The sequence below is a fragment of the Eleutherodactylus coqui genome, chromosome 8, assembly GCF_035609145.1.
Source record: "Eleutherodactylus coqui strain aEleCoq1 chromosome 8, aEleCoq1.hap1, whole genome shotgun sequence".
NCBI lineage: Eukaryota > Metazoa > Chordata > Amphibia > Anura > Eleutherodactylidae > Eleutherodactylus > Eleutherodactylus coqui.
In genome coordinates, this window is record NC_089844.1 from 167,501,791 (window position 1) to 167,645,969 (window position 144,179).

The window sequence follows — 144,179 nt, forward strand, 5'->3', positions numbered from 1 at the left end:
CCAAGGACCGCAGATCGAAGGATCGCCATCTGTCCTATTTGGGGCGATTCTTGTTGAGATCTGCCTGTGAGTACAATGCGTTCATCATGTAAACTATGGGAACAACATGCTTTTTATCTACTTTAGTGACAAACACCCAGACCGATGGGAATTGTACATTTTCACCTCTAAAACACATTACACGTCCCAGAAAATCGCAGGTTAGACGAGTGCGCTGTAAGATGTACTGACATCCGTCACGCTCGTCCGTGTAAATACAGCCGGAGGCCTTATTCACACTAACATCTTATGGCGGCTATTCTGCTGCGATAAAACGTCAGCTGAAAATCACCGCTATCTGAGCATCGAATTCTGGTAGTAAAATCGGCCGTCCAGATAAGATGGCGCATCTGCTGCGGGTTCAGGACGCCCCTATTATACACAGACGGATAAGATAGGTCTTGCCCTGTCTCTTGGCCGCGATCAGCCGGCAGCTTCCATAGAAGCTTATGGGAGCCTCCGGCAAAAGAAGGGGGAGGGAGTTTGGCACAACTTGTACCACTAAAGCCTTCCCGCTTCCTTTGCTGGCAGCTCCCATAGGCTGCTAAACCCTCTGCTCCTGGACGAAGGAATTCTTGGATGTGGCGTATATACACCGCACCCGACCGCGTGAATGGGCGAGTAAACGCGGCAGAAAATCCCAATGCCCATGTGACTAAAGCCTCAGTGTAAGGCATCGCAGGCCGGTGTTCCATTTGTATTACACTTCTTGGCATTGCTCCTGTTGGGTCGGACTGAGTTTGACTTTGCTGGTTGTTTTGGATTTCTTTCCATTTGTCTCCTGTAGCGCCGGTCTTGTTATGGGGGGGTTGGGGTTGGAGGACACCTGAGGACAATTAGGGAGGGGGGTTACTTCCAGCTTGCCTTGGTTCTGTGCAGATCAATTCTTGCAGTCTCCTTCTGTCGGTGGAGGTGAACATTGCTGGGCCCTGTGGTTCATCCAGCAACTCTCCAAGATAAGTATGGTGGTAATCTCTTGCTATAGGTCGCAGGGAATGTGTGTGAGGGCATCCTTATCAGGACGGGTCATTCACTATTAGGCTGCCTTCACAATTACAAGAAAATCGTGCGAGATACACAAATCTTACACAAATATGAGCCCCATTATTTGAACACGAGTGATGATTTCCTGCATTGCGATGTGATGCCATGCAGGAAACAAATCGCACCGTGTCGTATCTAGCTGCGAGGTCGGACATCGCAGCCCCATTGAAAGCAATGGGAGAACTCCGCAATCCTCTGCGGCGGCAGCAGCTGCAGCAGGGGATTCCCTCCATCCCCGCAGTGATGCAAGACTGTTTTCACATAGAAACGCCTGGCATCCACGGGGCGTCCGCATGGATGGCGAGGGCGATACCAGGCTGCTGTTATTGACAGCTTGTCTTATTGCCCACACAAGGTGACATGCCATGCGGGTTTTACATTCTCAGCGCATCCAATTATATTGCAGATTTCATTGTAGATTTCGCCCCTTCTGATGAGTGCGGTGAAATCTGCAGCGGAATCCGCAGGTTCAAAGCTGATTCATGCGGATTTGGTGCAGGCGGTCTGCGGCTGAAAATACAAAGACGGGCCGGAATACTGGATTGTGTTTGGCTGCATTTGTAAAACTGTGTAAAGGACATCTATAGGATTATATACATATATATATATACTACTAGGGCGGAACCAGGTGGATGGGCAAAAAAACAAGAATGACAAATCTATATTACCGTATTTTAAGGCACTTGGGTGTGAAATAAATAAATGAATTGATTAATAAAAGTCTGAGGTGTTTTTTATAATGGATGCAAAAGTAAATTTATAAATGATGTTTTCTGTTTTACACGTTTTCTACGGCCCCATTTTTTTAACCCGTTGGGGTGAGGGTCTTGAGTCTGTAAGTCCAATACATTTCTCTTTTCCGGAGAGTGCTAGGTCCATCTGAGATATTAGCTGGCATTTCATAGAATCCTAGAATGGTAGAGTTTGAAGGGACCTCCAGGGTCATCGGGTCCAACCCCCTGCTCTGTGCAGGATCACTAAATCATCCCAGACAGATATTTGTCCAGCCTTTGTTTGAACACTTCTATTGAAGGAGTACTCGCCACCCCCCGTGGCAACCTGTTCCACTCATTGATCTCCCTCACTGTCTAATATCTAATTTGTGTCTCATCCCTTTGAGTTTCATCCCATTGCTTCTAGTCTTTCCTTGTACAGATGAGAATAGGGCTGATCCCTCTGCACTGTGACCGCCCTTCAGATATTTGTAGACAGCTATTAAGTCTCCTCTCAGCCACCCCTTTTCAATCTAAACATTCCCATATTCTTTAACCATTGCTCATAGGACATGATTTGCAGACTGTTTAACCATCTTAGTAACTCTTCTCGAAACCTGCTGCAGTTTGCCTATATCTTTTTTAATTTGGGGTGCCCAGAACTGGACACAGTATTCCACGTGAGGTCTGACTAAGGAAGGGTAGAGGGAGATAATGACCTCACGTGATCTTGACTCTATGCTTCTCTTAATACATCCCAGAATTGTGTTTGCCTTTTTTGCTGCTGCATCACATTGTTGACTCATGTTCAGTCTATGACCTATTAGTATACCTAAGTCTTTTTCACATGTGCTGCTGCTTATCTCAATTCCTTCCATTCTGTATGTGCTTTTTTCATTTTTCAAGCTGTTCAATCTTTTCTAGATCTTTTTGAATCCTCTCTCTCTCTTCTTTAGTGTAAGCTATCCCTTTGTGTCATTGGCCAATTTAATCAGTTTTCCCTTGATTTTTTCCATTGCCAATACAGAGAAAGGATCAAAGTTGCAATTGTGTTTCAGTACCAAATTTCAAAGGAACACTCTGTTTGCAGAAGCTGTGGATGGTGTAATCTGTGTTTATTGATTCTACACCTTAAGTTTTGTGTAGTGCGTCCTACATATTGAACTTTACGGGAGCATTATAGCATATAAATCACAAAATCAGAAGATTGATTAATGAAATAATCCACCTTGAACTTTTTGTTTGTGGTGTAGCTAATAAACTCAGTGGGTCTATTTGCAATACTTGAAGAAGACTTGCAATTCTTTTTATTAGTGACACGCCCGGAAAATCTCCGGGGCTTGCTGCACTGACGACACAGTTAAACCTTGGAAGATTTTCGGGGACAGCTCTAGTGCTGAAATGTGCAGAGCACTGAGCTGTCATCTGAAATCTTCTGGGGTTTTTACTGCATACTCACTGAAGCAAGATCCAGAGATTTCCCTACCATAATACCAAATGTCAAAGTAGTACAGTGTTGCAATGTGATTGTTGCATTCCTTAATAAATACTTGCGAGATTTAATTGCATTGTTGACTCATTTAAAAAACCTGCCCTGGGGCGTGGTCTGGCCAGCGGCGGGAAGACAGCACACCTCGGGAGCTCCAGACCGGCGTGACCTTTGTGGCGAAATCCCGGGGCTCCACAGATCCCTGCCGACCGCAGAACACCACCGCTGGCATCGCGGCACTGGGAGGAACAGTTTGAGACCCTCCGCGGGTCTCTAGGCGGAGAGCAAGCAGTGTGGCCTACCTGGAGAGGCGCATCCCCGGACTGAAGTTCCGGCCGCCGGAGGCACCGGACGGGCGGCGAAGTCCCCGCTCCACAGAGCACAAGTGCGGCTGCTGCAGCTGGAGGCTGCACGGCTCCCAAGACCCCCGCGAGAACCACTGGGGATCGGGTACAGCTGGGAGAGCGGGAACGGGAGGCGGAACACTCCGGCCCGACTGGAGGCTGCGGGACCCTGGATCCGGTGAGTCCCACATGCACACACCTCGCTGTAAAGGTGAGGAGGGCCACCACAAAGTCAGGGGACCCCATAACCCCCCCCCCCCCCCCCTCCCAGCAGCGAGATGCCAACGGCACACGGAGGAGAGACACAGGAGTTTGCAGACAGGAGCAAAAGCAGACGTGCAATTAACGAAAGCCTGCTGCCACCTAGTGGCTATTCAATAGAACAGCACCCCACAAAGGAAGAAACATAAACTCTCCCCTCTGAAAGCAAATTAACCCCTTAGAAGAATATAAAATTGCAACTTTCAGACAGGAAAACAAGAGCTGGTGCCTCCATAGTGCCCTGCTACTTAGGAGAAGGGAAACAAATTGAAGACCCTCAACGGCCAGTTGGCCCAGTGTTAAATTCACATTAACACTTTACCACATCTGTGCACACTGAGAGCCCTGGAGGAGAACGTCCCCCCCACACCAAACATGGCACAACACGACTGAGAGATGTAGTTCCTCCCGACACACGCGGCTCTAAAACAGCGCAAAGCAAGGCCACCTAGCACCAATGCCCATTTGAAACTACTCTAACTAACCGGAACACGTCTCCCACGGCTCTACAGAGATACCATCCCCTCTGGTGAAACGGTCGGAACACCAAAAGAGACTTTCTTACCGCATACTTTGCAGATTCTATTTACTCGCAATGGTGAAACGCCGCACCAAGGCGATTGCCCCAAGAAGACTCTCGGAGTTCTTCCCTCCGGGTCCACGGAGCGGCAGGAACACACCGGCGACTCCACACCCGAAGAACCCTGAAGCAGCAGCAACTACCATCTCTCAAAGCCCTGAGGCCCCATTACAACACCCCTCCCCGGGCTCCCTGTCTCCTTCCCCGGACAGTCCCAACCTTCCCCCCAAAAGCGGGGACAAGAGGAATGTTCAAGATTCCACTCCATCCACGCCTTTACCCAAGGGCCCCGCAGCAAAGAAGACCCAAAGCAATAAACCGCAAGAAGCCTCTCAGCAAACAGCTACTATCAACAACCTACAAGCCTACCCAGACTCCGAGAGCCCTTTAACTATAAACGCCCTGAAAAACATGCTAATATCGCTGCAAAAAGACATCTCCAGCGATATACAAAACCTATCCGGGCAACTCCAATCTAACATAGACCACCTAGCTACCCGAACAGATCATATTGAACAAAAATTCGGGGAATTCACAAAAGCTCACAACGAGATGGTGGACGCTCACGGCAATTTAGAAGATGAAGTAGCCCGGCTGCGAGAGAAGGTTGTCGACCTAGAAGACCATTCCAGAAGGAATAATCTTAAATTCAGGGGAATCCCGGAGGCCGTGCCTCCTTCTGATATACCACAGTACCTACTTAAAATGCTACAAACACTCCTCCCGGACCTCCCCGAAATAGAATATGCAATCGATAGAGCCCACAGGATCCCGAAAGCGCGCTCCGTCCCTGAGTCAGCGCCTAGAGACGTCCTGGCAAGGATCCATTTTTACAAAATAAAAGAGGAAATCCTATCAGTGGGAAGACGTAGGGGTACACTGCCGGCCCCATATGAGAATATTCAAATATTCCCAGATCTTTTAGCGGCCACCCTGCAGTCACGTAGACTATTCGCAGCAATTACATCAGCCCTTAGAGAGGCTCACATCAAGTATAGATGGGGATTCCCAACCAAGCTTTTGATTTCCAGAAACGGAACTCTCCATATTGCGACCTCAGTAGAGGAAGGCATCTCCCTTCTACAACAATGGGAAATCCCCACAACCCAGCAATCCCCGAGGACGGCGGGGAGTCCACCTTCCAGAGTCGAAAAAGACTGGTCGATCGCCGACAGGCGAGGCAAACATGCGTAACTGGTGCTTGAAAAAGGCCAAGACCCACTTTCATTCTTCATTATAGTAGAGCCCGAAGTGGATGGTTTGAAGATTCTATCCCCCCTTAAAGTCCATTCATCCAGTGCACATCGGCGCTGGGTGAACAATGTTTTGATTATGTTTAAAATTGATGTTTATTTTCATGTTTTATTTAGTTATAAAATTGTGTTTAGGAGGTCTTTCCCCCCCTTACACTCCGCCAACCCTGATAGACTAAGACGCCAAGACAGTCCAGCCCACAAACTCCCCAGTAGACATGCCAGTTAACATTTCTTCCCTAAACGTAAAAGGATTAAACAGCCCTTTCAAACGGAGTATGCTCTGGAGGCAGGCCATCAAATCCCACTCCGATGTTTTCTTTGCCCAAGAGACCCATTTTCTAAGGGACAAGCATCCCCCCTGTAAACACCCTAAATTTCCGTACATCTTCCTGGCCTCTAGTGGGGAAAAAAAGAAAAGAGGAGTAATGATAGCAGTTAGCCAAAATGTATCATTCTCCCAAAGAAACCTATTTGCAGACCCAGCAGGTCGTTTCCTAATATTGGTATGCGAGATAAACAACACCACGTACACCCTGGTAAATGTCTACTTCCCTCCCAATAGACAAGTTAAATTCTTCAAACACGTCATGACAGAAATGGCCAAAATTCGGGAAGGAAACCTAGTTATCGGAGGAGACCTGAACTCAGTGCTGGACCCTGAGCTGGACTCCACGGCGAGCAACAGGGGCATATCCCCTGTTGCCCCAATTATCCATGCAGAGGGGCTTTACGACGTGTGGAGATGCCTTCACGGGTCGGAGAAGGATTATACCTTCCTCTCGGCGCCTCACGCATCCTATTCCAGGATTGATGTATTCCTGCTGCCGCAGAGGGGCCTAGAAAATACCCTCCAGGCTGAAATCGGAACAATCTCATGGTCCGATCACGCCCCCATATCCCTGTCCCTTAGAGAGTCAGTCAACTTCACCCCATCATCTCCATGGAGATTGAATGAATACACCCTAAACCTCCCTGAACACGAATCATCCCTTAAAGAAGAGCTAGAGAGCTTCTTCGCAAACAATGTAGGTTCGGTCCCGAACATGGCTACCGTATGGAACACTCCTAAAGCTTACATGCGGGGCATGTTTATTAAAATTGGAGCCAGAGCAAAACGGAAAAAAGACGAAGAATTCAACCGGCTGATCGGGCAAATCAAGTCCCTAGACTCCTCAAACAAAAAAGAACCATCCATACAAAAGACAGCAGACCTGTTCAACCTTAGAGCAAAGCTCCAAAACCTATTAGTCTCCAAGCATGACATCTCATTTCTAAAACTAAAAATGCAATTCTACGCTCATGACAACAGGACTGGGGCCTTGCTAGCAAAACAACTAAAAGAAGTAAGAGCAAAAGACAGAATTAGACACCTATTTGACTCCCAAGGCAGAAAAATTTTCCACCCCCAAGAGATTACCAACGCGTTCGCTGCATATTACTCCTCCCTATACAATCTAAAAGACAACCCAAATATTCACCATCCCCATAGGGTGGACATACAGAATTTCCTACATAGCATAAATCTCCCCTGTCTTTCACCAGAGCAATTAGACTCCCTCTCTGCGCCAATCTCCACACAGGAAGTATTGGATACAATTAAGTTATTAAAGCCACATAAGACCCCTGGCCCTGACGGCTTCTCTAACGGCTACTACAAAAAATTCGCCCCAACTCTTGCCCCCCATCTGGCGTCTGTGTTCAATGGAGCAATGAGGAGTGGTTCCTTCCCGCCTGAGATGCTGGAAGCCTTGATTGTCACCATCCCTAAGCCTGGGAAGGACAACACATCCCCAGCTAATTTCCGCCCCATCTCTCTCCTGAACACAGACGTTAAGATATACGCAAAACTTCTTAGCACAAGACTACTCTCAATCCTCCCCCTATTAGTGGCAACAGACCAGGTTGGATTTGTCCCCCAAAGGCAGGCCCCCGACGGAACCCGAAGATTCTTGAATCTTGTCAGGGTGGCAGAAAGGAATAAAACCCCGGCCCTGCTTTTGGCGTTAGATGCCGAAAAAGCGTTTGATCGCATACACTGGGGATTCCTGGAAGCCACCCTGGAAAAATTCGGTTTCTTAGGACCCATCAAATCTGCTATCTTGTCGCTGTACTCGGTACCGACTGCAAGGGTCCTATCCTCAGGATGCCCCTCCTCCCCGTTTGCTATATCCAACGGTACGAGGCAAGGGTGCCCCCTGTCACCCCTAATATTTGCCCTTATCATGGAACCGCTGGCGGAAATGGTCAGAGGTAACCAAAACATCCAGGGAATAAAAATCGCCTCGCAGGAACATAAAATTGGATTATATGCAGATGACGTTATTCTTGCCATTACAAACCCGTTGCCTTCCCTGAGACAGGCCCAAACTGCTCTAGCCAAATTTGGTGAGGTCTCATATTACAAGATCAATGATACCAAATCCCAAATGTTAAATCTTGGCATAGACGCTAAGACCACTCAGTCTATCTCGGAATCCTTCCCCTTTTCCTGGTGCAAGGGTTCCCTGCCATACTTAGGTATCAACATAACATATCCTAGCTCCCTAACCTTTTCCCAAAACTATACACCACTCCTACATCGCATCCCGAACATTCTAAGTAAATTCCGCAAACCCTTTATCTCTTGGGCTGGCAGAATAGCAGCGGCCAAAATGATGATTCTCCCACGTATATTATACGTTTTTAGAACGGTCACTATCCCAATCCCCACCTACTTTATATCAAAACTCCAAGCTCTTATCAACAAATTTATCTGGGGAGGAGCACATGCCAGAATTAAATTCTCAACTCTGGCAAAACCATATGAGCTAGGGGGTATGCAAGCCCCTGACATTAAGAGAGACTTCGCCGCAGCTACACTGGACCAAATTAAACATTGGTGGACCCCGGTATCCCAAAAGAAATGGGTGAGCATAGAGGCAGCAACCCTGGGAACCCCCTTGATCTCCCTCTTAGGAGCTTCTCCCCCCCCCTCCCGCCCCATCCTTTACCAAGCATCCAAGCGTCTGTACAAATATGGAACCAACTAGTCTCTTCGTCCTCAGAAAAGGTGCCGGCCACACTCCTCCCACTGAGATTCCTATATTCCATCCTCCCAGATTTTGAATATGGGATCTGGGAGAAATCTGGAGTTAAAAAGATTGGAGACCTCTATAGAGAGGGGTCCATTATGGACTTCCCCACAATAAGTGAGATACATAAACTCCCCAATAAACTAGGCTTCTCGCATCTAAGACTAAGGTACGCTTTACAATCTATAGATGTTCAAAAGCCCATATTCCCTAAGGTGGCCTCCATCTTTTATTCACTATCAACAGAGGTCTCCGGAGGCATATCTACCTTTTACGAGTCTTCATTCTCCCAAAATGCCCAAACTAAATCTAACCACATGACCCTATGGGAGCTTGACTTCAAACAAACTTTCAGTCTGGAGGAGTGGGGCCGGGCGCTCTCATGGACGAAAAAGATTTCACATGGTATCTCCCACTGGGAATCTTCCCAGAAGATATTCCTCCGCTGGTATCTTACCCCAGCTAGGATAGCGAGAATGAACCCCTCAATCTCAGAAAATTGCTGGAGTGCGGTGCAAAGGGTACCTACTCCCACATGTGGTGGCTATGCCCCTCCATACGGTCCTTTTGGAACCTAGTATTTAATCTAATACACTCTGTCACAAACCAACACGTCCCCCCGGACCCTAAACTCGCTCTTTGTTTCCTGAAAACAGACAAATTATCCCCTTTCTATGCAGCCATCACCTCCCATATTATCTTAGCGGCACGTCTAGCAATAGCTAAGCACTGGAAATCAAAAGAAGCTCCATCCATAACAGAGGTTAGAAACTCGGTGGAACTCACCTTCCACCTGGAGGAAGCCTACTCACGTAGATTTGTTTCTCAACACCCTCGTACATCTTTTTGGGCAACTTGGCTGGACTACACAACCAAGAACCCCCTCTAGAGCAACAACCATTCCCGTAAATAAGGAAATGTACCTCCGCTAATTGTGTTTATGTTTGTATATCTGTATATGTTTTTGTTTATGTTGATGTTTGAATTCCAATTTTGCTATGAATACCGTTCACCTATTTAAGGTGTCTTTCCAAAACGGTAAAATGTTGTTTATGTTTATTATAAAAAATTCTAATAAAAACTCAATTATTAAAAAAAAACAAACAAAAAAAAAACAAACCTGCCCTGTAAAGCATGACATGTAGAGATGAGCGAGTATACTCGCTAAGGCACATTACTCGAGCGAGTAGTGCCTTAGCCAAGTATCTCCCCGCTCGTCTCTAAAGATTCGGAGACCGGCGGGGGGCGGGAAGCGGGAAGCGGCTGCCCCCTGAATACTCGCTCATCTCTAATAACATGGTAATAATAAACCTGCCACTGAAGGGGTTAAATAGACTTCTCCGTGTGTGGATCCTTTTTGTTATCAATCGGTCACATCCCCCCCCCCCCCCAGAGGAAGGAACGGTGGCATCACCCGTGACAAAGCAAAAGAAGATAAAGGTAAACCTGTTTCTGGTTCACCATTACTTTATTGCCTGCCCTTGGCCTTAGTGGACATGTCCATGGCTACTCTCCAGGTGGGAGACAGTAGTGCCACCATGACAAGGCCTACAACTCATCCTTGCTGTTTCCTAGGTTGGGACCCGCTACTTGGATGCTGCACCTACATTGTCCCGTGTATTATCAGCAGCCTCCATTGTCCCCCGTGTATTATTAGCAGTCTCCATTGTTACCTGTGTATTATCAGCAGCCTCCATTGTCCCCCGTGTATTATCAGCAGCCTCCATAGTTACCTGTGTATTATCAGCAGCCTCCATAGTTACCTGTGTATTATCAGCAGCCTCCATAGTTACCTGTGTATTATCAGCAGCCTCCATTGTCCCTGTGTATTATCAGAAGCCTCCATTGTCCTCCGTGTATTATCAGCAGTCTCCATAGTTACCTGTGTATTATCAGCAACCTCCATTGTCCCCGTGTATTATCAGCAGCCTTCATTGTCCTCCGTGTATTATCAGCAGTCTCCATAGTTACCTGTCTATTATCAGCAGCCTCCATTGTCCCCTGTGTATTATCAGCAGTCTCCATTGTTACCTGTGTATTATCAGCAGCCTCTATTGTCCCCCGTGTATTATCAGCTGCCTCCATTGTCCCCCGTATATTATCAGCGGCCTTCATTATCCTCGTGTATTATCAGCAGTCACCATTGTTACCTGTGTATTATCAACAGCCTCTATTGTCCCCCGTGTATTATCAGCTGCCTCCATTGTCCCCCGTATATTATCAGCGGCCTCCATTGTCCCATGTGTATTATCAGCAGCCTCTATTGTCCCCATGTATTATCAGCATCCTCCATTGTCCCCGTGTATTATCAGCAGCCTCCATTCCCCCCCCTGTACCTTCAGCAGCCTCCATTGTCCCCCTGTGTATTATCAGCAGCCTCCATTATCCCCGTATATTATCAGAAGCCTCCATTTTCCGCCGTGTATTATCAGCGACCTCCATTGTCCCCCGTGTATTATCAGCAGGTTCTATTGTCCCCTGTGTATTATCAGCAGCCTCCATTCCCCCCCCCTGTACCTTCAGCAGCCTCCATTGTCCCCCTGTGTATTATCAGCAGCCTCCATTGTCCCCGTATATTATCAGAAGCCTCCATTTTCCGCCGTGTATTATCAGCGACCTCCATTGTCCCCCGTGTATTATCAGCAGCCTCCATTGTCCCCCGTGTATTATCAGCGACCTCCATTGTCCCCCGTGTATTATCAGCAGCCTCCATTGTCCCCCGTGTATTATCAGCGACCTCCATTTCCCCCCCTGTATTATCAGTAGCCTCCATTTTTCCTGTGTATTATCAGCAGTTTGGAGCTTTTGACTGAGACCCCCAATTGGGCCATTACATGTCGTGATCAGACCAGGCAAGTAGAGACCAGCAACCAGTGAATACGAGAATAAGGTTTGTGAGGAGGGAATAGAATGCGTAACCCCTGAAGTTGGAATGAAGTCATTCTGAAATTGCTGCAAGGTTTATCTCATCAGTCGTTGTAGGAAGGGAATTACATAATAGCATCACAACTGCTGTTTCTGGGAACCATGGGAAGTAGACTTGGGAACACTGGGACTGATAATATCCTGGTGCTGAGGATGGAGAGAAGCGGGTCTGCTGGAGACACATGATATCCGCTCTGAGTTTGAGGTTCTGCAAGAACGCTTTACGGCTCTTACAAGGCGAGTTGAATCCCTAACATTATGGCAGATGTTGGTCCTGATGGTTTATGAAGAGAAGCCGAGGTAGCTGAAATCCCAGAGAAAGAAAATGGTGAGTTCAGAAAAGTAAACTGTAAGAGGAAAGTACAAGAACTTAGGTGTATAAGAACATAATAGTGTGTATTAGGGTCCACAGACATACAACAGCCCAGACTGAATGTACTCACTGAGAATGAGCTCATTCCAAATCTGGATGGGGCAGAGCAACAAGTTCCTCAGCCTCATCCATCCTAGCAAGTAAGGCCGGGCTCACATGAGCGTATCTCGCAGCGTGCAGGCTGTGAAATATATGTGCGTGGCATTGTATACTGGCTGGCTGTGTGCTGCATATCACTATGTACTAACTTGGCATGTACAATCAGGTATTATAAGATAGAACTTGCGACAATTTTTCTTGCACGTGTATTTCCTGCAAGTCGTGTGAGCAGATTGGTAGAACGTATTTGTCAGAACCAGCAATTCTCGCGGCCGCCGTGCCCGCACCACCGGTTATGCCACCCGGGTTACAGGAGTGCGGCGTAGGGGAGCCCCGGTTCTAGTAATCTCCCCGGTCACCGCCGGGTTGCTAGGGAGGCAGCAGGTGCTTCTCTAGTTACTTGACTACCTAGCTGGCTTCCCTGGTAATGGTCTGTTCTGCAAGGCTGGGGGCGTGTCCCCAGCACCTCCTTGATTGCCCTGCTGCTGTCAGGCTCCCAATCAGCTGCTGGGGCGGGAGCTCTGACAGCATTTAAAAGTGTGTGTTTCCCTTCCAGCCCTTGCCAGTGTTAGTTTGGTTCTCCAGCTGCACCCGCGTTTATTTTGACTGCTCTTTGTGACCCCGGCTTTCCTGACCTCTGCTCTTGGACCTTGACTACGTTTTTGCCTTCCCCTCTGTACTGCATACCCTCCTGTTGCCGACCCGGATTGTCTGACCACTCTACCGTTTGTTTGTCTTCATTGTCTGTTTGTCTTCCCGTGTCCCGCTTTGCTAGTGAGGGTAGGGACCGCCGCCCAGTTGTTGCCCTGGGGGGTTACCCCAGGGGGGCAAGTAGGCAGGGACAGGGGTTGAGGGATATCTCAGGGACCCCTATATCCCGGACACTGTCCTGACAGTAACACTGGCCGAAGGAAGGTCAGACCCTTGCATCCGCCCGGCAACTTTGAACCCCTTGATGGAGGCCGTGGCGGCTTTAGTGAACCAGGTCCAGGTCCCTACGAACCTTGTCCAGGACCTAACCGCCTGCATGCAGCTACAGGAACAAGTGGCGGCTGCAGGTCCCGTGCAGCCCCCTTCCGCTCCAGGAACAATGTCAGGACCTCGAGCCACGCTTCCGGATTGCTTCTCCGGAGAGAGAGGTCAGTTTTTTGCATTTAGAGAGAGCTGCAAGCTCTACTTCGATCTCCGACCCCACTCCTCTGGTATTGAATACCAGAAAGTGGGAATTGTAATTACCCGCCTGAGGGGAGAGACCCAAAATTGGGCTTTCTCGTTACCAGCTGGCTCTCCTGCCCGACTATCCCTTGACGCCTTTTTTCCGCCTTGGGTCAAATTTATGATGAACCCGACTGGGCCGGCTATGCAGTCTCCAAGCTTCTGGCCCTGCGCCAGGGTTGCAAGATGGCGGAGGACTACTGTTCCCAATTCCGCCAACATTGTACGGAATCCGGGTGGAATGATGCCGCCCTAAAAGACCTATTTTTGACCGGTCTGTCTGAGGGTCTTAAGGACCTACTCGTGGCCCATCCAGAGCCAAGAACCCTGGAGCAAGCCATGTCGCTGGCTATTCAGGCCGACCGACGTTTGAGGGCCAGACACGTCGCTCGGACCACTCCACTCCCCACACCCACTTCTTCTACTAAGCCGACTTTTTCACCTCCCACCACCGAGCCCATGGAGCTGGGAGCCATGAACCCCAAGCAACGACGGGAATATCGCCTGCAGAAGAACCTCTGCTTCTCCTGTGGGGAGCCGGGTCACCGCATTGCTACCTGCGCTAAGAAGCCACGGCAGGAAAACTTCCGCTCCTAGGCAGTTGTCGGGAGGACTGTCTAGGAGCCAAGGTACTCCCTGTGTTGTCCAAAATGTTACTGCCCTGCACCCTAGAATTCCATTATTTCCACTGTACTGGGCAAGCCTTCGTTGATTCTGGGGCTGCTACTAATTTCGTTAACTTTAATTTCGTTGCTCAACTGTCCGGGGTTTTGTTACGTTTAGAGACTCCGATTTTTGTTTCAAAAGTGGACTCCACTCCATTGCAAGCAGGGGTAGTTAATCTGGTTACCCCTGAGGTAAGGTTTACTATAGGAGCCCTACATGTTGAAATCTGCACATTTCTGGTGATGAGAGATTTGTCCGTGGACGTCGTCCTAGGTCTCCCCTGGCTCCGGGAGCACAATCCTGTAGTAAATTGGGACACGTTGGAACTGGTAGAGTGGGGTCCCCGCTGTGCCAACCACCTATGTCTGGTGGAGGTGGGGATCTCCACCTGTGAGGGGATTCCATTACCAGATTACCTCTCTGAGTTCTCGGACGTTTTCTCCAAGCAGTTATCTGAAGCCCTTCCGGAAGGCAAACTTTTTGTTCCGTTGTCACTGAGACTGAAAGTGTTAGAGGAGACACATGCTTCAGTCCTAGCAGGACACCCCGTTATCAGGGGTACTCTAAAGTTAGTATCCAGACTCTATTGGTGGCCGCATATGGCCAGGGATGTACGGTTATTTGTGCCCGGTTTGCGCAAGGGGGAAGAATCTCAGGAGACGTCCTGAGGGTCCTCTTCTTCCCTTGCCAATTCCGTCCAGGCCATGGTCCCATTTGTCCATGGATTTTATTACTGATCTGCCATCCTCGCTGGGGAATACGGTCATTTGGGTCATAGTTGACCGTTTCTCTAAAATGTCACATTTCGTTCCGCTTTGTAAGTTGCCTAACGCCAAACTTCTGTCTGAAATGTTCATAAAGGAGATTGTTCAGCTACATGGGATCCCCGAGGATATTGTGTCAGATAGAGGGGTACAGTTCGTCGCTCGCTTCTGGCGAGCTTTCTGTAAAAATCTAAATGTTAATTTGTCTTTTTCCTCCGCCTTCCATCCCGAGAGTAATAGACAGACGGAACGGATGAATCAAGAACTTATCCAGTACCTGCGACTTTTTGTCTCTGATAACCAGTTTCAGTGGGCCAACTACTTACCTCTCGCTGAATTTGCTATTAACAACCATGTTAACTCGTCTTCCCAACTGTGACCATTTTTCTGTAACTATGGGTTCCATCCCCGTTTCTCACTGTCTACTCCTTTTGTCTCGAACAATCCGGCCGCTGACATATCCTCTGAGGAACTGTGCACAGTTTGGGCCCAGGTTCGTAAGAACCTTCAGGGTTCCCAAGAGAAACTGCGTAAATACTCTAAGAAAAGATGTACTATCTCGGCACGGTTTGTGGTCGGGGAGCAAGTTTTATTGTCATCCAAGAATCTGAGACTTAAGGTTCCCTCACTGAAACTTGCTCCTCGGTTCATTGGCCCATTTACTGTGTCGCAGGCTATCAACCCGGTGTCGTATAAGCTGTCACTTCCTGACTCTTGGAAGGTCCACAAGGTTTTACATAAAAGCTTGCTTAAAAAGTACGTGACTCCAGTTCTACCCACCCAGAACCCGCCCCCTCCTTCTTTGGTACAGGGGGAACTGGAGTATGAAGTAGAAAGGCTTGTTGACGCCCGACGTGTTAGAGGTTTGCTGCAGTACCTGGTCCACTGGAGAGGATTTGGCCCTGAGGATAGGACGTGGGTCCCTGCCAGGGATGTTCATGCGCCACGCCTAGTCCGATCATTCCACAGGGCTTTCCAGCTCAAGCCCGCTCCTGGCCATGGGGGTCCGGTGTCCCCCCGTAGAAGGGGGGGTACTGTCAGAACCAGCAATTCTCGCGGCCGCCGTGCCCGCACCCCCGGTCATGCCACCCAGGTTACAGGAGTGCGGTGTAGGGGAGCCCCGGTTCTAGTAATCTCCCCGGGCCACTGTAAAACTGGAATACGCTGTACCCACATGCTGAAGTGAGCCAGGCCTACAAACAATCTAATTTTTAGAAAGGCCAAAACCCCTCTTACATCAGAGAGAATAGGCGATCATAACCATGTAATACAGAAACTGGCATTACAGATTCACTCATGCAGTATTACACTAGGAGTAAGTGCTGAATATAATGGTAAACAATGGATAATAGAAGTCGGGATAACAATTCTTAGAACTTAACGAGACTAGTCAGATGGAAGGTAACTGGGTTTGAAGGCGCAATGCAGTCCATCTAAGGGACTGTCGAGTCTACGTGGGTTCTAGACTGTTGTCCAGTAGCGTGCTGGTCGCTGAGGTCTAGGGGAAGATTGAATCGGCGAGTCATATGGAATCCTCTCTTCCTCTAGAATACATCTCCTGTCATCGAGAGACCTGATAGAATATGGCCTTTGATTGATGGTGGCTGCTAGGGCAAAAGGAAAGTTCCATCTGTAGCTGATCTCTCTCTGAAATGCCAGGGTGATAGACTGCCAGCTTCACTGCTTAGCCGATACGGCGGGCGCTATATCAGCGTACAGTAGAACTGAAGAAGGGGCTGCTGGAAGGGTAGATAGAGCTGCAGACAGAACGGAGCACTAGAATAACACCCAGAGGCACGGCTGGGTTGGAGGAATTGGAGAGATCCCTGTGGATCCTGTCTAGGCAGAAGGAGTCTTGTGCAACTGGAGGAAGAAGTGCTGAAAGAGGTTGCTAGCAGCTCCCTATAAACTAGTACTAGTCTCAGGTAAGCCCTAAATCCTGATATTGGCCCTTCTGCTTCTGTTCTCGAGGTTCTCGCACCGGAGCCCAAGAGCATCCACTCTGGCAGCATAGTCATCCCATTTGGCCCACTCCTGGCCCCGGGCATCCACTCTGGCAGCATAGTCATGCCATTTGGCCCGCTCCTGGTCCAGGGCAACCACTCTGGCAGCATAGTCATGCCATTTGTGCCACTTCTGGTTCTGGGCATCCACTCTGGCAGCATAGTCATCCCATTTGGCTCACTCCTGGTCCAGGGCATCCACTCTAGCAACATAGTCATCCCATTGGGCCCGCTCCTGGTCCCGGGCATCCACTCTGGCAGCATAGTCATGCCATTTGGGCCACTCCTGGTCCCGGGCATCCACTCTGGCGGCATAGTCATCCCATTTGGCCCACTCCTGGTCCCGGGCATCCACTCTAGCAGCATAGTCATCCCATTTGGCCCACTTCTGGTCCAAGGCATCCACTCTAGCAACATAGTCATCCCATTTGGCCCGCTCCTGTTCCCGGGCATCCACTCTGGCAGCATAGTCATGCCATTTGGCCCGCTCCTGGTCCAGGGCATCCACTCTGGCAGCATAATCATCCCATTTGGCCCGCTCCTGGTCCCGGGCATCCACTCTGGCAGCATAGTCATCCCATTTGGCCCGCTCCTGGTCCCGGGCATCCACTCTGGCAGCATAGTCATCCCATTTGGCCCGCTCCTGGTCCAGGGCATCCACTCTGGCAGCATAGTCATTCCATTTGGCCCGCTCCTGGTCCAGGGCATCCACTCTGGCAGCATAGTCATCTCATTTGGCCCGCACCTGAGCTCAAGAGCATCCACTCTGGCAGCATAGTCATCCCATTTCGCCCGCTCCTGGTCCAGGGCATCCACTCTGGCAGCATAGTCATCTCATTTGGCCCGCACCTGAGCTCAAGAGCATCCACTCTGGCAGCATAGTCATCCCATTTCGCCCGCTCCTGATCCCGGGCATTCACTCTAGCAGCATAGTCATCCCATTTGGCCCGCTCATGATCCTGGGCATCCACTCTAGCAGCATAGTCATCCCATTTGGCCCGCTCCTGGTCCAGGGCATCCACTCTGGCAGCATAGTCATTCCATTTGGCCCGTTCCTGGTCCTGGGCATCCACTCTAGCAGCATAGTCATCCTATTTGGCCCGCTCCTGGTTCTGGGCATCCACTCTGGCAGCAAAGTCATTCCCTTTGGCCCGTTCCTGGTCCTGGGCATCCACTCTAGCAGCATAGTCATCCTATTTGGCCCGCTCCTGGTTCTGGGCATCCACTCTGGCAGCACAGTCATTCCATTTGGCCTGCTCTTGGTCCAGAGCATCCACTCTGGCAGCATAGTCATCCCATTTGGCCCACTCCTGGTCCCGGGCATCCACTCTGGCAGCATTGTCATGCCATTTGGCCCGCTCCTGGTCCAGGGCATCCACTCTGGCAGCATAGTCATGCCATTTGGCCTGCTCCTGGTCCAGGGCATCCACTCTGGCAGCATAGTCATGCCATTTGGCCCACTCCTGGTCCAGGGCATCCACTCTGGCAGCAAAGTCATCCCATTTGGCCCACTCCTGGTCCAGGGCATCAACTCTGGCAGCATAGTCATGCCATTTGGCCTGCTCTTGGTCCAGAGCATCCACTCTGGCAGCATAGTCATCCCATTTGGCCCGCTCCTGGTCCCGGGCATCCACTCTGGAAGCACAGTCATGCCATTTGGCCCGCTCCTGGTCCAGGGCATCCACTATGGCAGCATAGTCATCCCATTTGGCCCACTCCTGGTCCCGGGCATCCACTCTGGCAGCATAGTCATGCCATTTGGCCCGCTTCTGGTCCAGGGCATCCACTCTGGCAGCATAGTCATCCCATTTGGCCCACCCCTGGTCCAGGGCATCCACTCTGGCAGCACAGTCATGCCATTTGGCCGGCTCCTGGTCCCGGGCATCCACTCTGGCAGCATAGTCATGCCATTTGGCCCGCTCCTGCTCCAGGGCAACCACTCTGGCAGCATAGTCATCCCATTTGTGCCACTCCTGGTTCTGGGCATCCACTCTGGCAGCACAGTCATTCCATTTGGCCTGCTCTTGGTCCAGAGCATCCTCTCTGGCAGCATAGTCATCCCATTTGGCCCGCTCCTGGTCCCGGGCATCCACTCTGGCAGCATAGTCATCCCATTTGGCCCGCTCCTGTTCCCGGGCATCCACTCTGGCAGCATAGTCATCCCATTTGGCCCGCTCCTGGTCCAGGGCATCCACTCTGGCATCATAGTCTTCTTATTTGGCCCGCTCCTGGTCCCAGGCATCCACTCTGGCAGCATAGTCATCCCATTTGGCCCGCTCCTGGTCCCGGGCATCCACTCTGGCAGCATAGTCATGCCATTTGGCCCGCTCCTGGTACAGGGCATCCACTCTGGCAGCATAGTCATCCCATTTGGCCCACTCCTGGTCCAGGGCATCCACTCTGGCAGCATAGTCATCCCATTTGGCCCACTCCTGGTCCAGGGCATCCACTCTGGCAGCACAGTCATTCCATTTGGCCCGCTCCTGTTCCCGGGCATCCACTCTAGCAGCATAGTCATGCCATTTGTGCCACTCCTGGTTCTGGGCATCCACTCTGGCAGCACAGTCATTCCATTTGGCCTGCTCTTGGTTCAGAGCATCCACTCTGGCAGCATAGTCATCCCATTTGGCCCGCTCCTGTTCCTGGGCATCCACTCTGGCAGCATAGTCATGCCATTTGGCCTGCTCCTGATCCCGGGCATCCACTCTGGCAGCATAGTCATCCCATTTGGCCCGCTCCTGGTCCCGGGCATCCACTCTGGCAGCATAGTCATCCCATTTGGCCTGCCCCTGGTCCCGGGCATCCATGATTTCATCAGTGTTTTTGTTCTGGATCAGCTGTGCGTTCTCCAAGATCTGAGATTTGTTTCCATATATCACATTCTGCTGATTGTAATTCATCCAGGAACATCTTTTTGATATGTTTAAGGAGAGAAGAGTCAGAAGTAGATAAACCTTCTGTGGTGGGTGTTGAGGGTGATTGACGAGGCTGCCAGTCAGAAAAGGAGTCCTGTGAGTCAAGAGATTAAGACCTTTGGGAGGATGGAGCCGTAGGCTGAGATGCTGTACTTTGTGAGAGAAGAGTTCTGGAAGGGTGCTTGGAGTAGGAGCCATGAGGGTTTGTTCTGTTTGGCCCTCTCTCTGTGATTTAACTAAAATGACCAGGAGGTGTGGCAAGCTGAGCGGGTATGTAGAGAGGAGCACAAAGATGGGCTAGGAGGAGACTCTTGTGAGGGGGTAGCCATCCCAGTTGTCGTGTATGTGCTTACCCTGCTGGGGATTCAGTAAGACTCGTTACACTGCCTTTTGCTTTATGGAAGAATCCAATGCCCAGAGGTTGGGGTGATGTTATGGAAAGGCTGATCCTTAACTGGCCACTGGGGGGCAGCAGTGGTGTGGCAGAGATAAGGAAAGCTATCCCATGGATGTTTTGTCACAGTCGTCATATCTCCTATGGCCACTAGATGGGAGCAAAATGATATAGCGAGACCCAAGGAGGAAGTAGCTCTGTCTGTCTGTTTGTTATATTTTCACGATTGAACTGTTGAAGTGATTTTGCGGACATTTGGCAGGGAGATAGCTGCATCCTGAGGAAGGACAGAGGCTATGTTTTATCCTGAAAATGTATAGAGATTTCAAGGGGGCGCAACAAGACAGATTTATTTGGTGATACGCAGACGCACCTCTGCTCCACCACTGGCGCCATGGTGGAGGGGAAGGGGGTGCACATCATAAGCTAGGCCTCCCCAAACGGGCAGACACGTGAGGGCAGACGTTGCTGCTGCATGCATGCGATTATTAAGCTGGCAGGGATACCCGGTGTTTCCTGGGATTAAAACTTAAGACAAAGACACATTCACATGGATTGAGATTTTAACCCCTTAAGGACACGGCCTATTTTGGCGTTGAGGGCGCAACGATTTTTTGGGGATTTCCATCTCCACTTTTCAAAAGCCTTAACTTTTTATTTTTCTGTCAACACTACCGTATGGGGGATCTCCCCAGTAAAACATAATAAACAAGCTTGTTCTCTGCTCTTCAGGCTTCTACACATGTCGGACGCCATAGCTCCATCCTCCGTGTCCAGTCTGTATTTAACCCACTGCAGTCAGCCTGTACTTGGGACGTCACAGGCTGCTGCACCAATTACAGCTCTCAGTGTTAGAGCAGAGGTCTTTGATTGGCTGCTGCAGCCTGTAAACATCGTACTTTTACCACAGGGAGCATTTTTTTTTTTTTTTTAAAGTGAAACAAAAATGAGAAAATAGTCCCAGCACTCCAGGGGTTAAAATAGTAAGGTCAGTGTATTAGGGTAAAATATGTTAAAATTAAACTAACTTTGTCAGGGGCACCAATCTAGAGAGCCCCCCTTAAAATCCAACGTCGATACTGTGTTCGAGGCACATTTGGATTTTAGGGGTCTCTATATTGAAGTAAGTTTAAAGGCCCACAAGCATTATCACTCAAGAGACCTTCAGTCATACACTTATAACTATCATACCATACACGTAGTCTCAAGCATACAGTGACTGTACTGAATTTGCATGAATTTGCATAAAATTTATTATATTAGACTAAACATTAATTTTGCATGAAAACATTAAATGACTTTTAGCGTGAGAAAATTACTTCAGACAGCATAAGCAAATAAACGTCTTAACTTGCAATCCGCCTTTACTTTCACTTCCTCCAGCACGGACTTAAACATTTTTAAACCTAACGCAAGGCCGCCTGCACACGGGCTGAAATCCCACCGCGGGATTTCCGCCACTGAAAGTTTGCATAGGAGTGCATTACAATACGCACTCCTATGCAGACGGCCGCGCGAAATCTCACGTGGCAAACAAACCGCGACATGTCCTATTTTTGTGCGGGGCACGCACTCACCCGGCCGCCGGCTCCGGTCTGTGCATGCGCCGCAGCCGGCACACGAAAGAGCTGGGGCCGCCAGGCGCGGGAGAGTACGCGCTCGTCCCTGCAGGCTCTCGGGTCGGGTCCCGCGGCGAGAATTCTCGCTGCCGGATCCGACCCGCTCGTGTGCAGGCGGCCTAACTAGCATGAAAACATTTCAACATGAAAGAACATTACTTTGCAGTCTGTTGTGCATAACTGAAAAAGCAAGAAATGAAGAATTGTCTCTTACGGAAAAAGTTCTTTTTCTTAAAACACAAACTTAGTTTTGGGTCTCCAGATAGTCTGAGAAACATAGATTTCTCCGGTCTCCGACTCCGTGGTCCAGCCTGAAGGGGATGGGATGCTTTCCCAAGAAGTAATCCCAAGGGATGGCACTGAAGATGGACTATCCGGACCGCGAAGCCGTGTCTTCACCTCCCTCGGCAGCAGGGCTGTTGTGACGGACAGGTCCAGTCTCTTGACTTCTGGAGGACCAGTGAGCAGAGGCCTCAGCTCCCTCCAAAATGACAAGAGCTCTAGAGCACTAAAGTGTACCTGTACCCCCAGGTCCTCAAAATGCCGTAAGAGGTGGGGGCGTGGCCAAGCTATGGGAGAGTGAGGACGCACGGCTCTCAGCTCCGCGGCCGCCAACGAACAGATTGCCGACAACCAGACACCACTCACCAGCAGGATGATGAAGAAAGGAGGAAATCGGAGGGGACACCCCCCTCCACCCAGCGGGACCCCGTTGCGCCGCTATCTTCATGGCGCGGGCGCCGCAAAAGCTACTGTAGGAAGGAGTCCCCCGGCCAGCATGGCGCCGGGAAGCCACGTGGAGCCGACACTGCAGAGCGGAGGAGAAGCAGGAAGCCCGCGCTCACACGGAACCCCGCGCTCCTCTGGTAGGGGTAGTGCAGGAGAAAAGGCACAGGCTCCGGCGGCTGCAGCAGGATCCAACACTGCCACAGCTCCCAGCACAGCCAGACAGAGCCCCGATACCACCCCAGGCCTGATGAACAGCAAAGGGGAAGGAGAGAGCAGACTGAAAGGTATGATGGAGCAGCCCACATGGGCCCCCACAGACACTCCAGATACACCAAACGGAGACACAGAGACCCATGCACATCACAAGACAGCTCTCCCGGGGGATAACCTGGCCGACGAATCCACTCTCACATGTACAGGGGCCCCATTACCACCTGAAAATGGCCCAATACAGAGACCCCCAGAGCCGCCATCAGACGACTCCCAAAACTTGCAAGCCCTGTGGACCATGGTCTGTGCCCTACCAACAAAGACAGACCTAGAACTGCAACTTCAACGCATTGAAGACAAACATGAGAGAGCCATATCTGCAGTTAATCACTCCATACATACCCTGGCGGAGCGAGTTACCACTCTAGAGCAGACCCCGACGGTGTCATCTATGGACTTTCAACAACTATCCCTCACAATAGAAAAGCAACAGAAGCAGCTTAGAGATTTTATTTTCACTTAGATGACATAGAGAACAGGGGCCGCCGCAACAACTTAAAATTAAGAGGTATCCCTAAGGACGTACCCCCAGATGCCCTATACGAATGTGTAACGTCCATCTTTAACAAACTGCTGCAACGCCCGGAAAACAGTGTAATAGAAATGGACAGAGTGCACCGTCTGATGGGCGGGAAGCCGCGGAACCCCAATGTCCCCAGAGACGTCATCTGTCGCATACACTTCTACAGACAGAAAGAGGAGATCCAGTGACTTGCATGGGAACAGGGAACAGTCAGATTCAACGGGGCAGAGATCACAATCCTACCGGACGTCTCAAGATTACACTTAACAGCCGGAGAATAATCCGCCCATTACTAGATGCGGCTCGTAGAACAGATGCGACATACAGATGGAGACACCTGTTCCACCTGATTTTACGCAGGCGTGGCCGTACCTTTACGGTCAGATCTCCCTCAGACCTTGAGGGGGCATTCAACTTCCTGGCGGTACCTGCGGTCCCGATCCCGGACTGGACTGCCCCAATGGACCCAATCCCCCCCAATGCGTAGGGGACCTGAACATTGGGGGTCTCAAACCCCCGGTCTTCAATGCCAGACTAGGCCACGATCTTCCTGATACCGCTCAAGGACACAGGACACTACCTAAGAACACTACTGGACCTGACAAGCCTACACCTTCGAACTCTCAAGAAAGTTAACGGAGCGGCCGGTTCTCCACTATAACCACAATCATTTATTTCTCCTTTTTTCTCTTCTGTCTTAATATTCTTTGTTCCCTTTCAGAACAGACATCGCAATATGCGGCTAAGCGGACAAGCCGAATGTTTATGCAGTTCGCGGTTGAACAACTAATAGAATAGGAGAAGTTATTCTGTTAACCGTTTAAACATGCTTTGAGTCCAAGAGCGCCCTTGCAGACCCTACGCAGTCTCACGTTCCCCAAGTAGGGCTTCAGAGGCTCTGATTAAACCCCCAAGTTTGGGGGAACAGACCCTCTGACTAGTTTATAGATACTAGCGTATAGCTAGCACGGACCCCAAGGGTATTTAAACAGCTACTTTCGGTGTCTGTCTACACCCCTGTGAGTCCATCCCTCCCCTCCTGCGTCCCCCCACTTTCCTCCCTACCTACTCCCCCTTTCCAACACGCACTCTTACGCTCCAGGAGTACCACAACTCTATTCCATCCGAGCAAACATGGTCTCCCGCCCCGCTAACTATACGGTTGTTTCTCTTAATGTACAGGGACTGAACACCCCGAAGAAAAGGTCCTCCATCTTCTGTGGAAAAGAAGAGCACAGGTGGCCTTCGTCCAGGAGACGCACTTCCGGACAGACGCACTCCCGAAGTTCTCTGATGCCAGGTTCCCGAACACTTACCATGGCACGAATCACGAGTCCAAATCAAAGGGAGTCTCTATCCTCATCGCCAACTCGGTGCCATGGGAGCATGTGGAGACGCGCTGTGATCCAGGAGGCAGATACCTCTTTCTTAAGGGTAAGCAAGCCAATGCACCGGTCACACTAGCAACAGTGTATCTCCCTAACGCCAACCAGGTGACCTTTTTGGAAAGGACCCTGGAGGACTTAGAGGAATTCAAGGAGGGCACCCTGATACTAGGGGGAGATTTCAATATCACCTTAGACCCACACATAGACACATCTTGAAGCAGTAGCAGTCTACCAATAGCGACACACCGCAGGATCTGGAAAACACTCCATAAACACCAACTAGTTGATGCATGGAGGCTCGTACACCCCACTACCAGAGACTACACGTGCTTCTCAGCACCACATAACTCTTACTCCAGAATAGATTATTTTCTCATACACCATTCGACCTTGTCCACCCTGGTCTCGGCAGACATAGATAATATAACAGTCTCGGACCACGCCACGATTACCTTATCCCTAGCACTCCCATCCATACACAACAGAATATGGCACTGGAGATTAAATGAATCCCTAATCAGTGATCCAACTACCTCTGAAGAAATCAGCAAGGCACTACAAGAGTACTTTGACCATAACAATACCTCAGATGTAGACCCGTTAACGACATGGGAGGCACACAAGTGTGTCATCCGAGGTGTATGCGTTAGCCTTGGCTCTCGTCTCAAAAAGGAGCGCAGTGCTCAGCTCAGGTTATTGCTCTCCCAAATCAGAACCCTAGAACTTATTCATAAAACCCCTCAGGGAGACGATAGGGGAGCAGAACTGACGCAACTCAGGGAGAAGGTACGCTTGCTCTGCCTAAGTCATGCAAAGGCGAACTTAGTAAAATGTAGACGTCACTTTTTTGAGTTCGGAGACAAACCCAGTCGTACACTCGCCCGCGCTCTCCATGACACCAGATCCAAGACATATGTACCGCACATTACAAATTCTAATGGTCAAGTATGAAACACCCCCCAACAGATAGCAGAAGCATTCAGAGACTACTACCAAGCCCTATACAATCTGGCCCCCTCAATGCCAGACCAAGAAAAGACAGCTAGAAAGGCGAAAATGGTAGACTACCTCCAACGCTCAAACCTAGCCAAATTCTCACAGGAGGCCATTAGCACAATGGAATCTCCAATCACGCCAGAAGAATTAACGGGCCCTGTCAGACTCCAAAACAGGGAAGGCGCCGGGACCCGACGGGCTCACTCTCACCTACTATAAAAAATACGCGTCAATCCTATCTCCCCACTTCATCCAGGCCTTCAATGCCATTCCAACAGGAAATAAACTGCAGAGAGACACCCTAAAAGCCCACATAACGGTAATCCCAAAAGAAGGGAAGGATCCATCACAATGCCAGAGCTACCGCCCTATCTCATTACTAAACGCGGATTTGAAATTGTTCTCTAAAATATTAGCCAGCAGAATCTCCCCATTCTTACAAACCCTGATTCACAAAGATCAGGTAGGCTTTGTCCCACTAAGAGAGGCTAGGACAATACAACGAAAACAATAAACCTGAACATAAAAAAAAGCTCACTCCCCATCTGTCTGTTATCTACAGACGCGGACAAAGCCTTTGACAGAGTAGACTGGGACTTCATATTTGCTACAATGTCCCACACGGGAGTCGGGCCAAACATGATCTCATGGCTGAAGAGCCTATATTCCAACCCAACGGCCTCTGTCAGAGTGAATGGTCAGCTCTCCTCGCCATTTACGATTGGCAACGGTACTAGACAGGGTTGCCCACTGTCACCCCTGATTTTTGTCCTCTGTCTGGAACAGCTGCTGGGACATATCCGCGCTAGCCCCGACTTAAAGGGAATCAAGCTGTCCAACACAGAGCACAAGATTACAGCATATGCGGACGGTCTCCTATTTTTTGTCGTAAACCCAAGAATATCCCTACCTAACTTGCTAGCAGAAATTAACCAATACTCTGCTATATCAAACTTTAAAATCAACTATAACAAGTCAGCGGCGCTCAACATATCACTACCACAGACCTTAGTATCTGAGCTCCGAGATTCTTTCCCTTTCGTATGGGCACGAGACCATATACAAGATCTTGGCATCAAATTGATGCCTGAAACTGAGGGATTATACACAGCGAACTTTCCAACACTTCTAAGTAGAATAAGGCAAGACCTCAGCTCCTGGTCAAAGGGCCTTTTCTCATGGTTTGGTAGGGGGGCAATAATTAAAATGAATATCCTCCCAAGGGTGCTATACCTGCTTCAGGCCCTCCCCATACGAATCCCAAAACAGTTTTTCCAAAACCTGGACTCTCTGATGACCAAGTTTGTCTGGGCAGATAAACCTACCCGGATAGCAAGAAACACGCTCTCCAGACCAAAGAATGAGGGGGGTATAGGCCTCCCCAACTTTAAAAGATACTACCAAGCAGCACACTTAACACGTATTATTGACTGGCACAGACACTCAACAATTAAACAATGGGTAAACATAGAGCAACATCACACCCCCACACCACTTGTAGTGCTACCTTGGACGCAAGAGAAGGCCCCCCCGGAAATAACCCAACATCCCACAATCTGCCCCACACTATCAATAGCGGCGCAAATGTACCCCAGGGCGAACATATCACCTAAACCATCCCCAATGTTCCCAATCCTGGGTAATCCCTCCTTCTCCCCAGGCGTAGAAAAGCGGGCTTTCAAAAGTTGGTTTTCGGAGGGCGTGTACCGAGCAGAACATTTCTTACAAGATGGCCAATGGCTATTGACAGGCGCCTTACTAGAAATGGCAGACAAAGCACAAATGACACTGTGGCAAACTCTCCAATTAAGACACTTCCTTTTATCTCTCCCCCGACCCAACACATTCACGCGTCCGAAAACACAATACGAATTCATCTGTAACGAAGAAGGTCCCTCCAGACATACGCTATCAAGGATATACAACATACTCAACACACAGTCGGAAGCACCACCACCAGGATACATACAGAAGTGGGAGACGGAACTCGGGATTACATTCTCCCCTGAAGAAAGGGAGAGAATATTCACTATCGCACACTCCTCATCAATCTCTAGCAAGATACAAGAATCAGGATTTAAGATTCTCTCGCGATGGTATAGGGTGCCCTCCTTCCTAAACGCAATATTTCCCTCGGTCTCACATCTATGTTGGAGATGTGGCACTGGACAAGGTACACTGCTGCACGTGCTCTGGGAATGTCCGGACCTGGCAGGCTTCTGGTCGGAGGTTTGGCGGATTACGTCAAAGTTTACAGACCGGTTGCTTCCAAGGGCCCCCGCTTTCTTTCTCCTGCATCATAGCGATATACCACTAGCAATGTACAAAAACTCATTGACGTGCTACCTGGTGAGTGCAGCGAGATCTTGCATCCCCAGACTTTGGAGGCAGACAGCCCCGCCCACACTGGGCCTATGGCTTAGCACAGTGAACCGGATTATGGAGATGAAGGACCTTACGCCGTCCCTCAATGGGCGACAGGAGAAATTTAGGAAGACTTGGTCCCACTGGATGTTTCAGAGCTCGGAGGAATACCGGCAATTGCTACGCACGTAAGATACCGCACCCCCCCCCCCCCCCCCCACACACACACTACTCTCCCTCCCGTTCATTCCTACCCCCTCCCCCCCCCCCCCCCCCCCCCCCCCCCCCTCCTTAAATGTCAGGTTGTTTTCCTACTACGTTCAAGCTTAAATGACAGTTCTTGGACCATATGATACTCTACACATAACAGTGAAGTGGGAAGTATTAATGGTTCAAGCACAATGTAGAAAATGTTCATTCTAGTTAATAGACCACAGATAAAGTAACAAGAGGCGGATGAGGTGTCCTCAGGTTACCAGAACTTGGTTAGTTTAAAGGTTGTAAAATGTTTAAAGAAAACGTTTTTCGTTGAATGACACTGTGATAAACATGGAAATGGAAATTGAAAATGACAAAATAAAGAATTTAATTAAAAAATGCTGTATGAAAGGATGCAATACCGGGGGTATAAGTGCACGGGCCACCCGGTTGTCTCTGTGGATCACTATCCAGGAGAGCGACGGCTCCTCTGTCCCCTGTGGCCACAGTAGCGGTACTGACCTGGGTTCCTGTATGTTTGGAGATGGAAATGCTGGCAGCAGTATGACCACCTCTGCAGACTTAGGTGGCATCCATGGCCTACAAGGTTGTAGTTTTCCTGGATGGAACAGCCTCTTTTTCAGCGGCAGCACTGGGGTGATTCCTTTCATTATCTCCAGTAGCTCTGGCTCATCACCCCAATAGTACCAAGGTTCAGGTGGTGGGCAGCTCCCCGCACCCCACGGACCACTTGGCTGCTCACGCTGTTAGTGGGAACCATTTCTTTTTCTGCCTGGCTAAAAATGTTCTAAGCCTAGGAGTCTGCAGCCGCATTTAGCTCCTCCCACTTTGTGCACCAGCAAGTCTATTCAGTAGGGGTAGTCCCCCACCTACTTTGCGCCAGGCCAGGGCACTGTCTTTTTAGCACCAAGCAGCTTTGGTGGGAGCTACTTGGAGGGAGTGAGTCACAGAGGAGAGCATTATTGTGAAATGGGTGCGATCTTGTGTGGCCCCATTAGGTTTTAAATGGCAGTCCATTAGACTTGTTGCAGCAGGTTAGATCCTGTGGCAAGTGATGCCAGAAAAAGGTAGTGCTGCAACACCCCAGAGGGATGACCCCAGACACTTGACTTATGGGATGAGCCAGGAGGGTTAAGTGTTCGCTTATCACGGTGGCACTTACCGGCTTCTTGTCCAAAAGGGATGACACAGCCAAGGCCAGAGCAAGATTGCAGGTCACCTTGGACACCCCTAGGATAGGGAATGCCAATAAATGAGATAATGAGGGTAGTTGTCATGGGTGACGCCACCGTTCCCACACGCCTGTATGCTACGCGGCGGAGAAATAGCACAGAGACTTGTGTATAGTACCTTGGGTCCCCAGAAATCGGTTAGGACCCCGTATAACTTTTACTGAATAATAAACTTTTACAACAGGTAATGCAGGTACAGAAGGTTAGAGCACAGAGGTTGGGGGGATATGCAGGATGAAAACCGGTCCCACAGTCCACGTTATCTGTATGGCATCACTCCTGGATTGGGAGCACTCCGGAGGAGGAAGGGGGGTAGGGGTCACTCCACAGATACTCTGGCAGAGTGTCTCCCATTGCCCAGTTTTCAATGGGGCCGGCAGCATCACACAACGTACTACGGGCACACGGTGCAATGTTTACCCCTCGAAAGCAATGGGAGAAACTCCTCAATCCTCCACCGCAGCGGCGAGCCGAGGGAGAGAGTCGCTACTTCTGCAAAGTGACGCAGGGCAGTTTTGATACATAAACACCGTGATCCGCAGTCAATGGGCTTTCACTGATCCATACATACCGGCGGGCAGACACTGTCGATACACACGAGAAAGAGATCGCAGCCTGCCCTACTGCTCAGTGTACGACACAGCAGATGCAGCGCTGTCCATACGTGATACATTACATACGGGCAGCGAGTCATACACGACCCGCTATGACATAGGGGGGAGTTAGAAAAAGGGCCGTCACACTGCAGCATCACAAACACTGATAAACCGCTGCGGATTGGGGGGGGGGGGGGGGGGGGGGGGAATGACCTGCCACATCCATATGAATAAGCCGCACCTTGGCAGTAACCATGATGCTGATGTGGTGAGGAGTTTGCTGCCCCCTGCTGTCGGTGACCCCTCACGGCAGGACAGCTGACCTCTCTGCATACAATATGCTTTTATTACAAACAAAAGTCCGACACTACTGCCACCTGGTGGCGAGGGAGGCTGCTGCACTGTCCCGTGCCGTCACGGCAGTCCGGGCAGCGGCTTCTTGGCGGGCTCGGGCTGGTCAGCGCTGCGCCGCTTCTGTCCGGTACTGGCTTCCCGGCTGCTGACAGCCGCGTCCCGGGGTTTGGCGTGTTTCTCGGTCCACTCCCGCGCTGTGGCCGTGTACGCCGCCCTGTGGTACTTGTACTCCCGGGCGATGTCCGCCATGAGGGGGTCCTCCGGGTTCGGCTCGTTCATGAGGAGCTGGATGGAGGTGAGGACGGAGGACAGGTTCAGCGCGGGCCTCCAGGCGCCCTCTGGCGGCGGCTTCAGGATGTCCAGGCAGATCCTGCCGGCCGTGTCTATGTTCGGGTGGTAAATGGGGGTGAGAAACTGCAGGCGCGGCGGCTGGAAGGGATATCTCACCGGCACGGCGACCTCCAGGCTGAACACCCCGCCCTCGTAGGGAGAGCCCGAGCCGCCCACCACCTGCGCCCGCAGCTGCTCCATGTTATCGTCCACCTGCCAGCAGCTGATGCCGGTCGGCGGCTCGGTGCTGAGGAGCTGCAGCTCCCGCTTCAGCCGTGACTGCCGCTGCATCTCGCCGTACCGGGAGGGAAACCTGCTGCTCGTCAAAAAGCCCGCCAAGCAGACCACGTGACTGCTAGGCGGGGAGACTGCGGCGGCTTCAGTGTGGTGACGGTCACGTGACTGCTAGGCGGGGAGGCTGCGGCGGCGGCTTCTGTGTGGTGACGGTCACGTGACTGCTAGGCGGGAGAGGCTGCGGCGGCTTCTGTGTGGTGACGGTCACGTGACTCCTCGAACGAAGGGCGGGAAAAATGGGGTGGGAAGGTAACCATGAGGGCGGTCCGACCTCACAGGGCTTCTGTCATCACCATGGTGACTACTGTTCTACCTCCTGGGGTCATAGATGAGGGGAGAGGGACGCGGGGAGCGGTTATGAGGGCGCTCTCACACATTGGGGATTGTTATGCGGATCTGCACCAAAATCCCCCATATATTGACCGTTCTTAGGGCAGACTGTCTCTTGTATTTTACATGAAATGGTGTCCATGTTGCGCTGCGGCTCTGCTGTACCTCACAGCCATTTCCACCCTGTGTGAACATATCCTTATACTCCCCAAGTCCCCCGTTCCAGCACTGCGCCCCCAGCAGGTCAGCACACGCATGTACACTGTGACTGCATGTATTCACCGTTCATCTCTATGGTATAATGCACACAGCCTTCTGAAGAGTCACACTGTGCGCACTGATTCATCAGGGGTGCAGCCTGCAGCGGGGGTCCGGGGGAGTATAAAACCCCCCCCATATAATGTAGTTACACAGCAGGCTTTGATCATTGCTTGTGTGATTGTGGATATTCTTATATTCACTCATTATCAGACCCCGCCCCAGTAGAAGTTGTCGCTCTGCCATATAACCCGTCCTGCGGCTCCATCTCAGGCAGATCTGTAGTGATGGGAGTTGTGATTAGATGGACGGTCTTGTCACCGGAGGCCCTATAAGTGGTTCCCCCTTGGCCTATAAGAGGCTCTCGGAGGCTCCTTGTGTGTAGTGACCTCTTCTTCTGCTTGTAGAGCTTGTTGGCCGCTAGACGCCTCTACAAGGCAGAGAAGAGATTTCACCCCGTTACCAGAGGGGGGCGCATTATTGGGATGTGAGAAGCTGGATGGTCGTATCAATGAATTGTCCCCCATGGCCGTTCTGACCAGACTGTTGGGGGATGTTGGGACCAGTGGGAGTGTGAGGGCACACAAGGTGACCGGGCTCAGGACGCCCCCTACAGACCACCAGTAGAGAGGACCATCTGACAGGACTGTTAGGAGGTGTTGGGACCAGTGGATATGTGAGGGCACACAAGGTGACCGGGCTCCGGGCGCCCCCTACAGACCACCAGTAGAGAGGAGCGTCTGACCAGACTGTTAGGAGGTGTTGGGACCAGTGGATGTGTGAGGACACACAAGGTGACCAGGCTCAGGACGCCCCCTACAGACCACCAGTAGAGAGGAGCGTCTGACCAGACTGTTAGGAGGTGTTGGCACCAGTGGATGTGTGAGGGCACACAAGGTGACTGGGCTCAGGACGCCCCCTACAGACCACCAGTAGAGAGGAGCGTCTGACCAGACTGTTAGGAGGTGTTGGCACCAGTGGATGTGTGAGGGCACACAAGGTGACCGGGCTCAGGACGCCCCCTACAGACCACCAGTAGAGAGGAGCGTCTGACCAGACTGTTAGGAGGTGTTGGGACCAGTGGATGTGTGGAGACACAGTCGGTCACCCCTAGTATTGGTACGAGGGACAATGACAGCTCAGCGATATATTCAGGACATCCTGCAGCCACATGTGTTCCTCTCATGGTCGCTTCCAGCAGGATAATGCCCGGCCGCACACACATGGGGGTCACAGGAGCCCCCACAACATTGTCACACTTCTGTGGCTGCCCGGTCAACAGATTTATCACCAATAGAACATATGGGATCATCTGGGACGCCAACTTCCACAGCCTACGAGTTTGCACGATCTAGAGGTTCAGTTACAGCAAATGTGGAGTGATATGTGGAGGATACCAGACACAACCTGTATGCCACCATGCCCGCCCGTATCACATCTTGTATCCAAGCTAGATACGGTACAACAGGGTACTAGAGCCTCCATGCCCGCCGTATCACATCTTGTATCCAAGCTAGAGGCGGTACAATAGGGTACTAGAGCCTCCATGCCCGCCGTATCACATCTTGTATCCAAGCTAGATACAGTACAACAGGGTACTAGAGCCTCCATTATCCCCGTATCACATCTTGTATCCAAGCTAGAGGCGGTACAACAGGGTACTAGAGCCTCCACGCCCGCCTGTATCACATCTTGTATCCAAGCTAGAGGCTGTACAGCAGGGTACTAGAGCCTCCCTACAAGGGGTCAGTTCACAAACGATCCTTTATCTCTGATACTGTAATCACTGATATCAATGTTACAATCACACAGAGAAAGTTTCGTTCTGCTCTGACGACTCCTCGGTGATTGATTTTTTTTGACAATGAGTGCATATACGATTGTTTTTAAAATTCTACAGATGGGTGTTTTTGACCATCGACTCCCTGACTAATCACTATATCCATAATCGGCATTATATGAAGGCCACGTTCACTCCATCAGGATTCTGTTAGCATTTAGGTGCTGCAATTGCAAGAAAAAGTAAATCCCCTCCACCAAACATTTCCCGCAGCTGCTAAATCCGTGCATTAAGGATAACGAGGTGCGGATGTAAAATCAGCAGCGTGTCAATTTTTATGCTGTAGATTTTCAATGTGGACAGTAACCATTACAGGAATCCACTGCAAATCCGTGGCGTTTCCGCACCAAAATCCACTAGGGATTTGTAAAGTACATGGTGCTGCAGTCAATCTAAAGAGTTCGAGCCTACGCTAATAGTGGACATGTAACAGAGGTGTCTATACAGTCTTTTATAGGTCCTCTGCTGTTCCTCTTGGGTTCTCTCTCCCCCATTTAATCCCTTAGTGACAGCCCCATTGCCTTTTTACGTCCTGGCTTTGTGGGCTTTAATCCTCAGTGACGTAAAAACACGCCTTCCCTGAGGATGAAAGCCCTGCAAGCTCTGGACGTGGCAGCTGCATGCCGCCGGTTCATGGAGATAGCCGACAACATGGAGCAGTCATGGCCCCCCTCCGGTCATGAAATCATCATTAAAGTGAATAAAAAGCCCCCCCAAAGTTAGTTTCGACTCTCCTCACGGATCACATCCATGAGGGAGGCTGAAACTACTCACCCACATCCTACGCGGTGATCTGATCCGGAACAGACCCTCCAGCATCTTCCACGCATGCGTGTCTTAGGTTAAAATGGCGACCCATGCGCAGATGACTAGATCGGCATGGGGCATTTGAAATCTCCTGCTTCCCGACTACTAAAACTCCTAATTGCATCAGGTATAATACTGCGACGCCCCTGTGCCGCTTCGCTCGCCGCTGCATATTGTCTCATTGCATTAGGTATAATACTGAGACCCCCTGTGCCCACTCTGTTTCCTGATGCATAGTGTCCCATTGCATCAGGTATACTACTGCAATGCCCCTGTGCCCGCTCCGTTCTCCAGTGCATAGTGTCTCATTGCATCGGGTGTAATACTGAGACACCCCTGTGCCCGCTCCGCTCCCCGCTGCATAGTGTCTCATTGCATCAGGTGTAATACTGAGACACCCCTGTGCCCCTCCCTGGTGCATAGTGTCTCATTGCATAAAGTATAATACTGCGACACCCCTGTGCCCACTCCACTCCCCGGTGCATAGTGTCTCATTGCATCAGGTGTAATACTGAGACACCCCTGTGCCCGCTCCGCTCCCCGGTGCATAGTGTCTCATTGAATCAGGTATAATACTGCGACGCCCCTGTGCCCGCTCCGCTCCCCGGTGCATAGTGTAACATTGCATCAGGTATAATACTGCGATGGTCGTGTGCCCACTCCACTCCCCTGGGCATAGTTTCTTATTGCATCAAGTATAACATTGCAACACCCCCGTCCCCGCTCTGCTCTCCGGTGCATAGTGTCTCATTGTATCAAATATAATACTGTGACGCCCCCTGTGCCGCTCCTGCAATGAGACACTATGCCCCGGGAGCGGAGCGGCACAGGGGACGTCGCAGTATTACACTTGTTTCAATGAGACACAATGCACCGGGGAGCGGAGTGGGCACAGGGGCGTCGCAGTACTATACCTGATGCAATGAGACACTATGCAGCGGCGAGCGGAGCGGCACAGGGGTGTCGCAGTATTATACCTGATGCAATGAGACACTATGCACCGGGGAGCGGAGTGGGCACAGGGGCGTCGCAGTACTATACCTGATGCAATGAGACACTATGCAGCGGCGAGCGGAGCGGCACAGGCGTGTCGCAGTATTATACCTGATGCAATTGTACACTGTGCATCAGGGAGCAGAGCAGGCACAGGGGTGTCGCAGTATTCTACCTGATGCAATAAGACACTATGCACCAGGGAGCGGAGTGGGCACAGCGGCATCTTAGTATTATACCTGATGCAATGAGACACTATGCATCGGGGAGCGGAGCGGGCACAGGGGCATCGCAGTATTATTCCGGATGCAAAGACGTACTATGCACCGCGGAGCGGGCACAGGGGCATCTCAGTATTATACCCGATGCAATGAGATACTATGCATCGGGGAGCGGGCACAGGGGTGTTGTAGTATTATACCTGATGCAATGATACACTGTGCATTGGGGAGCGTAGCGGGCACAGGGGTGTCGCAGTATTATACCTGATGCAATGAGACACTATGCATTGGGGAGCGGAGCGGGCACAGGGGTGTCGCAGTATTATACCTGATGCAATGAGACACTATGCACCGGGGAGTGGAGCGGGCACAGGGGTGTCGCAGTATTATACCTGATGCAATGAGACACTATGCACCGGGGAGCGGAGCGGGCACAGGGGTGTCGCAGTATTATACCTGATGCAATGAGACACTATGCACCGGGGAGCGGAGCGGGCACAGGGGTGTCGCAGTATTATACCTGATGCAATGAGACACTGCACCAGGGAGTGGAGCGGGCACAGGGGGTGTCGAATTATTATACTTGATGCAATGATACACTGTGCCCCGGGGAGCAGAGCAGGCACAGGGGCATCGCAGTAATGAGACACTAGGCAGCGGCGAGCAGAGCGGCACAGGGGCGTTGCGGCATTATACCTAATGCAATCATACACTATGCATCGTGGAGCGGAGCAGGCACTGGGGCGTCGCGGCATAATATTCGTCATCTCTGGAGATGAGCGAGCGTACTCGGTTCGGGTGTTTTTGCACTCGAGCACCGCTTTTTCTGAGTAACTGACTACTCGGACAAAAAGATTCGGGGGGCGGCGTGGTGGAGCGGGGGTTAGCAGTGAGGAACAGGGGGGAGCTCTCTCTCTCCCCCTCCCCCACTCCCCTCTGCAACCCCCCGCTCACCCCCGGCGCCCCCCGAATCTTTTCGTCCGAGTAGTCAGTTACTCGGAAAAAGCGGTGCTCCAGTGCAAAAACACCCGAACCGAGTACGCTTGCTCATCTTTAGTCATCTCCCATCTCACAACTATATTTAAAGGGGTTGTCCCTCGGCAGCAAGTGGGTCTATACACTTCTGTATGGCCATATTAATGCACTTTGTAATGTACATTGTGCATTAATTATGAGCCATACAGAAGTTATAAGAAGTTTTTCACTTACCTGCTCCGTTGCTAGCGTCCTCGTTTCCATGGAGCCGCCTAATTTTCGGCGTCTAATGGCCAAATTAGACGCGCTTGCGCAGTCCGGGTCTTCTTCTTTTCTCAATGGGGCCGCTCGTGCAGGATGCCGGCTCCGTGTAGCTCCGCCCCGTCACGTGCCGATTCCAGCCAATCAGGAGGCTGGACTCGGCAATGGACCGCACAGAAGCCCTGCGGTCCACCGAGGGAGAAGATCCCGGCGGCCATCTTCAACCGGTAAGTAAGAAGTCACCAGAGCGCGGGGATTCAGGTAAGCGCTGTGCGTTTTTTTTTTTAAGTCCCTGCATCGGGGTTGTCTCGCGCCGAACGGGGGGGGGGGGGGGGGGGGGAGGGGGGGTTGAAAAAAAAAAAAAACGTTTCGGCGCGGGACAACCCCTTTAACCTCTCTCGAACCTCTGGCATCTTTCCCTCTTCTTTCAAACACGCCGTCATATCCCCACTGCTAAAGAAGCCAACTCTTGACGCGACTGATGCAGCCAACTACCGACCCATCTCAAACCTCCCCTTCATCTCCAAACTACTAGAACGCCTAGTTTACTCTCTCCTCGACCCCCTACAGTCTGGCTTCCGACCCCAACACTCGACAGAAACTGCCCTTACAAGGATATCAAACGACCTACTGACAGCCAAATCGAGGGGCGATTCAATGAGACAATGAGACACTATGCACCGAGGAGTGGAGCGGGCACAGGGGCGTCACAGTGTTATACCTGATGCAATGAGACACTATGCACTGGGGAGCGCAGCGGGCACAGGGGCGTCTCAGTATTATACCTGATGCAATGAAAGACTATGCATCGGGGAGCGGAGCGGGCACAGGGGCATCACAGTGTTATACCTGATGCAATGAGACACTATGCACCAGGGAGCGGAGCGGGCACAGGGGTGTTGCAGTATTATACCTGATGCAATAAGACACTATGCACCGAGGAGTGGAGCGGGCACAGGGGCATCTCAGTATTATACCTGATGCAATGAGACACTATGCATTGGGGAGCGGAGCGGGCACAGGGGCGTCTCAGTATTATACCTGATGCAATGAAAGACTATGCATCGGGGAGCGGAGAGGGCTCAGGGGCATCACAGTGTTATACCTGATGCAATGAGACACTATGCCCCAGGGAGCGGAGCGGGCACAGGGGTGTTGCAGTATTATACCTGATGCAATAAGACACTATGCACCAGGGAGCGGAGCGGGCACAGGGGCTTCTTAGTATTATACCTGATGCAATAAGACACTATGCATTGGGGAGCGGAGTGGGCACAGGGGCGTTTCAGTATTATGCCTGATGCAATAAGACACTATGCATTGGGGAGCTGAGCGGGCACAGGGGTGTCGCAGTATTATACCTGATGCAATAAGACACTATGCACCAGGGAGCGGAGCGGGCAGAGGGGCTTCTTAGTATTATACCTGATGCAATAAGACACTATGCATTGGGGAGCGGAGTGGGCACAGGGGCGTCTCAGTATTATTCCCAAAGTAATAAGACACTATGCATTGGGGAGCGGAGCGGGCACAGGGGTGTTGCAGTATTATACCTGATGCAATGAAAGACTATGCATCGGGGAGCGGAGCAGGCACAGGGGCATCGCAGCATTATACCTGATGCAATGAAAGACTATGCATCGGGGAGCGGAGCGGGCACAGGGGCATCGCAGCATTATACCTGATGCAATAAGACACTATGCACCAGGGAGCGGAGCGGGCACAGGGGCTTCTTAGTATTATACCTGATGCAATAAGACACTATGCGTTGGGGAGCGGAGTGGGCACAGGGGCGTTGCAGTATTATGCCTGATGCAATAAGACACTATGCATTGGGGAGCGGAGCGGGCACAGGGGTGTCGCAGTATTATACCTGATGCAATAAGACACTATGCACCAGGGAGCGGAGCGGGCACAGGGGTGTCTCAGTATTATTCCCAAAGAAATAAGACACTATGCATTGGGGAGCGGAGCGGGCAGAGGGGCTTCTTAGTATTATACCTGATGCAATAAGACACTATGCATTGGGGAGCGGAGTGGGCACAGGGGCGTCTCAGTATTATTCCCAAAGTAATAAGACACTATGCATTGGGGAGCGGAGCGGGCACAGGGGCGTCGCAGTATTATACCTGATGCAATAAGACACTATGCACCAGGGAGCGGAGCTGGCACAGGGGCTTCTTAGTATTATACCTGATGCAATAAGACACTATGCGTTGGGGAGCGGAGTGGGCACAGGGGCGTTGCAGTATTATGCCTGATGCAATGAGACACTATGCATTGGGCAGCGGAGCGGGCACAGGGGTGTCGCAGTATTATACCTGATGCAATGAGACACTATGCATCGGGGAGCGGAGCGGGCACACGGGCGTCTCAGTATTATTCCCAAAGTAATAAGACACTATGCATTGGGGAGCGGAGCGGGCACAGGGGTGTTGCAGTATTATACCTGATGCAATAAGACACTATGCATCGGGGAGCGGAGCGGGCACAGGGGCATCTCAGTATTATACCTGATGCAATGAAAGACTATGCATCGGGGAGCGGAGCGGGCACAGGGGCATCGCAGCATTATACCTGATGCAATAAGACACTATGCACCAGGGAGCGGAGCGGGCACAGGGGTGTCTCAGTATTATTCCCAAAGTAATAAGACACTATGCATTGGGGAGCGGAGCGGGCAGAGGGGCTTCTTAGTATTATACCTGATGCAATAAGACACTATGCATTGGGGAGCGGAGTGGGCACAGGGGCGTCTCAGTATTATTCCCAAAGTAATAAGACACTATGCATTGGGGAGCGGAGCGGGCACAGGGGCGTCGCAGTATTATACCTGATGCAATAAGACACTATGCACCAGGGAGCGGAGCTGGCACAGGGGCTTCTTAGTATTATACCTGATGCAATAAGACACTATGCGTTGGGGAGCGGAGTGGGCACAGGGGCGTTGCAGTATTATGCCTGATGCAATGAGACACTATGCATTGGGCAGCGGAGCGGGCACAGGGGTGTCGCAGTATTATACCTGATGCAATGAGACACTATGCATCGGGGAGCGGAGCGGGCACACGGGCGTCTCAGTATTATTCCCAAAGTAATAAGACACTATGCATTGGGGAGCGGAGCGGGCACAGGGGTGTTGCAGTATTATACCTGATGCAATAAGACACTATGCATCGGGGAGCGGAGCGGGCACAGGGGCATCTCAGTATTATACCTGATGCAATGAAAGACTATGCATCGGGGAGCGGAGCAGGCACAGGGGCATCGCAGCATTATACCTGATGCAATAAGACACTATGCACCAGGGAGCGGAGCGGGCACAGGGGCATCTCAGTATTATACCTGATGCAATAAGACACTATGCACCAGGGAGCGGAGCGGGCACACGGGCTTCTTAGTATTATACCTGATGCAATAAGACACTGCGTTGGGGAGCGGAGTGGGCACAGGGGCGTTGCAGTATTATGCCTCATGCAATAAGACACTATGCATTGGGGAGCGGAGCGGGCACAGGGGTGTCGCAGTATTATACCTGATGCAATGTGACACTATGCACCGGGGAGCGGAGCGGGCACACGGGCTTCTTAGTATTATACCTGATGCAATAAGACACTATGCGTTGGGGAGCGGAGTGGGCACAGGGGCGTTGCAGTATTATGCCTGATGCAATGAGACACTATGCATTGGGGAGCGGAGCGGGCACAGCGGTGTCGCAGTATTATACCTGATGCAATGTGACACTATGCACCGGGAAGCGGAGCGGGCACACGGGCGTCTCAGTATTATTCCCAAAGTAATAAGACACTATGCATTGGGGAGCGGAGCGGGCACAGGGGTGTTGCAGTATTATACCTGATGCAATAAGACACTATGCATCGGGGAGCGGAGCGGGCACAGGGGCATCTCAGTATTATACCTGATGCAATGAAAGACTATGCATCGGGGAGCGGAGCAGGCACAGGGGCATCGCAGCATTATACCTGATGCAATAAGACACTATGCACCAGGGAGCGGAGCGGGCACAGGGGCATCTCAGTATTATACCTGATGCAATAAGACACTATGCACCAGGGAGCGGAGCGGGCACACGGGCTTCTTAGTATTATACCTGATGCAATAAGACACTGCGTTGGGGAGCGGAGTGGGCACAGGGGCGTTGCAGTATTATGCCTCATGCAATAAGACACTATGCATTGGGGAGCGGAGCGGGCACAGGGGTGTCGCAGTATTATACCTGATGCAATGTGACACTATGCACCGGGGAGCGGAGCGGGCACACGGGCTTCTTAGTATTATACCTGATGCAATAAGACACTATGCGTTGGGGAGCGGAGTGGGCACAGGGGCGTTGCAGTATTATGCCTGATGCAATGAGACACTATGCATTGGGGAGCGGAGCGGGCACAGCGGTGTCGCAGTATTATACCTGATGCAATGTGACACTATGCACCGGGAAGCGGAGCGGGCACACGGGCGTCTCAGTATTATTCCCAAAGTAATAAGACACTATGCATTGGGGAGCGGAGCGGGCACAGGGGTGTCGCAGTATTATACCTGATGCAATGTGACACTATGCACCGGGGAGCGGAGCGGGCACAGGGGCGTCCCAGTATTATACCTGATGCAATAAGACACTATGCATTGGGGAGCGGAGCGGGCACAGGGGCGTCGCAGTATTATACCTGATGCAATAAGACACTATGCACCAGGGAGCGGAGCGGGCACAGGGGCGTTGCAGTATTATGCCTGATGCAATAAGACACTATGCATTGGGGAGCGGAGCGGGCACAGGGGTGTCGCAGTATTATACCTGATGCAATGTGACACTATGCATTGGGGAGCGGAGCGGGCACACGGGCTTCTTAGTATTATACCTGATGCAATAAGACACTATGCACCGGGGAGCGGAGCGGGCACAGGGGCGTTGCAGTATTATGCCTGATGCAATAAGACACTATGCATTGGGGAGCGGAGCGGGCACAGGGGTGTCGCAGTATTATACCTGTTGCAATGTGACACTATGCATCGGGGAGCGGAGCGGGCACAGGGGTGTCGCAGTATTATACCTGATGCAATGAGACACTATGCACCGGGGAGCAGAGCGGGCACAGGGGTGCCGCAGTATTATTCCCAAAGTAATAAGACACTATGCACTGGGGAGCGGAGCGGGCACACGGGCTTCTTAGTATTCTACCTGATGCAATAAGACACTATGCATTGGGGAACGGAGCGGGCACAGGGGTGTCGCAGTATTATTCCCAAAGTAATAAGACACTATGCATTGGGGAGTGGAGCGGGCACAGGGGCGTCGTAGTATTATACCTGATGCAATAAGACACTATGCACCAGGGAGCGGAGCGGGCACAGGGGCTTCTTAGTATTATACCTGATGCAATAAGACACTATGCATTGGGGAGCGGAGTGGGCACAGGGGCGTTGCAGTATTATACCTGATGCAATAAGATAGTAAGCTCTGGGGAGCGGAGCGGGCACAGGGGTGTTGCACTATTATACCTGAATCAATGAGACACTATGCATTGGGGAGCGGAGTGGGCACAGGGGCGTTGCAGTATTATGCCTGATGCAATAAGACACTATGCACTGGGGAGCTGAGCGGGCACAGGGGTGTCTCAGTATTATACCTGATGCAATAAGACACTATGCATTGGGGAGCAGAGCGGGCACAGGGGTGTCGCAGTATTATACCTGATGCAATGTGACACTATGTACCGGGGAGCGGAGCGGGCACAGGGGCGTCTCAGTATTATACTTTATGCAATGAGATACTATGCACTGGGGAGCGAAGCGGGCACAGGGGCGTCTCAGTATTATACCCAAAGTAATAAGACACTATGCAGCAGGGAGCGGAGCGGGCACAGGGGCGTTGGAATGTGGAGCGGCCTCACTGTTGTTCTACTTCATAGAGTTATAAGAAAATTAAACTATTTTTCTGATTGCTTAAAGGAGTAAAGGTCTTCCTACAGACTCCTGCGTGACGCCATAGAGGATTTCTTCTCATACACGGAAAATGAAACAAAACCCGCAATAAACGCGGTGTAAGAAATTAAATTTTCCTTTGAATGTAATTTTCTTTTGTTTGCACATATAAATCTAGTTACAGAGGAATGTGCTGGTGAGGAGCCGTATTGTACCGGGTGCCGTATGATATAGTCCACTCCATCTAGCTACAAGCACTGGTCCCAGGAGCTCACTCTCTTCTCAGGAATCCCGGCCGTCTCCATTAGGCTTTAGCTTCTTCCAGATCCCTGATGAGCGGGGGGTTGTGTCTTATCAGAGATTGCAGGAACTTATCCTTGTCTTTATTTCCCCAGGATTTAACATGATCATAGAGCGCTCGCATCTTCTCCTGATTGGTGTTTATACTGCGCACCGTGTCATAGGCTTCACATGGCAGCAATCCGTCCTGAAGGAGGTCATCTAGTATCGGAGCCACCAGAGTCACCCGCTGTATCAGGTCAGTACGATGTTTGTCCACAAAATGCTTCTCATCTGTAATCAGAACATACAACATGAGATGGGTTTTCTATCATCCATGTCTTCTCTTAAGCAGCTTCTTTCTTAAAGTGGGTTTTCCAGCTTTTAACTCTGGACAGCCTATCCTCATGATAGGTCATTAATAGAAGATTGCCAGGAAACCCTCACAGATCAGTTGTTTACTGTGTCGGTTCACTAGAGTACAGAGTTGGTGTATTGCCAAAACACACATATCCATATCCATCACAGTGGCCTGGAATGATATAGCAGACTTCGCTTTAATTGGCACTTTGCCTGTACTACCTCTTCCGGCCACTGCAGTGTGGACGGAGCTGTTTCTTTCTGGCAACACAATGGCTCTGCAAACTAGTGGCCCCCCCTACTATCGATGACCTATCATGAGGATAGGCCATGAATAACTGAAAGCTGGAAACCCCCCCCCTTACTGTGCATATATTGTTCATGATGAAGTTGTGTGCGAGTCACCTACGTTAGGGCTTTTTGTCTCTCTTCCATTTTTGGAGCAGAGAAACAGAATTGAAATGGAATTAAACATTTCCAGTTTCCCCCCCCCCCCCCCCCCAAAAAAAAAACAGAAAGATTTCAGTTCGCTTCCGTTCCGTGAAGTTTCTGTTGTGTTTTTTTTTATTTTTTTTAACGGAACAAATAGTACGCTCTGCGGCCCCATTTAGTCGTTAAAAATCAAAAACCTAATAGAACAGAAGCAAACGGACACTTCTCCTTTTTATTTTTTGAAAAAACCCTGGTGCGATATCGGTCTGATATCACGCTTGTAAACCTGCGATTTCCCTCTGATTGGGATGCATTTTGTTCATTTTATGCGAATATAAAAATCATCGTTCAGCCGTCATATGTAAAAAGTGACCGTTCAGTCGTTCCCATCCGCTAGCACAATCCCCTGAAAGACCAACGACCGAGTGAACCAGCGAATGGCGAAAGAATCCGAACAATTATCTGTGTAAACGGACAGCTTTATGAAGCAAACGACTCTCTCCTCATTCGCTCGTTTGAACGATTTCTCATTCCATGTAAAAAGAAACTAAAAAAGCGACAGTTCAGGCTACAAACTCCACAATTCTAGGTTGTCATGAATGGAGTCATCGGGACGCAGGGAAACCTGATATAACGTGAGCTGTAGGGGGTGAGGGGGGGTGGCAGCGTTCTCTGCATTAGAACTGACATTACCTAATTTACTGGCACTGTTTTCACCCCTTTCCCTGCAGCCGAGCTCAGAGGTTTATAGGTGAGATTTTAAAAAATTTTGCAAGGCAGTGAAGTGATTTGAACTTTATGATTTCCCATTCAGACATGGCTTCACTAAATGCTGCAGTTTTGGGGTCTGCTCCAGCTTAAACGTTGCCAACTAGCCAGATATTTCTGGACAATATTTCACTATTCTCCGCAGCCCGCTTGGAAAAAAATTACTGATGTGACCATTTGTTTCATAGAGCAGGAGGAGCGTGCGGGTTATCAGGACTAATGCTCATCATTTCACAGGTCCTAGTAAATGGCGCTCGTGTGTTTCTGCCCGACTGAATGATTCCTTCTGGTTTTCTAATGAATCTGTAAAAGTTGGCTGATAAATTAGCAGATAAAATAGAAATCAGTGTGGGAGTCCTGCTGGACCCCCGGGAGACTCCAGTGTCTGGAGCTCTTGTAGCTCCACCGCTGTCACCATGGGACAAGTATATATGTTCTCCGTGCTGGTGTATCTTGACGCCACCGGAAGCTAGGGGTTTGACAGGGGTTGGATTTAGGAATACCCGTGTCACACCCCTAGCTCCTGATAGGCTGACAAGTGTAAGATCCTAGCAGGACACTGTGTATCCTGTTAGTGAGGATCTTCTGCCGCAGCAGGAGAGGGGAAGGGGCAGACAAGAAGCAGGCGCAGCAGGGATGAACTTTTCAATCAGGGAAATAGGCTGACAGCGCAGGAACAGCGTGAGCTGCAGCAGCGGAGAAGCCCCATAGAGTGTGACAGCAGGAGCGGTGCCGTGAGCCGGGACAGGAGTTGGGGACAGCAAGAGCGGTACCAGCAGGGATAGCAGGAGCGGGGCCAATAGCTGGGACTGCAGGGAGCCGGGAAAGTGCTAAAACCAGTAGGGACAGTTGGAGCGGGGCCAATAGCCGGACTGCAGGGAGCAGACTTGCAGCAGCAGGGAACTTCAGCGAGGACCTGCAGGGGAGCCATCAAATCAGCCAATTGGGTGCAGGGGGCGTCACCCAGGTGTCACTCTTGTCTCCACCAGGACTTCCTGGTGGCGTCAAGATACACCAGTACCTATATTCTCATTGGGTTTATGTTTCCCACACTTACCCCCATATTGGGTTATACTGAGTATAAGGAGCCTCCCGCCTGCTGCTCACCTCCCGTCTGCTGCTCACCTCCGGCTGCTGCTCCTTGGTCTTCCCTCTTGGCTGGCTCATGGGATACACAACCGCTCACTGAGAGATACAGAGAAGACAACATCAGGCCAGCGTCACACCGATGTTTTTGCACGCACAAAATTGGCACACACAATACACAGTGAATAGACCCATTGATTTCATTGGGTTCGTTCACATAAGTGTATTTCGGTCACACAAAAAATACGCTGCATGCACTATTTTCCTGCACATTTGAGAAATTAAACTGATTACACTACTTGCCCATTTCAATGAATGGGAGCATGGCTGCGTGTTTTTTTTATGTGCGCAAAGGTGCCTGATTTCTGCACGCAAAAAGTACACTAAAACATGCAAATACGCAAAGCCCATTACACAAATACATGGAGCAAATGCGCACGTAAATGCACTTGTGCCCATGTGATACCGGCTCAAGGGCTATTGTCCACGGGCAGTTTTTCACCACATATTACACACATGTAACATTATTCCATGCACAGCCGCCGATGGACACAGTGCTCCATATCGAAAAGCTGCCCCTATACATACGCCTGTGGAAATAAGCCCTTAGGATTATTACAGACTGCCATGGAGAGGGCTAAGAAAGCTGTGCAAACGCTCACCAGTACTGCAAGTGCATCATACTATCTGTGGGGTTACATGGGCTGCAGGTCACATCTACTACATTATCTGTACTCAGAGAGATATCACAGTATTATCTTCTGTGTTACATAGGACTGCAGGTCACATCTACTACATTATCTGTCCTCAGGGAGATTTCACGGTGTTATCTTCTGTGTTACATAGGACTGTGGGTCACATCTACTGCATTATCTGCCCTCAGAGATATCACTGTTATCTGCAGTGTTACATGGGACTGCAGGTCACATCTACTACATTATCTGTCCTCAGAGATATCACTGTGTTATCTGCAGTGTTACATAGGGCTGCAGGTGACATCTACTACATTATCTGTATTCAGAGTTATATATGCCTAAAGAGTGAAATGACTAATCCAGCTCTGCTACATCTGCAGCTGTGCTGCCCAGATAGTTTGTTACATTGTTTCCTGTTCTAGTGGGATCTCTACAGCTGGCTGTATTCTTGTTCTTACCCGTCTTTAAGGCGGTCCTGAGGTTCTCGGCCGCCTGTCTTTCATCTATGGCTTCTAGAACGCCCAGAGTCACCTCAATCCCGTAGGGCTCTTTGTAGTAGTTTATGATGAACTTGGCCACGTCCTCCTCGTCCGCCTCCTCCAGCTTACCATAGGGGATCTGGCTGTATCCTTCCTTAAACTCCCAGTCATTTAACTTGTTCTTGAACCTCTTAAAGGACTTTTTCCCCAGGTTCTCCAGAGTCCGGACCAGGACGTCTCGCACCGTCTTCCCCATCTCCTTCTATGTACGTGTGAGCATAATCCTCTACAGACCTTCTGAAACCGAAAGGAAGGTGTTTTGCACAATTTCCTGTTTTGCTCTCGTTCCCGCCATTAGATTGAAGTTCGGCCTCCTTTCTAAGAACTTTCAGTTTTCTTGGCCGCTTTTGTCACAGTGAAGGACGAGCTGCAGAGGTTGATATATAGAGGGTTATACTTCTCCTGCAGCGCATAGTAATGTAAACAGAGGTGGAAGCTACTCTGGCCGCTCCCCAAGTTCCAAGTTCAAGCTTTCTTTCTGGCAGATGTTCAGTCCCAGTGAAATGTTTCTCTTCTGCAGTGAAGGCTTGTTTACTGCTGGAAATACCAGTTACAGTCCTTTAACCCCTTAACGACGGCCCCATCGGGAAACTACGTCCTCAGCAAGTGGGCTTTAATCCTAGAGGACGTAGTTTTATGCGTCCTCTTAGGATTAATTCCCACTTGCCTGAGGACGTGACAGCTCCATGCTGTCGGTGCCTGCAGGTAGCCGACAGCATGGAGCTGTCATCCCAGGATGCGGGCAGTCACCCACGGCATTGCGATCGGCGCTATCCAATGGATAGCGCCGATCGCAATAAAGTAAATAAAAGTGGTAAAAAAGTCAGATATTCAGCTGCCCTGATGGATCCGATCCATCAGGGCAGCGGCTTGTCCGCGGTGACTCCCGGAGATCTGGTCCGCCCGGACCCGCCGCCGGCCTTCTGCGCATGCGCGCCAGACGATGACGTCACGCACATGCGCAGAAGCCCGGGAGCCCCCGGAAAATTTAAAATCTCCTGGCTCCCGGCTCCTGAAGGTAGCCGGGAACCAGGAGGTGTTACCGGGGACCAGCTGTGAGCGGTCCCCGGGCCCGCGATCGCCACTATCCATTGGATAGCGGCGATCGCGAAAAAGTTTTTAAAAAAGTAAAGTTTCACCTCCCCTTATGGATCAGATCCATGAGGGGAGGTGAAAGTACTCACCTTGGTCCTCCCCGAAGTCCCCATCTGCGCATGCGCGCCGATGTCAATCATCGGGCACGTGCACAGAGGGGCTCGAGCCGCGGGAAATTTAAAATCCCTCTGCTCCAGGCTGCCATATGTAGCCCGGAGCAGAGGGATGTCACCAGGGACATGATTACTGTTATCCAATGGATGACAGTGATCATGTAAAGTAAAAAAAAAAAGTGTAAAAGGTAAAAAAATAAATAAAAAAAAAGGGGGTAAAAAGTAAAAAAAAAGGTTAAAAAACTTTAAAAAGCTTGCGTTTCATCTCCCCCCACGGATCATATCTGTGAGGGAGGATGAAATGACGTACCTAAGGCCCGCGGATTTATCCGCGGACCTTACCCCAGCTTCTGCGCACGCGCCTGTCGCCAAAATGGCAGGCGCAGCGCAAAAGCTGTGATAATTTAAAATCTCCCTGCTCCTGGCTACAAAACTTAGCCGAGAGCCTGGAGATTTCATGGGAGGCCCCGGAGAGCTGTTCCTGATCACGTGTTCGCCGTTATACAATGGATAATGGCGATCATGTAAAAGTAAAAAAAAGGTGAAGGTTCATTTCCCCTCACCGATGCGATCGGTGAGATGAAACTTTTTACCGGAGGCCTCCGTATTTGCACACCGACGTGATCCTCCTCCGTGAACTTTCCCGGATTCTGCACATGCGACCGCCGGCAAAACACCGGACACATACGCAGGAGGCAGGGAGCCCAGGAAATGTAAAATCTCCTTACTCCCAGCGACCAACAGTCGCCGAGAGCCTGGAGCAGTGACGGGTGGCCTCGTTGAGCGGTTCCTGGTCACGTGATAAAAAAGTAGCGATCTACCTCAGGCCGGTCTCACATGACCGGATAGGAATTACAGATTCCGCATGCGTCTGATCCGCGGTAATACGCAGATCAATTGCATTGGATTACACAATTCCGCTCACATTAGCGGGTTGGAATTGTGTAATCCACTCGCAGAAAAGAGAGCGCAGTAGGTTCTATTTTACCGCGGATATCCACAACATAGAGCCCATTGTGCTCCGTGGTCGCGGATATACCCGCTGCCCATACGCAACTACCTTGTATACGGGCTGCGGGTACCCGCGTCATCGCTAAGCGATGGTGCAGGAAATCCAAACAACAAAAAAAAATATACTGCGCATGACCGCCTGTGTGAGTAGGCAGTTATGCTCAGTACATTACGCGGCCGTACGCAGGGTCACAGCTGGGATCCGCTGCGGACCTCCGCAAGCGGATTCCACCTACGGCTGCGTGAGCCCGGCGTTATTCAGACCGCTACCTGTAATTCGTAATTTACAAGAAGCCCCGGGAACGCTCGCCTTCATGCAGTCCCAGGAGCAGCTTGTTGAGCGCCTTCTGTGTGAGACCGCCGCACCTAATCAAGCTTACGGAGACTCACAGAGCGCCTCGTTTTACACCCCATACCCGCTACTGAGGTCACAAAATACCCCCCAAAAAGCATGAGAGGAGGAGGGATACACTGTTTTATTGCCCCATGTACCCATCCCAACCAGCCTCCGTAATTAACCGTCTTCGAAATACTACACAGTTCACATTATTACTTTTATCTAAGATTTGGGGAACGCCGAAAATGGCGCGGGGGGGAGAGGGGGGAATTTTTTTAAGGTGTCAATTTTTATTCCATACAAGTGGGCAATGGGGCCTGGAATGTATTCAGTTGTGCCCTGCAATCCAACGGGTGTTCCCTCCATTATGGGCCTAGCCATGTTTCCTGAAAGTAAATTAGGGCCACAATGGGTATGTTTTTGAACACGGGACAAACGGGGGGATCCATTTTGGGGTGAAGGTCTTCATTCCTATGTGCACTGTACAAAAAAACCAGTTTTTAAATTGACAAAATTGCCAAAAAAAAAAAATCGTAATTTTTTCCTTCTGCTTTGCTTAGATTTATTCAAATACTGTGGGGTCAAAATACGCAGTACACCCCTAGATGAATTCGTTAAGGGGTCTAGTTTTTAAAATGGGGTCATTTGTGGGGGTTCTTTAGCGTTTTGGACGCTCAATGGCTCTACAAGTGGGCAATGGGGCCTGGAATTTATTCAGTTGTACCCTGAAATCCAACGGGTGTTCCTTCCATTATAGGCCTAGCCATTAAAGGGGTTGTCCCGCGGCAGCAAGTGGGTCTATACACTTCTGTATGGCCATATTAATGCTCTTTGTAATGTACATTGTGCATTAATTATGAGCCATACAGAAGTTATAAGAAGTTTTTCACTTACCTGCTCCGTTGCTAGCGTCCTCGTTCCCATGGAGCCGACTAATTTTCGCCGTCTAATGGCCAAATTAGCCGCGCTTGCGCAGTCCGGGTCTTCTTCTCTTCTCAATGGGGCTCGGTGTAGCTCCGTGTAGCTCCGCCCCGTCACGTGCCGATTCCAGCCAATCAGGAGGCTGGAATCGGCAATGGACCGCACAGAAGAGCTGCGGTCCACGGAGGTAGAAGATCCCGGCGGCCATCTTCACCGGGTAAGTAAGAAGTCACCGGAGCGCGGGGATTAAGGTAAGCGCTGTCCGGTGTTCTTTTTTAACCCCTGCATCGGGGTTGTCTCGCGCCGAACGGGGGGGGGGGGGGGGTTGAAAAAAAAAAAACCCGTTTCGGCGCGGGACAACCCCTTTAAAGATGAGCGAATATACTCGTTTCGAGTAATTACTCAATCAAGCACCGCGATTTTCGACTACTTCCGTACTCGGGTGAAAAGATTCGGGGGGCGGGGGGAGGCGTGGCGGAGTGGGGGGTAGCAGCGGGGAACAGGGGGGAGCCCTCTCTCCCCCCCCACTCCCCGCTGCAACCCCCAACTAACCCATGGCACCCCCCGAATCTTTTCGCCCGAGTATGGAAGTATTCGAAAATCGCAGCGCTCGGGCGAAAAAGGGGCGTGGCCGATTAGGTTCGCTCATCTCTACTAGCCATGTGTCCTTTAAGTAGATTAGGGCCACAAGGGGTATGGTTCTGAACACGGGACAAACAGGGGTATCCATTTTGGGGTGAAAGTCTTCATCCCTGTGTGTGCTGTACAAAAAAAACTTTTTAAATTGATACAACTGCCAAAAAAATGAAAATTGTAATTTTTTCCTTCTGCTTTGCTTAGATTTATTCAAAAATTGTAGAGTAAAATACACAGTACACGTCTAGATAAATTCGTTAGGGGGTCTAGTTTTCAAAATGGGGTCATTTGTGGGGGTTCTCTGTCGTTTTGGCCGCTCAAGGGCTCTACAAGTGGGCAATGGGGCCTAAATCACCTTCATGCTAAATTTCTGTTCTGAAAGCCACCGACTACTCCTTTCTTTTTGGGCCCCGTTGTGGATCCAGACAAAAGATTAGGGCCACAATGGGTATGTCTGTGAACATGGGACAAACAGGGGGATCCATTTTGGGGTGCAAGTCTTCATTCATGTGTGTGCTGTACAAAAAAAGCAGTTTTTAAAATGACAGAATTGCCAAAAAACGAAAATCACATTTCTTTCCTTTTGCTTTGCTTAAATTCATTCAAAAACTGTGGGGTCAAAATGGGCAGTACACCCCTAGATAAATTCAATAAGGGGTCTAGTTTTCAAAATGGGGTCACCTGTGGGGGTTCTCTTTGGTTTTGGCCGCTCAAGAGCTCTATAAATGTGCTATGGGGTCTAAAACGCCTTCAAGGAAAATTTCTGTTCTGAAAACCACCGACTACTCCTTTCATTTTGGGCCCCGTTGGGCATCCAGACATAAGATTAGGGCCACAATGGGTATGTCTCTGAACACGGGAGAAACGGGTATCCATTTTGGGGTGCAAGGCTTCATTCATGTGTGTGCTGTACAAAAAAAAGCTGTTTTTAAAATGACAGACTTGACAAAAAAACGAAAATCACAATTTTTTCCTTTTGCTTTGCTTGAATTCATTCAAAAACTGTGGGGTCAAAATGGTTAGTACACCCCTAGATAAATTCATTAAGGGGTCTAATTTTCAAAATGGGGTCACTTGTGGGGTTTCTCTTTGGTTTTGGCCGCTCAAGAGCTCTACAAAAGTGCTATGGGGCCTAAAACGCCTTCAAGCAAAATTTATGTTCTGAAAGACACCGACTGCTCCTTTCATTTTGGGCCCCGTTGTGCATCCAGACATAAGATTGGTTATGGTTATGTTTCTGAACACGGGAGAAACGGGGGTATCCATTTTGGGGTGTAAATCCTCATTTTCATGGGCACTATAGGAAAAAAATATGTCTTTAAAATGACATATTTGCAAAAATATGAAATTTTATTTTTTCTCCTCTAAATTGAATTAATTCCTGAAAAAAACTGGTGGGGTCAAAATACTCATGACACCCCACATTAAGGGGTGTAGTTTTTAAAATGGGGTCATTTGTGGGGGAATCTATTATTCTGACACTCATGAGCCTTTGCAAACTTAGCTTGGTGCAGGAAAACAAAGTGTTCCTCAAAATGCTGAAAAGTAATGTTAAATTTGTACGTCCTCTAAATGGTTTAAAAAAACAAAAGTTTTTCAAATGTGCATTCAGAATAAAGTAAACAGATGGAAATATATATCTTATCAAAAATCTGTACAGTATGTTTGGACATATTTGAGATATTACGGTTGAAAATGTGAAAAAACGACAATTTTTTTCAAAATTTTTTCAATATTGGTACTTTTAATAAAAATACACAAATTATATTGGTCTTTTTTTACCACCTAAATGAAGTACAAAATGTGGTGAAAAAACAATGTCAGAATCACTTGGATATGCAAAACCTTTACAGCGTTATGCTACGTTGAACGACGCACGTCAGATTTCTAAAATTTGGCTCCGTCACTAAGGCGCAAACAGGCTTCGTCACTAAGGGGTTAAATGGTTACAGTAAACGTTGGTTTGCAGCAGAACGTTGTTCCATACTCTTAGTTCTGATGCAAAGACAATTAAACACTTTACCGTTTTCTTTCTCTCTCTCAGGCTGCCTGTCCAAGGGCGATAGTCATAGTGTGATCTGTGGGAAAAGCTTTCCATAGGCTAACTATGGAAAGCGCAGCCCGACATCCACGGGCGGAGAATCATAGCGATTCTCCACTTGCGAGATTAAAATCTCGGCATGCTGCCATTTGCCACTATTCTCCGCGGTGAGCCTGTCAGTGCTCCCCCCTACTCCCCTGCAGCGAAATATCGCTATTGATATTCCATCACGGCCGTGGACAGGCAGACTAAGGGCTCCTGTCCACGGATGAAGTCACGCTGTCTGAAGCTTTCCATAGTGTTGCTATGGAAAGTGCAGCCTCGCTGTCCACAAGTGGAGAATCATAGTGATTCTCCGCTCGCGGAATTCAAATCGCAGCATGCTGCGATTTGCCACAATTCTCCATGGTGAGCCTATCTGTCAGATAGGCTCAGCGTGGAGAGCTGTCAGCTCTCTCCTGATCCCCGGCAATATCTCCCGTAGCGGAGATCTGCCGCAGGATATCGCTACGCCCGTGGACAGGAGGCCTTAGAGGTTTCTCAGAGACATGCCCACAGTCCCAGTTATCTGTAAGGGTGCTCTGGTGGCAGCTACTGAGGGTTTGAGGTGATGGACCTATTATGTCTCCATGGCTTCTCTATGCTCTCAGGGGTTTGTAAAAACTCACTGTTGTGTAGGCAGGTCCCAGAATTTACAGTCCTGTAAAGCTTTTGGCTTTCTTCATGGAACAAGTTTCGTCCACTCCAAGTCACTGCACCTCCTCTCATGACTACTGACTCCGACTGCATACAGGGACAGGCCAAGCTGTGGTGATATTGCTCGGCTTCTTCCATTCTCCTCTCTCACTCCTGACTGACTTGCAGAGACTGCTCTCCCGGACTCTATTTTGCAAGACTCAGAAGCAAACTGACTTGCACAGCATCCTTCCAAAACACATATACATAGCAGGATCACATGATTAACAAAAAAAGATACATTCTCAGACAGACATCTCACATACCAGACAGTTAACCCTTGAGCTGCTGCAGCTATGCAACACACATTCATAACAAGGACAAGTACAAAAGCATACGATGCACATAGATCACTCATGCACATTTTAAAAACTTCTGGAAAGGTCACATTAACTTCAGGACACTACACAGAGATGTTACATTTTTTTTTGTAATCACACAGCCCCTTTAACTACAGCTCTAGCATGATGGCCGCCCCAGTAGTCACGCACAGACAGCAGAATAAAAAAAAGTCTATAATCGGGGAAAAAAATGTTTAGAACAATCTTTCACTACCTGGTGTTATTTAGTAAAAATTATGCGTGTGTGATACATTCCTTATAAGGCTCATCATCAGGGACAACTGACACTTGTACAAATACTGATTCCCAATCATTGGTAATCAGGGCACTGATCAGCCATCTAACGAACCAACACACGTTTACTGGCTGCTAGAGATAAGCGAACGTACTCGTTTCGAGTAATTACTCGATCGAGCACCGCGATTTTCGAGTACTTCAGTACTCGGGTGAAAAGATTCGGGGGGCGGGGGGACGCGTGGTGGCGCGGGGGGTAGCAGCGGGGAACAGGGGGGAGCTTGCTCTCTCTCCCTCTCCCCCCCCCCCCCACTCTCCACTGCAACCCCCCACTCACCCACGGCGCCCCCCGAATCTTTTCGCCCGAGTACGGAAGTACTCGAAAATCGCGGTACTCGGGCAAAAAAGGGGCGTGGCCGAGTACGCTCGCTCATCTCTACTGGCTGCTCATATCTTCTATCACTGTCAGCAGAACATCTCTATTTGCATTGGCCTATGGAAAGGCCCTTTAAATAGTGGCAATATTGTCAATCGGCGACACTGAAAAACTGGTATACGATACAACTGTACGGATGAAATAAACCTGAAGAACGGGATAGTTAAACCTGACTTCTCTTTTATGGAACGGTTGGCAGGACCTCTGGAGACGGCAGTAGAGAGAATTGTATAGATAGCGATAGATATCTTGTATAGATGAACCTGCAGAAGACAAGAAACACGCAGAAACCTGCTAGTCATAGTGTCCCTACCAGCTCCAGATACTGCGCTACCCTTATGTAGCCTGCAGGGGTGAAGGATTTCAGAAACACTAATGCAACAAGCCCTAATATGGTTTAGGTCTCGAGATGAGCGAGCATTGCCCTTAACGAGTACTTGCCCGCTCGGGAGCAAAGATTCGGCTGCCGGCGGCGGGCAGGGAGCTGCGGGGGAGAGTGGGGAGGAACGGAGGGGAGATCTCTCTCTCCCTCTCTTCCCCCTGCTCCCCCCTGCTGACTGCCGCAACTCACCTGTCACCCGCGCCGGCAGCTGAACCTTTTCTCCCGAGCGGGGAGATATTCGCTAAGGACAATGCTCGATCGAGCAATTGTCCTTAGCAAGTATGCTCGCTCATCTCTATTTAGGTCCTGTTCACATCTGTTTATAACACAAGCCATGACGCTGTGCCCAACCTGTCATACAATGGCAACCAGCAGTGCCTGATGGACACCTCTAGCTTGTAATGTGAACTGTTGGCTTCTACCAAGCCAGCTGTTAGACCAAAAACTGCATACGTATGTGTGAATACGTCCTAAGGTTCACACTGTGGGAGCAGATGGGGAGCAGGAGGGGGGAGGCAACTGATTGGCTTTTATGGACTGTTTGGATCACCATAGGTTTACAGTGGGATTTGGGTGGTTGCCATCCATTGTCCTTTCAGAGAAGCCACAACAGAAAATCATTGCAGGACATTGCAATAAAAAAGGCAACTTTCATTCTGCAAGTTGGCAAGAGACGCCCTGACCCGTAAAAATAACACTGAAATGCCTCTAGCATCGATGTTGCAGCAAGAAGACAAATTGTCCCCTCCACGTAACACTTTGCCCTTGATGAGGCTCTGGCTGGGCACAGCCCTATGAGAAAAGGAAAAGGAGGATCCAGGAAAAAAGTATAATCCACAGTTTATTCTGATATGTTAATAAGGGGGTTCGAGCAATAGCACCACCTATTGGAAGGCAGCATTCCTGCAAGTCAGTGTTCGCCTCTTTATACAAGCTTTGTAACAAGTCTGCGTATGGATTCTGGCTTGGCTTTCAATTCCCAGTTACTGTTACACGGCTTGTATAAAGAGTCTATAGGCCCATTTACACGCAACAATATCGCTCAAAATTTGTTAAAACGATGGCATATGAGCAATAATCGTTGCTACCATCTTGCACTTTTCGTCTGAACAATGATTTTTAGAAACCATCGTTCAGATCGCACGCTGTGTTCTCCATGGGAGCAGGGGATAACGTTGTTTATCTTAGCAGGCCATGCCAGAACAATGAAGCTAATGGCAGAGCTCAGACCACCTGCACACAAATGAAGCTGATAAAGTACTAATGAGCATTAGTGCGCATTATTACGTAATGCAAAACGATCGCTAAAACTTTTAATCTTTCAATCATTTGAAAGATTATCTTTGTGTGTAAATGGGCCTTTAGATTGACTTGCAGGCCATTGACATGTTGCCTTCCAATAGGTGGTGCTGCAGAGATATTGTTTCATCTCCCTTTTTTGCATATTACCCAGAGGAGCATGAATAGCCTTATAAGTTTCCTCACTCACTCACCTTCTAAGGTGCTCTCCCTAAGAAGAAAAGATAGCGTTTCTGATATGTTAAAACATACAAAAATGGTCGGCAGACCCCCGGTTCCATAGGAGCCCTACGGAGCCCTAATTTTCTGTGTTTTAATATATCAGAATACACAGTGGATTTTTGCTGTTCTCACACTGACTCATAGTCTGGGGTCGAAAAGGGGAAATCAGTCTGCAAGTAAGCAAATAAATGCCATGTGTGATTCTACAAACTGGCCTCTAGATGGAGCCGACATGACATTACCAAGACACTGTTGCCCCTTCTGTTCTGGAAGTCTGTGATGGAATTGACAAAGAAGCTTCTTGTATGGGCGATAAGTCACACACAAGATCCACACTGGTACGAACTGTACATGGAGAAGCTAAAACCTATCAGTTAACTGTGTGAAGGTATGACTGAAAGTAGGGAATTATGATTTTTCGGAGTTCCTACAAACCCAACCCTCCCTTCTCTGTGTGACCTCAGAGCGGGCAGTAAGAAGGTGTGTACTGAGGGATCCTTATAATGTGGGACCCCATGGGCCCAGTTGGTCAATCCCTTGGAGGTCACTTACGTTAGTACTGTCCGATTTCCTGGGCGAGACTCCACACCAAGGAATGGTAACACTCTTCTTTTAATCCCTGTTATTTTACTGTCTGTGGATATCATATGTAAGTCTCTTGCCAATTATCTTGTAACATTATTTTTGTATTTTTCTGTAAATGAGCACTGCTCTTTTTTTTTAGATTTAACCCCTTCCCGCTCCTGGACGTACCTGGTACGTCATGGCAGCCTGGTACTTCCCGCAACATGACGTACCTGGTACGTCCTGGAGATAGCGCGGGATCACATAAGATCCCGCGCTATCCCGCAGCGGGAGCCGGCTGTCAGTCACAGCCGGCGTCCCGCTCCAACAGCGGGGGGGCATCGGAGATGCGCCCGCCGCTGTTAACCCCTTCCCTGCCGCGATCTAAGTAGATCGCGGCAGGGAAAGAGTTCACAGAGGGATCGCGATCCCTGTGTGTCTCCGGCCGGAACTCGCGATGTTATCGCGAGAGCCCGGCCTGTCACCATGGCAACAGGACGCCAGACACCGGCGTCCTGTATTGCCTGTGCCTATAATCGCTGTACAAGCGATAAGGCATGGCAGAGCAGTAGCTTTGCCATGCCTTATGACAGCGATCATAGGCACAGTGATGTAAGTCCCTCAGAGGGACTCAAATAGTATAAAAAAAAGAAAAGAAAAGTGTAAAAAAAAGAAAAATGTAAAAAAAAAAAATGTAAAAAACCCCTTTTTTTATGCTTTTTCTAATATTAGCATAAAAAAAGGGAAAAAAAACTAAAACCCCACATATTTGGTATTGACGCGTCCGTAACGACGTGTACAAAAAGTTGAACACGCTTTCTATTTTGTACGACAAAAAGCGTAAAAAAAAAACGCTAAAAAACAGAGGCAAAATGCTAATTTTTAGCATTTTGCCTCACAAAAAATGCAATAAAAGTGATCAAAAAAGCCGTACATTTCCCAAAATGGTACCAATAAAAACTACAGCTCGTCTCGCAAAAAATAAGCCCTCATAGAGCTCCGTACATAGAAAAATAAAAAAGTTACATGACTTTGAATGCAGCTATAGAGAAAAAAAAAAGATTTCCAAAAAAAGGGGGTTTTATTGCAAAAAAGTGTAAAAACCTAAAAAAAATATAACAATTTTGGTATCGTTGTTACCGTACCGACCCGCAGAAAAAATTTAGTGTGTCATTTATGCTGCATGATTAACGCTGTAAAAAAAAAAAAAAAAATCTATGGCAGAATTGATGCGTTTTCTCTCCCTGTTATCATTAAAAAAAAAAATAAAAAATTTACGATATTGTCTATATACCCAAAAGTGGCACCGATAAAAACTACAGATCGCCACGCAAAAAACGAGCCCTTATACGGCCGCGTCGACGGAAAAATAAAAAAGTTATGGCTTTTGAAAAATGGAGATGGAAAAATACCAAAAAATCGCTTGGTCCTCAACGCCAAAATAGGCCATGTCATTAAGGGGTTAAACTTTAAATTAATTAGTGAACTTCGTCCGTGTAACACGAAACCAGATTCTCCAAAGGTTGTATTCATAATTCATACATCGGGTCCAATGTCCGTGAACATTGGTGGCGGCAGCAATTAGGCGTTTTGCATGCATATTGTATAACTCTGGGGTGCGTTAGAACGGATCAGGTGGATGATTTAAGCTTTCGCTTTGCATGCGTGCAGGAGCCCGGGAAAACTGGGTAGAAATCAGCCTGTATTCTAATGACTTCAAGCTTGCAATACCACTAGAGTGATCGAAGACAGAGGCGGGATCGATAGGTATTGTCCCCTCTCTCTGCTGTGTCCGGTATGTGACAAATTGGTTTGCAGTGCAGGGCCAGGCGGATTGCTGTAGAATTGTGGTCTTAGGTGATGGTCGTTTGTCCAGTGTCTCGGAAATTTGGGTACCAGTCACTCCACAACCTAAGCATCCTCATCGCCTGTATGTGACATACGATGCTTAACCCCTTAATGACCAGCCATTTTTACTTTTTTTGTTGGATTTGGTTCCCAATATTCTAAGGGCACATTCAGACGACCATATATCGGCTGGGTATTCACGCCGGCCGATATACAACGTCTCTCTCTGCAGGGGGAGGAGGCTGGAAGAGCTGGGAGCAGTGCTCTGAGCTCCCGCCCCCTCTCTGGCTCCTCTCCACCCCCTCTCCGCCCCTCTGCACTATTTGCAATGAGAGGAGGCGGGAGCTCAGAGCACTGCTCCCGGACCTTCCAGCCTCCTCCCCCTGCAGAGAGGGACACCATATATCGGCTTGGCGTGAAAACCCAGACAATATATGGTCGTCTGAATGCGCCCTAAGAGCCATAACTTTTCCTAATCTCTCAACATAGCCATACGTATAATGTACTGAAAAACCTTAAATAAATTCTAAGTAATGTGAAATGGAAAGAAAATGCAGTTCCACAATGGGGGGCGGGGGGTGTTTACAGTGTTGTCGGCACCATAACTACAGGTCAGCATAATTACAGAGATTCAAAATTCACATAGTTTTTATTATATTTTACTATGAAAAATGTTAACTTTCTTTAAATTTGTCTTCTGTGGATATATTCTGAACCGCAGAGCTTTATTTATTTTTATGTTGGTGGTCCTGTTTGAGAGCTTGTTTCTTGTGGGACAAGCTGTAGTTTTTGTTCCTACGATTAGGCTGGATTCAGACGACCATATATCGGCTGGGTTTTCACGCCCAGCCGATATACATCGTCTCTCTCTGCATGGGGAGGAGGCTGGAAGAGCCAGGAGCAGTGCTCTGAGCTCCTGCCCCCTCTCTGCCTCCTCTCCGCCCCTCTGCACTATTTGCAATGAGGAGAGGCGGGATGGGGGTGGGGCTAATTTCTGAAACGTAGTCCCGCCTCCTTTCATTGCAAATAGTGCAGAGGGGCAGAGAGGGGGTGGAGAGGAGGCAGAGAGGGGGCGGGAGCTCATTCCTGCTCCTGGCTCTTCCATCCTCTCCCCCCCCCCTGCAGATGAGGACACCGTATATCGGCTCGGCGTGAAATCCGAGCCGATATACGGTCGTCTGAATCCACCCTTATGAGGTACATATATTTTTTCTTCAATTTTTTGGGGTGGTAGTGAGACAAGAGACTACAATTCTGACATTACAGATTTTTTTCTTCTTGCAGTATTTACTGTGCAGGATAAATAATGCAATATTTTAATAGTTCAGACTTTTACATGGTATGCCAAATATATTTCTTTTTTTTTGTTTTGATATTTTTACATAAAAAATGGGTAAAGGGGAATTTAGAACTTTCAATATTTCATTTTTGCAATATTTAAATACATTTTATTAAACTTTAACATTTTAGTCCAAATAAGGGACTTGAACTTTTGAACTTCAGATCGCTTGTACAAGATACTGCAGTACTTCGGAATTGCAGTATATTGTATTTTTACCACCATTCTATTGAGCCTTCACAAAACCCCAGGCTGCCATGAGAACCCATTAGCACCATGCAATTGCGTCACAGGGGAGCTGATGAAACACCAGAGAGGGGCTACCCCAGCTTGCTGTTGAGATACCATGGTCAGTATGGACTATGACCTCTAAGCAGTTAAACAGCTGCCATCAAAGCTAGCTCTATTTGCTTCTATTGCCAGCAGCTGTCGGCTGTACAAGACAGCTAACAGCCACTGACTATGAAGCAGCCTAAGCTCCTGAGCCTGCTCCATACTCACCCTGCAGACCAATGATGTACATAGATTTCATTGGTCACTAAGGGGTTAAGAATGCAATGAAAGAGGTTCAGCTCACTCATGTAGGCCCATGCTTAAGGACACAGTATATGTTCAAATGTTTGATGTATATCATGATATAATGAAGCCAAGGTTTTAACAGTCTGTCGATCTCTGATGCATCGGCTGCTATAGTACAATGCCTGACCACTACACAAATTTAAAAAAAGGCTATGTATAAAGTCTGCAATACATGAAACGCCCATTACTTATGGATTCCTTGAGGTAATGTACTTTGCTCCAAGGACATAGGCAAAAAATGTGCACAAATTGGATTACTAATAGAATTAAGCAAACGTACTCTGCCGAGCTTTATGCTCGTTTGAGTATTAGCGTACTCGATGGTGCTCGTTACTCGAACGAGCATCAAATCGTGTTCAACCCCGCCCCAGCTTTTGGCTCCTCCTCGCTGTGACGTGCCTGTTTTGGCCCCTCCCCGTCGCGACGCAGCGCGTGTCATTGGCAAATCTTATGTCTGGCAGGAAGGGGAGAGGGGGAGAGAGAGGGAAAGGAGGAACCAAGAAATAAAAAAGCTCGGGACCCGGCGTCCCACATACAAAAATGCTCGAGTCTCCCATTGTAGTCGATGGGGTTCGTTACTCGAGTAGAGCTCTCGAATTTTACGAAAAGCTCGACTCGAATAACGCGGACCCGAGCATTTGGGTGCTCGCTCATCTCTAATTACTAATCATGACCCATTTTGTTATTACAGAGGAAGTAATATGCCCAAAATTACACCAGTCAACAAATGTAAACTTTTTTTTGCAAATAGGTTGATTCACCTAATTTTGGGGTGCTGAATTCAGTGGAAGAATTAGATTCTGTCTATCACATCACATTTCTGAGACACATAGCACTAGTACAGAGACAATAATACAGTATTGGCAAATATTGACTGGTTTTAAATACAAAAAAATTACGTGAGAACAACCAAAGGACTAAGACTTACACATTGTTACGTTCGAAATGATTTAGTTTGGCAAAATGCGATGATGAAGCTTTTCTCTTTCATCACTGAAGGCACTAAAATTTTCTATGAAGAAATCAAGGTGGGAATGTAAAAAATGAATTTTTAGAGACATTCTACACCCCATGTTCTTGTAGCTGTCCAATAGATCACTCACTATTAGAGATGAGCAAGTATACTCGCTAAGGGCAATTGCTCGAGCGAGCATTGCCCTTAGCGAGTACCTGCCCGCTCGAGAGAAAAGGTTTGGGTGCCCCGGCGCGGGGGAGCGGCGAGTTGTGGCAGTCAGCAGGGGGGAGCGGGGGGGGGGGAGCGAGATCTCCCCTCCGTTCCTCCCCGCTCTCCCCTCCGTTCCTGCCCGCCGCCGGCACCCGAACCTTTTCTCTCGAGCGGGCAGGTAAGGGCAATGCTCGCTCATCACTACTCACTATGGATAGTTATTGTCTTTTCTGTTGTCCAAGAAACCATGCACAGTTGCTTTAAAAGAGGAGAGCTAATTCGAGATTCGGGAGTTTAATATCAAAGGTTGGATCTTTTGTAGATTTCTGATTTGTGATCCAACAAATATGTCGTCTTTTAGCTTTACGTCGCTCAATTTTGGAAACATTTTTTTTCAAATGATTGAATGCCTGACCTTCTTTATCAGGAGCGTTTTTAAAGTTCTTCATCAGGCCCAACTTGATATAAGGTGGAGGCAAAACGACTTTACTCGTCTCAACCAATGGAGTATTCTTCACATTTTCTTTTCCAGGTATATACGATTTTCTCACCAGGCCATTCCTTGACTTTGTAGTGGTTGTTGGTGTCTCGGCTGTCCCATAAGCATAAAAAAACCTGTAATTTGTGAACCCACCCTTATTCCTTAGACTGTCTTTAATTATTCCTGGCTTCTGCTGTGCGTTGCAGGTTATGGTGTAAGCTATGTGCACTTATCTCCAATACTCCTTGTATGTTTCTAGTATCTTGTTCCTAGTGTAGCTTTTCTTTTTTGTCAGTGTAGTTTTTTTGTTTTTGTGGTTATTCCTACTACATCATGTAAGCCTTGTAGTTTTTGTCTACTCTTAGTTGTATATGTCTTGTCTTACTTCTTTGTTCAGCTCTGCTCAGGTTGGTTTTCTTGTCTCTGCATCTTAGTAATCTTTCATTGTTTGTCAGGATTAGTGTTTCAGATAGGGTTTCCATTAGGGGTATGCCACTTCCACATTGCCTGGCCAGTTGGACAGTTGACAGTTCAAAGACTTCGGAGGTAAGAAAGAGCCGTGTCTTCTGAAGTCAGCTGTAGACACGCAGCTGATTTTTACTTTGCTTTGGATGCTGAAATACTGCAGAATTTGCCACAGAAATAACGCAGCATTTCTGCTGCGTGTAAACAGAACTTTACGGACATATTTTCTCATGAATTGCCGGACATGTGGACAGACTTGTGTTCTGCAGGTCCCAGTCCTGATACTGTGGAACATGACATCTGCCTTTACGCTCCATGCGTTCCATCACTCTCAGCTGTTCAGATAGCTCTGTCAGAAATAACTGTCTGTGGGTGGAGGGGCAGAGACATATCTACTGGACGCTCAGGACTGGCCGTGCTCCAGCTCCTGGTTACTGTCCTCTGATCAGCGACTGCCTGACCTGGTCTCTATCTGTGTCTCCTGGTCATCTTCACCTTTCTGGTCAGTGTTCATCTTTCGTGATCGGCATCGTCTCCTGGTGAGTGTCCTTTCCTCCTGGCCAGTGGTTGTTCTTCTTGGTCTTCTCTCTTGGTCAGTGTCTGTCTATCGTAGTCGGCATCTACTCCTGGTTAGCAACTTGTGTGTCTGCCTCCCCCAGTCAGTATGTATGCTGGTGTCTTCATACCTGTCTGTCTTGTGTGTGACTTCTTATTCCCTTAGTCTGAATGTCTCGTCTTCTGGCCGCTGTCCATCTCCCCTGGTCAGTGCCTCCATTACTAGGTGGTGTCCAGCTCTCCTCGTAATGTGTTACCTGTTCTGCTTTTCTATCTCCTTATTGATTTTAAGTCTCTTCTCTGTATTTCTTCTTGTACAGCTCTTGTCCCTCGTCACTTCTTGGTCTGTCTTCAGGTAAGTAGCTCTGCAATGACCTCTGTGACCTTCATAGTCATTCAGTTTTACTTGACCCTTCTCTATTCTGGGGATATCCTCTTAGGTTATATGTAGATGGAACCCACACAAGGTTCTGCCACAATTTTCCATGTGGCTGCTGTAAAAACGGCAGATGCATGTACAGTTTTTCAGATGTGGTTTCAACCTCACCATGGCCGCCCCATCTGAATACACCATTAGGCCGGCTGCACACGAATAGGTCAGATTCCCCATGTGGAAGCCTGCAGCTGAATCCAACCCTGTGCACAGCCGACTTCCATGTATACCTGCTTCTTGTGTTCTTTTCCTGTACTGCAGTGGGTCCCTCAGTCATGTGCAGTACAGTTTTTTTTAAATCCCTGCTTTTCCGCTAGGCAATGGCGCGGGATGGCGCGGGTACCCACGACCTTTCCGCAGTGTTAATTGCGGACGGGCTGCCGACCTGGTAGGATGGCTTCCATTGACTTTATTGGAAGCCGTCCTCACGAAATCCGCGCGAAAATGGAGCATGTTGCAATTTTTCATCTGTGAGCGGAAATCGCAGTTCATTTCCATTTGTGTGCAGCAAGAAGCGCTTTTCCATAACATGTTATGGGCGGTATTTCATGCAGTTTCTGCAATGCAAATCCGTTCGTGTGCGGCCGGTCTTAAAGTGAATTTCCTTCTCAGAGCCACTTTAATGGGACATGGAACCGAAAGTAAGTAGGCTATATAAATAAGGTGCCCATACATCTACAACAACTGTAGAAAAATCATCCAACTACTGCTTCCACCATACACATAATGCTTGTTCATCTGATAGCTGTTTCCAGGGGCACCTCTAGCATGAGGCAATGTGAGCCCACTGCCTCAGGCTGCAGTCTGCAGGGCCTTGGTTGTTTTTAAGGTTATTAATCTTAATGGGTGGTAAAAATTAATTGTCAGCTGCCAACTTTCCAGCCAGAAACTGCACAAGCATTGTATTCACTCTGTCTACAGCTTCGGTTGGATGGCCACCACATTGTACTCAGTTTGTGACCCCTAACCTTTCCTCCCAGTGTCTGCAATCCTGCACGCAGAACTGGCCTGTATGCAGCGCAGACCTTGGGGGAAAGGTTAGGGGTCACAGACAGATAACAGTGTGGTGGTCGCCTGACCGGAGCTGAAGACAGAGTGAGTGGGGTTACTGCCCAGCTGGAGGTCCAGCATGGGCGTCACTATTAATATTGGTGCCACTGGGGACGTCACTATTAATATTGTAAGCGCTGCAGAATATGTTGGCGCTATACAAATAAAGTTTATTATTATTATATGGGGGGTCACTATTAATAATGGGGCCACTGTGGGGGTCACTATTACTACTGCAGCCACTGTGGACGTCACTATTAATACTGGGGCTACTATGGGGGTAACTATTACTAATGGAGCCATTATGGGGGTCACTATAAAAACTGAATCTATTAAGGGGGTCACTATTACTATTCGGGGCACTGTTACTCTTTCAAGTCTCAATGCTTCAAATATGTATTCGGTATCTTCTGTATTGGCACTTTCAATGCCTGTAAAATGAGTGATTGATTTTTTTTGTTGCCAAAGGTTACCATTTCACACTACACCGTAGGCAGCATAAAGGCTTGGGGCGCCCATGGCTTTCCTCCTGGCTGCCTTGTACACGCTCAGATGAGCGCTCATATGTTTAGGGTGGTATGCCACAGCCAGGCAGCTCTTATTTCCTGGGGAAGAAAAGGATCAGGCATTAAAATTACTTGATCCTTCTTACCCTTCCAACAACATCTGTCAGAGGAAATTATTCCTTCCCCATACACATTAGATGGTCATCCGGCCCCGCCATTATTGGTTGGTTCAGACAACTAAAGTCAAATGTGCATGGGGGCCTTAAGCAATTGGCAGTGTCAGTTTCATGTGAATGTAAAGCCCCATTTAAACGCAACTTTATCACTTAAAATTCGTTCAAACAATGGCTTTTGAGCAATAATTGTTGTGTGTAAATGCTGCCATCTTTCACTGTTTGGCTGAACGATGATTTTTAGATGAGCATAAAATCCAGCATTCAGCTGGAAAGAGAAAGCAGGGACCGCACGCTGTGTTCTCCACGGGAGCAGCTGATTACATTGTATTCAGCTGACAGCCTGTGGCAGTCCGTGCAAAGTCCAGGCCACAAGCTTTGATTTGCAAACTTCTGCTGGAGGCTCATTTACACGGAAATGAAGATAATGAACAGCTGATGGACATTAGTGTCCATTAGCAGTTTATGCAAAACAATTGCTGAAACTGTCAATCTTTAAATCATTTAAAAGATTGTATTTGCGTGTAAATGAGCCTTAAGTCAGAAAGCAAATGGCGCATGGGGGGCACTTCCTGTCACTCATCCCATTGCAGAAAACTACAGTCAGCGTCTGAAATGGCTGATAACAGGGAGCACTGGGTTGTATTTACCTGGGCTACAATTAATTTATCCACAGCCTGCAGTTGCTGATAAAAGAAAACAATAAATTGGAGTCACCTGCCTATAAGGCCCATTTACACTGAAAGATAATCGCTCAAACGACAGTTTGAATGACAGTTTTGAGCGATCATCTTTACATAACTCTAAGTAGCTAATTAGCTACTTAAGAGTTAATGCAGACGGCGCGGGATACCGCCTCAATAGCTCTCGCCTCCTCCCATTGCAAACAGCTGGAGGGGAGGAGAGAGGCAGAGAGAGGGGGAGGGAATGGGATAGACAGCTCAGATGTTAGCATATATCGGCCGGCCGTGTAAACGGCATCCGATATACGCTCCTGTGAATAAGCTCTAAGGGTGCTATGACAATTCCCGGGCTGCACCTGCAAGTACAGGTGCAGCATTAGCTATTAGCACTATTACACACCGTTAACGCTTAAAGGATTAAGCATGGTAAATTTATGGCACTTGGTCCTGGACTTTCATCTCGACCGACAGCAAAAGTATGGTGTGTGATTAAAGCTCCCACATTCTAGCAGGAGCAGGTCGGGTCTTTGCCTGTTAGTCACAGCCGAGGAACGAGAGGAGAAAAGAGAAACCATTTTTAACCGCCTCTGCCTTCTCATTCACTGGCTGCGTAGTGCTGAAAGAGTGCTATATAGTACAAAAAGAAAGTGGAATTTTAACCCGCTGATCACATGACCGCCGGGTGTCCCCTGTTACAGCAGAGCTGCAGGGTCCTAGCAGACCCTGGTCAGCTATTGTCACTACAGGGAGATGTTTTCCTTGTAACTGGAGCTCCTATGGATGCGGCAGCTAAAGGAGAATAGTGTCAAATTTAAAAAAAAAAAAACACTGTGAATGACGCCCAGAGGTCTTATATGACACATGGGGGTCATAGATTAAAAAAAAATTGTTACAAAAATAAGTTTAAAAATTACAGAATAAACAAATATATGAAAAAGAAAATGACCCACCGCCGACGCCAACCCAAACCGTCGTCATATGCGCCCTGTAACCAAAAACTATACAAATTATATAGAAAAACGTCCAAAGCAAAATGAGGAACCCGTTCCCATACTTTATTTTGCGTAAATATACTCATTTTAAACATTAACATCTGTAAGTGTAATTTTTTTTTTTTTTACTTACAATGAAACTTAAAAACAGGGAAAAAATGTCAGTGAAAAAAGATATAAAAAATAGCCCTGAATGTCACAGAAAAATTGCAGCAAAAATAATTTTGGTAGCTGAAGAAAAAAACAAGGCAAAAAAAAACACCAAATGGGTAAAATCCCTAAAAAATGTCCTAGTCCTTTAGGGCCTATTTACACTGCCTTGGGCATTTTACGTGCGCCCACCAGCGCCGTAAAAACACCAGCACGGCAAAGGGCCCAGCGCATATATGCCGAGGTCGCAATGCTGTAGGACCTGGGAAGACATTCCCCCTTGCTGGCTCTCTGCCTCTCTCCTCCCCTCCAGGCATTTGCAATGGAAGGAGGCGGAGCTAAGCACCCACCCCAGCCAGCAATGAAAGGGGCACATCCTGTGGAGCTTAGCTCCACCCTACCCTGCCCCCTCCCATTGCAAACAGCAGCAAGGGGTGGAGAGCACTGCTAAACTCCCACCCACCTCCCTTCTCTGGCAGCTGTCATAGGCTCCCATAGAAGTCTATGCAGCTGCTGCCGCCGGCATGGAAGCGCCTCTGTGCACTGATGCATCGTAAGCCAATGCATCAGAGGGGCAGCGTATATCGTCCGGACATGAAAACCCGGCCGATATACGCCCGTGTGAATAAGCCCTTAGGCTGCCTTTACACGGACATCAAAATCGTGCGAGATTCGTGCATTGCCAGACACATAAATCTCACAGAAATATGAACACCATTCTTTTGAATGGGGTCATGCCATGATGTTGGCATCCTGTATGGCACCGCGATGCAGGAAACAAATTCTGGCATGTCCTATCTTTGGGTCAGAAATGCTCTTTTCTCCTTAGGGAGAGCAACTATATACTATAAACTAAGTGAGGAGACTCAAATGGCCACGCACGCTCCTCTGGGTAATATGCAAATAAGGGAGATGGAATAACTCCTCCACAGTGCCACCTATTGAAAGGCAGCATTCCTTCAAGTCAAAGTCAGACTTTTTATACAAGTCTTGTTACAATGACTGGGAATTAAAAGCAAAGCCAGACCCCATGTACATACAGCTGTTTCCGGGTTATTGCCCTTCATCAGTGTACAGTAGGAGTCTGGCTTTTTTGGGTGTGTTCTTAAATCACAGCCCCATTGTCTTCAATGGGGCCGGCGGCAGCAGCGCACCACGAGCTAGGTGCATGCAATGCGAGATCTCCCATTGAAAACAATGGGAGAAACTCTGCGATCCTCTGCTGCGGCTGTCAGCCGTGTCGGACATCCCCTGCATCCCCAAGGTGATGCAAGGCTGTTTTGACATGAAAATGCCTCATATCCACGTGGATAACACATGGTGGGGAGCGCGATATGGGGGCGGGATTCACAGCCTCATATTGCTCTCACTCATGTGAAGTTAGCTGTAGGAACAAAATACCCTGGTCCTTAAGGGGTTAACACTTGTGTAGTACCACTAATTGTAGGGCTGCCACTGTGCTTGTGAGAGCAGCCTGGCAATTGTTGGGAAAATGCAAGCAATAGTGGTAGCCGCCAGCGCTCGTGTAACAGCAGCCTTAGGGCTCATTCACACAGGCGTATTTAGTTTCAGTCTGGGAAATACTCTGTGTTTTCATTGACTAAATTGGGTGGATTTACTGCGCTTTGCATTTTTTTGTGCATATTTATTACATTTTTCACACGTGCAAATGTGTAAATACACGCTGAATATGCCTGTATCAAGTGTATTCTCTGCGTATTTAGACTATCCCATTGACTTTATTGGACTTTTTCAATCTGTAATACGGACCAAAATACAACATTCCCCAGCCCAAATATGCATGTGAAACCCCAGGTCTAAATGTCCCATTCACACAGCCGGGTGTGGCATATAGACTCTGCAGCCCGCAATTCCTGTGGCCGGCCTAAATACCGCTAATGGCTCAACAGAGCCGCTGACATGCTTTAGCAGCACTAGCTGCTGCTTAACTCCCTCCCCCTCCATTTGCCAGCAGCTCCCATTGAAGCCTGAAAGATATATCTTTTCCAGCCACGTCAAAACATCCGCCAGTGTATACGGCCGCGATATTTTGAGGCGGCTAAAAAAGCAGCCATCTGAATGAATGCATTGGAATCCCGCGCTTCAGACGGTCGCGATTTTCAGACAATGTTTTATCACAGCAAAATAACTCATGCGAATTTAGCTTCAGGGCTTATTCAGACGACCGTATATCGGCCGGGTATTCACGCCGGCCGATATACGGCATCTCTGCAGGGGGAGGTGGCTGGAAGAGCCAGGAACAGTTCACTGAGCTCCCGCCCCCTCTCCGCCCCTCGGCACTATTTGCAACGATAGGAGGCGGAACTAAGTCCCGAGACTTAGCTCCGCCCCGTCCCATTGCAAATAGTGCTGAGGGAGGCGGAAGCTCAGTGCACTGCTCCCGGCTCTTCCAGCCTCCTCCCCCTGTAGAGATGCCGTGTATCGGCCGGCGTGAATATCTGGCCGATATACGGTCGTCTGAATAAGCCCTTAAGATGTGAAAAACTACTTTTCTCAGCCTATTATCTTGGGAAATAATACTGGTTGTAGTGCAGCTTTAGTGTTCCCATGGCAGTACAATGTGTACTGTGCTCTGGCACGTCAGTGTTGTCATAGGGACATTGTGTGAAACTGTAGACATCAGGTCTATGACATCATCCAGTGAAAGAAAGGACTGAAAGAGGGATTTTGCATCTTTTGGCGGCTGTCCTGGAATTATTCTTAAAGCAATTTGTTTAGAAACTGTGCCCTTCCGTTTGTGGTTTGCAGCCCCGCATCCTCCAGGGGTTCCTGTTTCACTGTAAACAAGTGTGAGCGTGGATTACGGGAGAAACAACTAAAATGCAAACAGCGCGGTTGTGTCATATTCCAGCACATAGGGCTTAGCCAAAATCAAGGTTCTTAAAGGGACCCTCCACACTGGATGCAATCAGTCCGCGTGGACATTCCTGCGTCACATTATTATCACTATTCGGCCTGAATTCCGCACCTTTTAAAATCCACACATCTTTTCTTCTAAATATCAAGAAATGTTTTCTGCTGCGGAACGAAGGACGTCTTGTGAAATTGTCACTGCACATTTCTAACATACAGGAGATGTAATTCCGCAATTAGGGCCAACATTACACAGAAGTATTTATGAGTGCAATACACATTCATATCCTTCACTAGGGGAAACAGGACAAAAACTGAGAGCCAAGATGAGATCTCATCGCCACATAATTAGAGAGGGAAGGACGGAATTACCTGTAGCAAAACATGTTTGTGGTCACGGACACAACATAGCACAGATGAGAGTTATCATACTAAAGGGCAACTTCAAGTCGCAGCGTCACAGAAGAATTTGGGAGTATTAATTTATGGCCATTTTTGATACCCTCAAGAATGGAATGAACGTTGGAGCGGGGTTCTTGTATCAGGGGAGAATATGAAAGGTGTGAAGGAGGTCAAGGGGGGTGTCCTTAAGGAGAGCACCCAAAGGGTGTGTGGAGACACCTGGGGGTTAAGTGGGTCAGGGGATGGCATCATCTCTCCCCAAGAAGAGCACCCAGAAGGGATGCTATTCCCAATCATTATTTTTACAAACTTGGTTAAAACTCCTACTTTGAGCAGAAGGAATACTGCCATCCAATGGGTGGCGCTGCAGAGGTATTGTTCCATCTTCCTTGTTTGCAGGTCTAAAGGAGAGCTTTCATATTCCTTGTCACTGGACTAAGTATTTACTATTAGGATCACCCCTCGCTGCTATTTAAATAAATGCTATTAATCCCAGCATGTCTGTGCCCTCTTAGGCCTCATGTCCATGGGCTTAAAATCCGTAGCGTTTCTCCCGCACGCGGATCCGCGCGCCCATAGGGATGCATTGGACACCCGCAGGTAGTTAAATACCTGCGGATGTCATTTTTCCCGTCAGACGCGGATCCGCGTGCGGGAAAAAAAAATGGACATGCTCCATTTTCGTGCGGGTCTCCCATGGGGACGGCTCCTGCAGGCTTCTATTGAAGCCTATGGAAGCTGTCCGGATCCGCGGGAGACCCGTACCAGAATTAAACTCACCTGCTCCGGACGATGTGGTTCTTCCCTTCTTCGCGTCCGGATCTTCTTTCTTTGGTTCGGCGGATGTGCCCGGCGCATGCACGCAGCACGCCAGTGGTGTGCCGAGTACATCCGGACGCAAAGGAAGGAAGATCCGCATTGTCTGGAGCAGGTGAGTTTATTCTGATTTTTAGGCCTCATGTCCCCGGGCAGGAGGGACCCGCTACGGATTCTGCATGAAGAATCCGCGGCGGGCCTGATTTTCCCCGTGGACATGAGGCCTAACTCTCTGTTCCTGGTATTTATCTAGTGCAAATTAAGTTCACCATGTTCGTGCCCTCCCATGTGATAATGTATATTTATTAAATACATCTTTAGATTTGTTCCATTGTGCCTGAGGAAGTGCAGCGTCCAAGGAGCGGGACACAGCCTTGGAGACAGCGGGGTAGAGTTTGGGCCCTGTCACGGTGGCTCTACCAGCTCCCACCCAGAGGGTAACTGGTGACACGTCCAAGGGCCGAGGGCAGGTTAATAAACGTGAAACCCAATAATGGATTACCTTAGTCTCTTATGTCACGTGTGATGCCACCGTTTCTTCTGCCACGGGGGAATTCCTGGATGGTGGAGGAAACTCACCTTCTTTTAAGACACAGCCTCCTGAAACGGACGGACGACTGGTCACTTTACTTGAAGTAACTTGATTACAACTTTCAGAATACATGCCAGCAGGAAAACAGTGCAAACACGTCAAAGTGGTGTGACAGGGAGGGCACACGGGTGTACAGGAGAAACCACAGTCTTGTTATCTGTAGGTCCAGGTCCCGGCAACACACTCTCTTCTCTTCAGCACTCTACCGGTCAACACTCACATTTGATAACCAAGGGTGCGCTGCATGGCGGTTCCTTATTCTCTCACTGTTAGTACGAAAGAAGTCTTTTCATATCTCTTGGGTACAGCAGGCCCAAGGCAGGCTGTAGACTTCTTTCAGCCTCTTCCATTCTGGGCCACACAGGCTGAAGGTGCCTGTGTGGTCCTCTTGCACTCTCCAGACTAGACCTCTTTCGGGAGCAATGCTCTCTGCCCCCTCTCCGCCCCTCTGCACTATTTGCAATAAGAAGAGGTGGAACGGGGCGGGGCTAAGTTCTGGGAATTAGCTCCGCCTCTCATTGAAAATAGTGCAGGGGGGTGGAGAGGAGGCAGAAAGGGGGCAGGAGCTCAGAGCACTCCTCCGGGCTCTTCCAGCCTCCTCCCCCTGCAGAGAGAGACGCCGTATGTCGGCCGGGCGTGAATACCCGGCCGATATACGGTGGTCTGAATGCACCCTAACGCCGTACCAAACCCTTTTTTTTCGTTTTATCCACCGGAAAAAGAATGCATCTGAAACTCACTAGACGAATTAGCCATTTCAATCGATGCGTGTTTGTGTCCAGCACGTAAAAGTGCAGAAACAATTAATTAAAATACGCAGATGCATTCTAAATAGCCTAGTTCATAGTGCTAAAAAGTTGCACTATTGCGCTTACACTTGTGTGAAGCCCGGCCTAAAGTGTGCGTATAAAACGCCAAGATGTTCTGCAGAAGTTAAAAGTGCAACAAAATTCGCACTAATTGACACAACCCGCATGTCTGTTGCAGACAGGTCCCGAAGAGTCCTCTGGATGCGGCCTGCAGTGTAAGGCTATACTCATGCAGCGAGTTGCATCTGAGCTTCTATGGCTCACATCGCACAGCACAGACACCCCATCCATGCGCTGTCTCGTGTGCAGGACACCGCGCATTTCATGTCCTACCGTAGTCGCACACAAGAATAAGACATGCAGCGATTTTTCAAACTTGAACCATCGGTCCAAGTTATAATTCACCTGTGTGCATGAACCCATTCAGATAAATGCCGTCCTGCGCAAGTTCCTTCCATAACGCAACCGGACGGAACTTATGCTGGTATATCCGTCGTGTGAATACAGCCTGAAGGATGCCGTTTTATCCGAATTCGCACCTGTAATATAATGTAATGTGCAGGATCTGTATTGGAGTGCGCAGTGTAGACTAGTCCTCCATATTATTAACGCTCCTCTTGTGTAACGTTACCTCTCTGGCCTTTCCTGATACTCTATTTAAAGACACAGCACCCCCTCCCTGCATTCCTGTCACTTCCAGCCTGTAATGTCCTGCCGGCTCTGCGGTCCTGGATTATACAGTCCAGGCCCGGTCTTAAAAACCGTGTTATTCCTCAGTGATCAGGGCATGTCACGTGCCGGCACCATTAAAGAATTGTCTGACAGTGTCCACTAATGTGGCCCCTACATTATGGAAGTAGTGGGGGCCCCACCAGTGTTATCACTGCCCTCTAATGTCTTCATAATGTAAGGTTTGGGCTGAAGATCTGCACAGCAACCCAATGATTCTGTCTGATTGAAACGCTAACTAATAAACGACACCCATTACTGACTGTGACCTCTGTACCCCTCTGTCCTCCAGAATGGCGAACCCCCAGATAGTGCAGGGCATGCAGAACGACCTTACCTGCCAGCTTTGTCTCGAGCTCTTCCGATCACCCGTCACACCAGAATGTGGACATACTTTCTGCCAGAGCTGCTTGAGTGGAGCCCCCAAGAGCCAAGACCAAAATGGCTCGACCCTCTGCCCCACTTGCCAGGCCCCATCCCGCCCTGAGACCCTTCACATCAACCGTCAGCTGGAACACCTGGTCCAAAGCTTCAAGCAGGTCCCACAGGGTCATTGCCTGGAGCATCTTGACCCACTGAGTGTCTTCTGTGAGCAGGACAAGGAACTGATCTGTGGGGTGTGCGCCTCACTGGGGAAGCACAAGGGGCATAATATCATCACCGCCTCCGAGGCTCACACCAAGATGAAGGTGAGATACACAGAAGTTCCCTTTATACACTGTTCTACATATATTTCTGAATTGTACCAGAATTGTGAGTGCAGCTCTGCAGTATAATACATGATGTAACTCAGGATCAGTCAGGATAAGTAATGTATGTACACAGTGACTCCACCAGCAGAATAGTGAGTGCAGCTCTGGGGTATAATACAGGATGTAACTCAGGAGCAGTACAGGATAAGTAATGTATGTATACAGTGACTCCACCAGCAGAATAGTGAGTGCAGCTCTGGGGTATAATACAGGATGTAACTCAGGATCAGTACAGGATAAGTAATGTATGTACACAGTGACTTCACCAACAAAATAGTGAGTACAGCTCTGGAGTATTATACAGGATGTAACTCAGGGTCAGTACAGGATAAGTAATGTATGTACACAGTGACTCCACCAGCAGAATAGTGAGTGCAGCTCTGGATTATAATACAGTGACTATACTTTTTATGTAAATTACAGCTGTGTAATGGCAGTCACAGACGACTCTTCGCTCTGGTCTGTAACCTCATACTTTCGTACAATGAGGATTGTGCATATGACCACATATGGTGGTTCTATAATAAATGCTTCTAAATCACAGATAACACATCTGTCTAATAAAGCATGAAGTAATGGAAGACATTAACATCTCATATTTTTTCACAGAGGCAACTTCCACAGCAGCAGGTACTCCTGCAAGAAGCACGACTGCGGAAGGAGAAGACCGTGGCCCTGCTGGACAGACAGGTGTCTGAAGTGAAGGTCAGTGTTGGTGATAGGCATCCTGCTGTCATTGCCTGCACCGTCCTCTTCATCCGGTCACTCACACCTCTCAGACATTATCCTGCCCTCAGATTTACAAATCATCATCTCACCTTCAGATGTATCCAGTATATCCCTTCATCTTAGTATAACCCAGATATGCCATGGTCTCCATGTCCTTTGATCATTGTCCATTCCTCACACCTATCCCATGGTCTCCAGGTCTCCTGACCACTGTATCATCTACCAGCTCCTATCATTGTACCCTTGACACTTTCATATGTCTTAACTTGCATATAATTACCCCATCCCTCCAGCAGCTGCCCCACTTCTTGTCTTTGACATATACTTTATATTCCAGGACACAGTATCCCGCTTTAAGGCAAATGTGAAAGATCAGCTGAATACCATGCGCGCCTATCTGAACGTCATGGAGACCTCGCTCTTTCGAGAAGCCGACAAAGCCGAACTAAACGCCTCTGGTGCTCTGTTGGGTGAAAGGAAAAGTATGGCCCATTATGTGGAGCAGCTCGGTCAGATGGAAGGAGTCCTGAAAGATGTGGAAGGTCAAGAACAGACGGAGTTCCTAAGGGTAAAAGTGATGGGTGGGGTGACGCTGCGGGTTGGAGGTAAGGACTGGAGTCAGCATTAGGTTTAGTAGTGGAGTTAATGGTTGAGATACTAGTTAGGGTTATGGTTAGAAGAGGGGGTAGGTGTTCGGACTACAATTAAGGCTGGAAATGGAGAAATGAGTTTAGAATTAGTTTTATAGTGGCGCAAGAGATTGGGATTAGGGTTACGACTAGTGTTGGAGGTATTGGTTAGGATGAAGGAAGAACTAGCCATATACTGAATGAGGAGAGCGGTATAAGCCGCTGCCAGACCCCTCTGTCCCTCTCTTCCAGACTCCTCTGTCCCTCTCCTTCAGAACCATCTGTCCCTTTCCCTCCAGACCCCTCTGTCCCTTTTCCTCCAGACCCCTCTGTCCCCTTCTAGACTCCTCTGTTTCCTCCTGAAGTTCTCTCTGTTCCTTCCAGACCCCTCTGTCTCTTTGAGACTCCTCTGCCTTCTTCCTCTGGCAGGGATTTATCTCCCACAGGTACAAATGATGGGGTATGTTAAAATCCAATGGCCCAATCATTCTTTCCCCCAACGTGTGTAGTTGGGGGACAATGGGGAGACCATCATATTCACTGGATCACATTTGACCAACTTTGATCCAGTGTCCATGGCCAGATTTAGTGGTGAAAGTTAGGATTTAGATTAGTGATAAATGGTGGAGTTATTGTTAGGGTTAGTAGTAGGGTTTAGGGTTAATAGTGGGGTAGTAGGTTAGAGTTAGCATTGGAGGTAGGCATCTATCATACCTGCAGTAATTATTTCTGTCGATTTTTTTTTTTTCTTCCAGATCTGCACCAGATATGTGCTTGGTCTTGGTGATGTAGGTTAGAGTTAGTATTAGGACGAGTGGTGAGAGTAGATGTTAGGCCTACTATTAGACTTACTGCTGGTAGTAGAGGTTAGAGTTAGTATTAGGGTGGGTGTTTGGTGAGAGATTAGTGTTATGGTTATTTATGGAGGTAGAAGCTAGTGCAGGAGGTAAGGTTACTATTTGGGCTGGTGGAAGTAGAGGTTAGTAGGTAGTGGAGTTAGTGGAGGGCCAGAAGTTAGAGTTAGTCATGGGGGTAGGTGTCAGGGTGCACCTATGCAGAAGAGTGCAATATCAGTCTGAGAAACTCGGACTTGAAAACCTGCGATTTTTATGCAAAGGCTTTGTGAGAAAATCGCATCGCACTTCCATCACTGCACTTGCAAATTTCCTGCACATGAGAATTGTCCATTATTCCTTATGGGAGCCAAAAAGGCATCACATCGCACTCGCATGAAACCCGCATGTACATGTGAGCGCAATATAATTTTTTTTTTTTGCTTCCATAGAGAAATGATTCCATATGATTCTTTAATAGAATTACCCAAAAATGGGACATGCTGCGATTTTTCTCTCACATCGATTTGAGAAAAATCACACATGTGAATGTAACCATTAAAAACAATGGCTATTTTTCCTGTGGGATTACGGTGCCTCTTGCAATGCACAGAAATTGTGTAGGAATATTGCCCATGTAAACGCACCCTTAGGGTTAGTATTTCGGTTAGTGGTGAGGCAGTGACTGAGATTGGTATTTCAGGCTGAGTCTCATTCATTTCAATAGGTCTCAGACTGCAGTACCAACCCAGGTCACATTGCGATGTATGGAGCTGTCTGCTTCCTTCAGTAAAAAGGCTCAGTACACAGAGACACTGACCTGAGGTAAGAGCTGATTTCTAAGGGTCCAGGGTGGCAGACCCCTGTCGATCTGCTATTGATGACCTATCCTGAGGGTAAGTCATCAATAGCTAGAAGTTGGACAACCCCTTCATGGTTTATAATAAGGTTAGCATTTGGAGAGAGATTATGGTTACTATTAGGGTTATTTATAGGGGTAAGAGCTAGTGCAGGAGATAGAGTTCGTGATGGGAAAAGGGGGTTAGCGTTACTGTTAGGGTTGTTGTGGGTAGGGGCTGGTGTAGAGGGTAGGGTTAGTGATGGATGTAAGAATTAGTTACTATGAGGCCGCCTTCACACGGGCGTCAAAATTGTGTGAGATTTGTGCGTTGACATGAAAACGCCTCGCATCCTCGGGAAATTCACATGGTGGGGAGCGTGTTATATGGGCAGGATTATGGGCGGCCCTATATTGCACTCGCTAGTATGAAGTTAGACTTAGGGTTGTGGTTAGGGGTAGGGTTAGTAGTAGGTAGAAGGTTAGGGTTAGTATTCTGTGTAGTGGTGGGGTTAATGGGATTAGGATTAATATATTAGGGTTCATTTGTACCAGAGCTTTATGGTAGAGCAATAATAGATAAAACTCAGATTAAAAGACCGAAGGAATTCTATAATAAACTTATTTTGTTCGAGGAATGACTCAAATAACTGATTTTATAGTCCGCTCCTCTCGTCTAATATTGGTTTTATTTCCTCCTTTCCAGAAATTCTGTGTGGTCACCACCAGGTAAGGCTGGTTTATTGTACAATTCTTGGTAATCCTACAGCACTGCCTCCACATCTCACAATGGCTGACAAGCCGCCAGCCCTATACGTTACTTTAAGGTCCAGCCAGTGAAATGCACTTGACTTATATGTTCCAATCTTCTCCTGTACAGACTTGGAAAGATCTTGTCAGAGTCTCCTCTTCCCGGACGTCTTGACATCCAGCTGCCCATTATCTCTGATGAGTTCAAATTCCAGGTGTGGAGGAAGATGTTCCGGGCGCTCATGCCAGGTGAGAATTGTGGAGGGGTTTGGAACAGGGAATAATAGCTGTTATGTGGGACATATAAGTCAGAACACAGAGGACGTACCATATAAATCTGCATTTGGGAAGGGTATGGTTTGTCCCAAGACAAGAGCATCTAGTGGGGAGACATAAGACCATGCATTCTCCTCTGGGAAATTTAGGTAAATGGAAAGATTAAACAATGCCTCTACAGCACCATCTATGAAAAGGCAGCATTCCTGCAAGTCAATGTCAGACCTTTTAGCAAGCCTTATAATATAGTAATATAATATTTTAGGCTGAAAAAAAGACTTGTGTCCAGGATAGCATCTCTTATTGTAGTCAATGGGGTTCGTTACTCGAGTAGCGCTCTCGAATTTTACGAAAAGCTCGACTTGAATAACGCAGACCCGAGCATTTGGGTGCTCGCTCATCTTTACCTATCACATTATTTAATTCCCTTAGAACCCTGGGGTGTATGCCCTATGGACCCAGCGATTTGTCTATTTTAATCATTTTAAGGTGGCTCTGCCCTTCCACCTGGGTTAGACTGTTGACATTTAATGGAGAATTTACTTTATAATTCTGCATTTCACTTGACAATTAATTTTCCTTAGTGAATAAACTGGCAAAAATATTTAATAGATTTGCTTTCCCCTCATCATACTCTACAATTTTTCATACATTATTTTTTAAAGGGCCAACACTTTCAGCTTTAATCTTTTCACTATTTATATAGTTGAAGAACAGTTTAGGGTTAGTTTTACTCTGTTTGGCAACCAGTCTGTCTTCACCTTTGCTGCTTATTTGCTTCTTATATCATTTTTTCCTTATAGATTTTTAGTGCTTTTCCGCTGCCTTCTTGTTTTAGTAGTTTAAATGCTTTTTTTGTTGTTTATTGGCCCCTTTACATCTTTATTGAGCCACATTGTTTTTCTCCTATTACCATCCCTTTTGTTCCTGTAAGGTATGACCCGCTCTCAGTAAGTATTTAGGATGGTTTTAAACCTTTCCCATTAATTGTCTGTACTCTTATTTTTGAGCACATTATCCCAGTCAGTAAGGTTTAGGGCATCACTAAGCTAATCGAACTTGGCCTTCCTAAAGTTTAGTATTTTCATAGCTCCCCTATAAAACTCTCTCTTGAAGGACAAGTGGAAATGTATTATATTATTGCCACTATTTCCCAGGTGCCCCCAATCTGCACCCCTGTTTTTCTGTCAGATCTGTTAAGCTAATATTAAAGACAAAACATCCATCCCTTTAATCGGGTCCTGTACAAGTTGGGTAAGGTAATTATTAGAGATGAGCGAACGTACTCGGTAAGGGTGATTTCGCAATCGAGCACCGCGATTTTCGAGTACTTCACTACTCGGGTGAAAAGTACTCGGGTGCGCTGTGGGTGAGCGGAGGGTTGCAGCGGGGAGTGGGGGGGAGAGGGAGAGAGAGAGGGCTCCCCCCTGTTCCCCGCTGCTACCCCCACTGCCCTCTGCAACCCCCCGCCCCACAGCGCACCCGAGTACTTTTCACCCGAGTAGTGAAGTACTCGAAAATCGCGGTGCTTGATTGCGAAATCGCCCTTACCGAGTACGTTCGCTCATCTCTAGTAATTATCTTTAGTAATTGACAGAAAATTGTTACCTTTATGAAATTCGCAGGTTTCGGCTTCTCAGTTTATATCCAGATAGTTAAACTCCCCCATAATAATTACCTCATTGTGATTTGCTGCTTCATCGATTTGCCTCAGTAAGAGATTTTCAGTGACTTCTGTTATATTTGGTGATCTATAGAAAACCCTTGTGAGGATTTTATTGTTTTTCTCTCCATGTACTTCCACGTATTCATCTCCCTCCCATATCTTCCTGTAATGTGGGCTTTTAACTGGATTTTACATAAAGATAAACTCCTCCTCCTTAATGGTTTTTATGATCCCTTCTGAACAGACAAACCCTGTAAGTTTACCGCCCAGTCACAGCTTTCATCCAACCAGGTCTCCGTTATTCCCACTATGTTTATAGCACCAAATAGAATCCACACACAGGGGCAAAAAAAAGCACGAAAAGCAAAATGCTTTATTCAGTAACACAAAAAGTTAAAACTACATACAAAGAGTTGGAATAAAGAATGCAATGTCCATAATGTAGGTATGTCTGAAGGCTGGTTACAAAAACATCAGTTATATATCATAATCGAAGGATAGAAAGGTAAATCAATATATAAATCTGGTGCAAATAGGCACTGTCATCACATTCAGCCAACACAGAAAGCATACCAAGGCCCTGACGCACATTTCGCTTGTTGCTTCTTCCAGGGATAAATGAGCAATGCAAAGAAGTCAGGTTTTTATCTAGGTGGATGATGTCATAAATCCGCCCCTCGGAACAAACCAAGAAGGAAGGGGAAAATGACACAATTATATATGGTGTTTCCAATGACCTATAAGAACCCCCCCATCTAAAGAAATAACCCAGATTCTAAGAAATAGCACATCATGACCCAATACCTTCTAAGGATCGGGTGGGGCCATAACAAATGATCACATAGAGCTGAAAGATATGTTAGAAGTTACACAAGGTGAATCGGGAGTTACTGGATGAGCCAGAAAACTCCATTAAAATATCACAATAATAATAAAATGGATAATACTAATATATTGAAATGATGATATCACATGAAAACAACATGTAAATATAAATTATCATAAAACTTGAACAAGGTGCACCAGGAGGTCCAAGATGAACCAAAGATCAACAAAGTGTCACAAAAATATCACAATAAAGGGGAATCATACCAATATATGAAACAATTATGTGTACAAAGACATGCCGTACATACTCGAGTATAAGCCGAGTTTTTCAGCAAAAAAAATGTGCTGAAAAGGCCACCCTCGGCTTATACTCGAGTGAGGTGTAAAAAAGAAAAAAATCCCAGCAATACTCACCTCTCAGCCGGCGTTGCTGTCCCCGGCGCAAGTCTCTCCTCAGCGGTGGGGCAAACTATTTCAGTTTTCTCCCCGCTGTCATCTCCCTGGCTCGTTCACTTCGCCCGCCATCAGCGCTGTGTTTGGATCGAGCGCTGGCTAATCACAGCAGGCGCTCGATAAACCAATCACAGCCATTCAGTGATGTCATTCAATGGCTGTGATTGGTTTATCGAGCGCCAGTGCTCGATCCAATCACAGCGCTGCCTCTTTCTCCTGCTGCTCAGCCGCGGAGTAGCCGGGAGGTCTTCTCCTCCTTCCGCTGCCGGAAGCCCCCATTCCCCGGTGAGCGCTGCTGCCGGTCCTTCTCTCCTCCACGCTGGACTGTCCTACAGTACAGAGCGCCGCACAGTCTGCCGAGCCCGAAGGGCAGAATAGTGAGCAGCTCTGCGGCCCCAGAGCTCCTACTGTGCCCACGTGAAGATTCATCCTGCTGTATGTATGGTGTATGTAGTGTGTCCATATTGGGGGCATATGGCTGTATACTATGTATATGGCTGTATATATGTGTATACATGTCTGTATACTGCAATGTACAGTCTGTGTGTATATGGTATGTATCTGTATATGTATAATGTGTGTGTGTGTGTATATATTTATACATATATGAGAGCATATGTGCCAGATGCCATATTCCTGTATCGACGGTGTGAGTGTATAATATATACAGACACCCTCTATATAGGAATATGGGGTCTGACACATATACTCTCAAAAATAAAAAAATATATATACCGTATATACTCGAGTATAGCTAGGCTGATACTTGAGTCAATAAGTTTTACTAGTTTTTTGTTGTAAAACGTATTGACTCGGCTTATACTTGGGTCGGCTAATACTCGAGTATATATGATAAGTGACAAAACCATAATAAAAAGATAAAAACGAAAATAAAAAAAATATATATTTATCAGTGCACCAGAGGGTCCTATAAGGAACCAAAGATCTGCGAATCACAAAAAATATATAAATAAGATAAAATCAGATCAATATGTTAGAATAGTGAAATCATATAAGTATGAAAGAATACTACCGTAGGTGAAAATACAGAGTGCAAAGGTGAACACATGTGCCTAGTGCAGTGTATAAAGCTACAGAAAACAAGTAAGGCCGCTTTCTTACAAAATTGCATGATTTTCTCACGATGTGACAGCGCTACGAATCACATTATGTGAAGCCCGTGCTTCCTTATGGGTTTTTTTCACATTAGCCATGTTTTGTCTGATGCTATCTTGCGAGGAAAAAAAATTGCGGCACGCTGAATACAGCTGTGATTTGCAATTTTTTCGTAGAGCATGTTTCCCTTTGTAGGCTTCCTTTGTGTTGCACCGCATTGCACAAAATCGCAGTGTTCATGTGCTGCGATGCAACTTTAACAGGAGGACGTCCTACTTTTTCCTCTAAAATAAGCCCTAGCTGTATTTAAAAGAACACAATACATCACCTAACAGGCGCTGTCCGCTCCGCCGCGCTTCTCCTCCCAAAGCTCTGCCGCACTTGTTTGCAGTCTTTAGCCGCCACTGCCTGGTTAGGGGTTCATAAATCCCTCCTCCAGGAAGCACTGGTTCTCGAGTGCCGCAGCTCAGCCAATCAATGCAGCTCTCGATGAACCAATCACAGCCATCGCATTGACTGAGCCGCGGCGCTCGAGATTTCGAAGATCACCCAATCTCCTACGTCACTGTTTACACGATCTTCCCCCCTACCTCTCTGGTTGCCTTCCCCCAGTCCCTAGTTTAAACACTCCCTCAACCTTGTAGTTATCATCTCCCTACCACAGCTGCACCCCCCCTCCCTCCCCATTGATATGCAGCCCATCACTATGGTCATACCTGTAACCGACAGCAAAAGCACGTGGTACAGGCCCTCTGTAACAATGACTAAAAATTAAACCCAGTCTGACATTGATTTGCAGGAAGACTGACTTCCAGTAGATGGTGCTGTTTAGCTATTGGTCCATCTTTCTATCTGCATAAAGTTCCTAGAGGAGCACACATGGCCTTAGAAGTCTCCTCACTAGGTGCTCCTCCTAAGGAGAAACCATCCCCTAACTAACCTACATCAAAGGCCTCTCACCTAAGCATTTGGCTGTCTGCATGTTCAGGAATGGGGGCATTACCTGCCCTCTTGCATTAGCACAATAGTAGGTATATCGCCATTGCTTGTGTTTTTTGTTGAATTATGTCCCTCTTTTTTATTTTTCTTCTGGAGAAAACTTCAGCTTTGGCTTATATTCCCAGTTATTGTTAAAATGTCTGATATTGACTTGCAGGAATGCTGTCTTCCAATAAGGGGGGGGGGGGGGGGGTGTAGAGGTATTGTTCTATATTCCAATTTGTATAAAACTGTGTCATGAGAAATATGGCAGGTGCACTACCAGGTATGGCCATCAGGGGGACGCATAAGCCCATTTATAACTACTTTTATCATCCAATCACCGATCATCTGCACGTCAGTTGTGGTTTGTTTATTTGTATGTTTTTGTGATTACTCTTTTCTTGACTTCTTAACCTTCAAGCTCTGGAGAACCTGACATTCGACCCTGATACCGCACAGCAGAACCTGGTGGTTTCGGCAGATGGTAAATCGGTGGAATGTTCTGACCACAAGCAGCCCGTGTCTGACGATCCCGGCCGCTTCGACAAGAGCAACTGTTTAGTCACTAAAGAAAGCTTCACTGAAGGGGAACACTACTGGGAGGTGCTGGTTGAGGACAAGCCAAGGTGGGCGTTGGGTGTTATCTCTGAAACCGCCAACCGTAAAGGCAAGCTTCACGCCAGCCCCTCCAATGGTTTCTGGATCTTGGGTTGCAAGGATGGAAAGGTCTATGAGGCCCATGCGGAGCAGAAGGAGCCGCGCATCCTCCGTGTGGACGGGCGTCCAGAGAAGATTGGCGTCTACCTGAGCTTCTCAGACGGGGTTGTGTCCTTTTTTGATTCCAGTGATGAGGACAATGTTAAACTCATGTACATCTTCCATGAGCGTTTCAACGGGCGCCTCCATCCTTTCTTTGATGTTTGTTGGCATGACAAAGGAAAGAACAGCCAACCCTTGAAGATTTACGTGCCAACAGGAGGCCAGTAGTGCCCACCAGGGCATGGAGAGGAGGCATTGCCCACTGAGATGTATGGATAACCTAAATGGACATATATAGTCTCCATAGTAAGTCACAACTATGTGTCACGACAGATGGGGGCTGCATTCACACAACAGTATCCCAGAGGCATTTCAGCATATGATGGACAAGTGTCTTCGCCAACTGCGGGTCTACTGATAGATCCACTGCTTACATCCCATGAGGCAGTGAGTCTGGGTCAGATGACCCGCAGTCAGGCCAGGACACTCATCTGTTATATGTTCATGTGAATGCGGCCAAGCCCTACTCATCAGCCACTATGTATTGGGGTGTGACGACTTTTGCACCAATAAAATGTTTCCCACCACAGTTTCGGAGTGATTTGTATATAATTAGTGTATATAGCGCGGGGTCATAAACTTTCTATAATGGTAACTCTGACAGCTGAGCATGCTGGGACTTGTAGTTTTGTAACAGCACCCATGATGTCACAGGATGCGGCCCTGTTTTTGGGTGCGGTGCTGCTGCGAGTCGTATGTTAGGCGCTTTTATTGTTTTTTGCTCATTCACTTTAATGGAAAAACAATAGCAGAGTATTAACTGCTGTAAGTAAAGGCCCAATGAGGCACAACGATTATCGCTCTAGAAATGTCTTTTGAGCGATAATCGTTGTGCATTTAGAGGGCAAGATGATCGATCAAAGGTTGAGCGATCACCTTGCGTTCCGAGCGGGGGATGCAGAAGACAAGCGGGGCGGCTTGTCTTCTGCATCCAGCTGTTCTCTGCTTGGAGCGCTCCGAGCGGGGTATGAAGAACACAGCGGTACCGCTCTGTTCTTCATACCTTGCCTGTGTTCAGGGAGCGGGATACAGCTGAAAAAATAGTATCAGCTGTATCCCGCTGTGAATCCCTGATAAGGCTCATTGCTGTCTCTAAGCATGCTGAAAGATAACGATGAGCGACGGCTTAACGAAAACTGCACCATGTAAGTGCAGTTAGACACAACAATTATCGCTCAAAAGCCGTCTTTTGAGCGATAATCGTTGTGTCTAAATGGGCCTTAAATCTCAGCCGCTGCGGATCAGGACAAAACCGTAAGTCTCAGTGCTAGCAGTCAATCTGAACAGACCCTAAGGCCGGTTTCACACAGTCAAGAAACTCGTGCAAGATTTGTGCCTTGTGAGATGCCTAAATCTTGCAGGAATAGAGTATGGAGTGACTTTTTGGCAGGCTCTGACTGTTCGCGTTCCTTGGAACGCATTGCCCATTGATTTCAATAGGAGCTTTAATGCCTGACATGACTCTAGCATGCAAGTCTGATGAGAGGTTTCCTATTGAAATCAATGGGAAACACTTCTAATCCTCTATCTCGCGTGAAACTCGCGCAAAAGGATCGGAGCTTCACCTCACTCCCACAGGGACATCACACGTTCACAAGTGCAATGTTTCACGGTCGCCCATGTCTAGGTAACCTAATAGTGACTAGAGGACCACTCATGTGCCAAGGAAGAACCACAACCAACCATCTCCAGAGAAGACCATCTTCCTTCTGACGGAGTCTCTGGATTGACTGACATGAAGGATGTTTACGTACTTTTCTTTATGCCGATCAGGAGTATTTCCTGAATTATAAATTAGCACCACAGTAGAGGGGATATGTGATCGGTGGGGATGGTATTGCCACTAGTGGGACTGCGACTGATCACAAGAACACTGATCTTGTTTCACCACCGCTGCATTCAACCTCTATGGATGGATGCTGGATTCAGCTACCTTCAGGGCAGGGCAGTCCCAAGTCTTTATGCTGCCTAAAGCCCCATTTAGACGGGACGAATGTCGGGCAAACAATGCCCAACAATCGTCCCTGCACATACTCGCTCCCGTGCTCCTGCATGGGAGCTTGTATCGCTGGCTCACAGCGGGGCAGCAGGAGCAGATTTCACTCCTCGCTCTCCCCCACCTCTCTCTATTCAGTTAACATAGTGGCCGTTCAACACTGAACGGCTGCTATTTACACTGCACTGTCATAGTTAAACTCATCGCTCATCTTTTATGCTGCATATACGGGGGGGGGGGGGGGGGAGAGGACTGAAAACTGCTCCTGCCGCCCCGCTGTGAGCCAGCGATATAAGCTCCCGTGCCTGACATTCGTCACGTCTAAATGGGGCTTAAGGCAGAGTGGGAAATAGTGCCCCCCAGCAAAACCCCATTCATTTTACAGGCATTGAAAGCACTAATACACAAAATACCCAATACATATTTGAACCAATGAGACTTATCTGAAGTGACAGAGTAATAGTGAACCCAGTAGTGGCCCCAGTAATATGTGCCCCCCTTTAGCGGCCCTGGTAGTAATAGTGACCCCATTAATGGGCCCCAGTAGTAAAAGTGACCCAGTTAGTGGTCCCAGAAATAAAAGTGACCCCCGTTAGTGGCCCCAGTAGTAAATAGTATTAGTGGCATGTGTTAGTGGTTCAAGTAGTAATAGTGGACCCAGTATTCATAATGACTGGGTTAGTGGTCCTAGTAGTAATAGTAGACCCAGGAGTAACAGTCAGTGAAATGCTTGTCTGGTTGCTGCCTCACACCTGGTAGTTATTTTTTTATGGCCATTATTATGGCCCATAAAAAGTAAGTTCTGGCTGAGCCGGTGACTTACAAGTCAGGTGGCAACCCACCACTGCCCCTCATGGTAGGCGCGGCCCTGCTACTGGGATCCCATAGCGTTTGAACAGCAGTATGCATTCCCCACTACCACTCCAACCACTGCCAGTGAGCCTGATGACACAATCCCTTTAATAAGGCACCAGTAGAAATTTTTATACATGTCCACTAGGGGCACCACTAGGTTGGGTCTGCATACAGTATATATACCCTTTGTGGTAGTTCTGCTCTCTACCCCATCAGCCACATCTATCACAACTGCCACAGTATGGGCCTCTGGCGCCCGTTATACTCAATGGTCTGATTTGTTTGCACCTGTTTTTATATCTTCCGCTTCCTATAGAAGGCCTGACTATATACCCTGCTGTATCTATATACGTGGGAGGAAATCACAGTGAGACGACTTGCATATACAGAACTTCAGCAAGTGCAGGGGGTGGGGCTTAATTAAAGGTGCGGCGCTGCTGGTTATTGCAGTGTATTATGTGGAAGGGGATTTCCAGGACGGCCATCATTAGAATGACTCAGGGAAATCATAAGTGAAAGTGAAAGGAGGACATGAAAAACCCTCCCAATAACAGGAGGGCTGAACTCCGTATAACAGGCTGCAGACTGTGCTCCCGTCTATGTCCTGAGGTTTACCCCTTTATGTTATGGGGCTGCACATGGGCCCCCATGTCTGAGGGGCCAACAGTACTATAATTGGTATATGATTATAGGGGCTCCGCTACTCCGGGGGCTAGTCTGTCTCAATGGGTGTATGGAGACTTATTTCAGGCAATGCTTGATGGGAAAAAAGTATGTAAACCCCCTCATGTCAGCCACCTCCGAAAGAAAGAGCGCCCCCTGCTGGAAACACCTGATTCATGTTCCTCATTGGCTTCAAACCCGCCTCTGCTTCTTGAGGTCCCTCCCCCTTATTAGGGTCTGCTCACATTAGTCGTAGTACGACGCACCGTTTGCTGTGGATAGCAGCCGCTGCGATTTACTTACTGCAATTATTACTCTCTTATCGTTTTTCCATTACAGTAAAACCTTCAGATATCTGACCCGCAGCAGCAGCGCCGCACCCAAAAACTGGGTCACCGCCTGTGAGCGCTCCTGCACAGCTCTGGACCGGACGTTTAACCCTTGTGATGCATTATGATAAAAGGCATAGGAGTAAAAAAAGAATAGCCACAAACGTCCACAATTATTGTTCACTTTTAGGCCGCTTTCACAGCGGCACCAAAATCGTGGGATTTTTCTCACAATGCGACAACGCTACAAACCGCATGTATGTGAAGCCCGTGCTTTCCATTGGGTTCGCTCACATTAGCCATGTTTTGTAGGCTGCTACATTGGGAGAAGAAAAAAAAAACGTGGCATGCTGAATATTGCTGCGATTTGCGCTGTTTTGTAGCCCATGTTTCCCTATGAAGCCTTCCTATGTGTTGCATCGCATTGCATGAAAACGTGGTTTTCGTGCAGTGCGATGCAACTTTTACAGCAGGAAATCCTACTGTTTCCCCTAAAATAAGCCCTAGCTGCATTTAAAAAAAACAGAATACATCACCTAACAGGCGCTGTCCGCTCCGCCGCACGTCTCCTCCCAAAGCTCTGCCGCACTTGTTTGCAGTCTTTAGACGCCGCTTCCTGATTAGGGGGCTCATAAATCCCTCCTCTAGGAAGCGCTGGTTTTCGAGTGCCGCGGCTCAGCCAATCAATGGAGCTCTCGATGAACCAATCACAGCCATTCAATGTGAGTGCTGTGATTGGTTCATCGAGCACTACATTGATTGGCTGAGCCGCGGTGCTTGAGATTTCGAAGATCACCCAATCTCCTTCATCACTGTCTACATGGTCTTCCCCCCTATCTCTCTGGTTGCCCTTCCCCCCAGTCCCTAGTTTGTAGTTTTCACCCTGCTGTTTTTGTTTTTTTTTACTGCAGCCAGGGCTTATTTTTGGGGTAGGGCTTATATTTCAAGAACACAGAAGCAATATCGCTGTTGCCCCTGTGAAAGCGGCCTTCCATGCTGGTGTGATGTAACTTTTTTTTTTTGCTCCCATAGGAACAGAATCAACCAAGAATAGGATATGCAGTGATCGTTCACTTCAAACCATCAGTATCAGCAAAAAATCACCAGTGTCAATTAAGTCACTGAAATCTCCGCCCATATCGCAATCGGCCACAAGGGGAAAATCATCTGTGTAAACAAACGCTTGGCTCGTAGTTACATAGTTGTGAAAAATCGCAATTTCGAGACAGAACTCGTGTGTTGTAATAGCCCATTATTTGCAACGAGTATTTACATGCGCAATTTTATTTTTGCCGTAATGCTGCAAATTAGTAAAATCACAGTGCGTACTTTTAGATGCCTTACCAAAACCAAGGTTTAAAGAAGACACAAGAAGAAGTCCAGACAACGCAGACGCTTCAGATGCATTAAGTGGCTGTGACTTAGGCTCGTTTCACACAGGCGATCGCGATTTTACCGCGAGAAAATCACTGCAAAATCACGTCTTTGTTCCCGCAATCTTTGAGCGTCAGCGATGCTTTTGCTTGAAAATAATCTCGCATCGCTGCCAGCCGTGATAAAACTGCGTGATTATTATATTGCGAGAGTCAATAGGACTTTCTCATGATAAAAAACCATCGCGTATCGCACGAAGATAGGGCATGGCGAGATTTTTTTTTCCTTGCAACATCACATTTGTGAAAACATCGCTAATGTGAAGGAAACCACTGAAAATCATTGGTTTCATAATTCTGCTTTTTCACTCAGTTTCGCATCTCACGAAAATCGCACAATTTTATCGCCGTTGTTAAAGCGGCCTCAGTGACCGGCGTCCTCTGTGCTTGGCTTATGCTGTCTGTTTGAACCAGCTGATGCCCAATGTCAACTGGAGGTGACTGCGGCTGTGACTGTTTAACTACTTCAATATAGAGGGCAGTGTTGACTGTGAGACCCCCCATTACCCCCAAGGCTACAACGTGATTGCGGGATGCCAGTGCGGTCCCATGAAAGCCCAGAGCCTAGTGAAGGCTCCCAGGACTGCCATGTATTCAGTCTAAGGGTATGTTCACATTACAGAACTCACCATGGACCTTTCTATGTGAATTCCACCTCAAAATCGGCAAAGTTTTGGTGCGTTTTTCGGCATGGATCCATGTGTGGATTTAGTCCTGTCAATTGGAAATCCACATGTGAAATTCCAACATGGAAAATCCCATTTCTGCATTAGGGCTCATGCCCACGAGTGTCGCAGAATTCTGCCACGGATTTCCGCTGCGGGAGTACCGCGGTGAAATAGAACATGCAGCGATTTTTTCCTGCAGCGGATATCCACATGTGAGCAGTGGCAGCAGGAAAGCTATTAGGCTTAATAGAACCTAATAGCTGCAGAATTCCGCTGCGGCAATACGACCGCGGGCATTAGCCCTTAGGGCTCAGTCAGACGAGCGTTTTTTCCACGCACAAATAGGTGAAAAAAGTGTGAGCGAAGCTTCAAATGCGTTTTTAATTTGCACTTGTGTGGTCACATGATAGTAAAATTCGCACATATAGTGCGCCCCATCGAAAGCAATGGGAGAGAATCACTATCCCCTGCTGCGACTGTGACAGCTGCAGCAGAGAATTCCTTGGATGTGAAACCCCTGGATGCTGTCACATTCAGGGGCTTCACCTTGTGCTCAATGTGGCCGGCAGCAGCAGCGCTCGCACCATTGAAAGCAATGGGAGAGAATCACTATCCCCTGCTGCGACTGTGACAGCTGCAGCAGAGAATTCCTTGGATGTGAAACCCCTGGATGCTGTCACATTCAGGGGCTTCACCTTGTGCTCAATGTGGCCGGCAGCAGCAGCGCTCGCACCATTGAAAGCAATGGGAGAAGATCGCGATCCTCTGCTACAGCTGTGACAGGGGATTCCTTCATCCTCGCGGGAAGTCAAAAATTGCTGGCTATTAAAGGGTTAAATTGGGACACGATTTTCACCCCCTCCAATTTTAATGGAGCAAACTTCCGCATCAATTTGATTTAGTTAAAAAACTATTTTTATGAATCCCTTCCCGACTGTGTAACGTAAATTTACGGCACGCGGTTGTGAAGGGTGCATGCAGCGGGCTTGGCAGCTGATGTCTGCTCCATACTGGTAGCTATCAGCCGTATCTGAGCAGTCAGCAGGATGGGGGAACCCCTCACGTGCCCCATGGACACCCCCCACGTGATTGGGGGTGCGGATGATCTGGCAAGGCAGCCAAGAGGCTACTGAAGGCTGTGAGGGCTGTCGTGTTTCCATCAAAAATTGCTGTGTTCTGTAATAATGAAGTATTGCAGTATATAGTACAAATGAGCGCAAGTACCATGTAGGGACTAAGTAAAAGTCTAAACTGACTAAGGCCTCGTGTCCATGGGGAAAGTCAGGCCCGCGCCGATTTATGCTGCGAATGCACTATAAGGGCTATTTCAGACGACCGTATATCGTCTCGGTTTTCACGCCGAGCCGATATACAGTGTCCCTGTCTGCAGAGAGGGGGGGGGGGGGGAGGATGGAAGAGACAGGATCAGGAACTGAGCTCCCGCCTCTTGCCACTATTTGCAATAGGAGGGGGTGAGACAGGGGCGGAGCTAAGTCCCGGCACTTACCTCCGCCCCTGTCCCCACCCTCCCATTGCAAATAGTCGCAAGGGGCGGGGAAGGGGAGGGAGCTCAGTTCCTGCTCCTGGCTCTTCCATCCTCCCCCCCCCCCTGCAGACAAGGACACTGTATATCGGCTCAGCGTGAAAACCGAGCCAATATACGGTCGTCTGAATAAGCCCCAATTGTCTTTTTTTTATGAGGGAGATCAATTGAAATATGAGCTCCCACACGCAAGATCCACGTTAAAATGGAGCATGTCGCATTTTTTCCTGCGTGTGAAATCCGCAAATCGATTAAAATACCATCCGCGGCTATTTAATTAATCGCGGATGGTCAATGCTTTCCTATGGGATGCGGATTTGCGTTTTTCATGCGCAGGAGAACTGTGCAGATTTGCGAAATATAATTTCCCCATGGACATGAGGCCCTAATAAAGTTTTTTTTTTACCAGGAATAAAAAAATGAAAAAATATTAAAAGTTATTTTGAGAAAAAAAACTTTTATTTTTTTTCTCATAAAAAATGTAAACAATTAAAAAAGCCCACATAATGGGCATCGCCGTGTCCGAAAAAATCCACACTATTAAAATATCACCAGGCACTGTTGTATTATGTCACCACCGGAAGCTAGGGGTGGAGACATACTACAGCTGGCTTGATGCTTCCAGCATCTGATTGGCTGTATCTCCATATTTATTCCACAGGGTGAAGGCTGTAAAAAAATAAAAAGAACAGAAATGCACGTTTTTGTTATCCTGTCTACCCAAAAAGTTGAAGAAAAAGTGATCAAAAAGATGCATGTGTCCCAAATTGGCCCTAATACAAACTACAGCGCACCCCACAAAAAGCAAACCCTCACACAGCCCAAATGGTGAGAAAGTAAAGTTACAGGCGTCACAATACAGCGATGGAAAGCAAAAAAAAAAAAAATGGTACAATTGCACTTGGGGTGGCGGTTCAAAAAAAAAAGAAAAATCTGTGGTCCTGAAGGGGTTAAAATAAAAAGAAAGCATTAATTATTATGTCGCTGATTGCCGAGTGATATTCGCACAGCGCTCCTAAGTTGGCAAGTTGTTACTTTGTAACCGAGCGTGAAGCCAGATAGTGGGTGGAGCCGCCGCTGCCTGCCCGCACATATATCGGCCGAGGCTCCGCCCCTGCTGGGCCGCGCGGACACACAGACTTGTTACAAGAATCAGGATCACTTACGGGAAATGACCCGCGCATGCGCACCGCGTGCTGCTTCAACCTGTGTGACTCGCCTTCTGCCGACAACAGATGACGCGCGCGATTCTAATTATGTGATTGGTCGCTCTGGAGGACTTTATAATATACCACGCATCAGGAGCCTCAGAAGACGCGCAGAACAAGCGAGAAGATGAGGAGCGCAGCGCTAGTGAGCGGAGGGGCCCTGCTGCTGGTCGTGGCCCTCAGCCAGACCCTGGCCGTTACAGGTCAGTACTGTCTGCAGGGACCTGCCTTGTTGTATAAGCCGTGTTAGAATGTCTTAGAAGTTCTAAGAAGTTGTTACATTAGTTACATAGTTATAAGGCTGATATAACACAGTACATTATATAGATATGGAGTCTGATATAAGAGACTATGTTATATACGGCTGATATGATGGTATACTATATAGCTTTAAGGCTGATATGACTGTATATTATATACTTATAAGGCTGATATAACACAGTACATTATATAGATATGAGTCTGATATAAGAGACTATGTTATATACGGCTGATATGATGGTATACTATATAGCTTTAAGGCTGATATGACGGTATATTATATACTTATAAGGCTGATATAACACAGTACATTATATAGATATGAGTCTGATATAAGAGACTATGTTATATACGGCTGATATGATGGTATACTATATAGCTTTAAGGCTGATATGACTGTATATTATAAGGCTGATATGATGGTATGTTTTATACTTATAAGGCTGGTATGACTATATTATATACTTATAAGGCTGATGTGACAGTATACTATATAGCTATAAGGCTGGTATGGCGGTATGTTATCTACGTATAAGGCTGGTATGACGCTTTGTTGTATAGTTATACGGCTGATATGATGGTATACTATATAGCTTTAAGGCTGATATGACTGTATATTATATACTTATAAGGCTGATATAATGGTATATTATAAGGCTGATATGATGGTATGTTTTATACTTATAAGGCTGGTATGACTATATTATATACTTATAAGGCTGGTATGACTATATTATATACTTATAAGGCTGATATGACTATATTATATACTTATAAGGCTGATATGACGGTATGTTATATACTTATACGGCTGATATAACAGAATGTTATCTACGTATAAGGCTGGTATGACGCTACGTTGTATAGTTATAAGGCTGATATGACGCTATGTTATATAGTTATACGGCTGATATAACAGTATATTATCTACTTAGAAGGCTGATATGACGCTATGTTATATAGTTATAAGGCTGATATGACGGTACATTATATAGTTACTTGGACTCCTTGCTGACACTTTATTGGTCTGAAGTTAGGTAGTTTTTCGTGTTTTTTTTGCGCCCCGTCTCCCCAGATAACTTTGTTTACCTGGCAGGAGGCGGGGCCTAACAGTCACAGGACGACCGGCCCGATCTTTATTACAGGACTATAATCTGCTCCCAGGACGCCATTATAATCCACCGTCTCCTAAAATGTCGTCTCTTACTTTCACTTTCAGCTCTTTGTGCTTCTCTGAGGGAGGGGCGCTCTGTAGTGACTTCCAGCCTGAAGTGGCTGATAACAGAGAGCAATAGGTTGTATTCAACCATCCTACAGTCAGCCTCCACCTGGCCTTAAAGGCTGATAACAGAGAGCAATATCTGTGTGGTCCAGTTGTGTGTGCCTGTGACATGAGGACTGGCTGCTGGGAGTTGTGGGGTGACGCCTCGCAGGTCCCCGGCGCACAGGAGCTGACGCTCCACAGGATCTGTTGCCTGTAGCACCAGCGCTTGTTTGTGCTGCAGTCACAGCAGCGCAGAGAGCTTCAGGAGACCCTCTGCATGTGGGGGGGGGGGGGGGAGGGGAGGTCACGGGCTGAGAGTCACTGAGGGTGTATTTATGGGGCGAGCTCGATATCAGCCCTAGACACCATTAACCCCTTACTGACCTCACTGATGGGCCTTTAATTTGCACATACATCTTTATAAGGCGCTGACAGCTGGGAGCAGAGATGCCTCAGATCCTGGCAGTTTAACCCCTTACATGCCACTGCAGCATGGAAGCAGATGACGGGGTGAGGGGGCTCTGTCAGCCAGCGGCACCCCGCTTTGTCAAGTCCCTTTAAGGGAGTAAAAAATAACATCCAAAAATGCAATTTAAAGAAGACAAAATCCAGCTTAACAAATATGTGCATTTTTTCCCCACAAAAACCCTTTTCAAATAGATGAAATACCAAAGACAGTTTTTTTAAACCAGGCATCACGGTATTGGCTGTGACCGGACAGCGGGGGGATTTTGTTATCGCGGGTGGGGTTTCTTTTATTCACCCCCCAAAAAATACAATAAAAATTAGAGATGAGCGAGCGGCCTCGTTAAGGGAGATTACTCGAGGGGGGGAGGAGAGATCTCTCGCTCTCACCCATGCTCATTCCCGCAACTCACCGCTCACCCCCCGCCGGCCCCGAATGTTTTTGGACGCGCAGGCATGTACTTGAAAATGGCAATACTCGCTCGACTAATTCGCCTTAACGAGTACGCTCGCTCATCTCTAATAAAAACCAATCCAGAGGTCACAGGTACCTCCAAGTGACACCAATAACTCCCCTGGTGTAACACAAGACCCCCCAGAGTGCCGAGGCTGGAACAATTAGAATGCTCCGGGTCGTAGGCCCCCTGTCCACGGGCGTTGCAAAGTCCTGCGGCAAATCTCCGCTGCCGGAGCCGCCACTCGGGAGCAGGAGCCGCAGACGGATCTCCACGGTGAGCCTATCTGACAGGCTGACTGCGGAGAATCGCGGCAATTCACAGCACGCTGCAATGTGCCGGCCACGAGCGGAGAATCGCTATGGAAAGCTTCAGGCGGCGTGATTTGGCTCCATGTCCACTGGCTAATTCTATCTAAGTAAATACCTGCGGATGTCCTTTTTCCTGCGCAGATCGCACGTGCGGGAAATCCCTTGCGGCATGCTCCATTTTCTGCGGGTTCCCCACACGGACCGCTCCCGCAGGCTTACATTGAAGCCTATGGAAGCCATCCGGATCTGCGGCACACCTGCAGCTGAATTTCCGCTCTGCCGCGGGGTGCACGGCGCATGAGCACATCCGCCGGGCCAAAGAAAGAAGATCCGGCCGCGACGGAGGGCAGGTCCGCAGCGTCCGGACAGGTAAGTAAAAATCTTATTTTCAGGCCTCATGTCTGCAGGAATGGAGGGACCCGCAGCGGGATTCTTCATGGAGAATATCCCAGGATATATATCCAGCCCCATGGACATGAGGCCTTATGCAGCCATGCAGATTCTGGGGCTTTTCTTCACAAATTGTGTTTTGTTTTAAAATTAAACGAAAGTAGTGAAAACTAAACTAATCTCTATAAACCCGTGTCGCAGTCCTGCCGCTGATCAGAAGGTCATCAGGATATTTTAATGGTTACCGGCCTGAAAACAGCGGGGGGGATTTCTCCAGGGTTTTTCCACTTCCTCCCTAAAAAATATAATGAAAGTTGTAAAACACACTGTATGCACCCCGGGGGGCGGCCACTGAACAGTGCAAAGAGTGGCAGTCGCTTTGTCCTTAACCCCTTAACGACTGCCCCATCGGGAAACTACGTCCTCAGAAAGTGGGCCTTAATCCTAGAGGACGTAGTTTTATGCATCCTCTTTGGATTGATGCCCACTGGCCTGAGGACGTGACAGCTCCATGCTGTCGGTGCCCGCAGGTAGCCGACAGCATGGAGCTGTCATCCCAGGATGCGGGCAGTCCCCCCCGGCATTGCGATCGGCGCTAGCCAATGGCTAGCGCCGATCGCAAAAAAGTAAAGAAAACTGTCAAAAAAGTTAGTTCTTCAGCTGCCCTGCTGGATCGGCTCCACCAGGGCAGCTGAAATTACTTACCCGGCTTGTCGGCGGTGTCCCACGGAGATCTCGTCCTCCCGGACCCGCCGGCGGCCTTCTGCGCATGCGCGCCCGACGATGACGTCACGCGCATGCGCAGAAGCCCGGGAGCCCCCGGCAAATTTAAAATCTCCTGGCTCCCGGCTCCTGAAGGTAGCCGGGAGCCAGGAGGTGTTACCGGGGACCGCTGCGAGCGGTCCCCGGGCCCGCGATCGCCGCTATCGATTAGATAGCGGCGATCGCGAAAAAGTTGAAAAAGTAAAAAAAAAGTAAGGTTTCACCTCCCCTCATGGATCGGATCCATGAGGGGAGGTGAAAATACTCACCCCCGGTCCTCTGCGATGTCCCGATGTCCCGGGACCCGAAATCCCCGTCTGCGCATGCGCGCCCGATGATTGACATCGGGCGCGTGCACAGAGGGGCTCGAGCCCCGGGAAATTCAAAATCCCTCTGCTCTTGGCTGCCATGTGTAGCCCGGAGCAGAGGGATGTCACCAGGGACATGATCACTGTCATCCAATGGATGACAGTGATCATGTAAAGTTAAAAAAAAAGTGCAAAAAGTTAAAAAATAAAAATAAAAAAAAGGGGTAAAAAGTAAAAAAAAAAAGTGCAAAAAGTTAAATAAAAAAAGTTTAAAAAACTTGCGTTTCATCTCCCCCCACGGATCATATCCGTGAGGGAGGATGAAATGACGTACCTAAGGCCTGCGGATTTATCCACGGACCTCACCCCAGCTTCTGCGCACGCGCCCGTCGCCAATATGGCAGGTGCATGCGCAAAAGCCGTGGTAATTTAAAATCTCCCTGCTCCTGGCTACAAAATTTAGCCGAGAGCCTGGAGATTTCACGGGGGGCCGCGGTGAGCGGTTCCTGATCACGTGTTCGCCGTTATCCAATGGATAATGGCGATCACGTAAAAGTAAAAAAAAGGTGAAGGTTCATCTCCCCTCACTGATGCGATCGGTGAGAGGAGATGAAACTTTTTGCCGGAGGCCTCCGTATTTGCGCCCCGACACAATCTTCTTCCGTGAACGTTCCCGGATTCTGCGCATGCGACCGCCGGCAAAACATCGGACACATGCGCAGGAGTCGGGGAGCCCAGGAAATTTAAAATCTCCTTGCTCCCAGCGACCAACGGTCGCCGAGAGCCTGGAGCAGTGACGGGTGGCCTCGTTGGGCGGTCCCCGGTCACGTGAAAAAAAGGTAGCGATCTACCTTAGGTCGGTCTCACATGACCGGATAGGAATGACGGATTCCGCATGCGTCTGATCCGTGGTAATACGCAGATCAATCGCATTGGATTACCCAATTCCGCTCACATTAGTGGGTCGGAATTGCGTAATCCACTCGCAGAAAAGAGAACGCAGCAGGTTCTATTTTACCGCGGATATCCGCAACATAGAGCCCATTGTGCTCCATGGTCGCGGATATACCCGCAGCCCATACGCAACTACCTTGTATACGGGCTGCGGGTACCCGCGTCATCGCTAAGCGACGGTGCGGAAAATACAAACAAAAAAAAATATATATACTGCGTATGACCGCCTGTGTGAGTACGCAGTTATGCGCAGTACATTACGCGGCCGTACACAGGGTCACAGCCGGGCTCACAGCTGGGATCCGCTGCGGGCCTCCGCAAGCGGATTCCACCTATGGCTGTGTGAGCCCGGCGTTAATCAGACCGCTACCTGTGATACGTATTTTACAAGAAGCCCCGGGAACGCTCGCCTTCATGCAGTTCCAGGAGCAGCTTGTTGAGCGCCTTCTGTGTGAGACCGCCGCATCTCATTAAGCTTACAGAGACTCACAGAGCGCCACTTTTTACACCCCATACCCGCTACTGAGGTCAAGAAATACCCCCAAAAAGCATGAGAGGAGGGGGGATACCCGGTTTTATAGCCCCATGTACCCATCCCAACCAGCCTCCGTAATTACCCCTGTCTTCGGAAATATTACACAGTTCACATTATTACTTTTATCTAAGATTTGGGTAACGCCGAAAAGGGCGGAGTGGTAGGGGTGGGTGTGTGTGTGTGTGTGTGGGGGGGATATTTTTTTAAGGTGTCAATTTTTATTCCGTACAAGTGGGCAATGGGGCCTGGAATGTATTCAGTTGTACCCTGCAATCCAACGGGTGTTCCCTCCATTATAGGCCTAGCCATGTGTCCAGTAAGTAGATTGGGGCCACAATGGGTATGTTTTTGAACACGGGACAAACGGGGGTATCCATTTTGGGGTGAACGTCTTCATTCCTATGTACGCTGTACAAAAAAAACAGTTTTTAAATTGACAAAATTGCCAAAAAAATGAAAATCGTAATTTTTTCCTTCTGCTTTGCTTAGATTTATTCAAATACTGTGGGGTCACAATACGCAATACACCCCTAGATGAATTCATTAAGGGGTCTAGTTTTTAAAATGGGGTCATTTGTGGGGGGGTTTTATCGTTTTGGATGCTCAATGGCTCTATAAGTGGGCAATGGGGCCTGGAATTTATACCGTTGTACCCTGAAATCCAACGGGTGCTCCATCCATTATAGGCCTAGCCATGTGTCCTTTAAGTAGATTAGGGTTACAAGGGTTATGGTTCTGAACACGGGACAAACGGGGGTATCCATTTTGGGGTGAAAGTCTTCATTCCTATGTGTGCTGTACAAAAAAAAAACAGTTTTTAAATTGATACAACTGCCGAAATAATGAAAATTGTAATTTTTCTCCTACTGCTTTGCTTAGATTTATTCAAAAATTGTAGTGTAAAAATACACAGTACATCCCTAGATAAATTCGTTAGGGGGTCTAGTTTTCAAAATGGGATCATTTGTGGGGGCTCTCTGTCGTTTTGGCCGCTCAAGGGCTCTACAAGTAGGCAATGGGGCCTAAATCACCTTCATGCTAAATTTCTGTTCTGAAAGCCACCGATTACTCCTTTCATTTTGGGCCCCGTTGTGCATCCAGACAAAAGATTAGGGTCACAATAGGTATGTTTCTGAACACGGGACAAACTGGGGTATCTATTTTGGGGTGCAAGTCTTCATTCATGTGTGTGCTGTACAAAAAAAGCTGTTTTTAAAATGACAGAATTGACAAAAAAACGAAAATCACAATTTTTTCCTTTTGCTTTGGTTCAATTCTTTCAAAAACTGTGGGGTCAAAATGGGCAGTACACCCCTAGATAAATTCGTTAAGGGGTCTAGTTTTCAAAATGGGGTCATTTGTGGGGGTTCTCTTTGGTTTTGGCCACTCAAGAGCTCTACAAATGTGCTATGGGGCCTAAAACGCCTTCAAGCAAAATTTATGTTCTGAAAGACACCGACTACTCATTTCAATTTGGGTCCTGTTGTGCATCCAAACATAAGATTAGGGCCACAATGGGTATGTCTCTGAACACGGGAGAAACAGGGGTATCCATTTTGGGGTGCAAGGCTCCATTCATGTGTGTGCTGTACAAAAAAAGCTGTTTTTAAAATGACAGAATTGACAAAAAAACGAAAATCACAATTTTTTCCTTTTGCTTGGCTTGAATTTATTCAAAAACTGTGGGGTCAAAATGGGCAGTACACCCCTAGATAAATTCGTTAAGGGGTCTAGTTTTCAAAATGGGGTCACTGGTGGGGGCTCTCTTTGGTTTTGGCCGCTCAAGAGCTCTACAAAAGTGCTATGGGGCCTAAAACGCCTTCAAGCAAAATTTATGTTCTGAAAGACACCGACTACTCCTTTCATTTTGGGCCCCGTAGTGCATCCAGACATAAGATTAGGGCCACAATGGGTATGTCTCTGAACACGGGAGAAACGGGTATCCATTTTGGGGTGTAAATCCTCATTTTCATGGGCTCTATAGGAAAAAAATATGTCTTTAAAATGACATATTTGCAAAAATATGAAATTTTATTTTTTCTCCTCTAAATTGAATTAATTCCTGAAAAAAACTGTGGGGTCAAAATACTCATGACACCCCTCAGTGAATACACTAAGGGGTGTAGTTTTTAAAATGGGGTCATTTGAGGGGGTATCTATTATTCTGACACTTATGAGCCTTTGCAAACTTGGTTTGGTGCAGGAAAACAAAGTGTTCCTCAAAATGCTGAAAAGTAATGTTAAATTTGTATGTCCTCTAAATGGTTAAAAAAAACACAAAAGTTTTTCAAGTGTGCATTCAGAATAAAGTAAACAGATGGAAATACATACCTTATCAAAAATCTGTACAGTATGTTTGGACATATTTGAGCTATTACGGTTGAAAATGTGAAAAAATGACAATTTTTTTCAAACTTTTTCAAATATTGGTACTTTTAATAAATATACACAAATGATATCGGTCTCGTTTTACAACCTAAATGAAGTACAACATGTGGCGAAAAAACAATGTCAGAATCACTTGGATATGTAAAGCCTTTATGGAGTTATGCTACGTTGAACGACGCATGTCAGATTTCCAATATTTGGCTCCGTCACTAAGGCGCAAACAGGCTTCGTCACTAAGGGGTTAAACCTGCAGCTTTCCTGCGAGTGTGAGGATTGCAGGACCAACCCATAGTAAAAAGACAACAAATTCCCAGCAGCACAGAGGATGTCAGGAGAGGAGTGCGCTGATCACATGGGAGGACACAGGCTAAGAGTTACATAGTGGGAGGAGCAGAGTCCACAGCAGCACAGAGGATGTCAGGAGAGGAGTGTGCTGATCACATGAGAGGACACAGACTGAGAGTTACATAGTGGGAGCAGTACAGTCCACAGCAGCACAGAGGATGTCAGGAGAGGAGTGTGCTGATCACATAGGGGGGTCACAGACTGATGGTTACATAGTGGGAGGAGCAGAGTCCACAGCAGCACAGAGGATGTCAGGAGAGGAGTGCGCTGATCACATGGGAGGACACAGGCTGAGAGTTACATAGTGGGGGGAGCAGAGTCCACAGCAGCACAGAGGATGTCAGGAGAGGAGTGCGCTGATCACATGGGAGGACACAGGCTAAGAGTTACATAGTGGGAGGAGCACAGCCCACAGCAGCACAGAGGATGTCAGGAGAGGAGTGCGCTGATCACAGGGGGGGGGGGGCGGGGTGTCACAGACTGAGAATTACATAGTGGGAGGAGCAGAGTCCACAGCAGCACAGAGGATGTCAGGAGAGGAGTGTGCTGATCACATGGGAGGTCACAGACTGATGGTTACATAGTGGGAAGAGAAGAGTCCACAGCAGCACAGAGGATGTCAGGAGAGGAGTGCGCTGATCACATGAGAGGACACAGACTGAGAGTTACATAGTGGGAGCAGTACAGTCCACAGCAGCACAGAGGATGTCAGGAAAGGAGTGCGCTGATCACATGGGAGGACACAGACTGATAGTTACATAGTGGGAAGAGCAGAGTCCACAGCAGCACAGAGGACGTCAGGAGAGGAGTGTGCTGATCACATGGGAGGACACAGACTGAGAGTTGCATAGTGGGAGCAGTACAGTCCACAGCAGCACAGAGGACGTCAGGAGAGGAGTGCACTGATCACATAGGGGGGTCACAGACTGATGGTTACATAGTGGGAGGAGCAGAGTCCACAGCAGCACAGAGGATGTCAGGAGAGGAGTGTGCTGATCACATGAGGACACAGACTGAGAGTTACATAGTGGGAGCAGTACAGTCAACAGCAGCACAGAGGATGTCAGGAGAGGAGTGCGCTGATCACATAGGGGGGGGGGGGTCACAGACTGATGGTTACATAGTGGGAGGAGCAGAGTCCACAGCAGCACAGAGGATGTCAGGAGAGGAGTGTGCTGATCACATGAGAGGACACAGACTGAGAGTTGCATAGTGGGAGCAGTACAGTCCACAGCAGCACAGAGGATGTCAGGAGAGGGGTGCGCTGATCACATGGGAGGACACAGACTGAGAGTTACATAGTGGGAGCAGTACAGTCCACAGCAGCACAGAGGATGTCAGGACAGGATTGCGCTGATCACATGGGGGGGGGGGGGTCACAGACTGATGGTTACATAGTGGGAGGAGCAGAGTCCACAGCAGCACAGAGGATGTCAGGAGAGGAGTGCGCTGATCACATGGAGGGGGTCACAGACTGATGGTTACATAGTGGGAGGAGCAGAGTCCACAGCAGCACAGAGGATGTCAGGAGAGGAGTGCGCTGATCACATGAGAGGACACAGACTGAGAGTTACATAGTGGGAGCAGTACAGTCCACAGCAGCACAGAGGATATCAGGAGAGGAGTGCACTGATCACATGGAGGAGGTCACAGACTGATGGTTACATAGTGGGAGGACCAGAGTCCACAGCAGCACAGAGGATGTCAGGAGGGGAGTGTGCTGATCACATGGGAGGTCACAGACTGATGGTTACACAGCGGGAGGAGCAAAGTCCACAGCAGCACAGAGGATGTCAGGAGAGGAGTGTGCTGATCACATGGGAGGTCACAGACTGATGGTTACATAGTGCGAAGAGAAGAGTCCACAGCAGCACAGGGGATGTCAGGAGAGGAGTGCGCTGATCACATGGAGGAGGTCACAGACTGATGGTTACACAGCGGGAGGAGCAAAGTCCACAGCAGCACAGAGGATGTCAGGAGAGGAGTGTGCTGATCACATGGGAGGTCACAGACTGATGGTTACATAGTGTGAAGAGAAGAGTCCAAAGCAGCACAGGGGATGTCAGGAGAGGAGTGCGCTGATCACATGGAGGAGGTCACAGACTGATAGTTACATAGTGGGAGGAGCAGAGTCCACAGCAGCACAGAGGACGTCAGGAGAGGAGTGCGCTGATCACATAGGGGGGTCACAGACTGATGGTTACATAGTGGGAGGAGCAGAGTCCACAGCAGCACAGAGGATGTCAGGAGAGGAGTGCGCTGATCACATGAGAGGACACAGACTGAGAGTTACATAGTGGGAGCAGTACAGTCCACAGCAGCACAGAGGATATCAGGAGAGGAGTGCACTGATCACATGGAGGGGGTCACAGACTGATGGTTACATAGTGGGAGGAGCAGAGTCCACAGCAGCACAGAGGATGTCAGGAGGGGAGTGTGCTGATCACATGGGAGGTCACAGACTGATGGTTACACAGCGGGAGGAGCAAAGTCCACAGCAGCACAGAGGATGTCAGGAGAGGAGTGCGCTGATCACATGGGGGGGGGGGGGTCACAGACTGATGGTTACATAGTGGGAGGAGCAGTGTCCACAGCAGCACAGAGGATGTCAGGAGAGGAGTGCGCTGATCACATAGGGGGGGGGGGGGGTCACAGACTGATGGTTACATAGTGGGAGGAGCAAAGTCCACAGCAGCACAGAGGATGTCAGGAGAGGAGTGCGCTGATCACATGGGGGGGGGGGGTCACAGACTGATGGTTACATAGTGGGAGGAGCAGTGTCCACAGCAGCACAGAGGATGTCAGGAGAGGAGTGCGCTGATCACATAGGGGGGGGGGGGGGGGGTCACAGACTGATGGTTACATAGTGGGAGGAGCAGAGTCCACAGCAGCATAGAGGATGTCAGATCAGTGTGCTGATCAGGGGTTCAGGGTTACAGCAGAGTGCAGCTCTGGTCTTGCGGTGTCGCCCCTGTATCGGCGGCCTCCTTTCACACCACATTGTCTTTCCCTTCTCCAGACTCCCCGACGGTGAACGTCTACACTCAGACCCCGGTGGAGTACGGAGAGAACAACAGGCTGATCTGCTACTGCACCGGTTTCCACCCGCCGCTGATCGACATGACTCTGAGGAAGAACGGGGAGGAGATCCAGAACTGCGAGGAGTCAGACCTCTCCTTCCAACAGAACTGGAAGTACTACAAGTCTAAGCACTGCAAGTTTACCCCTGAGAAAGGAGCGGTGTATGACTGCGCCGTGAGGCACAACAACGGGAAGACGCTGTTCCACGGGCTCGGTACGTCAGCGCCAATCAAATCCACTGTGTGAATACAGAACCTGGGGGGTCACATGGTTGGACACTAGAGCAGCCACAGACAGCCTGTTAGTGCAGATGGCCAGTGCCTGCAGCTCCCCTGTCCCTATGATAACACTTCTTGCTCTAGGAGATCCAGCCTTGTCATTGCATGAAAAACAAATTTGCGATCAATGTCCCCATGAAGCCGCCATTATTCAGACTGGTCAGGGTGTGGGCCCACAAACGTGCTGCGGCTTAGCGGTATCACAGGGGTTAATGGGTCCCTTTGTATAACCCTGGTAGGAAGCAGAATGAAGGCTCATTACAGAATGCTGACTGATGATTGTCTACTTTCTTCTTTTTTTTTTCAGAAATCTTTTAATTTATGCTGAAGGTGAGAGACATTACTGTTCTGCGCCTAGAGCCGATCCCCCTACCTGCTGTGCCTGAAGCCCCCCACCCTGATCCGACTCGATCCCAGTGCCTGGAGGCCCCCGACCCGATCCCACTACCTGCTGTGCCTGGAGGCCCCCAGCACGATCCGACCCGATCTCCCTACCTGCTGTGCCTGAAGCCCCCCACCCTGATCCGACTCGATCCCAGTGCCTGGAGGCCCCCGACCCGATCCCACTACCTGCTGTGCCTGGAGGCCCCCAGCACGATCCGACCCGATCTCCCTACCTGCTGTGCCTGAAGCCCCCCACCCTGATCCGACTCGATCCCAGTGCCTGGAGGCCCCCGACCCGATCCCACTACCTGCTGTGCCTGGAGGCCCTCACCCCGATCCGACCCGATCTCCCTACCTGCTGTGCCTGGAGCCCCTCACCCCGATCCGATCTCCCTATCTGCTGTGCCTGGAGCCCCTCACCCCGATCCGACCCGATCTCCCTACCTGCTGTGCCTGGAGCCCCCTCACCCCGATCCGACCCGATCTCCCTACCTGCTGTGCCTGGAGCCCCCTCACCCCGATCCGACCCGATCTCCCTACCTGCTGTGCCTGGAGCCCCCTCACCCCGATCCGACCCGATCTCCCTACCTGCTGTGCCTGGAGCCCCCTCACCCCGATCCGACCCGATCTCCCTACCTGCTGTGCCTGGAGCCCCCTCACCCCGATCCGACCCGATCTCCCTACCTGCTGTGCCTGGAGCCCCCTCACCCCGATCCGACCCGATCTCCCTACCTGCTGTGCCTGGAGCCCCCTCACCCCGATCCGACCCGATCTCCCTACCTGCTGTGCCTGGAGCCCCCTCACCCCGATCCGACCCGATCTCCCTACCTGCTGTGCCTGGAGCCCCCTCACCCCGATCCGACCCGATCTCCCTACCTGCAGTGCCTGGAGCCCCCCCATCCCGATCCGACCCGATCTCCCTACCTGCTGTGCCTGGAGCCCCCTCACCCCGATCCGACCCGATCTCCCTACCTGCTGTGCCTGGAGCCCCCTCACCCCGATCCGACCCGATCTCCCTACCTGCTGTGCCTGGAGCCCCTCACCCCGATCCGACCCGATCTCCCTACCTGCAGTGCCTGGAGCCCCCCCATCCCGATCCTCCTACCTGCTATACTTTGATCTCCTCACGCCGATCCGACCCGATCCCTCTACCTGCTGTGCCTGCAGCCCCCCACCCTGATCCGACCCGATCTCCCTATCTGCTATCTTTGGAGCTCCCCCTACCTGCTTACTCGGTAGCCCCTGCCTCTTTCCCTCTCTTTACCTGCTGTACTCAGAGCCCCCCAATTAACTGTGCTCTGTAGCCCCCCTACCTGCTATCCTTGGAGCCCCTTTATCCTCTTTGCTCAGTGATTTATTTGTCTTCTATCTTTTCCATTCCAGTTCGGAATCCAGAGTCGCATTCAGTCTTCCACAGTCGCATCCTTTCCTTTGCGCCCCTCCTCTGCTGCCAATCAGCCGATTCCTCCTGGAGGACTGACCTAAGAATGGGTTAATTCTCGCCCCTCTTGGGTTTCGCTTGTGACCTTGTTGGATCTCCGAGGATTGTACTGACGATGTGTTCTCTTTTATCATTTACCGTAAGGCTTGGGTCCCACACAAGTATTTCCTGACTTGAATGTATTAATTGTGGCAGGTGATTGGTGAGTGCCACCTCATGTAACCCACGGTGAGCCCTCACTGAAGTGTAGCAGAGCTGAGTTTGTCATTCGGCACAACTTCCTGTGGTATTTCTGACTCATCTGTGGTATTTCATAAAACTGCATATAACATGATCAGTGACAAATCCAGCTCTGCTACATCTGTGTGCGCATTGAAGTGTTAAGTTTGTTCTTCTTTCTCAGATTTCTTCTGCTTTTATACGATTTCTGAATCATTTCCAACATATAATCATGTGATCAGATGAAGAACCCCCTCCCGTATGTACTGATGCAGAACGCAGGAGAGCCAACAAGCCTCCACCCTGGACCTTAAAGGGGTTGCCAGGGGGAGAAAAAAGCGCCTCCCTTGTCCGTAGGGTTGTGTTCCAAGCTCTACTGACGTGAACGGGAGCTGAGCTGCAGTACCAGCCACAACCACAAGGACAAGGGTGGCGCTGTGTTTGGAAGAAAGCAGCCATGTTTTTCTCACCCTGGGCAACCCCATTAAGGGTAATAGTCAGGACTGAATGTTTAGCGCTGTCCAGAGCGCCCTGCTGGCATTACATGTAGTGATGGGATCCTACCGAGGATGTCGAAACACGTTGTGTAATCGTATCCAGCCATTATGCTTCAGTGCAGATATTGGATACCACAGTGACATCCACACTGATTATTGCGACATTCTCGGTCGGCCGTCATACAGATCGTGGTTCGGGTGGTACCTGGATGGAGCAAATAGGTTTCCTGGAGCATCCACCATAGGGAGCAGAGCTGTGTGTGCCACCTTGTCGGTGGCAGTGCCAGTCACAGCGCGTTCTGTCCTCACTACATCCAAACACTTTGTACGTTATTACCAATAAAGTATATTCTAACCACCAGGGGGCCTCAGTGTTTGTTTATGGCCTCAATGCGTCGTTACCCACAAGTGTGGCAGAGGACACCGGCGGATTGAATGGACTGCTGTGCTTATGTCAACACATGTCTGTACCATAGGAAGCCGTGAAACGCGTCTGGTAGCCGGAGATTATTATAGTCTGTAGTTTATCGCCTCTTCTGGAGAAATGCCTGTAATCTGAACAAAACCGGATCCGCTGGGCGCATCTACTGAGCAAACCAGGGTAATACTCCAGTCCCCACCAGAGCTGCAGCCACAGCTAGTCTTATATTCCAGTCACATTCAGAGCTGCAATCACAGTTCTGCTGGGTGCTGCTTGCAATGGGCGAGCTTGATTCTGATAGACCCTACCGATAGCTCAGCTGCACAGCATTGCAGGAGATGTAAACGCAGAGCCCCAAAGTGACCATAGCAGGACTGCGATCTCCGGATCATCGTACATTGAGGCTTTAGGGTGGGCAGTTCTTTATAAGGGGCCGCACTGGCCTGGAGAATGGTGAGGGGAACACTACAGAATTAAGGACATCTTATGGAATTGTTCTTGAGGATTCCAACATGCAGGAGATGTAGTCTGCGTAAAAACGTAAGACTTCATGCAGAACACAGCTCTGTCCCGGGAAAGTACTTCTTAGAGTTCGGACCGGAATCCTCTGAATGTAGCCTGAAAACCAAAGAACATAAAACTGTAAGGATGGCTTCACACGGGCGACAAAATGGTGAGATTAGTGCGTTGCGAGACGAATATGTACCCCATTTAAAAAAAACACACCAGCAAACACACACACGAGCAAATTTTATTTCCCGCATCACAAGAAAGAAAAAAAAAAAAAAATCGCCACACGTCCGATATTTGGGGTGCTCTTACACCATTGCTCTCCATGGGCCGGCGGCAGTGTCACAGCACATGCTAGGCACACGCGGTGCGATGCCAGGTCTCCCCATTGAAAACAATGGGAGACGCTCCGTGATCCTCTGAGGATCGCTGCTTCCCTGAAGTGATGGAAGGCGGTGTTGTTACAAAAACGCCTCGCATCAGCAGCAAAGTCGCATGCTGGCGAGTGCGATATCAGTCCGTGATTCACAGTCCGCTATCACGCTCACCCGTGGGAAGTTAGCCTAAGGGGGGCTTTACACAAGCATATGCGCAAATCCAAACACTTCAGCGCAACGTAGATTTGCTCACATATCGGAGCATTTTATTGTACATTTTGCGCACGTGGGGCGAGGTCTTCTGCGTACAGGACACGCCCGCGCCTGACAGCCTAATGAGATCCAATGTCGTTTTTATTTTCTCTGAATTGCGCATATGCAAGTACATTCAGTTTGCATAGACTGCTATGGGGACGTTTGGCGTGCAAATGTGCAGAAAAGTAGAGCGTGCCGCGTTTTGTTCCGCGCCTGCAAAATGGCAACAAACCTATTGAAATAAATGGGATTTATTCTCTGTGTATTGCGCACAAATACGTCTGTGTGAATCCGCTCTTCGGGCTTTCACGCGAGCGTAGTGTTTTTCGGTTAGCGGTGTCACGGCCACAGCGCAACCGAAAATCCTGTGAACAGGCGCACAAATCTACCAGTTGTGCACCCGCTCAGCCGGCCCGGGTCCGTCGCATATACGCCGAACCTGGATTGCCGTCGGGCGGGGGGGAAAGGTTTAGCGCTGCTAAACTGCCTCCCCCTTCCCGCTGGCTCTCTGGAAGAGGGTGGGAGCTAGTGTGCTAAGCTCCGGCCCCCTCCCATTACTGGCAGCCGACAAGGGGTGGAGGGAAGGGGGTGGGAGTTTAGCAGACAGGCTGCTAAACCCCCTCCTACCTCCCTTCTCGGGTAGCTACCATAGGCTCCCATGGGAGCTGCTGTATTCTGGACGGAAGATAGTTCCAGAACTATCTTTTCTGGCCGACATAAAAGCACAGGGCCGAAATGCGCCATCTTGGCCGGCCTGGCGCTTTTACACTGCGGGAATACGCCCATTATAAACCAATTCATCAGATGGGCAGCGTATATCGGCCGTCTGTGAAAGTGTATATATACCCTCGTGTGAATAAAGCCTTAGGCTGTGTGCGCCGTCATCCATGGCCGAATTTCCAACACAGACTTTGAACGGAAATCCTCCTGTTAGTTCGGTGCGACAAATCTATGAAGTTCCAGATCAAGAAGGGAAGCGCCACTTTTTCATCGCAACGTGAATTGAAATTCGTGTTCCATTACAGTTTAATAATTCTCCACCCATCCTGCTGTGCGACGCTCGCCGGCCGTGGACATTGGGTTGGGATTCAGACGTGCCGCGATGTCTTCTTTTTCACGCAAACCTGTATGTATGACCTAACTGGCTGTAATGTGTCCGTGTGCCGTCAGACCAAATCTGCACCCACATGTATGAGTCCTCAGGCCTCATATCCACGGGCACGCACGGCTTTCAAGTGTGGAATCCCACAGCTAGGAGGCCTAAAAAGACACTTAACGTACCTGTGCCGGTCTTCTCCATCGCGGCCAGATCTTTTTTCGGCATGCGCCGCGCATTTTTCAAAAAAATCTGCTTATCCGCAGCACGGACAGCTTCCATTCATTGAAATGGAAGACGTACGTGCGGAAAACCGCAAAAAATGTAGCATGCATGCGGTCCGAACGCCGTAAAAAATGACGTCCATTATTTAATTACCTGTGGATGGCCAATGAATGTCTATGGGCATATTGAACTGCGGATGCCACTATTCAGTTTTACCAATGGGCATTAGTGTAGGGCAGAGTACAGCGGCTCTGCTGACAGCTAGTGGCCAATATGAGAATTGCAAAATGCAAAGTGATTATAGCTCCACCTGGTGATAGAAAAGGGGTACTGTGTTTATTAATTTCCAGGTTTTTTTTTGTTGAATTCAGAGTGAAATTAAAGGTTGTCCAGTTCTAACTATTGATGGCCTGTCCACGGGGACACTTTTGATCTGTTCCCATCTGTGCACAGAACTGATTTCTGCAGTAAGCAGACTGTTCCATTCCCACTGCAGTGCCTGGTATTACAGGTAAAGTTCCCATTGAGTGAATGGCCTGTAATACCAAGCCTAGCCACTGCAGTGAGAATGGAGCTATCTGCTTCCTGCAGAAAATAGCTTAACGCATGCACGCGCGCACACACCTAGTGAACAGCTGATCAGCAGAGATCCCTGCTAGCAGATCCTAACTGATCTACTATTGATAGCCTTGACTGATTGCCTATTAAGGCAGCCTGTGGCATGTTTTAATAAACTGCTTTGTCCGTGTAATGCAATACAATGGTATTGCATTATAACGTATGAGCGATCAAATTACTGCAAGTTCAAGTCCCCTGTGGGGAGTAAAAAAAAAAATGAGTAACAAGTTTTATTAATTAGAAAAAGTTAAGGTAAAAAAAAAGATTTCCCATATTTATAATATAAAACTAAAACAAAAAACATTTGGTATCGCTGCGTCCATAAAAGTACGGTCTCAACCGGATTTGAATTGCGACTTAAGATAATTTGCAGTTAAATCAAATACATAGGAATAAACAATTCTGCTCACATTTACGGGTTGGAATTGCGTAATTCACTTGCAGAAAATAAAACGCAGCGTGTTCTGTTTTAACGCGCGATCCGTAACCATGGAGCCCATTGTGCTCTATACTCGCGGATATATCCACAGCCCATACACTACAGTTGTGTACGGGCTGCAGGGAAGCGGCGTTATCACTAAGCAGGAAATACCAAAAAAAAAAAATTGTACTTCACATGACCGGTCATACGCAATACAATTATGCGCTGTTCGCAGGGTCACCGCCTGGGCTAACATGTTATTTGTCCTGCACAGTAAAAGTCGTCAGAAAAAAAAATACACAGCCAGAATTGTGCTTTTTTGGTCACCCTATTTCCAAGAAAAAGATGTAATAACTGATCAAAAAGTTGCATGAATTTCAAAATGGTGCCAATAGAAACTCCAAGACGTCCTGCAGAACACGAGTCCTCACACAACTCTGTTTAAAAGCATAAGCGGTGGCTTACCTACGATGGCTACGTAATGCTTCAGCTCCTCCACACAGCTGCCTGCAAAGGGAGAAACACAGCAGCCACCCGGATAACAAAGGGAAAAAGCCAGCCAGCTGGGCTGAAAGCGGGCAGAACCCATTATAGTCAACGGGATCTGCTTGGTGCTATTCGGTTCTGTCCAGAGACAGAACCATTCAATCTCTCCTGCTCCCCAAACAGAGTGGGAAAGGGGAATCCCCAGCACAGATATGAAACCACACTGAATGCAACTTGATGAAACGCCTGCCATCACAAGAGATTTAACGTTGAAGTCCTGAACCGTCACCGCAGCCACATTTACCAGGGCCACGTGTCGGCACTCTAGAGTGTTCCACCAGTGACTCAGGGCAACTCTTCGAGGCTACAGCCCACAGCACCTACACTCTGCACTGCTTGAGCCCATGATCCGCTGCCCGACACGGATCCAGAGTGGGAGAGCCTAGGACCCAGCGTTGCGAGCAGTAAGTTCGTAAACGGCGCACCCAAACTTCTGGTCCTAGTAGCACCGAACACTCTACGGGTGTATACTGGCCACGGCATATGGAGGAATCAGTGAAAAGTGCTCTCAGAAGTTCACACACGCAAGAATCTCGCGCAAGTATTGTGCATTGCGAGATGCACAAAACTTTCACGAATGTGAACTTAGTGACCCCTATTGCGGTCCCAGTAGTAATAGTGTCCCCCTATATCGGTGGCCTCAGTAGTAATAGTAGTATCCCCTCTATTGGCTCTAATAGTAATAGTGTCCCCTATTGTGGCCCCAGTAGTAACAGGCTGCCACTATGTCGGCGCCAGTAGTAATAGTGACCCCTATTGTGGCCTCAGTACTAATAGACTCAACCTATTGCGGCTCCAGTAGTAATAGTGTCCCCTATTGTGGCCCCAGTAGTAATAGTGTCCCCTATTGTGGCCCCAGTAGTAATAGTGACCCCCATTACGGCCCCAGTAGTAATAGTGACCCCTATTACGGCCCCAGTAGTAATAGTGACCCCTATTACGGCCCCAGTAGTAATAGTGACCCCTATTACGGCCCCAGTAGTAATAGTGACCCCTATTACGGCCCCAGTAGTAATAGTGACCCCTATTGCGGCCCCAGTAGTAATAGTGACCCCTATTACGGCCCCAGTAGTGATCCGCCATTGGTCCCCGCTCTACTCACCCCTGTAGCGTTGTCCCGACAGCCTGTACTGGGGAAATGAATGTCCAAGACACCTAATACACAGGACCTGCAGTCGGCATAGCAGCGAGGATCATATGACCGGAGTCAGCTCATGTGATCTGCGTTGCTATGCTGACCGCAGGACTGCATATTAGGTGAGGTGATCGGGGACCTAGATCCTCCGTCGGAGCCCTGACAATCATTCGCGGAGCACAATTTGGGAAACCCTGGTCTATTTAAACTCCTCAATGCAGAGGGTACAGTAAACCCACAGTGTAAAGGAGAGGGGACATGGGAACCCCGTTCTTGGGATTACTGGGGGTCTTAGCGATACCCCTACTAATCAGACTTCTATCACCTATCCTAAGGATATGTAATATTGGATTTTGGTACTTTCAAAGGGTTTTACTATTAAAGACATTTATTCCCTATTTGCAAGTAAGGGTCATAAATGTCTGATCGCTGGGGTGCCAACTGCTGGGACCACCAGCATTCCCAAGACCAGCACACTTGCATGTACCATGTGAATGGATTGTCAGTGAGCACATGTGACCACCGCTCCATTCGCTTTCTATGGGATGGGGGGAGATTACTGCGCACATTGATCTCTGCCTGCCAATAGAAGTGAGCTGAACAGCGGTCAAGCCTGCGCACCGTCGCTCCATTCACATGGGGCATCTGGTTGCGCCCATTTCGGTATCTCTGGGGGTCTGACTGCTGGGGCCCCCAGTAATCAAACATTTATTCCCTATCCTGCAGATAGGGGGAACATGTCTTTCTTGGAGAAAACCCCTTTTACACATGCAGATGATCGTGGACGACTGTTTGAAGGGTCATTCTAAGACAAACACCCAAGGGGTAACACCCGACCAGCTACCATTTATAGGAAAATGTGCACATTTGTTCATTACTAGAATTTATATAAAATGTCAGTTTTCAGCCCCCTCCGGTTTCGGGGTGATTTGTCCTGGAATGGCCACACTATAGTCCCTGCCCTGAAGCTGTCACCGTGTCGTTGGGGGATGATACACTATAATATATGTAGGATAAGACTACTTCTGGGTTATTGGGCGGCAGCGATCACTCCCATCATGGTCGCTGTGTAAGGAGAAATCGGACAAAAGACAAACACCACGATGTAGATTATAGAATTCTGTTTTATTAGAATAGCAATAAGCAACATTGTAATTAAATATTACCGGCCCTTTAATAAATGACACAATGATCTCAGTGACTGTCAGGTTAGGACGGCTGGGGACCACAGAACTTACTGCAGTCCTTCTGGCCAGTCCACCAATGTCCTAAGATGAGAGCCGCCAGACCCAAAGATGCAGAGGAAGGCGAAAAACTCCCCGGAGAGTTCTACCTCAGGGGGGCAAAAAATTCCTTCCTGACCTCCTTTTTAAGTTTGTTCTTTTTTTCTTTTGTTTTGCTTTTTCAGCTCTTCTTGCGCTATTTTATGTGGCATGTGACAGCCCAAACCACGTGACAGCCGAGCCACGTGACATCCCGAGCCACGTGACAGCCGAGCTAAGTGACACACGTTTTTTTTGGGGTTTTTTTGCTTGCTTTTATTCTTTCTGCTTTCAGGCACATTTTGGTGCACTTCTTTGCACTTTTTGAGAAGACCCGTCTACAGACCGACCCTCAGGGCTCCAGCAAGCTTTGAGGCTTTGATTTTGAGGAGGCCCTTCAACGGGATCGACCCTCGGGGTTCCTGCTTGTTTATTTTAAATTAGTTTGTTCTTTTTCCATTTGTTTTGCTTTTTCAGCTTTTCTTTGCACTTTTCTCTATTGTGCTATTTTTGTGTACTTTTTAAGCAACATTTTATTGCGCTTCCTTTTTCTTGCACTTTTTGAGCAGACCCGTCTGAAGACCAACCCTCAGGGCTCCAGCAAGCTTTCAGGCTTTGATTTTGAGGAGGCCCTTCAACGAGATCGACCCTCGGGGTTCCTGCTCATTTTTTTAAGTTTGTTCTTTTTTCTTTTGTTTTTCTTTTTCTACTTTTTTTGCACTATTTTATGTGGCATGTGACAGCTCAAACCACGTGATATTTCGCGCCACATGACATCCCGAGCCACATGACATAGTAACATAGTAACATAGTTCGTAAGGCCGAATGAAGACAATGTACATCTAGTTCAGCCTGTCTATCCTCCTGTGTTGATCCAGAGGAAGGCAAAAAAACCCAAGAGCAGAAGCCAATTAGCCCTTTTGGGGAAAAAATTTCTTCCCGACTCCCTAATGGCAGTCATACTAATCCCTGGATCAACCCCTAATAGTTCCTACCTGCCTGTATACCGGGAATAACAATTAGCCTAAGATTTATAACCTATAATATCCTTCCTCTCCAGAAAGACATCAAGTCCCCTTTTAAAATCCTCTATGGATTTTGCCATCACCACTTCCTCAGGCAGAGTTCCACAGTCTAACTGCTCTTACAGTAAAGAACCCGAGCCAAGTGACATACCAAGCCACGTGACAGCCGAACCATGTAACATCCTGAGCCATGTGACAACCGAGCCACATGACAGCCAAGCCAAGTGACATTCCGAGCCACGTGACAGTCGTGCCATGTGACTTCCCGAGCCACGTGACAACCCGAGCCAAATGACAGCTGAGCCAAGTGACATCCGTTTTTTTTTTTTTTTTTGCTTGCTTGCTTTTATTTTTTTGTGCTTTCACTCACATTTTGTTGCACTTTTTGAGAAAACCTGTCTACAGGCCGACCCTCGGGGCTCCAGCAAGCTTTCATGCTTTGATTTTGAGGAGGCCCATCAACGGGATCGACCCTCGGGGTTCCTGCTTGTTTTTGTAAGTTTATTCTTTTTTCTTTTGTTTTGCTTTTTTGCGCTATTTTATGTGGCATGTGACAGCCCAAACCACATGACATCCCGAGCCACGTGACAGCCGAGCCAAGTGACATCCCGAGCCACGTCACAGCCGAGCCTTGTGACATCCCGAGCCACGTGACATTCTGAGTCACGTGACAACCTGAACCACATGACAGCCGAGCCTTGTGACATCCCGAGCCACGTGACATTCTGAGTCACGTGACAACCTGAACCACATGAGAGCCGAGCCCAGTGAAATCCGGTGCCAGGTGACAGTCGAGTCTCATGTGAATGCACTGTGCAAATTGTCATGTTTATTTTCTGTATGTAGGTTGCACAGCTGCAGCGTCTGAAGGGTTAACTCCTATAAAATCATTGCCTGTCAGCTCTGCTGCTGAATGTATCTATTCCTACTGTGTCATGTGGTACAAGTGAGGTGATAAATGTGAGTGTCTGAGGGCCGGAAGGGGCCTTGTAGTTCTGAGTTCTGTCTTCTTGTTCCATCTTGCTTTCTTCTGGAGTGCTAACACAGAGCCGCATAGAAGCACCATCAGCTCTCATGTTGACGAAGATGGAAAAGGAGGAACGACGTCCCGTAGTGTGTAAAGTGTGGATGTGAGTTTTTCCCTGGAGAGAGATATAGAGCATCCCAAATTCCAATTGCTACTGGAAACAGGCACCCGTTTACATTACGGCATTCATTTTCCTGTGTGGCTGTCCGACATTAGGATCACCACACAGAGGTACGTGAATTTCACACCCACGCGGAGAATGTGCGGGGTACATTTAAGTTAAGTCTCGCCAGAGAGTACGTGGGGATGAACTTGTCTTTGTACCTCCTCCGGAGTGTATGTATAATGTCCAGGACCGGTGACATATAGATAACATAGACTATAGGGCCGTATTGTTCCTGTGTATTCTTGTCTCCCAACCTCAGGCCTCCGTCCGTAACTACTGCTGTAAATGTACCAGTTTTGAAAGTTTACAAAGTAAAGTTTTACCGGGCCTCTACCTTTCCTGAGGACCCGAGATACTATACACTTGTCGAGTGTTTTCTTGATCCGCTGTGTTTGAATGCCGCTGTGTGGAACGGTGGCGTCACGAACCTGACAACTACTACTACCCTCATCCTGAGGACTACTGGCCCTATCCTCTGCTGCGGTAACTCTCCCTGGGACCAGGAGTTGGTAAGTACCACTGTGACAGGTCCATGCAGTACACCCTCCCAGCTCCAACCGTATGCGTGGGTGGAGAGCCATTCCCTGCAATATCCCATGCGTGGGTGTTGCTATTGTTGGAGCCACTCACAGGTTAAGAATGTGTGCGTGTTACATATGCAGCTAGGAAGACGGGGCTGAGAAATCCATCTTCAGCTAGCTACTGTAACTGCATAACCGGAGAGGGTGCTCCAGCTGTTACTGCACTGTTCTCTCCAATGCAGGCACAGCTGTTCCCAGATAATAGGGTATTAACTAATGTTTGCTGTTTATTTTATTGATTTTAAACCCTACTTTAGCCTTCTTTTACCTGCTGCTCTGTCCCCTGCGCTGGAGTTATTTCTCTCTGGTCTCTGCGACTCTATGATCTAGCACTATATAAGGAGAAGCCATTCTCTGCTGCAGACAGATTCTCTCTATCACAACGCTTGCTTCCTGACGGACATGATGCATTATTGGGGTCTCAGTGCATTGGGTTGTGACATACAGTAGTGTACAGCCAATGCACTGAGACCCTGTCAGTTCATTGGGTTTGGCTGGGAATGGGTACTGCGAGAAGAAGCCATTTGCAGCACAGAACGGCTTCTCCTTACACAGCGCTGGGGAATAGAGCCGTCTAGACCTGAGAGGAATAACTCCAGTGCAGGGGGACAGAGCAACAGAGAACAGAAGGACAAAGTAGGGTTAGAAACAAATAAAATATACAACAAACATTTACTAATACCCTGTTATCTGGAAAGAGCTTGTCTGCACTAGAGAGAACAATGCTGGAACAGCTGGAGCGCCATCTTCTGCTGTTTGCATTGACGTATGTGACTTCTTGCTCATGTCTCCATCCCTTTACAGCAGCTTCTTCTCCAGACAATGTTTTGTCTTTCGATCCCTAAAATATCACAAAAAAGCCACTAGATGTCGCTGTTGGCCTTCTGGTATTGATCACGTGGTCAAACAGCTCCAGCAGCCAAGGGAATCACTACAGACACATGTATGGTCTGCCCGGAGCCAGGAACACAGCGCACTTCCAGATGTGACATCACAACTATTCCATAACCCCCAGCATGCAGCTGTCAAAGTTTCCTAGGAGTTGTAGTTTCACAATACCTGTAGAGCCACAGCTTCTAAGCACTGGGCGACCCCGACAGCTGCACCACTGGTCATTGGCATCAGTTTTGGGGTCCTGCAGAGCCCACAGTGCAGGATGGGGCACAAATGCACCAAATGAATGACCTGCAGCTGGTTAATCACTTGTCCCACAGCAACTTTGGTCATGTGACATCATTTCTCAAAAAAAGTCGCACAACCCAAAAACTTGGGCGACTTGCATCACTGTTAAAAAAAAATCCCAAATCGCAGATAGGTCATAGGCAAGTTGCAGTCGCGCTCCGCACTGTATGATGGCAAAGTCACATTTGTCTTGTGACCTAAAACCAAAAGTCCAACAGTTTTGGATTTTTCGGAACTGTGTCTCAGTCATGTTAGATCACAACTCGAATGCGCTGACAGTGATTAGATGTGATGCTACTGTGCGGCCAAAGTCGCCGTGTAGCCTAGACATAGGGTACGGTCCCACGCTGTGGTGAACCACGTGGCCGAAGCCCCACCCCCAGTGGCCAATGGCTCGTAAAATCAGGAAAAGGGTCATATTACTAGCAAACTCTAAGTAACAGCAGCCAGCCACGGGTAGGTGGGGTTTGGCAGTAGGTAGGTGGGGTTTTGGCAGCCTTGCACTTTCTGCAGCATAGGACTCTTCCCTGGCCTAGGGTCATGTTCACTTGCTGGATTTCACATGGAATTCACGTGGAATCTGCACTGATTGCACACGCCTGGCAGCAAACTCCATTTAAGTGTTCCATTGTCTTTATTCGGAAGTTGTAGTGTATGTGACACAAATTTGAAATCTGTGTGCAGAAGCGAGATGCCACTTCCTGGTACGGAATCGGTATGTGAAAATCTGCAGGTGGATTTTTTCTATTGAACTGGGCTGAATACTCGTGTGGATCGGCGGCGGAAATCTGCTATTTAGTCCCGGATTTCTGCCATGGTTTATGCAGCAGATCCACATTGGAAAATCCCAACATGAATCCGCTTCCGAACACTCGTTTGATCATACTGGTAGATTAAGAGCCTTGTATCTGACATGTCACATATTCTGGCTTCTGATTGGTCCTTCAGACAATGGATGAAATTGCACCTACTAGTTCAGCGTTCATAAGGCATCGTACAGAAGGGAATCTGCCCCCATGCTGGGAGACGCCATGATGTGAGGAACGGACCAGGATTATAGTTATAGCGATCCGCGACTCAGAGCTTCACCTAAAGTGGGTGGAGTTAGGACATTATTGAATGAGGTCCAGACCTATTAATCCCGGAATGGATTGGAGCAGAGGATCCAGTAGAGCTTGCGTCATGATATATATTGTGCAGCAAATACCTTGTATCTCAGAGCTGTTTCCATCTTACTAGGGTTCATTAGTGCCCTATACAGGCATGGCAAGCCTTAGCTATGTGCTACTTGGGCCCTAGCCACTAGCTCATAGGGTGGGCACCGAGTGGATGTAGGCTGAGGTGATCACCCCCTAAGATCCAACCAGCCAGATGCTCTTCTTCCTCCTTGCAGCATCGGCTGTTGGAGATACATGAATCTTCGGCTCCGTCTCCTCCTTTCCCATGTTCTGACACACTGGGTTAAGCCATTGGTGCCCCCACAACTAAATTGATTAGCTGTATTTATGTTATGAGCTTGGTTCTGGTACTGTAGCTATCTTCTGAGGTTGGTTCATACTGTCTTAGGCTGGGTTCACACACGGCAGATTCCCGACGTAAATGTCGCAGTTTTGCCGCAGCGAAAAACCGCAACATTTCCGCCGGCTTTGAAGCGGCCCGGCCGCTCGCTCTTCCGCTGTGGCCGGCGCTCCCATAGAGGAGAACGCGGCCGCAGCGGGAAAAAAAAATAGACATGCTGCGTTCGGCAAATCCGCGGCTGCGGTCAGCAAAGCCGCAGCAGCGGTTGCTGCCGGATTAGCCTCAGCGGATTTGCCGTCCTGTGTGGACGAGATTTCTGAGAAATCTCGTCCACTTGGCTGGCTAATCCCGGGATTAGCGGCTGCATGCGGATTTGCCGCAGCCAAATTCTGCACAGAATTTTCGCGGCAAATCCGCCCCGTGTGAACCCAGCCTTTATGTACTGAACTTAGTTCTGGTGCTGTAATTATGTTATGCTTGGTTCTAGTATTGTATCTATGTACTGAGGTTGTTCTTTGCTGTATTTATGTTATAATGTTGAATCTGTTATAGTGTTTATTCACTGAGCTGTTTGGCTGCCATACTAATGTACTGAGCTTGGTTCTGGTGCTGTATTTGTTATGAGCTTGGTTCTGGTGCTGTATTTGTTATGTGCTTGGTTCTGGGACTGTTATGTTATGAGCTTGGTTTTATTGCTGTATCAATGTACTGAGCTTGGTTCTGGTGCTGTATTTGTTACGAGCTTGGTTCTGGTGCTGTATTTGTTATGAGCTTGGTTCTGGTGCTGTATTTGTTATGAGCTTGGTTCTGGGACTGTTATGTTATGAGCTTGGTTTTATTGCTGTATCAATGTACTGAGCTTGGTTCCGGTGCTGTATTTGTTACGAGGTTGGTTCTGGCACAATATTCATTCACCCAGCGGTCCTGCTGTAGGTATGCTGCTTTCAGCACAAGCAGAATGCAGGCAGACTGCCTATCAATGCAATATATATATATATATATATATATATAAGTTTTTTCTCTTATGATTGGGGGCGCTAAAAAACAAATCTGCACAGGGTGCCATCTAAACTAAGGCTGGTACTGCCTACAGGTCAGGACATACAATGCAGATTATACCACATTACAGCGGGGATCAGCAGATGTCACATGTTCTGACATCGCACTATAGCAGCCAGGCTGGGGTAGCATGCTGGGATATGTAGTTCCTAATCACTCATTAATGGTGTTTGCTGCATCGAGATTATGTGACAAAACACTATGGGTGGCAGAGTCCATTTTTGTTTGGAGAGTCGCCTGACCATGAGCTAATCCCTTATAATGGGCGGCGCTGTTATCTGTGACACATGTGACATCAGACGCCAATCAATGATCACCGATCACTCAGAGGCTGCAAAACAAAAACTCCACATTTTATTAGATTCCCTGCGGTCCTGACAAGGCACTTGTGTCTCCCGATGGCGGAGCTTGCAGTCGCTGCTCCGGGTGGAATGTGTCACGGTGGCGGTGGGTTGTCATCTGGTGGTGTTTCTGCAGAACGTGTGGCCAGAAGGAAGGTGGGGTGCAGGAAGCAGGGTTAACCCCTCGCCTGCCAGGGGGGACGTGTAAGACACTGCCCAGCAATGAGTCCAAATCCCTCCCAGCGAGAGAGGGTTCAAAAATATCACGTTCCGCGTCCAGCGCAGGAAACAATATATATACATACATATAGATACAGTATATACACCTTCTATACATATATATGTATATATATATATACACACAGTACTCAGTAGCAGCTTCCTTTCTGGCAGGACGAGCATCCGGCTGTGGTCATCTGAGGAAACAAGAGAACAAAGCAGTTAGAGACCCCCATGCCAGGTGCAGAGCATTGCACTGATTAGTAGTAGACGTCTGCAGAGCATTGCACTGATTATTGGAAAAAGTCTGCACAGCATCTCTCTGACAAGTCGTAGAAGTCTGCAGAGCATTGCACTGATTATTAGAAAAAGTCTGCAGAGCATCTCTCTGATTAGTGACAGAAGTCTGCAGAGCATCTCTCCTTAGTAGTAGATGTCTGCGGAGCATCACGCTCATTATTTGGAAAAAGTCTGCAGAGCATCTCTCTGATTAGTAACAGAAGTCTGCAGAGCATCTCTCCTTAGTAGTAGGTGTCTGCGGAGCATCACGCTCATTATTTGGAAAAAGTCTGCAGAGCATCTCTCTGATTAGTAGTAAATGTCTGCAGAGCATTGCACTGATTATTGGAAAAAGTCTGCAGAGCATCTCTCAGCGTAATGATCATATTTCGTACTGCAGTAAATCCGATGATCTACAAGTCTGCAGACCGTTGAGAATGCGAACTCTGCAGAACATTATAAGCTCGGAGTGATGTCAGTGCGGGTGCTGCAGACTGTCACACCCTAAGTCCCAAATCCTGCAGAGCATCTCACCTTCAGTGTATGAGAAGGGCTTCAGCAGAGTGGGCTCCGGTCTCTTCTATGGGGGCTGTGGAGACAAGAGAGGAATAAGAGAGCAGAAGACACAAACTATCCAGAAGGATGGCCCCGCCTCTCTGGGGGCGGCACCGGGCAGTGACTGCCGCGCTGATGGCTGCCATGATAAAATATAAACGTGCGTATACACGGAACGGTTAGAGTTTTAAAAAATATCTCTGAATCGCAGGAATTTAATGCTAATTGTGGTTCAGTGTAAAGACGGCCAACGAGGAATGTGGAATAGTTCGTTTATCGTTCATTTCATGCAGTAATGAAAATCATCGTTCGCTAATTGTCCAAATTATGAATACGGTCGTTCGGTCGTTCTCACTTATACAGTAGATGTGAGCGACCGAATGACTGCCGGTACAAGCTGTCTGCACGAGCGAATGAACGACTCCTGACATTGTTCGCTCGTGCGAACGATTAATCATTGCGTGCAGCCCCTCCCCCAGCCATGACTGACAGACGTCACGTGGCAGGCACGGCAAGCTGCCGTAAATTCTGCACCAAAATTTGTTCTGTATCTAATCCTATCATGTGTGATACAGTCTTCTGAGATGTGTATCTAATCCTATCATGTGTGATACTGTCTGCTGAGCCATGTATCTAATCCCATCTTGTGTGATACTGTCTGCTGAGCCGTGTATCTAATCCTGTCCTGTGTGATACTGTCTGCTGAGCCGTGTATCTAATCCTGTCCTGTGTGATACTGTCTGCTGAGCCGTGTATCTAATCCTGTCCTGTGTGATACTGTCTGCTGAGCCGTGTATCTAATCCTGTCCTGTGTGATACTGTCTGCTGAGCCGTGTATCTAATCCTGTCCTGTGTGATACTGTCTGCTGAGCCGTGTATCTAATCCTGTCCTGTGTGATACTGTCTGCTGAGCCGTGTATCTAAACCTATCATGTGTGATACTGTCTGCTCAGCCGTGTATCTAATCCTGTCCTGTGTGATACTGTCTGCTGAGCCGTGTATCTAAACCTATCATGTGTGATACTGTCTGCTCAGCCGTGTATCTAATCCCGTCATGTGTGATACTGTCTGATGAGCCGTGTATCTAATCCTGTCCTGTGTGATACTGTCTGCTGAGCCGTGTATCTAATCCTGTCCTGTGTGATACTGTCTGCTGAGCCGTGTATCTAAACCTATCATGTGTGATACTGTCTGCTCAGCCGTGTATCTAATCCCGTCATGTGTGATACTGTCTGATGAGCCGTGTATCTAATCCTGTCCTGTGTGATACTGTCTGCTGAGCCATGTATCTAATCCTGTCCTGTGTGATACTGTCTGCTGAGCCGTGTATCTAATCCTGTCCTGTGTGATACTGTCTGCTCAGCCGTGTATCTAAACCTATCATGTGTGATACTGTCTGCTCAGCCGTGTATCTAATCCTGTCCTGTGTGATACTGTCTGCTGAGCCGTGTATCTAAACCTATCATGTGTGATACTGTCTGCTCAGCCGTGTATCTAATCCCGTCATGTGTGATACTGTCTGATGAGCCGTGTATCTAATCCTGTCCTGTGTGATACTGTCTGCTGAGCCGTGTATCTAATCCTGTCCTGTGTGATACTGTCTGCTGAGCCGTGTATCTAAACCTATCATGTGTGATACTGTCTGCTCAGCCGTGTATCTAATCCCGTCATGTGTGATACTGTCTGATGAGCCGTGTATCTAAACCTATCATGTGTGATACTGTCTGCTCAGCCGTGTATCTAATCCTGTCCTGTGTGATACTGTCTGCTGAGCCGTGTATCTAAACCTATCATGTGTGATACTGTCTGCTCAGCCGTGTATCTAATCCCGTCATGTGTGATACTGTCTGATGAGCCGTGTATCTAATCCTGTCCTGTGTGATACTGTCTGCTGAGCCGTGTATCTAATCCTGTCCTGTGTGATACTGTCTGCTGAGCCGTGTATCTAATCCTGTCCTGTGTGATACTGTCTGCTGAGCCGTGTATCTAAACCTATCATGTGTGATACTGTCTGCTCAGCCGTGTATCTAATCCTGTCCTGTGTGATACTGTCTGCTGAGCCGTGTATCTAATCCTGTCCTGTGTGATAGTGTCTGCTGAGCCATGTATCTAATCCTATCCTGTGTGATACTGTCTGCTGAGCCGTGTATCTAATCCTGTCCTGTGTGATACTGTCTGCTGAGCTGTGTATCTGAGTCTGTGATACTCACTGGTAAATTTCTTCTTAGGTCGGCATCTCGCCAGGTAAATAACGAGGCCGAGGACCAGCGTGATGACAAACACGGCGACGGCGGTGGCACTAATGACAATCAGCCAGGGGAAGTCTACTTGTTTGTCCGAGCTGTCACCTGGTGGAAAGGAGATATTTGTATCAGCGCTCTCACAGTGTCACAGCCGTCTCTCAGTATTGCTCTCAGCACTCTCGCAGTCTTTCAGCACTCTCGGACGGTCTCTTACATTGCTGGCAGAAGTCGTCCTTGCTGGATGTGTCGCAGATCTTGCAGTCCTTACACTTGCCGAGGTCGTTGCTCCACTGCCATCCGGTCTGACAGCCGGGCCCTAAAGAGACAACATCGTTATAACCGCTTAGTGGTGACATCATCAGTGCGAGACGTACAGCAATTGTGGGAGAGCGACATGGGGCCCTAGGTTTCCAGGGGCCCGCAGCGGCCGAAAGGGTTATTATATGATAAACAGGCAGATGAATATGTGGGGATTAGCGAGATACTCTGCAGCCGCCCTCTGTGTATATGTATGAGGGACCTTCCACGTGGGACGGCGTTACGGCACAGAACGCAGCCAGATCCGCAGCTACGGAACTCCACACAAAATCTACCGGTCTGACTGCGTCATGCTTGCGGTGCGCCATGCGATCTGTTCTGTCCCATGTGAAGGGGCCCTTATACTGCAGGAGCCGTCCCACCCGGGCCCTGGAGCCTGAAGGGCCAAGGCTCTGCAGGCGTCCTCCTTGTGCCTATATGGACACTCTGTGTGTATACATGGAGATGCTTTGCGTACGCTGTGTGTATATATAGTCGATGATTACACGTGTTTGTGTATCTGGTGATGTCACCGAACAGTGTGAGCTGATGATGTCACAGGACTCTGGGGACATTGGGACAGATGCTGTAATCTAATCCCGTGGGGGGTTATATTTAGAGGGTCAGGTCATGCTGTGCTGGGTCAGCAGCGCCCGGCGGTTATCTCATAGGTCATGTGATGGCGCTGTGTGTCCGGTACCCACCGGTGACTCTCAGGATGTAGGTGAGTTTGGGGTCTGAGCCCCTCCGGTCAGAACATACTCATCGGTTACTAAGCAGCCACCTGTGTGGCCAGCAGCTCCCACACACTCACATTCCAGGCGGAGGGCTCGTGCCCGGTGACTCACGAGGACGCCCGGTCCCTCCCCCCCCCAACCCCCCCGCGTGACTCATACACCTTCATACTCAACCGCTGAGGTCACCAGCTAAACCGGGACAGGGAGAAATCAGGAGGACTGAGAGCAGGCGGAACCCCCAGAGTCACCGGGACACACAGCACACCCCTCACACTGCACACACTGCTCACCCCTCACACTGCACACACTGCTCACCCCACACACTGCACACACTGCTCACCCCACACACTGCACACACAGCACACACCGCACACCCCTCACACCGCACACCCCTCACACTGCACACCCCTCACACTGCACACCCCTCACACTGCACACACAGCACACCCCTCACACTGCACACACAGCACACCCCTCATACTGCACACGGAGCACACCCCTCATACTGCACACACAGCACACCCCTCATACTGCACACACAGCACACCCCTCACACTGCTCACCCCTCACACTGCACACACAGCACACCCCTCACACTGCGCACACAGCACACCCCTCACACTGCGCACACAGCACACCCCTCACACTGCGCACACAGCACACCCCTCACACTGCGCACACAGCACACCCCTCACACTGCGCACACAGCACACCCCTCACACTGCGCACACAGCACACCCCTCACACTGCGCACACAGCACACCCCTCACACTGCGCACACTGCTCACCCCTCACACTGCGCACACTGCTCACCCCTCACACTGCGCACACTGCTCACCCCTCACACTGCGCACACTGCTCACCCCTCACACTGCGCACACTGCTCACCCCTCACACTGCACACACAGCACACCCCTCACACTGCGCACACAGCACACCCCTCACACTGCACACACAGCACACCCCTCACACTGCACACACAGCACACCCCTCACACTGCACACACAGCACACCCCTCACACTGCACACACAGCACACCCCTCACACTGCTCACCCCTCATACTGCACACACAGCACACCCCTCACACCAGAAGCGTAACTTGAAGCTCCCGGGCCCCGGTGCAAAATTTGTAACAGGGCCCCCAACTATAATGCTTTACTTATAGTACTGGGTTCCCTATATGGAGAAGAGAGGCCTTATGGGCCCCCTAAGGGTCCTGGGCCTGGGTGCAACCGCATTCCCTATAGTTATGCCCCTGCCTCACACTGCTCACACAGCACACCCCTCACACTGCTCACACCTCATACTGCACACACCTCATACTGCACACACAGCACACTCCTCATACTACACACAGCACACCCCTCACACTGCTCACACCTCATACTGCACACACCTCATACTGCACACACAGCACACTCCTCATACTACACACAGCACACCCCTCACACTGCACACCCTCACAGCACACCCCTCATACTGCACACACAGCACACCCCTCATACTGCACACACAGCACACTGCACACCCTCACACTGCACACACAGCACACCCTTCATATTCAACACACAGCACACTCCTCACACAGCACACCCAACACACCCCTCATACTGCGCACACAGCACAACCCTCACACTGCACACACATAGCACACCCCTACACTACACACACAGCACATGCCTCATAGCGGACTAGTGTACAGAGCACACCCCTCATACTGCATACACGGTGCACTCACACTACATGCATAACATATGCAGTACTCATTGAGGTTACACACATGTGCTATCCACTGATCTGAAGTTATATCATACTTCTGTCACCTTCAGAGCTGCAGTCACAATTCTGCTATTATATCATGTTTAACCCCCTTCAAGACCAGATTTTTTTTGTCTGTGCCTTCGAAGAGCTATAGCATTTTTATTTTTTGTGGACATCAAGCCTGAGGACTTGAGCACACGAGGGCCTGTGCTTTGCGGGACCATTTAATATACCGTATAATGTACAGAAAGAAATTTTTGGAGGTTTTACTTCCGCAGTTCGCGGTGCAGTAATAATGACGTGCGCCTTATTCTGTGGTTCAGTAAGACTACGGCAATACCAAATTTATACAGATTTATTTGTTTTACTACTTAAGGGCAGCTTCAGACGACCGTATATCAACCGGGTTTTAATGCCCGGCCAATATACGGTGTCTCTCTCTGCAGGGAGAGGAGGCGGGACGGGAGCAGTGCATTGAGCTCCCGCCCCTCGGAACTATTTGCAATGGGTGGGGGCGGGGCGGGGGCAGAGCTAAGTCCCGGAACTTAGCTCTGCCCCCGTCCTGCCCCTTTCCCATTGCAAATAGCAGAGAGGGGGCGGGAAATGGGAAGTTTTTAAAATTATTTTTATTTTATTTAAAAAAAATTTCATGCAGTTTTGATGCAGTCAATGGAAGCCGTCCATCCCGCGGCACTGCGGAAATATCGCGGGATACGCGTCACCCCGAGCGCCGGTGGCTACTGCGCATGCACGATGGAGTGCCAGCCAGCACATCCGCAGTGCTCACAAAAGACGCCGGACAGGTAAGCTGGGGTCACCGGCCGGGCACCGGGTCAAACTCTGCTGCGGGAATCCCGCATGTGGGGTCCAACCCGTTCGTGTGCAGGAGGCCTTATACTCCAGTCACCTCCACTAGTCACCACTAAAGCTGCATTCACAGTTTTGTAAGTCACAAACTCCAATCACTGCACAGAGCTGTATATGGGGACATACAGTGTTACAACTTAAAACAAAAAACAAGTGAACCGTTAGGCCCCCTTCCCACGGACGGATTTCCGCCGCGTAATTCGCGGCGGAAATCCGCTGCGTTGCCCGCAGCTATTAGGTTCTATTGAACCTAATGGCTCAGGGCTCACGGTGCGGAATTGTACCGCGGAATTCCGCACCGTGAAATCTCCCGTCCTCATCCGCAGCATGCTCTATTTGCCACGGGTATATGCGTGGACGGCTTCCATTGCAGTCAATGGAAGCCGTCCGTTCACACTATCTTCCGCTGTAGCACAGCGGAAGATAGCGTGAAATCGCCTCTCCACCTCCCGCGGCGCATCATATGATACGGCTGGCCGCGTCATGTGACGTGGCCGGCGTGTCACATGACGCTGCGGCACGTCACGCCGAAGCGTCATGCGGGACCCAGGACGCCGGATCCGCAAGTATGTATGGGGTCTCTGGGGGGCGCCGTGACGGGCTCCGCCGCGGAATTCCCAGTCCCATCCCAGCGGTGTGCAGCCGGCCTTAGGCCTCATATCCACTAGCTAAATGGAATTGCGGATTCCACAGCGGATTTTGCCCATAGGGAATCATTGGCCATCCGCGGTCCATTAAATTGATTTTTGCACCCGCGGATGGCATTTTAAAGGAATTGCGTTTTTCACGTGCGGGAGAAAAAAACGCAGCATGCTCCATTCTGCCGCGGATTGGCAACATTGCTATCACATTGATAGCAATGTGTGCGGATATCTGCATGCAAAAAAAATACCATTTAAAACAAATCCGCCGCGAAAATCCGCGGCAGATTCTGCGCAGATTCTATTTTTCAAGTGGACATGAACCCTTAGGCCTCATGTCCACGGGGAAAATACGAATTGAAATCTGCAGCATTTTTCCCGCACGCGGATCCGCACCCCATAGGAATGCATTGACCACCCGCGGGTAGATAAATACCCGCAGATGGTACTTAAAAAATTTCTGGAGCATGAAAAAAAATGGACATGCTCCATTTTAGTGCGGATTACACGTGCGGGAGCTCATAGGGCACATAGAGCTCATAGAGCTCATAGAGCACATAGAGCACATAGACCTCATAGAGCACATAGAGCACATAGACCTCATAGAGCACATAGAGCACATAGAGCACATAGAGCACATAGAGCACATAGAGCACATAGAGCTCATAGAGCTCATAGAGCACATAGAGCACATAGAGCACATAGAGCACATAGAGCACATAGAGCACATAGAGCTCATAGAGCACATAGAGCTCATAGAGCACATAGAGCTCATAGAGCTCATAGAGCACATAGAGCACATAGAGCACATAGAGCACATAGAGCTCATAGAGCTCATAGAGCACATAGAGCTCATAGAGCACATAGAGCTCATAGAGCACATAGAGCTCATAGAGCTCATAGAGCACATAGCCCAATTGATCTCCTGCATGAAAAATAAAAGACAATTACAGTGCATCCGCAGCGGATCTGATTTTCCCCGTGGACATGAGGCCTTAGGAATTCTCTGAATTTCTGCACTGATTACTAATAAAATGTGACGATTATAGTTAAACACAATGTAACTAATAACACACAAGCAGCTGTACTGTTATCATCCACAATGCAGGGAGAACACAGGCCCCGCAGTGATAGGCAGAGGGGGACACAGGATCCCCTATCTTATGATCCTGGTACAACCCCTTTAACCTTATGGAGATGTTGTGGCTAACCTGAAGAGTGATGTACTCACAAGGCATCCCAGAAATACTGATGACCTGAAACACATTTGCAGGGAGTATTGGTCCAAAGTTCCTCCTCAACATTGTACAAATCTTATTTACAGCTAGAGGAAACATTTAGCCTGGGTTCTGGTTCTGCTGCGATTCACCGTTGCATATCCGCACTGCGGCAAAACAATGCAGTGCAAATGTGTTTGGGCAAAAAGCTGTTCTCACAGGACGGTTTTATTTCTGCACTGCCGCAGTGCGGACATGCAGCTGCGGTGCGGTTTTTCAAGACGCAACATGTCAATTCTTTTGACTTTTCCGCAGCGCTTTTTTGTCCATAGACCGCTATGGACGCAGCAAAATCCGCTGCAAAAGTAACAAAGCGCTGCGGAAAAAACGCTCGCAGATCTTCCACACGGAAGATACGCAAGACAAAAATAACCTTTGAAGCGGTTTTGCTGCAGAAGCAGTTCTTCTGCGCAAAACTGCAACGGAAAAACCGCAACAAATCCGCCCTGTGTCAACCCAGCCTTAGTGGAGACAACTGCTGCTAAAGAGGATCCTCGGGTTATTAGATTCAAGGGTTCACTTACTTTTCCTCCCTGCAGTGTGGATGATTAGGCTGCCTGTCGATGGGCGTTATTGCATTGCGTTCCCCGCGGCGATAATCCGCCCGCAGGGAACGCAATGCACGCTTTTTACAGCATTGCTATGGAAAGCGCTGCCCCCCTGTCCACGAACGGAGAATCATAGCGATCCTCCGCTCGCGGATGGCAAATCACAGCATGCTGTGCATTGGCGCGATTCTCCGCTGTGAGCCTATCTGTCAGGCTCCTGCTCCTGGGCGCGGCTCCCATGGCGGAGATCCGCCGCGGGATTTCGTAATGCCCGTGGACAGGCAGCCTTACAGTCAAAGACAAGAAGGGTACAGCTGTCTGTGTGTCATTAGTTACGGTGGGGCTCATTTACTTGCACTGGCATTGCACACATGGCAAACCTCTTAATACATTGTTTTATTAGACAGTGAATCTATTAGATTTAGATCATCTCCACCAGTTTTGGGCATAGACTATAGTAGAAGGGACAGTCCACGTGCGGCCAAGCCCCTAAGGCGAGATTTCCGCCGGGAGAACCGCCGCTGCAAAACCCGTGGCGGGTTTGAAGCGGCCCGGCCGCTCGCTCTTCCGCTGTGGAAGAGCGCGTCCGCAGTGAAAAAAAAAATGGACATGCTGCGGTCGACAAATCCGCGCCGCAGCGGTAGCTTCTGCCGGCTTAGTCACAGCGGATCTGCCGTCCCATGTGGATGAGATTTCTGAGAAATCTCGTCCACATGGCTGGCTAATCCCGGGATTAGCGGCCGCATGCGGATTTGCTGCGGCGAAATTCCGCAACGAATTTCCGCGGCAAATCCGCCCCATGTGAACCCAGCCTAAAGCTGGGCCCTGGCCACTCTTTGAAACAGTGGCTGGGCGACACTTACAAGCCCCAAATGTTGCATCTTTGATAAATGCGCAATCGCTGCGACTCGTTTAAATAAGCCCCATTGTGTTTGTCTATAATTGTGACTTGGATACAAGCAGAACGCATTGTGTTAGTAAATAGCGCGGAAATTCTGGAAATTCCAGAGGATTCACTTATCCTTTCGGTTTTATGTGCATGGTGTAGTAATGAGGAAATGTAAATGTGCAGAATCACCAAAGGCTTGATTACTTATATAAAAAAGGCGACCCTCCCGGCCGGACACACGTGACTAGTCTGGTAAGGAAAGTACAAAGAGGAGGAGCCTGCACCTTTAAGACTATTAAAAGTAACATTCCTTTGTGTCCTACATCATACCCTTCCAGCCAATCAGGGGAGAGCACAGGCGGGACTCCCACCAGTATGTGAACTTGCTCATTCATAAAAAAAAAGCTGCAGATTATCTCACCCCTGTACTTTCCATTGCAGAACATCTCACATTCCTATGTCCAATGTAAAACGAGAGTGAAGAGCTGCGGTCAGAGACATAAGTCCGCCTGATAAACTATAAACGTACAGATGTAGCAGAGCTAAGTGTGTTATATGTGGTGTTACGTAGGACTGCTGGTGACATCTATTATATTATCTGTAGCCAGAGTTATCACTGTGTTGTCTATGCTGTTACATGGGACTGCTGGTGACATCTACTATATTATCTGTACTCAAGAGTGTTATCACTGTTATATGTGGTGTTACATAGGACTGCAGGTGACATCTACTACATTACCTGTACTCAGAGTTATCATGTTATCTTGGGTGTTACATGGGACTGCAGGTGACATCTACTACATTATCTGTATGCAGAGAGTTACCACTGTGTTATCTGGTGTGTTACATGGGACTGCTGGTGACATCTACTACATTATCTGTCCTCAGAGAGTTATCACTGTGTTGTCTGTGGTCTTACATAGGACTGCTGGTAACTCCTGTGGCTCATCCATATAGTGTACAGTGAAGGCCTCCTTCATATAATCAGAAGCACATGTATCACCCCTCAGGATATGGCAGTAATCCTCTCCTTCCTCCCTTCCCCCACCATTTATTCCTTAATATTTTATAGTGCCCCTCCCCCGCACCATGCATTAGTCTGCACACCTCCGCATGACATCACTGGTATTACAACACTCTGCAATTTCCCTCTCTGATATGGCAGTTTCCTGGTAGGGGATAATAGATGCTCAGGTTGTGCAGGTAGCTGCGTACACATAACGGCCCCTTGACTGCCATGAGTGTTAGATTGTCAGCTCTGAGGCCGTCATTTGTAGAGCTTGTAGTCATTACTGCCTGTTCATTGCTTCCCCTGATGATAAATCACTACAGAATATGTTGGTGCCATATAGATGACCATTACCCGCACCGCTGCCCCCTCCGCAGTTCTTACCTGTAGACTCTCCCATGATCATCTTCCCCAGGAGTAGAACAAGCAGGGGCTGCAGCAGGCTGCACACTTTCATCATCTTTGCCAGGTCTTGAGTGCGGCTACTCAGCTTTTTGCCCCTTTGTGCTGCTGGTGGCCCTCACTCCGCTGCTCTCTTGCCACGTGTTGAGATGGGTGACCACTTACCGGTGCCAGCGGTCTCTCCCTCTCCTCATTCCCTTACTTTCTTCCAAGGAATGAATGACTCACTTTCCTAAGTCCTGGCACAAAACTCTGAACTGTCTGCTTGTCTCTAGCTGTCTGGAGGAATGAGTGAGTCACTGCGAGACCCTCCTCTGTCTCTTTATCCCCTCTGTCTCTGAATCCCTCGTCTCTTTATCCTGCTGTCTCTTTTTCCTGCTTCTTCTTTATCCTGCTGTCTCTCTTCTCTTCGGCAGTCTCTTTCCTTTGCCTTCAGTCTCTGCCCTCCTGCTCGCTCTCTCCCTGTCCTCAGTTTGACTGTCTCCCTGTACAGGAATGAATGACTCAGTCTTGGTATCCTGAATCCATAAGCTTTTGGTCTGTCCCATTTCCCTTATCCACCCCCAGAATTGTGACGAGCAGAGAAGGGCGGAGGAGAGAGGAGGAGGAGGAAAGTGAGGGAGAGAGAAGAGAGAGGGCGAAGCACTGAGGAAAGTAAAGAGGGGAGAGAGTGAAAAACTGAGAGGTGAATATATAAAACTATGTAAAGTAATTAGCAAGAGAGAACAGTATATGGGCACATATAGATCTGTATATGGGTACACATAGATCTGTATATGGGTACACATAGATCTGCATACGGTTGCAAATGGTTCTGAATTAGTTGGGGCAGAAGAGTGGCAGATGAGCTGTAACACTGATAAATGTGCGGTTCTGCACACGGGCAGGAAATCCATGTCACCATTACATACTAAATGGGAAGCCAGTGGGGACACTGACATGGAGAAGGACTTGGGGGTTCTAGATAAGTGTAAATGTAACTGAAGCAACTAGTGTCAGGCAGCTGCTGCCAAGGCAAATAGGACCATGAATTGGGGGGGGGGGGGGGGGGGCATCAGAAGAGGTCTAGGGGCACATAGTGAGAACATTGTTCTTCCTCTTTACTAGTCACTGGTCAGACCACACATGGTGTATTGTGGACAGTTTTGGGTACCGGTACTCAAGGAGGACATATCAGAGCTTTAGCGGATGCAAATGCGGCAACTAAAGTAATAAATGGAATGGGCGGACTACAATACCCAGAGAAGTTATCAAAATTGGGGTTATTTCATTTACAAAAAAGACAGCTGAGGGACAACCTAATAACTATGTATAAATATATCAGAGGTCAGTACAGAGATCTCTCCCATCATCTATTATACCCAGGACTGTAACAAGGGGGCGCTCTAATAACTATGTATAGACATATCAGTGGACAATACAGAGATCTCTCCCGTCATCAATTTATACCCAGAACTGTGACTGTAACAAGGGGGCGTCCTCTGCATCTAGAGTAAAGAAGGTTTTCTACACTGACATAGAAGGGGGTTCTTTACAGTAAGAGCAGTGAGACTATGGAACTCTCTGCCTGAAGACGTGGTGATGGTGAATTCAATAAAAGAGTACAAGAGCGGCCTGGATCTCTTTCTTGAGCGAAACAATATTACATATTATATCACTGATTACCCAGAAGGATCGGTGATCCGGGGATTATTCCGATTGACAGATTGGAGTTGCGAAGGAATTTTTTCCCCTAAAATGATGAAAATTGGCTTCTACCTCATTGGGGTTTTTTGCCTTTTTCTGGTTCAAAATTTGGTAGGGGGTGATAGGCTGAACTGGATGGACATATGTCTTTTTTGCAGCCTAAAATACAATGTTACTATGATGATAGAGAAGGAAGAGACCAGAGGGAAAGGGAAGAAGGAAGGAGCCCCCATAGAAACACATTATAAGTAACACATGTATCAACAGCAGGATATTCAAAGGAGTATGAGTGAGGGCAGTGGAAAGTATAAGGGAGGACAGGAGGCAGTATGAAGTAGGCAGGAGAAAGTATAAAGGAGGATAGGAGAGTGTATGAAGGAAGGTAGGGCAGAGTATGACGGAAGACAGAAGAGATTATGAGAAAGAGCAGGAAAGAGTATGAGGAAAGGCAAGAGAGAGTATGAGGGAAAGCAGGAGAAAATACGTGGGAAGGCAGGGGAGAGTATGAAGAGGGGAAAGAGAGAGTACAAGGGTAGGTACAGCAGAGTATGAAAAGGGTCAGGAGACTATGAGGGAGGGCAGAGACGGGTATATAAAAAGACAGGAGAAAGTATAATGGAGGACAGGAAAGAATATGAGGACAGGGGAGAGTATAAGGAAGGGCAGAAGAAAGTTCAAGGGAGGACAGGGTAGAATATAAGAAAGCGTAGAAAAGAGTACGAGAAAGAACGGGAAATTATAAGAGAAGACAGGTGAGAATATGAGGTAAAGCAGGAGAGAATGTGCGGGAAGGCAGGGGAGAGTATGAGGAAGGGCAGGGGAGAGAGTATGAAGAAGGGCAGGGGAGAGTATGAGGAAGGGCAGGGGAGAGAGTATGAAGAAGGGCAGGGGAGAGTATGAGGAAGGGCAGGGGAGAGAGTATGAAGAAGGGCAGGAAAGAGTACAAGGGGAGGCATGATAGAGTATAGAGAAAGTCAGGAAAGTATGAGGAAGGGCAGAGACGAGTATAAGGAAAGGCAGGAGAACGTACAAGGGAGGACGGGAGAGCATATGAGGAAGAGCAGGAAAGAGTATGAGAAAGCACAGGAGAAAGTATAAAGGAGAACAGGACAGAGTATGAGGGAAAACAGTAAAGAGTATATGGAAGGCAGGGGAGAGTATGAGGAAGGGCAGGAGAGAGTATGAAGAAGGGCAGGGAAGAGTATAAAGAAGGGCAGGAAAGAGTACAAGGGGAGGTATGGTAGAGTATAAAGAGAGTCAGGAAAGTATGAGGGAGGGCAGAGACGAGTATAAGGAAAGGCAGGAAAAAGTACAAGGGAGGACAGGAGAGCATATGAGGAAGAGCAGGAAAGAGTATGAGAAAGCACAGGAGAAAGTATAAAGGAGAACAGGACAGTATGAGGGAAAACAGGAGAGAGCATATGGGAAGGCAGGGGAGGAGAGAGTATGAGGAAGGGTAGAAGAGAGTATAAGAGAAGGCAGGGGAGAGTATGCAGTAGGAAGAAGAAAGTTTGAGGAAGTGTAGGAGAGAGTATTAGGAAAGGCAGGAGAAAGCATGAGGAAGGGCAGAAGAGAGTATAAGAGAAGGCAGGGGAGAGTATGCAATAATAAGAAGTATGAGGAAGTGTAGGAGAGAGTACTAGGAAAGGCAGGAGAAAGCATGAGGAAGGGCAGAAGAGAGTATGAGGGAGAACAGAGGGGGTTGGAAGTATGAAACAGGGCAGGAGAAAGTACAAGGGAGGTCAGAGAAATGTATGAGGAAGGACAGGAGAAAGTATAAGGAAGGGTAGAAGAAAGTGTGAGGAAGGACAGAAGAGAGTAGGAGGATGAGGAAGGAAAGGAGAGAGTAGGAGGGAGAGGGCAAAAGAGCATGTGAGGGCAAAGCAGAGGACAGTATGATGAAGGGTAGAAGAGAGTATGAGGGGGTAAAAGTTTATGATGGACAAAAGAGAATATGAGAAATGGTGGGAAAGAATATGAGTAAGAGAATAAGAGAGTAGGATGAAGGACAGAAGACAGTGTGATAGGGGGAAGGAAAGGATAAGACAGAGGGCAAAAGAAAGTATGAAGAAGGACAGGAAAGAGTATAAGGAAGGGTAGGAAGGAGTACAATTGAGGACGAAAAAGAACGTGATGAAGAGCAGAAGAAAGTATGAGGGAGGGACGGAGAAAATAAGAGACAGGACGAAAGAATATGACGGAGGATAAGAGTGCATGATACATGGCAGGACAGTGTATGAGGAAGGGCAGGAGATGGTGAGAACGCTGTACCTAGGGAACGCACCTTAGTAGTGACTATATATCTGTAAAGATGGCGCTTCCGCTGATTGCGGCTGTATAAGTCTGTATACAGTGAGCTACCCTAGTGGTAGCTGTATAAATTTGTATGCAGTGAGCTCCTCCTAGTGGTGGCTATACATATCTGGATATACTCTAGTAAACTCCAATAGTGGTGACTGTATAAGTCTGTACACAGTGAGCTCCCTCTAGTAGTGGCTGTATATATCTGTATACAGTGCGCTCCCCCTAGTGGTGGCTGTATATAACTGTATACAGTGAGCTCCCCCTATTGGTGTTTGTATATATCTGTATACAGTGAGCTACCCTAGTGGTGGCTGTATAAATTTGTATGCAGTTAGCTACCCTAGTGGTGGCTGTGTAAATATAATTCTGTATGGATTATACTCCCCCTGGTGGTTGCTTCAGGCAGTGATTATAACAGTGTCACAGGCAGTTCGGTATGGGGCCCCCTCCCACTTGTGGCCCCACTGCAGCTTATATCGGAAGTCGGCTTCGGGAGAGTCTGCAAAAGATGGAGACTGAGGCGAGGGTTGGGGAGGAGATGACTGGACAGAAGCGTGGGAATAGGTGCGGTAAGTCGCTGTCATGTGCCCACACCTTGCCTGCGGCACCTCTACAACCTGTCGTGTCTCTGCCAACCAGACAACATGCTGGGTGCGTCCAGATTGTAAAGAATTTGCCCTGTGGCCACGAAATTCCCCCAGATGTGTTGGCACGGTTTGCACCCGTCCAGGTGTGGACCCCGGAGATGATATCCTGTGCGCTGACTGCTAGGGAGGAGTGTCGCATGGAGACACACCTGGGGGTCAGCATATATGGCCGGGACGTCCAGCAGTCACAGGGTCTAAGGTCCAAAATAGCAACGTGGTCACCCAGCAGCGAGAGTCACCCACTTCACCCAGTCATGTGCTGCTGCGGTGCTGGCAGAAGCTCAGCCTGTCCTCTCCTTACACCTGAGGGGACGTACAGCGGCCGCAGGGACACACGTGTACCAGAAATACATACCTACCAGAGACCCACATATGTACCAGAGACCCACATGTACCAGGGAACATGCGTCATTAACCTTTTAAATCCCTCTGTCAGCTATGACAGCAGCATTTAAATCCCCCCCCATTGAATTTTGGGGGTTGTGAGCAGCCCCCTTCAGGATGTGATTAAAAGGTGCCATTTGTTTGCCATGCTAGCTGGAGGCCTTCTGAAGGACCCAGCACTACCATGGCTGATAGCCTGTCAAATCGTGGTATAATGTAATACTATGGTAACCATCGCGAGTTCTTGTCTCCTATGGGGACTAAAAATAAAAAATAAAAAAAACTTTTATTAATTATTAGAAAAAATAATAAAAGTTAAAATAAAAAAAAACACTTTTTTCTATATTTATAGTAAAAAAAAAAAAAATCGACCTAAACCTATATATGCCACCTCAGGATTTGTGTTTTGGTGTTCGCCTCACCTCCAAGAGAAAATGTAATAACAAATCAATCAAAAACTTGTATGTACTCCGAAATAGAAACTACAGGAAGTCCTGCAAAAATGAGCCCTCGCAACTATGTGGATGGAATACAAAGGTTATGGCGCTCAGGAGACGGCGGCGGAAAATACTTAGATTTCTTTTTCGAAGATGTTTTGTTTCTTAGATTAGTAGAGGAAAATAAATAATATATACGTGGTATCGTAGTAATCATACTGACCCCCCCAGTGTGCGCGCCGCAGGAACTAGACGCACCCAAAGATGGCAACATTAAGTTTGCTTTTTTTCTATTTCACTCCACTCAGAATTTTTTAAGTTTTTCAGTACATTAAGCATTATATAGTATCACTGAAAAATACAACTCGCCCCACAAAAACAACCCGCAGACAGCCAACGAGGGGTAAAGAAAAGAAAGGACCGGGGGGGTTATTAAGGGGTTAATCAGTCGCATGTCTTTCATAAACAGTGCAAAAATGCCCTTTTAGATGGTGCCTGAGTGCCCCCTAGACAGCGCCAGCGTGCCCCCATAAACAGCGCGAAGGTGCCTCCAATAGACAGCAGCAGCGTGCCCCTATACACAGTGGCAAAATGCACCCAGGAATGTAGTTAGAGTGCCCCCATAGACAGCGGCAGAGTGCCCCCATGTGTGCAGTTAGAGTGCCCCATGAATTTAGTTAGAGTGCGCCCATAGACAGTGGCAGAGTGATCCCATTAATGCAGTTAGAGTGCCCCCCACAGACAGAGACGGAATGCCCCTATGAATACAGTTAGTGTGCTCCCATAGACAGCGGCAGAGTGCCCCCACAGACAGAGACGGAATGCCCCTATGAATACAGTTAGTGTGCCCCCATAAACAGTGGCAGAGTGCTCCCATGAATGCAGTTAGAGTGCCCCATGAATGCAGTTAGAGTGTCCCCAAAGACAGAGGCAGAATGTCCATGTGAATGCAGTTGGAACGCCCCTCTAGACAGACCCAGAGTGCCCACCGAATGCAGTTAGAGTGCCCCCATAAACAGTGGCAGAGTGCTCCCATGTATGCAGTTAGAGTGCCCCCAAAGACAGAGGCAGAATGTCCGTGTGAATGCAGTTGGAACGCCCCTCTAGACAGACCCAGAGTGCCCACCGAATGCAGTTAGAGTGCCCCCATAAACAGCGGCAGAGTGCCCCCATGAATGCAGTTAGAGTGTCCCCAAAGACAGAGGCAGAATGTCTGTGTGAATGCAGTCAGAGTGCCCCCATAGACAGCTGCAGATTGCCCCTATGAATGTAGTTTGAGTGCCTCTCTAGACGGACCCAGATTGCCCAACGAATAAAGTTAGGGTGCCCCCATAGACAGCAACAGAGTCCCCCCATGAATGCAGTTAGAGTGCCCCCATAGACAGCGGCAGAGTGCCCCCATGAGTGTAGAGTGCCCCCATAGACAGTGGCAGAGTGCCCCCATGAATGCAGTTAGAGTGCCACCATAGACAGCGGCAGAGTGCCCCCATGAATGCAGTTAGAGTGCCCCCATAGACAGCAGCAGAGTGCCCCCATGAATGCAGTTAGAGTGCCCCCATAGACAGCAGCAGAGTGCCCCCATGAATGCAGTTAGAGTGCCCCCATAGACAGCAGCAGAGTGCCCCCATGAATGCAGTTAGAGTGCCCCCATGAATGCAGTTAGAGTGCCCCCAAAACAGCGGCAGAGGGCCCGCATGAGTGCAGTTAGAGTTCCCCCCATAGACAGTGGAAGAGTGCCCCCATGAATTCAGTTCAAGTGCCCCCATAGACAGAGGCAGAGTGCCCCCATGAATGCAGCTGGAATGCCCCCATAGACAGCGGCATAGTGTCCCAGTGAATGCAGTTACAGTGCCCCCATAGACAGCGGCAGAGTGCCCCCCATAGACAGCAGCATAGTGTCCCCGTGAATGCAGTTAGAGGCCCCTATAGACAGCTGCGGAGTGTCTCTATGAATGTAGTTGCATTGCCCCTCTAGACAGACCCAGATTGCCCCCAAATAAAGTTAGAGTGCCTTTATAGACAGCGACAGAGTGCCCCCATGAGTGCAGTTAGAGTGCACCCATAGACAGTGGCAGATTGATCTCATAAGAAGCAGTTACAGTGCCCCCATAGTCAAAGGCAGAATGCACCCATGAATGCAGTTAGCATGCCCCCATAGACCGCTGCAGAGTGCCCTCATGAATGCAGTTAGAGTGCCCCCATAGACAGCTGCAGAGTGCCCTCATGAATGCAGTTGGAGTGCTCCTCTAGGCAGACACAGAGTGCCCCCCAAATGCAGTTAGAGTGCCCCCCATAGAGAGTGGCAGAGTGACCCTATGAATGCAGTTAGAGTGCCCCCATAGACAGCGCCAGAGTGCCCCCATGAATGCAGCTGGAGTGCCCCTCTAAACAGACCCAGAGTGACCCCCTAGACAGTGTCAAAGTGCCCCCATGAATGCTGTTACAGTGACCCCATAGATAGCAGCAGAGTACCACATAAATGCAGTTAGAGTGCCCCCACAGACAGTGGCAGAGTGTCCCCATAAAAACAGTTAGAGTGCCCCATAGACAGCAGTAGAGTGACCAAGTGAATGCAGTTATAGTGCCCTTCATAGACAGCGGCAGAATGCCCCATGAATGCAGTTAGAGTGCCCCCACATACAGCGGCAGAGAGGCCCCATTAATGCAGTTAGAGTGCCCCCATTAATGCAGATAGAGTGTCCCCATGAGTGCAGTTAGAGTGCGCATATGAGTGCAGTTAGAATCCCTCCCATAGACAGCGGCAGAGTGCCCCTATGAATGCAGTTAGAGTGCCCCCATGAGTGTAGTTAGAGTGCCCCCATAGACAGTGGCAGAGTGTCCCCATGAATGCAGTTAGTGCCCCCATAGACAGTGGCAGAGTGCCCCCATGAATGCAGTTAGTGCCCCCATAGACAGTGGCAGAGTGCCCCCATGAATACAGTTAGAGTGCCCCCATAGACAGCGGCAGAGTGTCCCCATGATTGCAGTTAGAGTCCCCCCCCCATAGACAGTGGCAGAGTGCCCCCATGAATGCAGTTAGAGTGCCCCTATAAATGCAGTTAGAGTGCACCCATAGACACCAGCAGAGGGCCCGCATGAATGCAGTTAGAGTGTCCCCATGAGTGTAGTTAGAGTGTGCCCCATAGACAGTGGCAGAGTGCCCCCATGAATGCCACTGTCTATAGGGGCACTTTAACTGCATTCATGACGACACTCTGCCACTGTCTATAGGGGCACTTTAACTGCAGAGTGTCGTCATGAATGCAATTACAGTAACCCTACTCACAGCGGCAGAGTACCTCATGAATTCAGTTAGAGTGCCCCCATAGACAGTGGCAGAGTGCCCCATGAATTCAGTTATTGCCCCCATTGGTGCAGTTACAGTAACCCATAGACAGCAGAGTGCCCCTATGAATGCAGTTAGAGTGCCACCATAGACAGCTGCAGAGTGCCCTCATGAATGCAGTTGGAGTGCTCCTCTAGGCAGACACAGAGTGCCCCTATGAATGCAGTTAGAGTGCTCCTGTGAGTTCACACATGAAGTGACACCCTCCAGGACTGTATTGCGGACTCATTAATGCTATTCCTGGTGGTGGTCCGTGGCATCTCCCCATCAGAGCAGCACTGGAGAATCCACAGGACACACATTAGTTGTGTAATGTCGGTGCAGATTCCACTATGGAAATTTCAGTATATTCAGTGTGAGAACTCGACCGAAGATGGTCAGCCAACGACTAATCCCCCGCCATCCGCCGTCTCTGCTGCCAGGAAATGACCTGCAGCCGCCACTCACAGGTGACTCGCTGACCGCTCTGTCCTGCCAGAGACTGGGGGACAATCATGGGGGTCATCACCGCCAGACCCCGACAAGTGAGAACCCACCAGTAATCCTTCACCGCCCTCCTCTTCCCCATATAATGGTTTGCAGATGTTGGAGCCCCCCAGCAGGTCTGATCCTCATTAATGGATGGAAAGCCTTTATTATGGTAACGAGGACTGGGAGGAGGATCCCACATAGTAACGAGGAGCGGTGATCCTCATGTTTACTCGTTACCAGTAGTCACAACTGTGAGGCGGCCGTGACGTCTCCTATCGCTTCAATGTCTTGTGGCGCCATCTGGTGGAGAGACGGGTCATTGCATCATTCTTCATTTTATCTGTGTGATGTAGTCTGTGATATTCAAGATGTAAAAAGTGTCATCTAAGAAATCAGTTCTATCTATCTCATATACATCCGTCTCATCTACAGGGTCTATCTACAGGATCCATCTACAGGATCCATCTACAGGATCCATCTACAGGATCCATCTACAGGGATCTATCTACAGGGATCTATCTACAGGGATCTATCTACAGGGATCTATCTACAGGGATCTATCTACAGGGATCTATCTACAGGGATCTATCTACAGGGATCTATCTTTGCCGGCACCCAAGCTGTATTCTGCCCTATGTACTGTTGAACTGTTCAGTGTTGGTGTTCCAAGTAAAGCAACATTGCTAACCGTTCCCAGCTTTGTTTTCAGCTATACTCTGTGTGTTTGGACTATCATTTCATCATCGAGCTTCACTGCAGAGGAAGGAATGCTGGCGTCACAAGTGACCCAAGAACTGTGAGGTAATCTATTCTGTGGGTTATCCTCCAACTACCCTCTTCTTGATGGCCTCCCCATCTAGGGCCTTGGATGTGTCCCTAGCCACCCTCCGGGTGGGAAACAGTAGCGCCACCATGACAAGGCCAGTACTGTTGTATCTTGTTTCCACCAGAAGAATGGGTGGAGGAATGAGTTGGGAGTCCTCAGCTGCAGGGTACGCCTAAGTGATGTGGAGAGCTGGGGACTGGCTGGCACACACACCTCCCCACATGCACTGCCCACTTCCCTTGCCCAGGTAACACATCTGGCAGCCCGACTCCCAGCTCTCAGCATTCATGTCCCTCCTGGCGACGCAGCAGCAGTTGGCTCCACTGTAACGCTGATCGCTGGGGTCCCTGCTGCTGTGTGGCAAAGACAGTGACGGGAGGATGTAGTATTCAGCAGCTGCTGCGACACACACACACACATACACACACACACACACACACACACACACGAGCAGACTCCCCCTTCATCCCCCTGTGACATGGCCCTGGCAGCTGACACCTCTTGCCTCTCTCTCCCAGCCGGCGGGGACAAGCTGCTCAGCCGGCAGGGAAAAAATGCGGTGAATGGCGCTATAGCGGGGAGAACAGTGTTGGCAGCGGGGGCACCATGAAGGGACAGAGCGCGGCGGGCTGGAGAGTTAAAGGGGGAAAGCAAAGTCATCAGTAGGGGAGCAGAGCTCTGAGTGCTGCACCGGAGCCGGGAGGAGAGATAGAGCCTGGGCGACTGCAGCGGCTGCAAGAAGAAAGAGCACAGAAAAAGTTGATAAGTGAAGGGGGCGCCGCAGCGGGGAGGAGATTCATAGCCTGACCGGCACAGTGAGGAGAGTCACAGCCTGACCGGAGTGTGGGGTGCACTGTACCGGGGAGCAGAGTCGCAGCCTGGCCGGCTGCTGCAGCCACAGGAGCAACCAGAGCGGAGAAGAAGAGATTGCAAGCTGAGGCAGGCGTCATCAGGGGCGGTAACGAGGTGTTACCTGTCACTGGTCAGGTCTCCAGCCTTATTAGTGGTGGAGACAAGATACAACAGTA

General features: G+C 48.7%; 6 protein-coding genes across 9 annotated transcripts; 3 read left to right on the forward strand and 3 right to left on the reverse strand.

Annotated features, from left to right (window-relative positions):
• Positions 1-30,288: 30,288 nt before the first annotated feature.
• Positions 30,289-31,103, reverse strand: LOC136577652 (ubiquitin-conjugating enzyme E2 T-like). Its single transcript, XM_066577561.1, has one exon. The coding sequence runs from the start codon at positions 31,060-31,062 to the stop codon at positions 30,502-30,504; it is 561 nt and encodes a 186-aa protein (XP_066433658.1). The 5' UTR covers positions 31,063-31,103; the 3' UTR covers positions 30,289-30,501.
• Positions 31,104-42,810: 11,707 nt separating this feature from the next.
• On the reverse strand, positions 42,811-47,418 carry LOC136577653 (apoptosis-associated speck-like protein containing a CARD). 2 transcript variants are annotated; one of them, XM_066577563.1, is made up of 3 exons: positions 46,769-47,418; positions 45,637-45,714; positions 42,811-43,263 (listed from the first exon to the last, which is right to left on the reverse strand). In XM_066577563.1, the coding sequence occupies exons 1-3, from the start codon at positions 47,043-47,045 to the stop codon at positions 42,995-42,997; spliced, it is 624 nt and encodes a 207-aa protein (XP_066433660.1). In that variant the 5' UTR covers positions 47,046-47,418; the 3' UTR covers positions 42,811-42,994. The 2 variants fall into 2 exon arrangements, with proteins under 2 accessions (XP_066433660.1, XP_066433659.1); XM_066577562.1 differs by having other exon boundaries at positions 45,655-45,714; positions 46,769-47,415.
• A 16,054-nt stretch (positions 47,419-63,472) lies between these two features.
• On the forward strand, positions 63,473-85,056 carry TRIM72 (tripartite motif containing 72). 3 transcript variants are annotated; one of them, XM_066576883.1, is made up of 8 exons: positions 63,473-63,632; positions 63,969-64,003; positions 74,150-74,546; positions 75,219-75,314; positions 75,676-75,906; positions 78,345-78,367; positions 78,519-78,637; positions 84,130-85,056. In XM_066576883.1, exons 3-8 carry the CDS (start codon positions 74,151-74,153, stop codon positions 84,693-84,695), a joined length of 1,431 nt encoding a protein of 476 aa, XP_066432980.1. In that variant the 5' UTR covers positions 63,473-63,632; positions 63,969-64,003; position 74,150; the 3' UTR covers positions 84,696-85,056. The 3 variants fall into 3 exon arrangements, with proteins under 3 accessions (XP_066432980.1, XP_066432982.1, XP_066432981.1); XM_066576884.1 differs by lacking the exon at positions 63,473-63,632 and adding an exon at positions 63,667-63,685; XM_066576885.1 differs by lacking the exon at positions 63,969-64,003.
• An 8,212-nt stretch (positions 85,057-93,268) lies between these two features.
• On the forward strand, positions 93,269-107,921 carry B2M (beta-2-microglobulin). Its single transcript, XM_066576886.1, has 4 exons — positions 93,269-93,425; positions 104,680-104,955; positions 105,327-105,349; positions 106,787-107,921. The coding sequence occupies exons 1-3, from the start codon at positions 93,350-93,352 to the stop codon at positions 105,335-105,337; spliced, it is 363 nt and encodes a 120-aa protein (XP_066432983.1). The 5' UTR covers positions 93,269-93,349; the 3' UTR covers positions 105,338-105,349; positions 106,787-107,921.
• LOC136578005 (uncharacterized) lies at positions 105,341-106,522 on the forward strand. The gene is made up of 2 exons (XM_066577912.1): positions 105,341-105,349; positions 105,863-106,522. The coding sequence occupies exons 1-2, from the start codon at positions 105,341-105,343 to the stop codon at positions 106,520-106,522; spliced, it is 669 nt and encodes a 222-aa protein (XP_066434009.1).
• Positions 107,922-121,316: 13,395 nt separating the features above from the next.
• Positions 121,317-133,593, reverse strand: TNFRSF12A (TNF receptor superfamily member 12A). The gene is made up of 5 exons (XM_066576887.1): positions 133,033-133,593; positions 124,836-124,937; positions 124,589-124,726; positions 122,358-122,412; positions 121,317-121,741 (listed from the first exon to the last, which is right to left on the reverse strand). Exons 1-4 carry the CDS (start codon positions 133,106-133,108, stop codon positions 122,360-122,362), a joined length of 369 nt encoding a protein of 122 aa, XP_066432984.1. The 5' UTR covers positions 133,109-133,593; the 3' UTR covers positions 121,317-121,741; positions 122,358-122,359.
• Positions 133,594-144,179: the final 10,586 nt, after the last annotated feature.

What these genes read in the sequence shown, in the direction of transcription:
- LOC136577652 (XM_066577561.1), bottom strand. Translation starts at nt 31,062, where the DNA reads ATGCAGCGGCAGTCACGGCTGAAGCGGGAGCTGCAGCTCCTCAGCACC.
- LOC136577653 (XM_066577563.1), bottom strand. Translation starts at nt 47,045, where the DNA reads ATGGGGAAGACGGTGCGAGACGTCCTGGTCCGGACTCTGGAGAACCTG. An exon ending in CAGGACCGCCTTAAAGACGG is followed by an intron (nt 45,715 to 46,768) that starts GTAAGAACAAGA and finishes TGTATCTCTCAG; the next exon opens with TGAGCGGTTGTGTATCCCAT. An exon ending in AGGTGAGCAGCAGACGGGAG is followed by an intron (nt 43,264 to 45,636) that starts GTGAGCAGCAGG and finishes TTCTGATTACAG; the next exon opens with ATGAGAAGCATTTTGTGGAC.
- TRIM72 (XM_066576883.1), top strand. Translation starts at nt 74,151, where the DNA reads ATGGCGAACCCCCAGATAGTGCAGGGCATGCAGAACGACCTTACCTGC. An exon ending in AGGCTCACACCAAGATGAAG is followed by an intron (nt 74,547 to 75,218) that starts GTGAGATACACA and finishes ATTTTTTCACAG; the next exon opens with AGGCAACTTCCACAGCAGCA. An exon ending in AACAGACGGAGTTCCTAAGG is followed by an intron (nt 75,907 to 78,344) that starts GTAAAAGTGATG and finishes CCTCCTTTCCAG; the next exon opens with AAATTCTGTGTGGTCACCAC.
- B2M (XM_066576886.1), top strand. Translation starts at nt 93,350, where the DNA reads ATGAGGAGCGCAGCGCTAGTGAGCGGAGGGGCCCTGCTGCTGGTCGTG. An exon ending in CCAGACCCTGGCCGTTACAG is followed by an intron (nt 93,426 to 104,679) that starts GTCAGTACTGTC and finishes TCCCTTCTCCAG; the next exon opens with ACTCCCCGACGGTGAACGTC.
- TNFRSF12A (XM_066576887.1), bottom strand. Translation starts at nt 133,108, where the DNA reads ATGATGAAAGTGTGCAGCCTGCTGCAGCCCCTGCTTGTTCTACTCCTG. An exon ending in GATCATGGGAGAGTCTACAG is followed by an intron (nt 124,938 to 133,032) that starts GTAAGAACTGCG and finishes TTGTCTCTTTAG; the next exon opens with GGCCCGGCTGTCAGACCGGA. An exon ending in GGACGACTTCTGCCAGCAAT is followed by an intron (nt 124,727 to 124,835) that starts GTAAGAGACCGT and finishes CCTTTCCACCAG; the next exon opens with GTGACAGCTCGGACAAACAA.